General features: G+C 41.5%; 2 protein-coding genes across 5 annotated transcripts; one reads left to right on the top strand and one right to left on the bottom strand.

Moving 5' to 3' along the window:
* Positions 1 to 55,204: 55,204 nt before the first annotated feature.
* Positions 55,205 to 79,045, top strand: RIGI (RNA sensor RIG-I). Of its 4 annotated transcripts, none has more exons than XM_062604451.1 (18): positions 55,205 to 55,458; positions 55,568 to 55,699; positions 57,155 to 57,333; positions 59,147 to 59,297; positions 59,490 to 59,615; positions 60,396 to 60,506; positions 61,474 to 61,627; positions 62,518 to 62,776; positions 63,283 to 63,445; positions 63,863 to 63,964; positions 66,068 to 66,228; positions 66,528 to 66,663; positions 70,398 to 70,546; positions 71,053 to 71,143; positions 71,798 to 71,968; positions 73,388 to 73,539; positions 76,057 to 76,203; positions 77,919 to 79,045. In XM_062604451.1, exons 1-18 carry the CDS (start codon positions 55,353 to 55,355, stop codon positions 78,216 to 78,218), a joined length of 2,790 nt encoding a protein of 929 aa, XP_062460435.1. In that variant the 5' UTR covers positions 55,205 to 55,352; the 3' UTR covers positions 78,219 to 79,045. The 4 variants fall into 4 exon arrangements, with proteins under 4 accessions (XP_062460435.1, XP_062460436.1, XP_062460433.1 ...); XM_062604452.1 differs by having other exon boundaries at positions 66,071 to 66,228; XM_062604449.1 differs by having other exon boundaries at positions 55,206 to 55,458; positions 60,393 to 60,506.
* A 1,724-nt stretch (positions 79,046 to 80,769) lies between these two features.
* On the bottom strand, positions 80,770 to 116,300 carry ACO1 (aconitase 1). The gene is made up of 21 exons (XM_062604453.1): positions 116,198 to 116,300; positions 106,357 to 106,477; positions 104,471 to 104,639; positions 100,800 to 100,937; positions 98,664 to 98,733; positions 98,376 to 98,559; positions 96,302 to 96,441; positions 95,100 to 95,271; positions 94,535 to 94,635; positions 93,410 to 93,526; positions 91,964 to 92,123; positions 89,026 to 89,161; positions 88,449 to 88,533; positions 88,022 to 88,178; positions 87,340 to 87,464; positions 86,829 to 86,933; positions 85,979 to 86,121; positions 84,406 to 84,553; positions 83,875 to 83,997; positions 82,680 to 82,865; positions 80,770 to 81,466 (listed from the first exon to the last, which is right to left on the bottom strand). The coding sequence occupies exons 2-21, from the start codon at positions 106,451 to 106,453 to the stop codon at positions 81,353 to 81,355; spliced, it is 2,670 nt and encodes an 889-aa protein (XP_062460437.1). The 5' UTR covers positions 106,454 to 106,477; positions 116,198 to 116,300; the 3' UTR covers positions 80,770 to 81,352.
* Between the last annotated feature and the right edge of the window lie 5,596 nt (positions 116,301 to 121,896).

A 121,896-nucleotide genomic window follows, 5' to 3' on the forward strand; every position in this document is an offset into this window, starting at 1 on the left:
GTGAGGCATGTTAGTGGAGACAAATAAGACACGCCAGATGAGCTAAGGGAACAAGCCTTATATCTAAGTGTATGGTGAAAAAATTCAGTGTGATTTAAGCTTGATGACTTAAATGAGTTTTGCATAGGACCATAAAACTGTTTGATAAAAACCAAGTGGAGAGTTAGGGTAGAGCAAGTCAGTAATTCAGGAGCTTTTGGCTACTGAATCTGCATTTAGTTTGCCAGTGATTTGTGCCTCAGCTCTGTGAGAAAAAAAATATAATCAAATGTACAGGATGGTGTTATAAAAGACAGATAAGCCTCACTTTCTCCTAGGCATGCAATGTTCACATTCATTTTAAAGTCAACCTCCTTCCTGGATTGTGTCTCCTCTTGTTTGTTTGGGAAGGATCATTTAAGCACTGTTCTGGGAGCTACAAGACTTGGACTCAGTTCTGCACTTTGCTTTAGATATCCTTGTAAACTTCTTCTTTCTCATACCCAAAAGGTGGAGACCATACTATACCCTCATTTTGATGGATAGTCTGAGGATAAACAAAACAGGTTGCATTGGTCTTATGTGGTATGAAAACAGAAATGTATCCAAATCTGAGAAGAATTCAGTTCATTTCACAGCAATTTTTATGACAAAAAATCCCCTCTTCTCCAAATGAAGGCTGTATTATTATTATTGTTGTTGTTGTTGTTATTGTTTACATTTTATCTATTGAAATTATTCCTTTTTAGTGACTAAAGTTACTATAAAGTTTTCTGGCACTATTTGTACAGTTTTGTTCACCTCGTAAACTACTGGCAATATTTGATAGTCTTCTAGATTTACAATTTAGGGTACCTATTAAAAAAATTTAATTAGATACATTGACTTCCTGATTGATAAGCAATGGCTTTATAAGCATTCTTTTCATACTTCTTAGTTGCCAAATAAAACACTGTGGTTAGAAGAGGAAAACTTCAGGAATGTATGAAGCATTTGCAAAAAGAAATTAACTTCTTTTTCTATTTTGTTGACCGGAATAGCAAGTCATCAGTCCCATCCATAGCACATCTTATTCTAAAAATAAAATAAAGGTTTTAAAATCTCAGCTTGATAACACAAAAGAAATCAGAACACCACAGGAATTTTCAGTGTTCAGTTCAAGATGTCCTTTAGCTGAGTTAAAGAATAGACAATTATTTAGGTGTGACACATATGCTTGTTTTATTGACCTGTCCATCTGTCCTACTGCTAAAATGTAGGTAGACATGCGTGATCTTGGGACTCATGTGCTTCCAACACAAGTATTTAGGAACAACATGTGCCGAGGCACTAAGATTTTGCCTTTGCTAGTCTTTCAAACTTCAGTACTCTAAAATAGAAGACATCTCAACAGATAAGGATCACATTATATTATGCATAATGTATTTTTCTTCTCCAGCCTCAATAAGATGCCTTCCTACCAACTTCAAAAAAAAAGGAACTTCGCAAGTCAAGCTCATTATTTCTTTCATAGGAGCCTGTCAGGCGAAGTAGTAAATCCAATAGCGTATACATAGATCACATTGCTATCACCACATTAAGTGACTCCAAGAGGCCTTACCTCAGCCACATTCCTGCAAAATCTCTAGTTTGAGTAATCCTCAAAAGAAAAAAACATCTCTTGTGTACACTGACGCTTTAACCCTATTTTAGTCATTCAGCTCCATTAGAGGAGTTTGCTTACCGGTTACTTGACCAAATCATAACCATTTCAGGTTAAATATTCCATTATATGTTATTGCATCCAGAGGATTAGACTCACTTCTCTCTGGAAATATTTCTCATCAGGCCTCCCATTCCCATAAGCATACTAGCACAGTGAAACATTAAGCCAGCTAGAAACACGCAGGTCCATGGGACCAGATACGATTCACTCAAGGGTGTGGAAAGAACTGGCCAATGTCATTGCAAGCCTTGCTCTTTAGCATCTTCAGCTCAACCAACTATATCACCTTTGATTACTTTGATTCCTGATGGTGACGGAAAGGCAAATGTTGCATGCACCCTCAAGAAGGGCAAGAAAGAGGATTCAGGGCTCTGATGGCTGGTTAGCCTCGGCTAGGTCCCTGGAAAAGTGATGGCGAAAATCCTCCTCAAAGCCACTTCCAGCCATGAAAAGGACAAGAACACACCATAGGCAAATTCTGCTCAACCAACTTGATTGTTTTCTATTGTGACATGAGTGGCTGTGTGGAAAAACGGAGGGCAGCACATGCTCTGCACTTTGACATTTGGAAGGTGCTTGCATGACTGCTATGATCTCCTGTAAACTCCTTAAAGCCAAGCCAGTGAGATACAGGCAGGCTATACAGACAAATAAATAAACAGAAAACTGTCTGGACTGCTAAGTTCAAAGGTTGGTGATGGCTGCACGAGGTCCAGCTCGTGGCCAGTTAGTAGTGGTATGGCAGGGGAACTGCTACAGTTTAATGCATTCATTAATGATGTGGATGATGGGTTGGACAGCACTCTTGCAGTGTTTGAAGATGACACCAACCTGGGGGTCATGTTCAATGTTGGAATGCAGGGCTACTGTTCAAACAGGACAGGCTGGAGAAATTGGTTGATGGGTACCCCACAGAATATGTTGATCAGAGCCCAGTACAATGCTGGGCCTCTTGGATGGACAAAGCCCTGTAGTAGGAGTGGCTGGGGCCAGCCAGCTGGGAGCAGCTCTGCTGATCCTAGCACAATATCGGAAGATCCTGGTGGACACAACATGATCAGAAGACAGGAGTGCATTCATGCAGCAAAGCAGTCCCCACACTCAGGGCTGCACCAGCAAGGGGAAGGAATCCTTCCCAGGTGCTCAGCACTGGTGAGACCACACTGGTGTGCTGTCCCCCGGTTTGGGCTCCCATCGGAGGACAAGTGCTGACATGTAGCAGTAAGCTCAGTGGAGAGTCCCTGTGATGGCTGGAATTGGAGCACAAGGAGGGCAAGGTGGAGGGCAATGGGTTGAGGAAAGGAAGGGAAGAACTCACTGCTGTTACAACTGCCTGGTGGGAGGGTGTAGAGAAGAGAAAGCCATTCTCTGCTCACAGATGCACAGCAACAGGATGAGAGGTAATAGGCACATGCTGGAATACAGGAAATCCACATTAGGCACTAGGAAAAACTTCCGTCACATGAAGATAGTAACAATATTGAAACAAAGCTCAGGGTAGTCGCTGGAGATATTCAAACCTCAAATGGCCAAAGTCCTGGAGCAACCTGATCTAACTGGACCTTTTTCAAGCAGGGAGTTGGAGCAGACAACCTGGAGCAACCTGATCTAACTGGACCTTTTTCAAGCAGGGAGTTGGATCAGACAACCTAAATTATCCTGTAACTCCATTTTAATGGTGAATTGCTTCAGCTAAAGCTCAACTTCTTTGGAGAATAAATTCAGAGAAATATTAACTCTTTGATGTAAGTTTCAACCAATAACAATAAATTTGACAAATGTTTTGTGAGAACTGCTTTAAATATATCAGACAAAATAAAAGTAATGATACTTTTAGGTACAGAAGCTTGCTCTGCAGTTGGGATGATGCTTTTTGCCAGAACAGTAGTTTTCCCTTCAGCTAACAGCAGTGCTACCCTGTAGGAAGACACCAGGATCTGTGCTGCATAAAGGTGCCTAGAGAATCAAGACATCTTTTGAGAATGAAGCCAGGTGGGCAGAAGATGATGCTGGGTTTTTGCTTTTAATATAAATTATGCCTACTAAGAAAAGCAGGTTCACCTGCCCAGCTGAACAGAAAATCCCAGACTTCAGAATTCCATCCATGTCTCTGATAACTATTTCAAGCCATGAATATACACCAGCTACATAAGAAGGAACAATTAATAATTTCCTTATCAATGTTTAGAGATTGTCTGAAATTCACCTACATGACAAGAATGTACCACTCCCTTTGAGCGACCTGAAGTGAGGTCTCCAGAATAGCAAAGTAATATAACTGAGGAAGATAGAACAGCTTCATAAAGCATATCACTCTGCTTTGCTTAGATTGAATGGGAAGGGCTGGCTAAGAGAAGAGGCTTTGGGAAAATGCCTACAGCTAGGTAAGGTTGGCACTCTCTCTGTTTATTTGTAAGGGAAAGGAAGGATTTTCCAAGTGGTTATGATGAAGAGAATAGCCTGGAGGAAAAGTAAGTGAAAAGTTGCCATTGCAACAGCCCATACAGAGGAGATCTCTTCTGCAGCTCCCTCAAGCAAGGTTTCACTGGCAATGAAGCAGGGATCAGTTGGGCTTGCCCCTTCCCCAGCCTTTCAATAGCACTGGGACAGATGTCTGAACCTCTCCCGGAGACAAACCTGGAACTTGGTCTTCCTGTGTGATGGCTGTGACCACTGCTGTATATTAAAATTTATACTAGTGAGTGTATTCTTTCTTCCTTGTTTTTAAGTGATTAATGACTCATGCTGTCTTTCCTGCTGTATCTGTGCCCTGTGGATATGTGTTGAGCCTCTCAGCATGCTTATATCAAAGGGTCTGTAGTTTAAGGACTGGTGCTGTGCGATGGTCACTGAGGTACTCAGCACTGGCTCAGTGGCATTGCTGTGCACAGAACTACAGACATGAAAAGAAGAATGTTGGTAAACATGCAAGTCCAAGTCTTTCTTGCAGCAAAGCCTTTAGATGTGGATCAGGGTGTATGCTTTTTCTCGTTTCCTTTCACATGACATTACTCCATTATTCTTGTCTTTAAAAGTCATATATTGGCATAGTGCTGCATATTACTGTATAGTGCTAAAGGCACATCAGTCTCAAAATCATTTTAGTACAAATACTCTTCAGCAGCAAATACTCTTGAATGTCAGTGGTCCATACAAGGCACTGGGAGAACAAGTACGTATTTCCTGTCACATCCTAGCAACCCACCTTTATTACAATTTGGAAGAGAGGTTTCATTGTTAGATTTACAAGTGAAGATCTGCTTTTTCAGCTTAGTGCCTGTTCTCACCTTGATCTTATGCAGCAGTTTCAAGATGTGCTTTCATGGCCTTTGCTGAACCCTCCAGATGGATTTCACAATGATACAACATCTCCTTGGCCTATTTAATTTTTTTATCTTGCCACAGAAAGCTATCCTAATGTGAAGCAACTGAAAAAAAACCCACCCCAAAACACAACCCTGCATTGAAGGAAACTGGTAACCCTAAGTGAAACATCTTTAAGACCAAGCTATGTCAAGGGGAGATGGTTGTCTATCCCATTTCTGCAAAGGGATGTACTTCATGCACAGCTGATTTGAGGTTTTGGAAGGACTTTGGATGGAAGCAAGCGGTGCTGTTGATTCACTGCCAGTTCCCTCCGGATGGGGCCTCTCTCCCCCGCCTCACGGGCTGGCTGGCTTCCCCATCCCCACAGTTTGATGCCAGGAAAGGCGAGGGGTTTCTGTGCCTCTGCAGGATTTTCACCTGACCACGGCTGATGCAGTCCTGACACGACAAGAAAGTAAACTCCATCCCTGTTGCCTGGCCGCACCCTTTTAAAGGAATTTGCTGCATGCTCCTATATAGCCGCAGATTGTAGAACTGCTGGCTTTGATGGTTGAATCACAGCGGCCTATGCAAAAACAAGGGTGGCAATCTCAGTGAAACTCCCAAGTCTTTCAGCTCCTGAGTGACTTCTAACCATTTGAAAACTCATGTGGTTTCCTGCAGCTTTCCTCCTTGCCGGGCCTTTTTTCCTGATGCCACTTGGACTGAGAGAGATTGGGAATTACGGCATGCATGCAGCACTGCAGAGCAGCCAAGTGGGTCCAAGAGCAAAGTAAAACTTGTGTGGACAGCTGTAACAGCACTTGCATATATTTGCTCCTTAACATGCACTTTGCAAATCTAATGTGGAGGATGTATGTGCAGCCTAACAAATGTAAAGGCAGTGGATGGCAAGCCAGGTCACGCTGCACTTTAGAAGAGTTGCGGAGATAAAAGCAGAGCCTTGAAGCTCAAGCAGCATTCCACTTAAAAACTGCTGGAGAGGGCAATTCCATGTCCATTTTCCAACTCAAGCTCCCACTAATTTCGTCTTTCCGTAAGAAAGGTTTGAGCTATATTTCGCAAGCGGAAGATCACACACTGGTGTGTTTCTCCTCCTGCTGGCTTCCAGCTAAATTACTGCTAATACTGAGACATCACAGCACAGAATCAAAACAGTTTGAAGAAATTAGAGATCTGGTTGTCTGAAGTACAACTGAGAAATAATGAAATATACCTCCAGTGAATATTTGACAGCTTTTTCTTTGCAGAGAAGATTAAGGCAGAGACAAAATGATACAGCTGAGATTTTTCTTTTTGAACACTTACTGAACAGCTCTTGTAAAAAGGCATAATAACAGTAATAATAATGGTAAGGATGATAACAACAACAATAAAAATAATGTAATTTAAATTTCTGAAGGCAAAACACTCCTGTCAGACAAATGAAAGACATTTTGCAGGGTAGCCTTTGTTATTGCAAAAAGGAAAGAGCTTGCTGGTCACAGTAGTCAGGAGACCCATGTTTTTTATTTCCAGCTGAGCTGCATGTTTCCTGTGTGACCTTGCAACTCCCCCGTACCTCCGTTTTCCGTTTGTAATGTTGGATAATAGATATCTTGGCGAAGCAAGGCTGATCCTCTAATTGCAGAAACATGACATGTAGTGTTCCCAAGGGGATCCTTTGATCCTCACTTGTGCTGCTGGAGGAGGAATGTGCCACTCTCTTTTTCACTGAATCTGGGAGGCTGCTTTAGGAGGAGTGTGTTCTTTTTGCCTCTCTCGGGAGGAGCTAAGGAAACCCAGAAGGATGGAGAAGGTGTCACAAATTGTTTTCAAGGAGTGGGAGGTGACAGAAGGAAGCAGTCCCCAAGCACCTGAAACTGAAAATTACTGGGCCTTTACCAGCTCACGTTCCCTTTTTAGGCTCTTACTAAGACCCTTTTGCCTTTCCCTGGAGACAAGAACACTGCCTTTACGTCTTGTTTAGTTTGCTTCCTCTGAACTGCATTTTCAGGGATGACACCTTGTGAAAATCAATGCAAAATCCTACCCCAACAGTGCAACATGCTTTTTGCCTTCATTTTGTTCAGGCAAAATCAGCTCACTCCTATATGAAGGCAAGGGAAAGACACCCTTTCAACTTCTCTATCTCAACAGATGTTCTCCTGGTTTCTAACCAGGGTGTGTGCCTGGCTGTACTGGTGCAATGCAGCAAAACTGGTGGGATGCCATAGATTTCACAGAACAGAAAAGAGCTCAGAAAGTGTCTCCTGCAGCAAGTTTGGCATTCTGTGACGTATATGCCAAGGACAATAGGGTGGCAGATTCCAAGTGACACTCAACAGAGGAAACGTGTCCAGCACACAGCTGGAGGCATCTAGACATAGGAAAGCCAGTGTCTCTCAGACCCTCTGGGATTTTCTTCTAAAGCAGGTTGAGTGGAGATTGGAGAGTACACCCAGCACCCCACTGGGATGTGGCTGGGGTCCTTCCCATGCTCAGCAGCATGGGGTTCCTTGTGGAGGTCCGGAGGCTAAGTGGTGGGCACAGTAGCTGCCTGATTTAGGGAATGGCAGGCTCTCCTTGGAACCTTGGAAACCGGGGGTGGTTTGCACAACCTGGGCTGTCCCAGGAGAATAAAAGTTATTATGCATGCCCACCACCCCTCTACCAGTATTACAGTTTGCATTCATGACTTTTCAAGACGGGTAGGCAGAAAAACTGGGTGAAGATGTCCAGCTCCTTCACAGCTACTCTTAGTTGTTTAAATCAACCTGGCAAGGAAAGGATTTTCTGCATTAATTCAGGAGTACAGGAAACAGATTAAGGAAGATGCAACCTGTAAGTTTATGTGTTTCTTTCTGTTAAGTAAGGATCATGTTTAGAAAACAATGAAGCTAAACTTCTGCTTCGCCTATTTTAAACAGTGTTCCTGCCAAAGGGAACAGACTGCTTCTCCTGACGGAGGGCTCATCTGTGAAACCTGGCATCCTTCCCTGTGCCACCTGTCCCAATACTTCACCATGTCTGCTCTCCACAGCTTAGACAGCGGCACATGTGGAGCCTAGATCTTGCTGGTAAAATATGTAGCAAAGCTGAAAGCTGCAGTCTCTGGTGAGACCTCTTCTGCTCCAGGAGACAGTCTCCAAAGTGTTCACACTGACTGTGGGGTAAATAGAGGGTAAAACTGGCCATAAGCAGTCTATGGTGTTTTCAGAATAGTGCTGGGGGACAGGACTCTTTCCTTGGTTCCGCATGTCCAACATGTAAGGAAATGCAAGGTGAAACCACACTGTAAATTAAGCGGTATTAAGTGGTAGCTGTGGTATAAATATACATTGCTGCCCAGCACCTCTGCAGCTATTCAAATTCAAATGGTGATTTCAAGGGGAGGCAGCCCTAAGCAGTGCTTGAGTGGAGGGATTTAAAACATTTTTGAAAGGTTTTATCCCAGGAGCAACATACAGAACTGAATAAGCAAATGCTTGCTTTGGGCTCCAGCTGCTACACTGTGAGAGACTAGCAAGCCAGCAGAGGTAAAGGGCTGGACCCCCAGCAGACTTGGCCAGGTTTTTGGGTGCATGTGTTTTGGTCAGTCCTGGGGGTTAAAGGAGCCCTTGGCAGATAGCTCACAAAAGGCAGCAGAATAGCCCATGAAGGAGCACAATGGCAATACTGTTTCCCATAGACTAAAATAATGAATCATAGCTTCCCCTTGCTACTGTTGTTCACATAACCTTTACAATAATTTATAATTAAATTAGTTGCCCTTTGGATAGGTGCACATGTATTTTTTTTAAGGGTTGCTAAGGTAACTGATGATTTCCTTATTTCATCCTGTGTAAGCGGAAATTTTACTTCCTAGTGAGCATGAACAAGAGACTCAGTGAAAACAGATACTTGTTTATCAGGAGTTTCAGTGGTTCTGCTGATATCACGCAAAGGACTCTCAACCTATTTTATGGGGGATTGCTTATATTATTTAATTTTAATGGTAAAAGAAGAGCTAGAGTAACCCTTCTGAATTGTTTCATCTAAAAGATAAGGGAGTGGAATTTTTATTTCAAATTTTTAAAAGTCTTGCATTTCTCATAAATTTTTACTCAGCCTGTTTGTTTTGCTATTTTCTCTCCTGTAGCTAGAAGTTACTGCTACTCATGCAAAAGAAAGAAGGCAAGAAAAGTCTGTGTGTATGGTATTGTGCCTCTGCTTGACCTGACCAATTCTCTCTTCTGAAGAGCAGATGAGATTTTATAAATAAACAGCTGAAGAGAGAATTATTTCTTCTCTCCCTCTGTCCTCTCCCACGTACACAGGATGAAAGCCAGAGAACAGAGGGAAGCTACAACAGAAGCTAAGCTGCATGTCCCTCCACTGTGGGAAACCCTATACACACCTTCAAATTAAACAGCAAATTCTCCAATGTCCTTGCCCTCTTCTACTCCACAGCACATGACAAAAGGAAAGAAGCTCCAGCTTCTGAGAAAAAGAAATAAACATAAGCATACTATCAGCATACTCTAGTAGCCAGCTGATCCTGTAATCCCCAAGCCCCTGTACGCTGTTCAGCAGCAGTCCTCTGCCACACAGCATGCATACTGCGAGCAGCTTGCTCCCCTGCTTGTGGTGTAAGCAAATGGACTAAGAGGGGCAGCAGTGCCTTGAGAGGAGGCCTGTGATGGGTAACGCCACAAAGAGCGAGATGGCCTGGTGCAGGGAATTCCCCTTGTCTCACTGAGACTCTCTTGTGCATCCTGCTCTAGCGATTTTATCCCCAAGCGATCTGGCTTTCCCTCAGCAGTGGGATGGAGAGTCAGCCACAGACATTGCCCCACCTCCCTTCCAGAGCCTGCATCTGTGCAAGGCACTGATGCTGCTGGCAGCACAGCACAGAGCTCTGCTAGCCATTGCTTTGAGGCCATGCTCATGTGCAGATGTGTAAAAGAAATTCCTCCAGGAAATATTGGCTGGAGGTTTAAAAGTAGTGTGTAATTTGATGCAATAGAGGACAAAGGTGAGTACATTTTATTATTTAATCTGTCAGACAGTTCAATGCAATTCAAGGTTATTGTAATAAATAGAAATGTTTACCTAACCTTTCTCCATCTGATTCATCATGAATTGTGTGACATGTCCTCAGTGACACAGGGCTGTATAACTATAACCAAGAAACAAGCAGGTAAGAGCTTTACAGTGTATATCAAGATAGACATGTCCTAGGATGCAGTTCTATATGTATATTCCACTGACTGTTGCTCACATGAAGTTTCATACAAAAACTAAACCCCACATGAATTCTTCAAACTGACAACCCAAGAGCTTTCAAAGTTAACATTTCAATCTCTGTTTCCTCCTGCTGTCTTGGTAAGGATTCTTGAGACTCTTGAGTAAGGATTCTTAAGACTCTTGAGTAAGTGACACCAATATTGAGAACAAAATGGTTCATACCATGCTTTCTCTATGACCATGGCAGGAACGTTACTCTGAGTCACTCTGACAGAATAAAAGCCCCAGTTATTCATCAGGAGTAAAGACTTCTGTCAGAAGGTGTCTCAGACTACTTAGGGAGCATGAAAGTTTACACTGTGTCTATTTTCAGTAAAGCAATCTGGTTGATGGTTTTTGATTTTCCATCAAAAAGATACCATACGTTCTAACCAAAGCTTTCCATAAAGGAAAGTTACTTATAAGAAAATTTTTCAAGTCAAAACAATTTAGTTTTCCTTTTAGTTGACAGTTTAAAAAAAAAATAATAAACAAATCTAAGCTTAATTCATGAAGGAATTTTCATTTAAAGATCATAGGGAATTAAGTCTATGGTTGATCATTTAGATGTTAAATATTATTGAGAGTAAGTCTATGGTCAAAATCAAGCCAAAACTCATCATGACATTGGAATTTCCAAAGTTTCACTTTTAATTTTTTTCTTAATTTTTGACCTTTTGTCCTGACCAGGTTTGGGACTTTGTATTCTATGTTGAAAACTTGGAGTCAGGAACTATTTCCCTCTTGAGATTTTAGGTTTTAAAAGGAGAAAAGACATACACAACCAGCAGAAGTAAGCAAACGGAAGAGTGATTCAAAACATGTTGCAGATACTGAGTTTCTTCCAAGGTCTCAATCCTTTTATTCTGGAGAGTTTCCTTTTGTTACATAAATCAATAGCTGGCCAGCATAACCAAGCTAATTAATTCTTAGGATGACTGACTCTTGTTAAATGTGCAGGGCATTTAAAGCTGTCTGTCACTGCCTGTTGAAGCAAGCCGCACATTTGGTCTCATTCTGGCTTCCCCAAGAGTAGTGGCAGCAGCCTTTATTTGGCAGAAATCCCAGCTGTCACCTCGTGGAGTACGGTGCAATTGTAGAGTGCAGGGGTCTCACAAAAGCTGAGACCTTTGCTAGGCAAAGGTAGGACTTGAGTTGCGTGCAGAGTGCCTGGGAAGAGGAGGTTGCTCCTGGAAGAGGTGTGATATTCCCACACTGGCCCAGGTTGCTGGTTTGGTCTGTTGAAATGCAGTGTTGGAGCATGTTTGCAGAAGCTGTTTCCAAGCAAAAGTGGAGAAAGTCACAGGAGGTAACAGGATGAGTAACTGTGGTTAAGCCCACATGCGCCAGTGGGGAAGGAGAACTTTGCAAATGGAGTGTCATTTCTCTGCAGATGTATCTTTTAACGTTAAAGAAAGAAACCAGAAGAGCCTTTCAGAAGTAAACCAAAGAGCTCTTTTTCAGAAGGTTAGAATCCACCTGGAGTAGTCACAGAAATAAACTGTTCAAACAATATGAACATGTAACAAGTGGGAATAACCTGGGATTTGAAGTTGTCTGACTAGAAAAAGACTCACTAAATTTCAGAGTGCCAAAGCAAAAGTATAAATAACAAATCATAAAGGTGCAAATTAAAAGTAATACTGATTCTTGTATGGCAAAACACCCCCTTTTTGCTTTTTAAAGCATGCTGACCCTTTATCACCTCAGATGTTTCAGATCTGGGCAATGGTACAAAACTAACGACATTTAAGCATTGATGTTTTGTGGGCTTGTACAACCACAGCCTTGCAACTGGCTATTCCGTTTCATTGTATAAAAAAAAACAAAACAGAATAATGGAAGATAAGGGGACAGCCATTCACACAGAATTCTACTGGCAGGTCAATGCTGAGAAAGGAACTGAAGAAATTCAGAAGAAACTCAGAAACTTCAGAAAACAACTGAAGCATGGCATTAACCTTGCCACTTGGCATGTGGGAAAATGTATAAATAGAATACTATGCATCTATTTAATTTCTGCTGCCTTCTCTGATTTCAGTGCTGGTATACTACATAGCAGCAATCACATCAAACATACAGAAAACTTACTGGTGTAAAGTTGGTGTAAAATTAAAACTTTATTAATCATTTACATGCAAAGAATAGTTAGCAACTACACTATTTACAATACTTTGAAGTGTCCTAGGCACCTAAATGCATTCTAGTGGAATAAATGACACATAAAATGTAGATTGCAAGACATTGAAATTTGAATTTATACTGCATCCACAGTCCTGCCCTTTGACTGTGTGCTCTCACACAGAAAAAGGAGTCTCTTCCTCTGAGCATTTTTGAATAGCATCTTAAAGATGTTAGGAATACCTCAAGAGTGAAATTATACAGTTTTATTTGAATAAATGCTTGTTGTATTCATTTTGTTGTTGACATGCTTTTGGAGAATTGCCTCTCATTCAGTAAGGCTATATTAACAGTACTATCATCTCCTCAAGGAAGGGACTGCTTCTTAACAAGAATATGTAATAGTACCCAGAGAATATGTAATAACACCCAGAGCAAAGGTAAATTAAAGCTAACCAGAACTGCTGTATGGTTTTATAACACAAATAATAATATTACCATGAAGACAAGTAATTATGCCTCTAGCCACGCACAATCTGAATTCTTGCCAGCTTTGTTTCATCTGTACCTTTATAAACAAGTGCCTGTTCAAATCCTCTTCTGCAAGCTTTTAAGGCCCTCCATGAACCAGACGTAAGCTGTTCCTCAGCTCTTCTCAACACTGAACTCACCATTCTCACTCTAGTGATGTCTGTTGCTCTAGAGCAGATAGTCTTTCCGGCATGCTGCTACTTCTGCAGAAGATGCCCCCATGCCCACCCCTGGCCTTCCCTCTGCCAGCTAGTTATCATACTGCCTTTGAGTAGGAGGGTAAGGATTTTCCAAATGACCTCAGCACACATTTCATCTTCTAGATTTGCAATGTCTCTGGTGTGAGCATGACAATGCCTCTGGGCACGGAATAGGGGGATTTCCGCAGTAGCTGCCTTTGTACATGCCATCAGTCATGAAGGCTGCGAGTGTCTGCGAGTGTCACAAAGCACCTGGTTTGTTCAGACCTTAGTGAACTGTGATGTGCAGGACAGTTGAGAGTCATCCTCTTTCTGCTGCATTTCACTCGGCAGAGGGTAGAGAGGCTGAAGTGGAGTCTGTTCAGAAGGAGTGGAAAACCTTGTATATTCACATACTGGAGGTGAACCCTGCATAATAAGAAACTTTCTGACTTGATGTTCTGGTTTTGCCTATGAGCACAAGGTTTTCAGCCTGAATCTATGCATCCAGGACCTCCCTTATGTAGAGATTCAGGGATTTTCAGCATAAACCTCTGAAAGGGAGACAGAGGTGGACAGAGGTGGCATGAGTCTAGGGGAGAAGAGTGAGTGGTGGTTGATGGTGAAGCAGCAAACAGCATGCTGCACACTCATCTCTGCTTTTTGAGATCTCATCCCAGAGCTGGCAGTGGTATTTGTGCATGTGCTACTGAAGTCTGCCCAGTCTTAGCCAAAGACTATTGGCTAAGTTGCGGTCTGGGAATGCAACCTCTGTGCATTTTCCCCAGGCATTTCTAGCTATTTATTCTGTTTAATTAGTGAAATGAGAATAAGAGTAATCAGCACAGAATTAGTGGCCTCAGCTCATCTATCAAGCTTTATGGATTCATCAGTGTGAAGGGGATGGCCCTTTCTTTCAAAGGCACTAAGAACTTGCAACTCCCATGTGTGTTGATGGGACTGAGCATATTTTTGGCCACCATTAATGAGAAATCAGATATTCATTACTACTGGATGACCTAATGAAGCCTTCCCCTATCAGGTCACACAGCCAAGCTGAGATATATAAGGCCAAAGAAGACAGATGTTTGCATACAGATAATCTGTAGGCAAAACTTTTTTTCCCCTGTTAACATGGATTCTTCAGCTATCAACATTGCAACTTTTGACTTCTGGCATCAGCCGTTGTTTTTCTCCTGTTTGCATGTTTCATAATCTCTTCTTGGCTAATCTTAACAGTTCCCTTCTAATTGCAATTAATTAGTAAACAGGATAGGAAAGGTGTCCTAACAGGTAGGCATGCATAGAAGACAAGAATGACTTTGAAGTACTGACCACAAGGCTATGGGTGGCTGAATCTGTTTGTATCATTATTGAGAGAGAAATATCCAGAGGCTTCAGTGGAAAAAAACCGTCAGGAGGGGAGAGGAAGTTTAAGGTATTTAAAAGATCTGCTACATCCTCAAAAATCGTAAAGGAATGATCCTCCAAACAGGTCATAAATGGAGGAATGAGAATAATTTGGGGATTTTAAGTGGTATTCTGTGATTTGTCTTATAAACCATTTATTTTAAAGTAGTTATTTCAGGATATAATTTTTAAATTATTATTATTATATATAAAGAGGTTTTGTCTACTTCTGGCTTCAAAAATTTTGTCTTTCCAGGTCTGGATTTCCCTGGGTCTGCCTCTGGGTGCATGATCTTTTAGGAAGGACAGAGGATTTAAGATATTTTATGAGCAATCACACTTTACGCCAGGGTCCTGGTGTCTTGAATCTCAAGGAAACCCTTTCCCCACATGTTTAAACAAGGCTTAGATTTGTACAGCCAAAGCACCTGTGTTCAGCAGTTCAATTAAAAATGTTTTCCCATACCCAGTGAACAATGTTTTCCAGCTGGCTGTTGAACATCAGCAGGGAGAAAAATGGGTCGTTATCTCTATCTAGACTTACATACTCTTGTAACGCATGAAAATGAAGAATACAAATCCATTTAATGACTGAATGGCATAATAAAAACTAGTTCTGGAGTTGCCTACAGTTTACATCACATGATTTTTTTTCTAAAATGAATAGGGTACAATGACAGCTAAGCAAAATGTGCACAGGTTGGAGTTGGAGAGTTGTTAAAGAGTCTGAACTATTTATATTTATTCTTCGTTATCTGGATGACAATAGCTCTGCACAGGTATGGAACCTGTGCACTTGGCACTGCAGAACTGAGTGGCAACATGCACATAACCATTTTGGTGCACAAATGGATGCTACCCGCCCCTTGTGCCTATACATGTGGTTCACACTGCTGTGGGCTCTGGACAAGTGGTACCCCCGGAGGCTGATGAAAGCCATGGGCTGAGCCCTCGTAGCCCAAACGGCCAGAGAACAAATGAAAAGTCAAGTTAAAAGATTCATCCAAAAATGATATGAGATCTTAATGGTATGTCTATGAGTCCTGCTTTTACCTTCTCAGATCTCATCTTAATGAGGAAGCCGCATGGGACAAAACTACACAAGGTTTTTGTGGATAAATGAGCAAGGCAGTTTTGCATCACAGACAGGCTAGGTACCTTGTGTGAGAAATGTCAGAATAAGAGAGAAAACCAGAGAAATAACAGTGTTGGGAAAACTCTCAGAACAGGAAGCTGTGAAAATTTTATAGTGGGGTTAGAACTAACAGAACAGACTTGCCGAATATTACCTTGACCTAGCATTTTGAAAGGCCTTGGGAATACAGAGAAAATCGTATAGAAGGGCACTTCAGTATTCAAATTAAGACTTAAAGCCCCAACAAGGAAAAGGATGCAGGGCAATGGATTACATGAAAACAGAAGAAAGGAAGCAATGTTTTTTATAATTAGAGTAGAATAAGCCAAAGATATGATCTATGATATGGGAAGGGGTAAAGATGCTAACAATGGTTGAGAAAAATGTAAGTAACAAGATCAAAAAGGGAAAAAAACCTCAATCTGTCTGGAACAGAGTCCAAGTCAGAGGTGCTTATGAATCAACAGGATGAAAGAACTGATTATATTGCCCAAGGAGAAGGCAGAAACACAGGGACAAAATACAAGTTCTGAAGGGCAAATACCAATAATTGTAGAAGTGAAAGGAAAGCTTGCCATGCAAGTTAGGAAGGAACAACCAGCTGTACACAAAGAAAGGACTGAGTCATGAAACCCAAAGTTAAACAAAACCCAAACCAAAAACCAAACCTAAAATATCCAGCAAGTAACATCTGATAATAAGAGGAAAAATGAAAAATAATTTGGAAAGCTTTCCACTCTGAACTACATAAACAGTATTTAATTATTGGGAGTAACAGGAAGAAAAATCCCATGACTCTCTTTAAACCCAGAATGGATTGCAAATCCAAAACATAGGAAGAGGAAGAAAGCATGTACAATATTGTTTCCTAAAGCAGTAAAAACAAGACCCATGAGATACACTGAGTGTAACAAGGCATTTGTTTGAATGAATTGAATTTGTATAGTGCATATTACGCTAGATACTCAGTCTGAGAGTTAGCTAGCATTTCCTTGACTTTCCTCCCTTCTGTACCTGCTGTCTGATCACAGAAGTGTGCCATTCACAGAAATGCTGTATATTCCTGTCATGTCTGTACCTGCTCTTGACTATGTTTGTTTGGGTGTATATTCAACTCTTTCACCTAAGGACAGCAAGTTAGTAGCAGACAGCTGAATTCAGATGAGTAGATGCCCTTTTTTTCCCTCCCAATGCAGATGTTTATATGACACACCTTTTGTGTACTAATACCAATGAACAACTCTTCTGAGAACCCAGGAAGGGTGGTAGGAAGAGCACTGCATGTATTTTAGCAGCTAAAAATGGGCAGGTATTTGATAAATCAGCTTTCATGTGCGTGGTTAGTTGGGGAAGTGGTTACTGTTGTTAATACTTATGATGACTGTCATTTACTCCAGCCTCTTAGACAGAAGCTTGATTTCTGGGGGTTGATTATAGACATGATAACCTTGCAAATTCAACAAAGCTCATTTTACTAAAGCTCAGGTGCTGCAGAAAGTGTGTGCCAAGGGGAAGGGAGTGTCTGTGGCTCTTGGCAACGTGGAGCACACCCATCATCACACCAGCAACAGGAACTCCTGGGCATGGGAAACTACAACCAGAGGAACAGCTCCCACCACAACTCCTGTCCCTCTCCATACTGGGAAGAGACACTCCAGTTTCAAATCAGTGATGGACATTGATGACACACTTGGTTATAAGCAGGTGTGGCAGCTTTTACTACAGGGTGCAAATATTGAGGGAGAAGGAGAAATCAAGTCTAGTCAAAAAGCTAGTTGTTGTGGAAAGCCTGGTGCAGACTACAGGGAGCCAAGGATCAGATCGTGTAAATTTTTTCTGTGTCACTATGGTTGTTTTTATAAAAAAAATTAAGTCCCTTCCCAATGTGCCCATTCACCCTCAGCAACCTGTAAGTCTTGATTTTGTAAAGAAAAGGCACAGTTTAAGATGAATCAGGCCAGCCACGCTGTGTCCTAGACATGGTCTTGTTTAATGACGCTCCTTGAAGGCACTCACCTATCTAATCGTGAGTGAGATGGTGTAAAACATTGCATAGTCCAGAATTTGGTCTAATACAGACCAGCTGAGACCCTGATGCTGTTTTACTGGTTTTATGCCAATCTAAGCAAATGCTAAGCCTTGATATTTTTTATACATGCATTTCCTACAGGGCACACAGTGTTTCAGTGCAATTAGTGAAAGGCAGAAGAAGTCTCAGCAGAAATTGCCAAGAAAGGCAGATGTTAGTTTTCTTCTGTGAATCTCAAGGATAATGCTTTTTAATATATATTTCTGACTTGTCAAAACATCCAACATATTCCCAGGTCTATTGCTCTGATCAAAAAAACCCCGTAAGAAGCAAGGCCCATCTCTAAGTTTGGACTATGTGAATTAACTGGGCTTTTTTGACATTGTCCTCAGTTTCCTTTGTGTCTGATTTATTGAGGTAATTCTTTGAACCTTGCTATGGGAGACAAGGGGTAGATCTCCTAATTAATTTGTAATGCTTCTGAAACTACCTGTCTTCTGAAATGCAGGGACTATTTCCTGAGATCTTGAAAAGGATCTCTTAAAATCACCCATGCCTCATCTATTTATGGAAAATGTAGATGCAAGACAACATCTATTTTGAAAACACCGATCACTAATTAAGAAGCTCTTCATATATATGCATAGAGTTAGATGTTCAGCCAAACCTTAAGGTGACTGAAACTCAATGTTTTTATGGATGTTCAGGTAATACAATTTTAGCACCTTTCTTGCATTATTTTCTGGCTCTACCAGAAGCAGATTTGGAAAGACAGTCATGCAAGTGATGTCTGACTTGACAGGTCAGGTTAGCTTGAGCTAACCTATTGCTGCAAAATTTATCTGAACCAATAATCTTGTCTACCTAGAGGAAAACTTCACATCTGGAAGAGTTTCATTCTTTGCCAACATCCAAATATTTGCATGAATGCAAAAAACATATAATGAAAATGAAAAAAAAGACCTTCAAAAGGTGCTTGTAAGGGAATTATGTGAAGGATGGTGCTTTTATGGCTAGCAAAAGTTGTATTTAGCAATTATTTGCATGTGTAGAGAAATGTATGGTCTGGTGACAGTGAACCTTACGTACTTCGATATATCCCTTCTTCCTTTGAGCTGAAGAAACATGCATCTGAAGCCAAACAATTTGAGTGATACACAGGGGAAAGTCAAGTGGGTCTCTAGGCTTGTTGCTTGTATCTCACATAATAGCTGTTGGAGCTGATTATGTAATTTTTTGAAATTGCTTCAAGCACTTGACAATACTAATGGGGCTTATTCTTACAAATGTCCATGGATATAGGAACCTTGAAAGAAGGAGAATGAAGCACAGTCTACAGACAGTGGAAAATACCAGAAAACGTTTTGCCATTCACAAAAAAGATCCCCCTTAAAAGGCTTAAGGTTAAAATTTTTGGGTGGAGGAAGTGATTGAGGGCTGGTGAGAACAAGTAGGGCTTCTGTGGTATTAAATTAGTGGGACAGTTCTGTCTTCATGAGGTCGGTGGGATTGGCCAACTGTGAAAAGAGGAACTTCTGCTCTCCCTTTCTACCCACACACTTCCTCACCAGCACTGAAATTGATAACATGATCTGTAAAAGACTGCTGGCTGTCTTCCCTGTACCCTTGCTGATAACAGCGTATACACTGTACCCAGCACTGAGCTCAGCAAACCCCATGAAGACGTTCTTCGCTCCTGGAGTTGTCTTGGCAAACCCCCTCCGCCTCACCCATCCTTGGCAATGATATTTTCTTGCTGTGGAGAGCAGATGCCTGTCCTGTACACAGAAACTAGACACAAACCTTACCTAAAAAAGCAGTTGAAGTTGGAAAAAATACTCCAACCCTCTGGTGGTTGATGTCTCTTTGTGCTGTCAGGGGTGTTGGGAAAGGAAAAGGGTCTCCTGAGATTTGGGGGAACAGTGGGCTGAGCATGTGGTGGTATGAGCTATCACACTGGTCATATAAGTAGCCTCTACCTCCAACACTATCTATAAGTTTGGGAGATATTGACCATGTAAATCTCCACCGTGCTGGCATATCACACCTGCACTTTCTGCCTGCAGGGCTACACACAAGCTGCAGGAAAAAATTTGGCAGGAGGAAACTCTTGCTCTGCAAGTTTTGCATGACTTGCATGCACAAACTGAGGTGACCTCAGTTTACAAACCTCTGTCTTTGATGGGTGTGACCAAGATACTGTCAGTCAGGAAGACACAAGCAGGCACGTGGAAGGAGCAGGAGGAAGAGGAAGGAGATCAGGTCTCCTTTTTTGATGAAGGGGGAATCCATGGGAAGACTTAGAGATGACTGTGTTACTCTGAGTATGCTGTGGGGAAGAAAAGGGACCTCTGAAATAAGAAAGGTGGAAAACAAACAAAAAGCACTATTGGCTATACAGAAAGTACACACACTGTTGGGAGCTGTTAAGACTTCTCCATCTAGACTGTGCCCCTTGGCTTTCTCACTCACCCATGCAAAATGCTGGCTGCAGATGTCTGGGGCAAGGCTGCTGGTCCTCTGGGGGGTGAAAAAAGTAGCTGTTGGGTTTTGCTTTGGTTTCTACAAGCCAGTCACGGACTCTCCAGGCAGACCCCAGGTAAGGAAGAGGATCTGGTAGTGTCTTCACAATGCCCTGGCAGCGCTTGGTGTTGAGAAAGCTGCGCAGTTCTGCTGGGTGGTGTCTCTGTAAGATGATGGAAAAGCTCCAGAGGGAGACTTAGGCAGAGTGAGAATTACTGCAGGTTACTCAGGGCTGTGCAAAGTACGTTCAATGGTGCTTTTCTTCTGTGTTATTTGCAATTGCTATCAATAGATATGTCCTCTTTGCAACTGGAAGCAGGCAGCTGAGTTTCTCTGTGAGTTTCTGAGTGAGTTTCTCTGTCCTCATGAAATAGTGGTGTTCTGCAAGCAGGCATGATAAGGCGTGTGAATCTTACCATCCCAAGCATTTGGCATCTGCATGAGTCACTGTTCTGCTTCCACGTTTTACAATTCCTTCCTGTTTTGCAGTATCTGGGGGTTTGTTATCCTTGTGACCTACCCACAGCACTTTGAAACCTGACTGAAGTGTGAATGTTAAGGCTTGGCTTGGTACAATATTTTTTGCTGTTTAAAGATTTCTAAACATCTCCTACATAAACACTAACGCTTGAGCTGTGAAAAAACAGTTTCCTTTATTAAGATGTCAATAGCAAATTTTAACACTACCAAGATGCAACACTTAAAAAGTTCTACCAATATGGGCCCTGTTTTGAAACCATTATTTCTGTCAAAATGCATTCTAAAAAAAATCTGGGCCTAATTCTCTGTATACAAATGCATACACACAGAGATATGAAAACGCAAAAAACTTATCAGAAACAAAAGATGAAAATTCAGAGACATAATCATGCAGACTGAGGACTGTCACAGTTTTATTGATTTTGGAGCAGGTATTGAAATGCTATTCCCATTTCCACTCCATTAAGCTTAAGCTCTACACATTTGACAATTTTGTCGATTACTTGAAAGAAAAAAAAGTAAAATGACTAGTATTTAGAGTTTGCATAAGGCAAATTTCAGAGAATTGCTGATCTGTGAAGAGACTGCAGTATGGATTTAGCAATATGATTTAGATATACAGATATATGCCACAGCATATGTTAGGTCAGGGTGAAAATGTAGGTAACAAACATTGCCTAAAGGGGAACCAGTGACAAGATATTTTTTGGTGGTATGCAAGTTCCCTGTAACATCAATGCCAAAATAGCTTAAGAAATCTACTGGGGAGTGTTAAATGGAAATGAAGCTTTGGCTTTTGTTTTTTTTGTTGTTTTTTTTTCTCCTTACTTTCTGTATGTGTGCTACTGATGTATGTATTTCTGCAATACTATTAAAGATCTTGATAAAGTGCAGAAGGTTCATGTAGGAGCCACAGGGATGAATAATGGCCTGAAAAATATACCCCATATGAGGAGGCTCAAGATAGTTGGTTTACCAGACAGGAAGTTAAGAGATACTTTGATCAGTCTGTCAGCACTCACATAGTGAGTAAGCCCTTGACTTCTATGTCTTAAACCTGACAGAAGAAAATATCACAGGAACCAGTGAATGAACTGAAGACAAATAAAGATTTGAATTTAAACGCAAATTTTAAGAAGTGAGGCTAACTAATCACTGAAACAATGCATTAAGAAATGTGTCAGATAGATAAAAAATAATGCAGAGAATGTTACTTAAGAGGTTAGCCCAGATGACAGGAGTGATTCCCTTTGGCTTTATGTTTTAGAAATGCTTGGTCCCTGTCATCTGTTATCTTAATTAAGCATAATTTTCACCATGAAGGTGTGAAGGGCGGTGTTTGTGTTGCTTGTGTGTTTTCAGTGACATATTACATTCCATTAGGATGGCTTCAACAGTGTGGAAAGAAAAGGAGTGTAGCTTGCTGTTGGACCAGATATCCAAGTGGCAGAGGGTTGGAAAATGGAATTTCCTAGAAAGCAGTGTGAAGAATCTACTGCTACTCAAAAAGTCAGCAAGTTGGCTGCAACCAGCCATGGACATGAGGATCTGCTTGTAGAGACACAGTGGGCAGTGGAAGAAATTAATATAAACTTTTCAGTTTCTAGACTGTCTCACCTAGTTGCTTATTTTTCCCAATTAATAACATGTTTTAACTTTCGTTCTATTAAAACTAAGCTTTTCGCACTTTAATTGATTTTTTTTGGTCTCGTTTGAGGATCATCTTCTGGATGTCCAGTTGTGATGTATGTAATTGTAGGTATAATTCACCTTTCTTAAGAGATGATGCCTAAAATTGAGCACAAAAATAATTTGAAGATACATCAGTGGAGCACAAGCAATTTCTCCCTGGGTCTCTCAAATTAGACACCTGATCATATGTTTCTGTGTGAGCTCTTTGCCTTACTTGCCATCATATAAGACTTTGGCATGTTAGATTTAGAAACCACTTTCCCCCAGAAGCCCTTCTTGCAGGGCTACATGCTCCTATAATTTCTCACCCTACATTTGATTGCATTTGTTTGTCATTATTTGTCTAGAATTTCACATCTGTCATTACTGAAAATTGAACCCAGTGTTTCCAGACCTTTTCTTTAATGTTTTAAAATTACCTGAACTCTGTCCTTGTTCTCCATCACATCTAACCTAGGCAAGAATGGCATCAGGAAAAGCCCACTGAATCTTTTATGTATGATTTTTCTATATTCCTTGAATTTTACATTGATATCACAGTAACACAGTATGCAAGAGATTGGAAGGGACCTCAAAAGATCATCTAGTCCAATCCCCCTGACGGAGCACCTAGATAATGTTACACAGGAATGTGTCCAGGCGAGTTTTGAATGTCCCCAGGGAAGGAGACTCCACAACCTCCCTGGGCAGCCTGTTCCAGTGTTCCATCACCCTCACTGAGAAGAAGTTTCTTCTCAAGTTTAAGTGGAACCTCTTGTCTTCCAGTTTGTACCCATTACCCCTTGTCCTATCATTGTTTGCCACTGAGTAGAGCCTGGCTCCATCCTCGTGACACTCCCCCTTTATATATTTATATACACTAATAAGGTCACCCCTCAGTCTCCTCTTCTCCAAACTATAGAGACCCAGCTCCCTCGGTCTTTCCTCATAAGGGAGATGCTCCACTCCCTTAATCATCTTGGCTGCCCTGCGCTGGACTCTCTCCAGCAGCTCCCTGTCCTTCTTGAACTGAGGGGCCCAGAACTGGACACAATATTCCAGATGGGGTCTCACCAGGGCAGAGTAGAGGGGAAGGAGGACCTCTCTCGACCTACTAACCACCCCCCTTCTGATACACCCCAGGATGCCATTGGCCTCCTTGGCCATAAGGGCACAGTGTTGGCTCATGGTCATCCTGTCATTCACTAGGACCCCCAGGTCCCTCTCCCCTATACTGCTCTCTAACAGGTCGTTCCCCAACCTATACTGGAACCTGGGGTTGTTCCTGCCCAGATGCAGGACTCTACACTTTCCCTTGTTATATTTCATCAAGTTATTCCCTGCCCAACTCTCCAGCCTGTCCAGGTCTTGCTGGATGGCAGCACAGCCTTCTGGCGTGTCAGCCACTCCTCCCAGCTTAGTGTCATCTGCAAACTTGCTGATAGTACACTCAATTCCCTCATCTAAATCGTTGATGAATATATTAAATAATACTGGTCCCAGTACTGACCCTTGAGGCACTCCACTAGTTACAGGCCTCCAACTAGACTCAGCCCCATAGACTACAACTCTCTGGCTTCTCTCCTTCAGCCAGTTCGCAGTCCACCTCACTACCTGATCATCCAGTCCACACTTCCTCAATTTAGCCGTGAGGATGCTGTGGGAGACTGTGTCAAATGCTTTGCTGAAGTCAAGGTAGACCACATCCACCGCTCTGCCATCATCCATCCACCGTGTTATTTCCTCATAAAAGGCTAAGAGATTGGTCAAGCATGATTTCCTCTTGGTGAAGCCATGTTGACTGTCCCTCATAACCCTCTTATCCTTGATATGCCTTAAGATGGCACCACAGATAAGGTGTTCCATCACTTTCCCAGGGATGGAGGTGAGGCTGACCGGTCTATAGCTACCCGGGTCCTCCTTCTTGCCCTTTTTGAAGACTGGGGTGACATTTGCTTTCCTCCAGTCCTCAGGCACCTCTCCCGTTTCCCAAGGCTTGGTAAAGATGATGGAGAGCGGTCTAGCAATGACTTCCGCCAGTTCCCTCAGCACCCGCGGGTGCATCCCATCTGGACCCATGGATTTATGGATGTCCAGATTGCTCAACTGGTCTCTAACCCATTCCTCATCGACTAAGGCAAACCGCTCCGTTGAGCTGACTTCATCTAAGGTCTCAGGGGTACAGGGCTCTTCAGGACTGCCTGCAGCAGAGTAGACAGAGACAAAGAAGGCATTCAGTAACTCTGCCATCTCTGTATCTTCTGTCACCAGGGCACCCATCCCGTTCATCAGTGGGCCTACATTGCCTCTGGTGTTAGTTTTATCTGCCATGTATTTGAAAAAGCTTTTTGCTGTCCTTGACCCTTCTCTCCAGGTTTAATTCTAAGGAGGCCTTAGTCATCCTAGCTGCCTTCCTACATCCTCTAGCAGCAGCCTTATGTTCCTCCCAAGTGGCCAGCCCCTCATTCCATGACCTGTGAATTCTCCTTTTCCACTTGAGCATACCCAGCAACTCCCTATTTAGCCAAGCAGGTCTCCTGGCCCTCTTCCTTGACTTCCTATGTGTCGGGATGCTCTGATCTTGAGCTCGGAAAAAGCAATCCTTGAATACCAACCATCTTGGGTCCCTTTACCTTCAAACAGCCTTGCCCATGGGACTTCCCCTAGCAATTGCTTGAAAAGGCCAAAGTTTGCCCTGCTAAAGTCCAGGGTTGCAATTCTACTTGCTATTCTACTGGTCCTACCACACAAGATCCTGAATTCCACCATCTCGTGGTCGCTGCAACCAAGGCAGCCCTCAACCCTTACTGCTTCAACCAGACCGTCCTTGTTAGTGAGGATGAGATCCAGCAGCGCTCCTCTCCTGGTCGGCTCATCCACCATTTGCAGGAGGAAGTTATCATCCACACACTGGAGGAACCTCCTGGACTGTGGCTGGGTTGCTGAGTGGTCCTTCCAGCAAACATCAGGGAAGTTAAAATCCCCCACGACAACCACGGCCTGTGACTGTGAGGCCGCTCTCAGCTGCCTGTAGAAGGCCTCGTCAGCTTCCTCACCCTGATCACCGGTGGTCTGTAACAGACACCCACAACAGCATCGCCCCTGCCAGCCTGCCCCTTAATTCTCACCCACAGACTCTCAACTCGCTCGTCATCTGTCCCTGGACAGAACTCGGTGCACTGTAGTTGCTCCTGCACATAAAGAGCAACCCCACCACCCCTCCTGGCTGGCCTGTCTTTCCTGAAAAGGACATAGCCCTCCATGACTATATTCCAGTCATGTGAGCTGTCCCACCACGTCTCTGTAATTGCCACCAGATCATAGTCTCCTGACTTAACACAGGTTTCTAACTCCTGCTTATTTCCCATGCTGCGCGCATTGGTGTACAGACATTTCAGGGAGTGAGCTGAGCACACCGATTTCACCCTAGGATTATAGGAGGCCTCCCAGTCTTCATCAATTCTGGAGTGCTGCCCCACTGGGGCAAGCCCAGCTACAACCCCATCCCCCTTCAAATCTAGTTTAAAGCTCTCCAAATGAGCCCTGCTAATTCGTGCCCCAGCATCCTTTTGCCTCTGTGAGACAAACCTTTCCCACTTGTCATTGTCCAGACTGGTGCCCTATAAAACCAGCTGTTATCAAAGAATCCAAAGCCCTGCCTGTAGCACCAGTCTCGAAGCCAATCGTTTATGGACTGAATCTTCCCATTCCACCCCACATCATCACTGGAAGATGGAAGGAGTGAGGAGAAGATCACTTGAGCCCCAGACTCTTTCACCATCCGCCCCAAGGCCCTGCAGTCTTTCTTCATCCCCCTCAGACTGCGGGAAGCAGCTTCCCCCTCGCCTGTCTGGAAGACCAGCAGCGGGTAGTAGTCTGTCGGGTGCACCAGGTTGGGGAGTGCCCTGGTGATATCCCTGATCCGGGCTCCAGGCAGACTACACACTTCCCTATGATGAGGGTCAACTCTGCATATCGGGCCCTCTGTTCCTCTCAGAAGGGAATCCCCTACTACAATGACCCTTCTCTCTTTCTTATCAGAGGCAGTCTTGAGGTGCAAAGTCGACCCCCTTTTCCTATGTGGCCTTGTAGGCTGGCCTTGCCCCACATCCTCACCTACCTCTCCTTCAAGATCCAGGGCCTCGAACCTATTACAGAGGGACACCTGGGGAAGCAGGGCAGGAAGGGGGGAGGGTTTCCCACGACGTTGAACTGGAACTCGCTTCCAACCCTCGTCGTCTTTTTGGTCCCCTACCTCTGCGCAACAGCTACAGGGCAGGGGCTGTCTCGGGCCATCCCCCTCTGTCTGAGAGGGCAGGGGGTCCTTCCCCTTTTGGGGGTATCTCCCTGGAACCGTTCCGACTGGCACGCCAGGGAGTTACTCCACCAGTCGATCTCCCTTTCACACTCCCTGATGGTCCTCAGCGTCTCAACCTCCTCCTTAAGTTTTGCCACCAGGCTAAGCAGATCTTCTACCTGCTCACACCTCACGCAGGTGGGATGCTGTCCTCCCTCCCCCGGCAGCAGCAGGCTCCGGCACTCCCTGCACTCAGAGACCTGAACAGCCACGGTTTGGGACGGGGTCTCTGTCTGAGTTGCTGCAGTCACCTTACTGCAAGCTCTCTTTCTGGAGGCAACCATATTGGTCCACAGTCGGATACCAGCAACAGGGTCAGCAACACGACCTGCTTGCTCCTCCCTGCGCCTGGTGGGCAGTGACACTCTCAGAGGCTCTTTCAAGGCAAGGGGAACACCCCCCGCTACGTCAGCCGCTCTCTCGCAAGGGCTGCTGGGGTTAGGGATCGGGAGATGTCGGGAGTCGGAGTGCTTCTGCGGTATACCCTCTGTTTTTCCTCATCTCCGTTGACCCTCGCGGTCGCTGGAGCGTGCCGGCTGCGGCTGTAGCTAGGCTAGCTCCGATCAGCTGACTGAATGACTGATATCTCAGAATAATAAAAACCTGTACCATTTGCAGTTCCATCAGTTGCAAATACAACTGATAGAAAGAGGGGAATGAGCACAGCAATCCTCTGTGTGAGTGACAAAAGCGTAAATTGCTGGAGGTACTCATCCCCCCAGACAAATTGCTGTCATCTGTTTTGCACACACTGATAATAATGGGTCTGTGAATTGGGTGGAAAAACATGGTTATAATCCTCCTAAAGTGTAAGGCACTTTAAGTGTAAGTTTTTCTGTCAGTCACCCAGAGGTTCCCAACAATATGTATCATCCTACCCCACAAATCACCAGTTTCCCTTGCTTGGGATCCCTACTGCTCTGTCCCTGTTAGGAAATCTTGCCTATATGAATGGTGGAATCTGGGTTCTATAGCACCTACCTCTGTCCTCATCAATGGAGCTGCAGTTAGTAATGGGTGGGCGCCTGGAATTTGGGGACTGCAGCATATGCTTCAAATTACGAAAGCAGTGCACTTGCAGCTGCAGAGAATCTCATTCTGGTTGCAAAAATTGAGAGCCTCTATAAGCCTGTTGATGTCTCACTCCATAGTTCTAGAATTAGCTCAGTCAAGCTTTGCATGATTTTCATTCACACCTTTCTCTTACTCTTGCATACATACATACTCTAGATTAAGAATCTGAGAAGTCAGGTCTTTTGCTGGCCCCTGGTGTCTGTTTGAATGTGAAATTTACTGTTTTGCAAACCATTCACACTTATTTTGCTTGATCTTCCTCTGACTCATTTCCATCAAAGTCAAAGCCATGACCCGAGAAATCACCTGAGTTCAGTGAAACAGACACTACAGGAGTATTCAGTCTTTGCTTTCAGAAAATGTGGCTGGACAGACTTGATTATTTCCCCTGCTGTTAAACAGCAGCTGAGTCTAAAGGCATGTCTCCAGAGAAGCACCTTGGAAAAGGCAAAATGGTTTTACTTCCAGCAAGAGCATCAGTCTGTACTTCCACCCCATGTACATGTTCTCACCAGACCTTTTTTCTTTAAAGTTTCTCCATTAGGATTACTATACAGTACAGAGCACTGAGCTCTGTACTTCTACTTTGGAGAGGAGATGCTGCCACAGCTGTGGGATTTGTCTTTACAGTTCCAGAAAGAGAACACTTGACTTCACTTTACTTTTTGAAATATTTTTGATGTTAGACTACAAGCTTGACCAATTAGGAACTTATTGTGGTAAGGGTCACATAGAGATACAATAAATACCAGGTCCTGTTCAAAGAACACTTAAAATTTCATCCCAGTCATCTTTTCTGCTCAGCCAAAAGTGGCATTACATCCTTGCATCAAAAAGTCAATATTGTACCTTTGTGTGCAAACAACAGTTTCACAAGTATTTCGCTTTCAGCTGATTTTCAAAAAGGAGGTGTATGGCAAACAGGATGCAATCGGCCAGTTCATAAGATGGGCAAGACTGTCTCACCGGAAGGGTTACAGTGAGGTGAATTTCTTGTTGTTGCTAAAGCCTTGTCCAAATATATTTATGTATGATTAGTTTTGGGCTTTGGCAGGAAGCTTTAATGCAAAAAAAGCATGCCCTTCCGTCCTCTTGTGTGTTTGAAAGCTCTTTCGGTGTGACTCATCAGAATCCTGTGGTTTGTGTATCCTGAGAGGAGAAGGGCTCTCTGTGATTATCAGACACCATGAAAAAGTAGCAGTTTGAAAATAAGATGATAAGGAAGTTCATTATTTCATAGGAAATGATTGCTGATGGCTTTTTATTTCTTCTCCCATAGGTTTGCTATTTTATGTGAAGGTCTTGTGAGTGTACATGGTTCTCTGTAGTTTTGCTTGTCAGGCATCTATTCTTCTTTGGAAGTGACAGTGCCTGCTGGGAGGGGGCTTTCCTTACGACCTGATTTAGAAAATCAGACTCCTTGAAACAAGGGAGTCATCCTGAATGTTTGGTTGTCTATGTGCTGATGTGCAGAGCTGTGCCACTAAGGGAGACTGTTCTGTAGCTGCAAGGTGCATCTTACCTCACAAGACATGATGGGAAGATGTGCATTGTTAAAGACTTTCTACTAACGTCCCAGTGACACGTAAGTGGACTAAAGATATATGTTTCCCCAAAATGACAGCGATTTCCCCTGATGCTTTCTCAAGATGATTCTTAGCAATTGCTTTTGATCTGTTTGTCTTTATACCCTGCTGTTATCAGGGGGCATTAATGGTCCTGCCATTGTGTCAGAGTGTTGTGACAGAAAACAGTAACAAAACAGGCAAATGGAATGCAGAATTAAACCTATTTTTTAAAAATCTCCTGTTATGTCCAGAGTGAAGCTCTCACTATGTGGGATCTTCAACATTTTACAAAACTATTTCACAAAAGAGCATTAGGAGAATGCTCTCACTGACATGTTTGGGTGTATTTGCATAAGGGGCTGCTCATTGAGGGAACAGAAATGCCATTTGAGAAAACTCTCTTCTTCCTGGCAGTGAAAAAAAACCCCGACAGAAAATATCTCCATGGAGTTAATTATTGCTGACTAGTTGAGCAAGCCCGCAAAACTGGGCAACATGTTGGAGAATCATGGTATGTGAGTTCATTTAGAAAAATTAAACAGTCCTCCAACCTTCTCAATTCTCTTGCATCCCACAGAAGCAGACCTTCTAAAAATTTAGAAATTCCAGATTCTAGGAAGTGCATGGAACACCAGGACATACGTAACAGTTGAAGGATGAGTTACAGTCTGAAGCTGATGTTTTTATGATACTTTTCCTGTGTTTAAAAGGAGTCTTTATAGGTAGCAAGCAAGTTGCTGTTTCGCTAGAGAATGTGTGCATGTACCCTCTTCTGCCCTACCCAAGCACATAGGCACATTGGTATTGATAAAAACTTGGTGAAGGAGCTGACAAATGAAACAGTGTTGCATGGTATGGACCACACCACCACCCTATTGTGTCTTGTAAGAAACACCTATAGAGGAATTCAGAGCAACATAACAAAGTCCATGATATTTAAGTTTGCGTAAGTAGTAGTCTCTTAACATATGAATAAGACCAATAGTCTACCCAGTGTAGTAAAGTTTGTTGTAGTTTGAAATAATAACTGTTGGTTTTTGTGTACTGCGTAAGAAGATGCTTATTCTCCACATTACCTTTATCTTGACAGCCACTTTATCAATAACAGTAAGAATGCACATCACTTCTAGAAAGTACGATTAGAGATTCTACTGATCTTAGAAAGAAGAAAGGATTACAAAAGACTGTGAAGTCTTTTCATGGCCATAGAACGTAAATGAGGTCAGTCTCAAATAAAGCAGAATATAATTTATGTGTACATCTGGGTGATATCCAAGCTCTTTGGTTACATAGAATTACAGTGAAGAAGAGACTTGCAGCCAAAATACTAGTAATAACATAGTTAAGTACACTTTGTGAAATTCTTCCCTGCTGAGGTAAAAATGGCAGACTACCCTTTGATTTTCATTTGGACAGTGTTTAATGCTGAATCCAGCAATTTAGGGAAGAGAAACTTAAAAGATAGTTAATTTGGCAAAAGACAAAAAATTGTATGACGCATTACCCACGAGGATGAAGTTGAACTCTGTTTAACCCAGGATCTTGTATAATTGGGATCCCATTACAGAGGACTGTACAGATTTCTACTTCCCGTAAACCTCCCTAGGCTTGCACAGAAAAGTATTCGCGTGCTGTGTTAGGGTCTTCTTCAGTAACATTTGCAGTGGTTTAGTTGTTTATTGTTCTTCTAAAAATACAAGTCTCCCTTTAGCAATCTTATAAACAATTTGGAAATACTGTGCCATTGCTAATCACGTGTGCATTGGCCACATGCTAATCACATGCATTGGTCAGGAATTTGACATGAGATGGCTTACAATTTGGAGAAAATTGAACTTACAAGCAATATGACAGACCTAGAAAAAGAAGGCCTTTGTTATGGGTGTAAAGGACTTGTCATATTTTATTGCCATGTAATTCATTCTGAATCACAAAACACAGAGTTCCTTCCTGTTTTGCACAAAGTATTTTCCCACATTCTCTTTCTAGTATTGAGTGAAGTCAGGAGAAAAGCATAACTGATGTTTTCTTCACTACACGGAGCTTGTTTCATTGCAGAAAATGAAATAACAGAATGTCTCAGAAGAATTAAAAAAACCTGTTTGTGGCCTGGTAAAAAGTGAACAGACATTTGGTTCAGATTCAGGAAGTACCAGATCAGGTCATGATGCTTTATCAAAACTGGTCTCCTGCTGACAGTCTCAAAGATTAGTGAGAACTACTCCTCATCCGGTCCCTCCCAGACAGCTGACGTATGTTGGTGGGTTTTTTTTTTGTACCCACTTCTACCAGACTGATATTTTTATGACTTCTCATTTCACTTGGAAATATCTGTGGAGGATGTACTTCTGTAAACTTTTTCCTAGTGACAAAGCCCACAGGACAAGTTACAGACATCAAGCTTCTTGCTGAAACTGGGAAAATGAGATTTGACTTCAAACTCTCTCCTTTGTTATAAGCAAGATGACATAAGGTACAGAAGGTGCCTGTAGTGAAGGGCATGATCGTGCAGGCCTTCTCTTGGTTGAAAAGATTATGCAACCCAGCATATAGAGGTTTATTGTTAGCACTGGTACCAATTGCCAGCAGATGCAGAGCTTCTGGAGAAGTCTTTAAAGGTGTTTAGAAGGACAGTACATTTTTGGATAGTTCTGTTATGCTCACTTTTATGTATTCCGTTTTGTGAATGGATGTGTCCTGTAACTTACTGAGTCCCATTTCTTTTGGAATATTTCCATCACAATGAGATTCCTGTTACTGGTAAAGGTGCTTTCCACAACACAGATTGGAAGTGTTTCTTAAAAGCCAAATTTCATATGTTTTTAAAATCTAACAGTATGTAGGAATAAGTAAATCCCACTAATTTTGAAAGACTCTCACCCAGTGCAAAAATATGTGTTTTTTTTTTTTTGTTTGTTTGTTGTTGTTGTTGTTGTTTTTGTTTTTTTTTTTTTTGGTGGGGTTTGTTTTTCTGGTTGTTCAGATAATAAATTATCTGTGCTGGTAGCTCAGACTTCTGATGGAATGCAGCTATGGCTACCTTAGCTTCAGCCTTTGCAAAGGACCAGCCTTTCTCTGTAAAAAGCCATCTCCAACCTGTTAATTTGTGTGCTGGGCAGGGCTTACTGTTCAATGATGCATGCAACATGCAGTGTGCAGGAAGATGATCAGAACCAGCACCATGTTCACTCTGTAAGATCATGGAAAGGCAGCAAACTGCAAACTGAATGTGAAATGAGAAACCGAGGCAACACGGTACGAATTAAAATGAACAGTTAAGTTGCTACTTTTACACTGGGTGTCTAAGTGAAAATCATTTTGCTTTATGACTAAGAATGTTCCTTTCAGGTGTTTGAGAGAGGAATTTGAAATTCAGCAGTTGAAAGATGAATCAGAGTCTGCTGCGGTTAGTTTGTAAATTCCCACTGCATAGTGTAAGGTAACAATACACCAAACCTGGATTCCTCCACATTGAGGAGGCCCAGCAACAACACCAAGGCAAGCTTATTTCTTCACATGGCCTTGAAATTATGGATCAATTTCCTTGTAAAGAAAGAGATAAAGGTTACGGGAGAGTAAATGAATCACAGAGAAACAAATATAATCTGGTGACTATGAAAGTGGATTATTGTGGCTGCTTGCTAAATGGCAGTAGATTTTTTGTGGAAAATAATTCTTGTGAATAAAAACATGAAAGGTATTTAAGAGAAGGATTTGAAGTGTATAAAGATGATACTAATTAGATCAGCCACTTGGCTTAAAAATGCAGGGCATGTGTCCTTTAAATGTATGAACTTCTAACATTCACAGTGAAAGTATTTCTGTTAATGCTGTGTTAGTTGGTGCAACAGATGACTAAATAAATTTTAGCAGGCTTAAAATCTAACCACTAATTCAGGTGTTAGTGACCACAATCCCTGGAAGCTTGGAAAATACAGATGACTTTCATGTAGATAAGTACAGCACAGAGACACTCAAGTGAAAAGAATGTAAAAGAAATACTTCATTAAAGAAAATTTCAGGAGGGTAGTACAAAAAAGAGGGTTTCCAAATACCGGAAAACTACCCTCAGTATGTTAGATTAATAACTATTGATTGTCTTCTTTTATGTCAATCTAAAACTGTATAACTTTATCTTTTTTTGTTGTGTCATGAAGCACTAAGTTTTGCAGTATAACAAGAGAGCCTTGCTTCAATAAACATTAAACCTTTAATGTTTTTGAGCCTCTTTGTCCTCAAATTTTACTGTTGATTCTGCCTCAGTCTCGTCATTTTTGGTTATCTCAAGCCTTCCCCAAGAAAAGATGGAGGACTTGACAGTTGGAGGTTGGTGCTAGGTCCAGAAGAATTATTTTGCTAGCTAAAATGAGAACCAGATGTCACTTACATACTGTGTCCTGTCCTCTAGCACTGAGGCTGCAAGATGCTTGTATATTTTTACCTGAAAGTTATTAGAAGCCAGGGGTTGCATCTCTGAGCAGCCCAAGTGTAAAGGGAGAAGTTTTCCACATTTTTCACACCTCACTCCAGTCCAGAAATGAGACACGTCTACTTTCCTGGGGGATCCTGATTCAGAAGCTGTTCTCAAACCACACTTGAACATGTGCAATTGCATGAAAGGGCATGTATGAGGACAGAGAGGGAAAGGGACATGATGAGTTGTAGCCTTCAGACAGAATAAGAAGGCATATCCTTCTTCTATAAATTACTCTACATTTTATTCCTAATCTGTTTACTGTAGGATAAGAAAATGGTCATTGCGTCAGGGCTGAGACCCAGTTATAACTAGCCAGGAATGTACTCTTTGTTTTCCACTAGAGCTGCTTTGTGGAATCATTTTTGCTAAAATGGTGGAGGCACTAGAAAAACAAGGTACTGCAATACTCCACTGCTCATGACTGAAACGTTGCGTCATCTGCCTTTGACCTGTGTTTGGTGTGGGTTTTGCTGGGCAAAACACACAAAATTCTTTCTTGCCCATTACATGTGTTTTGCTATTGGCAGTATTTACTGTCCCAAGTCCTCAAATAGCTATATAACAGTCTTTTGTGCAATGCCATACTTTGCTTTCTCATCCGTTCTTGTTTTCATACCAGCTTGTCTGAAACATATAGGGGTTTTTATTGCTCTTATCAGATATGCCTGGCAGGAGTATGAGGCAACAACATCCCTTCCTCTTACATAGCAATATTTTAACCTGCTCAGTGAGGGAAAAGACAATGTTTGCTTGAAATGCAGATGCATGTGGCGTGGCTGAGTCTGTGTGACAGCTCTGTAGGATTTCAGTGGGAGCTTGAAGTGCATTCAGAACTCATGGCACTGGAAGTCAGGGAGATGCAGCAAAATCATTTATCACCTCTTCAGGGCATGGATTCCTGAACCTGGGTGTGAAAAAAAAATAAAAAGTAAAATTCAGTGACTAGATAGGTTATTCCAGGCTAGGGCTGGGTGACTGATTCACCTTTGTAATCCTGACTGAATGGGAGGAACTGCTGATTGAACAAGGTCTAGAAACTTAAGTCTGACTGAAACAGAAGTACTTCCTGCGAACCAAACCAAAAACTGCCCTCAGATTTATTTCGTTCTCCCTCAAGCCAAACAGTTTACATATCACTCACTAACACTTCTTGTTATTGCTACATTAATTAACCCAATTCCTTTTTCTTTTTAACTTCTTAAATCAGATTCCATTGAAAAAAAAAAAAGCATTTTCAAAACTGAAATTGTTCTGTTTTGAAAAAGGGGAACAAATGTGGGTCTTTTCCAAGCTGGGGAATACAGGCTGAAAAGCAATTTGTTGTGGTTTTAAAAATCCTCCTTTGCTTTTTTTTTAAAGGTACATTTTGCTAAATCTGACCATGACTTGTAAAAAGCTTTTCTCCGTGTGTTACTTCTTTCTCCAGTTTATTTGAATGTTTTGCCTAGCTCTGTTCCAGCCACTTGCTTGCCACATGCAGAGTTGAAATCCACTTAAGTATTATCTGTGGTTCCTTGTTGCTTGTATGTCATGAAGAACAAGAAACAAGAAATCATCTTAGTTATTATTAATTTCTTGCAAAAGCTTAGTCTAAAGATACCCGCTGAACCACTCCTACTTGTATGTACTGTTCTGAGCTGGATTGTTACTGCTCCTGCTGCACAGTACTTAAGAAGATGCTCAGGCAGTCTGTTGATCACTAGGGAAACCCCTAGAATTCCTTTCCTATTATTCATGGGAATTTCCCAGTCTGCTGCAGAAAAACAAGGATCAAAGTGTTTTACATGCTATTGGATGTCTCCTGCTCCTTCATCATACTTGGAAGTTTAAGGGAGTGACCATAAATAGAATTATTGAAACAACAGAAGTGGGAGGAACACAAGCATATTTTACAAACTGTTTTATTAGAATAACATTCATTAGACAGCTTAAGGCTTTAGTTTTTACCATGCAACAGGGAGTACCTGAAAACAAACAAACAAAAAAGTGAATCTATAGTTTTTAACTGTACTTCTTCTAGCAAGATAATTGGGAGGCAGAGAATAACATTAACGAGATGTCTTAAACCAAAATCAATTAGAGATAAGCCTGAGTGTGCTGTTTGAAATCTCATCAGTCATCTGTGTGACCAGCCTGTTTAAGCACAAAGTATTCAACAACATTCTCCATACCTGGAAGTGTTCAAGGCCAAGCTGCATGGGGCTTTGAGCAACCTGATCTAGTGGAAAATTCCCTAAAATGTAGCAGAAAAGAATGCCATACTCAGAAAAGATATTTTCACATGCAGTGGGTAATTGCTGGGTTGCTTTCCAACAGCAAGAATGCTGGAAATACTGAGTTCCAATCATTGCTGTAAAGGAAAGTGTATCTGTCTTAGAAATACTACGGTGGAAAAGAAAGTAGGCATAAACTTTGCCAAAACATATCTTGCATACATTAACCAATCCATGGTATTTCTGGATTTCAATTTGATTACCTATTCAACCTTGTATTTGAGACAGGAATTAGTTACAGTAAGAGTAAATTAATATTTAAATTTATGAATGTACCAGTGTTTTTACAATCCAGTAGGGATGGGAACACTTTCAGGCAAAATGCAGGTGTACAACTTATTTGCTTATGCATTTAGAACAAACATGGAATAATGATGAAAGAAGTCCATTTCTAATTAAAGTGTGATGTGAATGGGACTGACCACATCTCCAAAAATAAGCATGTATATAGTACTATGCTGTACTCCCTGCTTCAAACGTGGCCTTTTCTCAATGACTCCCGTAGTATTTTGGTATCAAGTTAAAAACCAATAAATCCTGCATGCATACATACATAATTGATCATAACCATTATCTTTCAGTTTTTCAGCAGTGTAAGGATGATGTCTACCTGTGAATTGTACAAAAACTCACTCGATTGACCTTAAATAACACATACATGTCAGTAATCATACATAACTTTTAAAACATGAGGGATTTGAAAATGAAAGAAAAATAACAACTTTGAATCTAGATGAAAATCTGTCTTCACAAGGGCTGGAATCTACTGCAGTCTGCTTGAAATATACATAGTTTAATGTTAGAAAACAAATGCTTGCTTACATATTTAGGATTAAAATTAGCAACTATTAAATGATCATTTTTGGGCACATTTTTACAATAATGAGCAGATTTAACCTTAGCTTCCAGGTTGAATGGAGTTAATAATAGGATGAGCTTTTTTCTCTTATATTTGACTCCCAAGTTCTCTATGTTTAAATAAGAAAAGATTAAAGTTCTGTGCTCAAGTATTAGTGGAATTACAGAGGAGCTGCCTCTATGTATCTAGGGAATGCAACAAGTTTAAAATAATGCAAATTCATTATTGAATTATTTAATCTAACTGCAAAGAATTCTTGTTTGTACATTTGTCATGGACTTTCCTATTTGGGTTCATGCTCTCTTATGTGCAACAGTGCTGTCTGCTGGTGCACCTCTACCAACAAAGGAAATAAACCCAGAGGGTATGAATTACGGTGTGATTTTGAGCCTTCCTGTGCTTTGTTCAAGACTGCTTGGGACAGAGATGTCTAAGAAATCAAACTACATAGCATATTTCCAGGCTGTTGAGAGATACTGGAATGAGTTACCTCAACAGCCTCTATCCAGAAGTGCCAGAGAAACAAGGGTCTCCCTGCTTTGACTCATTTCCCTTCCTAACAGAGTCGTTTAGAACCTAAGCCACCTGTGCTAATACAGTAATGATGCTGTAGGTCTGCTTTTCATGGTGGCACCCTCTGAGGTCAGTGTAGTGAGCAGCAGTAATATTGCCAGGCTTTTTATCTGCTGTGAGGGGGACTACAGCTGAGAAAAGGCCTCAGTCATGCTGTAATGATGGTTGCTGTAACAAATGCACATATGACATATGTGGCTTGTGTGAGACTTAGCTGTGAAATATGCATGTGTTCATATTTTATTGTAATGCATAGTCTTCAGAAGTTACGGAAACAAACCTCCTTGTTTTTTTTTCCCCAAGTAATACAAACAAAGGGGAGAAAAAAGTCTTATCCTTAAAGCAAAAGCGTCATCGAGACCAGTCTGGACAGTAAGCACAAAGCTTAGCAAGGCAAAGCCTGGCAGCCGCCTGATTCACTAAAAGGTAAGCACTAAAACTATCACAGCATTGTACCTAGTTTCCCAGAAAGATGGATTCCAGGATGTGTCATTTATCATCATTCAGGTTGTTAAACTTTGTCCTGATGAACAATGTAGTAACGGAGTCGGTAGCTCCTCCTGCCACCTTTCTACCTGACTCACAGTGGTGGGACAGTGGTTTACGGGGCTGAGTTACTCCGTGTGTTTTCCAAATGCCAACACTAGTTGTTTCTGCTAAACCTTCAAAAAAAATTCAGCCTGGTCTTGGTTTGGAAATCCCAGAAATGGTTAAAAGAGTGATGTGATGTGATGTGATGTGATGTGATAATGTGTGTGTGTCTGCATCTGTGTGTTTTAATCCCCACACATTATTTATGTGCTTAGCTAATGACTATTTTCTCCGTTAGTCCCTGGTAATAATTATGCAGGCGCATGCCTTTCCGTTCCTGTTTTCCCCAAACACCCACACGGAACTGAAGGACAGCTTATCTGAGGGCACAATGATATTTACAGAAGACAGGACAAATGTTAGTTGTGCTGGTTCTAATCAAGAGAGCGCTCTCTACACAAGACGTTCTCCTAATGCAAGTTGCCTCCTTGAATTACATGACAGGGTTTGTGTCCACGTATGTTTGCCAGACTGGGACCTGCATTTCCAGAAATGTCTCTCCAGTATAATGTTTTCTGCACACCATGCTGAATGTAATGGTAATACACACTCAAGGCTTGATTCTGCTCATACCTGAGAAAAATATATGTAACTTCATTTGTGAGAGAAAAATCTGCAGGCATGCTTGTGTCTGAAAACTAGATATGGAGGATTTTTCACTCTGGTTTTATAGTGCTGAGGGTGTTACGGCTTTTGTGATTGGGTTTTTTTTTGGCTTTCAGCAAGCAGCATAGAAATTGCAGGAAGACATGCAGGTTGCAGTATAGATTAATGAGAAATAGACACTTAGCTTGCACTCTTGTTGCACCTTTCCTTAGGGTGCAGCTTTTCTTAAAGAGGAGCTGGTACAGTCCTAAGTGCTTGTAAAAATCCATTCCCTGTAACTCAAGGCACCCATTTGGACTAGTAAAATCAACTGGCTGATTTCCTTGCATAGATAATGAGTTGGGGAAGACAGGCATTTCCAGCAAGTGATCTCAAGCTGAAGCTTGATGCCTCTGAGTACGAGGGGAGCTCCAGGGAGACAAGTTTCTTAGCTGTCTTAGTATAAGTACTTAGCTTGCATGAAGTAACTCAGTGGGTGTGTAAACCAAGGTGAAATGACTGGCACTCACCCAATCACTCATCACAGGACATATTTGTACTGTCTTACAGTAGGACTGTAACTGGCACTGCCTTGTGGCCAAACCTCTCAGGTTTTCTTGGAAGACATGCTGTACTTAGAGGTTTTCCTCAAGCCTTACTTTCTGCAAAAGGAACAGTGTGACATAATTCTTTTTTTTTTTTTCTGTTTAGTTAATTTCTAGAAAGAAAAGGATAATTTCAGTTTTTCATGATTGATTTGGAAGGCCTCTTAATAGTTGAAAGATAGGAGTTAACAGCTAATGTACTGTGAACACCGCATAGCTTCACATCGCCTTGCAGCCTGATATGCTGCCAACACCTCATCCCACCTCTGCCAAATGTCCCTGAGCACCTCCTGCAACACTCTGCAAGCTCTCATCCCAAGGCTGGATCAGCCCAGGACCACATTGAGAGTCTGGCTGGTTCATCCAGGAGCATTCTCTGCTGCCCACAGGCCCCTGAAGAATGTGATGGAGAGAGATGGACAGAGGTTAAAGCACAGGTAAGTCCTGAGCAGTGGCTCACTATTGCTAGCACTGTAGGTGGCACATCTGTACTTTCTTCAGCATCTTCACACACTTTTGTGTAGTTGTCTTGTAAACTGCAGGGCATCACCTTCTGATTGTGCAGTGGTGGGGCTAGATGACAGCTCCAGACGAGAGACCAGGGCATTGCCTCTAGTGCCCACAAAACACAGTGGTCAGCAGTTGGGTCAGATGTGATTTGGTTTGGTTTTGCCCCTGTGTATATCTTACACTAGCTGGCATGCTGAGGGCTCCCTCCCCTGTTCCCACACACTGTGGCCTTCCACATGCCTCTGCCAGGAGCTTCAAAGGGTGGTTAATTCCCCACCTGCTTGTGGTCAAAAGGTGAGCTGTGCTGAGGCCAGGACCTGTGCCAGCTGATTTCAACCGTCATGCTGTTTGTACAGCCTCTCTCTTGGTACTCCAGGGTTAAACTCCATCCATGAGTGCTACTTGAATGAGATAATTGTTCTGGACCTCAAGGGGAGGTGAAGTAAACTACTATAAGGAGAGGAGGCTAAGGGCTGTGCAGCTGGTTCTCCTGATGTGTTTGCAAAGCTGGACCCAGGTGTTTTTAGGGGATGCACCACAGAAAGTCTTCATGGTATCCTCTGGGGTGGGCCAACTGAGCAGGCTCTCAGTGGTGTTTTTGCCAAAGCTGACTTTAAGTAATCACTGGACATTGATATGGACATTGACCAGACATTGAGCAGCTCTCTTTAACACCTGCTCCCTAAAAAAAAAATCCAGTTTTCTGGCTGCTGTTTCTTTGTGCAGTTGCTGGTTACAGCTAGGCCAAACTCAGCCTGTAAATCATAGCAGCATCATTTGCTTTCTTTGCCGAAGAGACTGGAGGCAGTATATCTTTCCTGTCTGGCACCTCATAGTAACGGGGTTCAAGGAAGTGCTTTAGGTATATTTACAAAATGGGTCTCTTCTGCTGTGCTGGAAATTTCCCCTTACATTCCCTTTACACTCTGGGAAAATGCAGTTCCAAACCTAAGTTACTGGAACTAAATTAGTTCTTGTCTTTTGAACTCAGGTTGTTCTTGGTGAAGATCCGCAAAGACAAGCTTAACAGCTATGGACAAACTGAAATAATGAGTGAAATGTTCCTAGTTACACATTCCTCAGAGTCAGAGGTGGTCTCTTTTTGTTGAGTAAGAAGAATGTAGGTAGGATTTACACTAATTTTCTGCCTCTTCAGTCCACATGTTTGCCGATCTGGCTTGTCAGCATGTAGCTTAACAGCAGTGGATAGATGTATGTTTTAAAAAAATCATCAAAGACTGATCAGAAATTGCATGTGCGTTTCCCTAAATACAACCATGCAAAAGGCACTGACTCGTTTAAAGGCTTGAAAGTCTTTACCATCTGGATTTCCAAGAGTTAGATGAACAAGTAAGAAAGAGAAATATTAAGCACTCTGAGATCATTGCAATGGATTCCCAAATGGAAGAAAAGCCAACTGGAAAGCATGGAATCATAGAATGTTTTGGATTGGAAAGGATCTGAAGATCATCAGCAGTGTCAGTATGAGTAACACTGTACCTCTAACGCAAAAATTTGGAAGTATTTTGTTGTTTCATTCCTGTTCCCAGTAGAGGGATGTTTTTCACCTGCAAGCAGGCATGTCCTCAGGCAGTGCCTTTGATGGTGCAGGTGTGGTCCTGGCCCTCACCCAGGTGAGACGTGGGCAGGCAGTACTTGCTCTGTGGGAACAGGACAGCATTCAAACTACTGCCTCTTCTTCCCTCCCAAGTCCTTCAGATCTTCTATCCTCACAACCAGTTTACTGTTTTCTGGGGGAAGGACCTTGCCTAGTAGATACCTTAAAATTAGTTGTGTGCAAGCCACTAAAACCAGCAGATATCATTGGTTTCCTAGTTTCCAAGCCCATAATTCATGACACATCACAGATTTCTGTCCAGCAGACCACTGTGAAAATGAATTAAATTATTAGCTATTTCTAAAATGCATCAGCAAGCAGAATTGGATTAATAAGTACAATTCCATGTTGGCAAAACTGAAATTCCACATTTTAGTAGACTGGCATTCTGCTTTTCACAGGGAAGTTGGCATTCATTCTGTGACATTTCTGTAAGCCACCTTTCAGTGAATGGGCTTTAGGAAATGTGAGGAGTTGCTGGGTATGCTCACTTAATGAGAATCACACATTTGTGCTTACAAGGAGAAATTCTATTGTAGGGTGACAACATATGCTCTCAGGGTAGTAAGTGTTGGTCATTGCTGAGGGACCCCAGAACTGCTTCTCATCTTGCTGCTTGGGTCACAGGTCAGGGGTATATCCTCGGAGGTCAGTGGTACATCCACGGAGGTCAGTGGTATCACATCAGTGAAAGGTAGCCTGAGAGGATAGGCAGAGGTTAAAGGAATTGTCAGACCCGCATGAGTCATCCTGTGCTTAGTCCACTGACTCATTCCTGCTTTAAACACAGATGCTGAGACAACAGTTCCCACTTTTGCAGAAATTCTTGACACTGAACAAATAACGAAGCTTGACGACACCTCTGGACATACTGAGGGTTTTTTCCTTTGCACTTTGGAAACGAAGTTACTGTCCTGTGATAAATATTGAAGGAAAAAGCTAGGTACTCACCATAATGGCTGAAGGAATAATCAGCCACATTTGAATAGCACAGCATGCAGTTTTTTGGTTTCTGATTCAGGTCACTAGCCAATGACCTGAATCAGAAGCCACTAGCTCAGTTAATAAATGAGTATCTGCTTAACTGCATTAAATGGCTACTGTTGTCATTTTAAGTAATATGATTAATTTTCATTTTCCATAAATCTGTTAATGGTTTCTGGCAAGAACAGGATTATATAGTCCCTTCCCAATATAGCTCCCTTCAATACCTGATTTTGGATGCACCCTGGGGTGAAACGTATCATATAGTTTTATTGAACTGGTTTCAGCGAAGGCATAAACCAGAGAATGGAAAAGGTAAGTGGGAAATTCTATGTGGATTAAAGGAAAAGCAATTAAGAAGACTTATGAGGACTTATGTGGTTATTTGGCTTGTGGTTACTTATGAGGATTTATGGGGTTATTTGGCTTGTCAGGAGGCTCTCATTCAGCTTGGAGAAAAGGCGGCTCAGGAGTGACCCCATCACAGTCAACCACTTCCTCACGGGGGCAGCAGAGGGAGAAGTGCTGATCTCTGGTGACCACCGATAGGGCGTGGGGAAATGGCACAAGCTCCGGGGAAGTTCAGATGGGACACTAGGAAAAGGTTCTTCTTCGCTGAGAGCGGGTTGGTCACTGAACAGGTTCCCCGGGGAAGTGGCAGCAAGACTGTCACAGTTCAAGGAGTGCCGGGATGGTGCTCTTAGCCGCACGGTTTAGTTTCTGGTAGTCCTGTGAGAAGCAGGGGGTTGGACTCAGTGACCCTTATGCGTCACTTTCAACTCTAGGGTTCTAAGAAAAATAACTTATTGCCATAATCTGTGATTGGAATTAAGAGTTTCCTGTAAAAATTGGCAATATGATATGATTTATTTTTTTCATACCACTATAAGAGGAAAACGGTATTCTGAGACTAAAATATGTGTGTGCATACATCACTGAGTTGAACAAAATGTAGTGAATTCACAGTTTAGGGTGCAATACTAAAATTGAAGGTCCAACATAATATTGACATATGACCAGCTTTCCCCGAACTTTAAATATTTTGCAGTAGACTGAGGATACTTGATCATCAAAAAAATGTCTTTTGACCTTCACGTGGAAGTGAAAAACACTCTTCTATTTGCATAATGAAAGAAGCTGATTGCAGTGACCGCTGCAATTTTATGCTTTCAGCTCCTCATAAACAGAAGCTGTACAAGCTGTTCTTGCTGTATGTCAAAGCTGTGTCCCTCCTGAAAGCCTCTGCATTCTAATTATCCAATTACTCCCTTACAGGATACAAGTCAGGAAATGGATTAAAAATAGTGGGGTTTATGAACTCTGCAATCAAATCAGTCATTATTGATTTTAAAGTATTCACAAATGAAACATTCAGTGAATGAGATTTGGGTGCATTTTTTTTTTTAAGTAGGGCTATATAATAAAGCAAATTATGTAGTTAATGATATAGTTTTGAATATTTCTTTCTTTTTTGATTCAGTAGCAATAGAAAACATCTTGACTTTTCTGGAACCACTGTGTTTGAGTAAGCATATACTATGCTTGCTGAAATGAAGCATTTTTCATTCATTCACTCAAAAATGAGCTCAGAGGAGGTTCAACCAGGCAGTTATGTTTATACACAAACAAATTTACCGACACAAATGGTCATATCGTGTGAAGTGTTGCTGCTCTTGAGAATGGTGGTAGAGCTCCCACTGACTTCTATATCAACAACTTTTACTCACTGAATTCAGACGGATTATTGTGTGAACAACAGTTTGGTGCAAACAAAACAGTGGCTATGCATGACAGTAACAGTTGTGGCACTGCAGTACACCTGAAGTCTGTTTGCTGTCTGAGCATTTGCCCTACCTGTGGTGTCTGTAGGAACCAAGTATTTGCAAGGTGCGCTTCAGTACTGTGAAAATACTTGATCTGGAAGAAACTTAGCCTAACTGCACCTATGTGGTAAGCAAGACTGTGCAGAAGGGACACCAGACTGAAAGCTGAAAGTATGACAGCCTGTATGCTAGGATTTTTTTATCAAATTGAGCACCCATCAAGCCACAGGATCCAGGCTGCTTCTTTTGTTGCATTTCTCTGTGAGTCTACACTGTCTGAGGAGATATTTAACTTTCTAAATGCGCTCATCTCCTTAGATCGAAAATGTCTCACAGTTTTTACAGTAATTAAAATTCTTACCAAAAAGGGAAGAGGGTCATAACATGGACATATTACAGGCAGTTCTGTGTGCTTTTTCTAAGTGGAAGCTGATAGAAATAGTAATAATTTTTTTTCTCAGAAGATGCTTACCCCAAAAAACACTGACTGGGATGTAGGTCCCACTCTGCGAACATACATATATTTGAGAAATCATTGAACAGGGCATTCTGTTACTGTTACAGCTAACAATGAGGTTAGCAGCAAATCCTGTCTAGTGTGTTGTTTACAGCTTGTCCTTGTTGCTCATCTCATAATGCAACGTCAGGCATTTTACACTTATTGTTACATTCTTGTTCAGGCTACAGCTGAAGTCCATGAAGTCTGACTTGGCTGATAATTTTGACTATTTCCTACTCATTACCTTGTGCAGGAGGGAGCCTTTTTGGACAATCAAGCCTGTAAACTCTTCAATATATCTTAATCAGTTGAAGAGCTTCTTGCTACCTATGGGACCTGTGTGCATTGAATAATGTGGAGAATGCACATGATTATATCAGAGACTTGCTTTCCAGTATGAGCCTTCCAATAAAAAAGTGAACAATAAAATAATTGAGATAGAGAAGATCCTGGGTCCTCTAGTCACTGACACTCATAAATGTTTGTTATTCTATTGCCCTGCTTTTCAGGATTTAAAAAAATTACATTAGACCAGTGGCTGCTGCAGCATTTTGGAGAAGAGGATAGCGGAGTACCAAACAGCTGTAGAATAACAGGACTAAAGCATCACACAGGCTGGTTAACACGGAAGCTTTACAAGTCATGTGAAAAGTAAATTTAGCTCCCAGATGGGCTGTTTTTTTCAGTGAGCAGTAATGGACAGCACTGCTGGCAGCACTGTCCAGGTATGCTCCTTAGGCCATAAACACTGATGGCGGGGGTCAGCCCCTCTGCACTTCTGTCATTTTTTTGTCTATTGAACTCCCAGATTTAGGTTTGGTTTTTGTCTCACTGTATCAGTCCCAAAGGGCTTCAGATGAAATGTACTGGAATGAAAAACCATGTTAATTTCACAGGGGAATGCTGGAAGCATTAGAGAGATTTGGTTCTTCAAATGATGGTACCTTGAAGAGTTTCCTGTACCCAAGGATAAAAGAGTGCAACAAGGATCACTTCTCTTATTACAAAGATACTTAGAACTGTGCTGAGTTTCTGACATAGCACAGGCAAAGGTAATTTAAATAATCTTTTCTTCCATTTCTCTTACAAGGGTAAAAATATGCTCTAGTATAATTTTATTGCCTTCTAAGATCATCAAAGGGTACCTTCCTATGCCTTTGTGAATGATGGGACATAGAAATCTCCAGAAAACAAAAACACTGTTCTAAGGTGGAGAAAAAAATTTTAAACCACAGTGAGCATGTATTTCCCATAAAACATAAAATGTCATGACAAACATCACTTTCAAAGGTCATTGGCTACTTTCACAGGTTAACCCAAGGAGATGATGATGGGATCAAAGGAGGAGTCACCAAGGAAGGAGGATGATGGTGTTTGTCCAAATGCCGTTCTGGAGCCTTGTCTTAGAGCCAGAGACCTGCGAGGATCCTGCAAGTGGAGACTGCCAGCCACTAGATACTGCAAAAATGCACCTAGCCTAGGTGCTGCATCTTATTCTGAAGCACACCCAAGGCTTCTGCTGTAATGAAAGGATTAGGGCTTGCAGTCTTCCTCGTGTGTTATCCTCCATCAAAAACTTCATGCTTTTCTCATGCCACAATGGAATCTAGCATCTGGTCTCACATGACATTGATTACTGTTTAATGATTGATTGCATTCAATTTTTTTTTGCTAATTAGTTATTCTTTGTATAGTGAGCAGTTGTGAACTTGTGAAAATAGGCAGTTTAAAAGATCACCTTAAATTCATTTTGTAGAACTAAAACTATGGTCAGAAAGCAGCTATTGACTTCTAGGTCTGTTACAGATCTTGATCACAAGAGGGAGATATAACATAGCTGCTTATAAAAATATTTCTCAGGGGTGTTTACAGTCAATTTGAGGCTTCCACACAAAACACGATCTCATTAATTTTGTATTGATATTCATAGTTAATGTTTCTTAACAACTCATCATACATACCATATTATGCACTCAGGACTATCAAAGAACTCGTTTGGGTCCCACTGCAAAAGAAACACTTGCTCCTGTGTACTTTACTTTAAATTAGGCGTGGAAAGCCTTAGCAGGATTTTGTGCATGTTGAAAATGGCCATGAACAGTGTGAGGAATGGAGGATCCCTGAGGAGCGAGATGGGGATGCACATAAAGAGCCAGGCTGTGAAAAGAGCACTCTGGCACCCGCAGGGACCTTACCTGCTGCCAGATACCCTTGCTTCTCAGCAGTCCGCTCCTGTGTCTAGTCATTAAACAAAACCATCAGCCTGAAAGCAGCCTTTTTGCAAAAGACTACTATGATGGAAAGAGGATTCATTTTACAAGTAAGCATTAAAGCCAGTTTTAGTATTTGTAATCCCAACTTAATTTCCACAGTTTCACTGACTACCTTCAGAGATGGCAGATGGAACTTGATGGTTCAGCTTATGATCAGAGATCCATGCCACAAACCAGGAAAAAACTCAATTTGTCTTTGGAGGGAGACTAAAGAGTCAGCTGTTTCCCCCTTTCTAATAACCCAAACAAAGAGCTCTAGCTTGAAACAAAGCACTAGGGGCTTTACAAAGACATTTGTCACGGCCAATTCCAGACAGTATAAGCCAAAGCAGCATGTGGATTGCAGTAACAGCATGAACAAGGGGCAGCAGGTAAGCCATGGGGAATTGCATTTCTCTTCTGTAAGTCAAGAGGATATTAATAAGAAAACACAGGAATTTCAGAGTCCATGTTGTGCCTTCGTCTTGAATGTTTTAAACTCAGATTTGTGGGATTGGTCCCTTGGCAAAAGCAGACTATGGTCAAAAATGCAAACAATAAGGAATGAATATAGGAGGAATCTAGAAGTCATGAGCAAGATGGAAAAGAAAAATTAAAAAAATAAAATAAAGTAAAATAAAATGTTCCTATGTACAGGAACAAGGGAGGAGTAGGTGCAACCTAAAGGTGTCTGGTTCAAAAAAGAATGAAACTGTTTTTCTCACAACATGTTAATCTGTGGAAGTGATTGTTACAAGACATTGTGGATAACGAAACTGTATAAGGATTCCAAGAGCCTTAGATGAGTCCATGAAAATAAAAAGCCCCACTTAGGACTACAAAACATAAAGATACCACCTCTGGAGAAGAAGTCCAAGGTGTAGGTGCCTGGAAACCAGAGGACTAATAGCTAAGAGGTAGCACTGTTTGGCTGCCTTTATTTTACATTTTCATTTGACGTCTGCCATTGGTTGCTAAGTGTGAAAGGCCTTGTGGTCCAAGCAAATTCTCCTGTGAAAGATTACAAAAGACAGAGGACAACTGAAAATCAGACCATCAACCTGTGTTTTGGGCACTGGTGTTCCGACAGTGTGTTCCGACAGTGGTGGCTTTATAAACCACCATGACACTGAGCCAGCAGCAGAACTGCGTGGGCTACTTACACCATCTGAAGGAAGGAAAGGATTTGGATACTGAGGCAGAGCAACTGGGCATGGACTTCCAGGGCAATCCCATAACTTAGAAGCACTTACATCTTACCTAAATGAATTATATCCAAAATAGATCATCTGTTTTCCTTCTGTTGCTTTTAGCTGCCTTACAAGAACATGGATAGGATGTTCTCCAAGAGTATGGCTTTGCTCTACAGGCTGTTTTATTACCTGATCCAAAGATTCACCAGTGTTAAATACATAAAAGAGTCTCCTGAGCCTTCCAAAAATATGCCATGCATGGGAAATCCTCAGTTCTTAATCAACTCATTAGTGCTGCCAGGCTTCCAATATTTAGTCAATGCCTCTTCTCATACATCAGCAAAGTCTAAGCTCACAGAAATGTGATTTATAGGAAAATGCATAGGAGGATTCCAGGCACTGTTGCCATACAGTGGCTGCTTCCTAGTTAAAATCATAGAATCATAGTTATAGAAGTTTAAAATGTGAGGAGCCTTTAAAAGAAGCATATTTCTCTGTGTATGAGTGTATTTGTATTCCAGTATAGAAAAGAGGTTTCTACTTCACTGTTCAGTAAGAAAACCATTTTCTTATACTGCAAGACCTCATAGCAGCCTTCCAGTGTCTGAAGGGGGGGCTATAGGGATTCTGCGGATGGACTCTTCATTAGGGACTGTAGTGACAGGACAAAGGGTAACAGGTTAAAACTTAAACAGGGGAAGTTTAGGTTGGGTATAAGGAAGAAGTTCTTTCCAGTTAGGGTGGCGAGGCAATGGAATGGGTTGCCCAGGGAGGTTGTGAATGCTCCACCCTGGCAGTGTTCAAGGCCAGGTTGGACGAAGCTTTGGGTGGTATGGTTTAGTGTGAGGTGTCCCTGCCCATGCAGGGGGGTTGGAACTTGATGATCTTAAGGTTCTTTCCAACCCTAACGATTCTATGATAAGCCTTAGAAGAATTATTTTCCTCAAACTGCTGCATGCTTTGCTCATAGGAATGATCTGCTGGAAGAACACAGAGCTGGAGGAGGATTTTTTTCCTTCCAATACAATATGCCCATTGCGGAACGGGTGCTCTCTTCCCTTGAATTTACACAACCAGAAGAATGACTGTCCCTCTCACCTGAGGATGGACAAGTAGGCTGGGCACTCTGCAGGGGCTGCTGTCATCACCAACACTGAAGTGAACAGGGACTTTGCTGGAGCCTTCCCAAGCAGTTATTACTGCTCGATGCAAAAAGCTGGAATCCAAATGATGATGGCATATTCTTGGTGTGATGATTAAACAAATGATAAGCATCTGCAGGCAAGTGCTGGGCTGCAGAACTTGTGAAACTCCTACTTCCCACTTCAAAGCTTAAACATTTCAGATGTATAGTCTTTCTATAAACAGTAACGTGTTTAATAAATAGTGACATTTTTAAATGCCTAGATATTAGAAGGTAAGAAAGCAGTTTATTTTCCCACAATAAATCAGCAAGTTTTAGTATGTTGTTTTGTTTTGGTCTTGTTTTGTTTTTTGTTGTTTTGTTTTGTTTAACAGATTTTGTCTCAGATCTAATCTGTTTCTGTATTGTTTGGTTTTTTTTTGGTTTGTTTGTTTTGTTATTGTTTTCCTGGCCTTTTTTCCCCTGGGTGTGTTCCATATGTGCATACTGGAATATTTTTATCATCATCTTCACTACTGATCAACAGAGATTTCAAGTACTAGTTTAAGCCAGTGTCATTCTAAAAAGCTGAACAGTTCACCTATTAAAATGCAGTTCTCATCAAATGATTTGGGCAGATCTGGATTAATTTTCAGGCTACTTTTCAGAGACTCTTGTCAACATTTTTTTCAGTTTTATTGAAACACATTTGTTCACAAACTGAGCTGAATTGTTAACCTCATTCACGCCAGTTTCTCAAATCCTTGCTTTCATTCAGTTTTAATGGTAACCTGGAAAAGAACCCATTTATTTCTTCAAAGCTGTGTTTCCAGTTCTAAGTGCTGTCTTTTAAAAATCGTAGACTCGTAGACTCATAGTCTCACAGAATGGTTTGGGTTGGAAGGGACCTTAAAGCTCATCCAGTTCCAGCCCCCTGCCACATGCAGGGGCACCTTCCACTAGACCAGGTTACCCAAAGCCCCATGCATTCCTGTCCACAGGAATACCAGAGGGTCTGAGAAGGGGAAACACAACTAACCTCAAGGATGAGGAACAGGAGTGTAGACTAGAGTAGAAGAAGGTGTTAGGAAGGTTGATTGCCATGATTTGGGTGTTCACTACAAGAGATTTCACAAAGCTCTGAAGGTGTATTGTCTTGAACATGAGGATACAGATTCTGTTTAGGTTGTTAAATTTGAAGCACCAGAATGACACCTGAAAGTTTCTGATTCAAAAGATGGCATTTTAGTTCTCATTTCTTCCATGTGCTCCTAGTATTGCCTCTCTATTGAGATTTTAACTTTTCCAAATGTATATAATTATCTAAGTTATATTTCCAAGTAATGAATTCCTTTATACCACTTTAAATACTTTCTCCTCAGAGAATACATCAATTCCTTTGTATTCCTTTGTATATACCATTTCTGGACAGAACCATGTCCTTCATTATTCAAAATCATCTGATTTAGAAATTAATAAATCAAGATTTATTTCCACCCCCCATTTTAAGCAGTGTGGGAGACTTGCAGAACTTACTTAACCCCTGCTAGTACTGAACTGACTGAACTGTGTCCTGTGTTGCAAGTTTCCTTGTCTGTAACCACCAACTTATCATATTTTATCTACAAAGAGAAAACATTACAAATATATCTTTCTGATTCAATGCTTAATTCTTATTTCCATCCTCTATTAAAGTTTGTATTGGCCATAATAAAGATGTATTAGTGAGTTTCATCAGTTTTTTTTTCTGTCTGAGATCTCATTGGGAAAAAAAAAAAACAACAAACAATAAAATTCCTAACTACTGTCATTTCAGAGCTGATTCTGACCTCAATTCCAATGAGAAGAGGCAATGTACTAAAATATCATTGGGCATGTCCTCACTTCTGATAAATGAATGGAACTTTACCAAGGTATCTGGAGGGTAAAAAAAGGTGTTAGGAAGAGGTGAACTACAAAACTGGCTGCTTCAGACAAGTCCTGGGGAGGGGTGCCTGGAGTTCTGAGCAAGAATATCCTGTATTTGAGACCTAAGAGATGTGTAGCAGATATTAACCAGAGTTTCTGAAGATCAGCCATGATATTTGGTTTGGTTAGGAGTCATACACTGAGGTCTGTTTTGGGCTTTGCTCTTGCCTGTTAAATAACATTACCCAATACAATATTTTGAAGCATTTCTCTTCATAGGCTTCATGTTGTGCACTAGATGCTAATCAAACCTTGGAAGGAACTACAGGAAGTGAGCGCTGTCTCCAGTTCACCCCAGTTAGGTGTGTTGGTTTATAAGGATTGTTCTACCTGCAGAATGGAAGGTGTTTCTTCTACATGGGTACACCCTATATGCGTGAGTATTTAAAAAGCTTCCACAAACACCAGCACTTACTTTGTTTGTTTCTTTCAACAGTTGGCTAGTTAGTGTCTCCACCAGGGCTTGGGAATTTTGCAAGTGCTCAGAGGATTCAGTCAAGCAAAAGGAAAGCATTAATGGTTTATGAAAAATAGTATATTTAACAGCACTCATTAAACTGCATTCAAAAAATATTTCTTTTTTACTTAAGTATGGAGCAATTTATTTGCAGTGAAAGGCTTGAGTATGCTTTAGGGATGAGGGGTGATCTTCTGGTGAAAACCTTCTAAGATGATTCAGTAGATGTTTTTGCCTAATTTTCTGACATTTTAGGAACCACCAGGATTCAGAAATGCAGTTAAACATGTGTATACATGGGTGTCTGTGGCTAGGGTAAAGATCATTGTGTATACACACACACTCTGTAGGTCCCTATGATAACTGGCCTTACATGCTCAGTCTAACCAGTAAATGACATTGGCCTGGTAATTCCCTCTCTCCCACCTTTCCCCCTCTGAAATAAACAACCTGCCCTGTTCACATTTTCCTCATTTGTCCCCATCCTGCTGCCTCAGCACCCTTATCTGCTGACTCTTAACGCCCATTCTCAGGGACACCAGTAAATCAGCGCTTCCCATCTTCCAGCATCTGCTCTCTTTTGTCAGCCTTGGACTTCCTGATAGGCTCCTTCCACATCTCTCTGGCAGTTTCTTTCATTACTGCTTTACTACTCCAGGGGCAGGTTGGGGTTGGCAAACACTTTTTCACCTGTTTCCCATGCCTGATATTTTCTTTCCTAGTCCTCCCATCAGTTTACCTTTAGGCTCTGTTGGTCTCAAGACCACCTCTGATGCTTCACTCTCTGCCATGTAGACAATTCCTTGGCACTCACAAGTGGTGATCCTGGGGAAAAAGTTGGACCTGCAAAAAGCTGGATCTGCAAAATCTGAAGCTGAGGACCACTGAAGCTGAAAGTGGCAGAAAAACATGACTCACAGACCACAGCAGCAGCATTCCCTGCATCAGCTGCTGGACTGCACTCTAAGGCAGGATTTGAAGGCTCACCTGGGGATCCTTCCAAACTCCACAAGAGTTTCAGAGAGAAAAACTAACATTTTCCCCCTCATCCTGGCTTTGGATGATCTCCAATGAACTATTCAACACCATGACTTGCAGCAGCATGAGGAGGTTAAGGCATCCCCAGCACCGTGGCTTGTTCATACACAACACAATGAATCACCCTCCCAGCCATCTGAAACCACCGCTTGCACTGCAGCACCCAGACACCCAGTGCAAGAGCAGCATGAAACAGCTACCATGGACGTGAGCATGAGAGGTTCAACAGGCCACAGCCCGTCTCTCTGAACTGCTGCCCTACAGGCACAAGCCTGGGAGAGCTGCCAGTTCACATCAGGAGCATCTCCAGCCTGGTGGGACCGGTCCCCACACCCTGCTCAGTAGGTGCCATCCCACTTCCTGGGTGATTTTCCTATGCCATCATTGCTTAACAGCAGTGTGTCAATCTGCTGGGCTGGAGAAGTGACAGGCAAGGAGCTTATTTCCCTCTTGCTCTCAAAGCGTGGGACTGGGTGTCTGCACAGCAGGAGGTTTCCTACCCAGCTGCAACACTGATTTTTGAGTCCCTGAACACACTCCCTCTGTGCCAGAAGGAGCTGGAGTGCTAAAATCACTTGTCACTGGTAGAATGAAAGCTGTAACAGGCACTTGTGAGGTCAGCTGCTGTGCAGGAAATGCTCTCTGCTATTTCTGTTACTGGCTGCCCATCTGACAGCAGCACTCTGCAGGGTGAGTGGGGTGACTAGCCTGAAGGCTGGCACAGTGTTACACACAAATTAAGCCCTTAGCAATCTTCTTAGTGAAGCAGACTGGAGAAACAAAACCAAAAGTGATCCCTGGGAAATCAAATCAAGCTGTTTGTTTGTCACATCGTTAGGCTGCAAATTAACGAACTTCATTTATTTTATAGAGGTGAATAGAAACAGTCAGTGTTCTTCCTTTCCATGCCAAGCAAGGAGCTGGAAGGTACAATGTCAGACTTCCAGACTCATTACCAGACCAGTTCTTTAATTGAGTATATGAGGTGTGGATGTGGTGCTCTAGAGTATGCACAGAGCTAAGGAGCAGGGTGGCCTGGGTCTCTGCCTGGAAATACTGGTGCTTGAGGGGAAGAGCATAATTGTGGGGATTTTGGAGAAGGAGGCTTTAGTTCTCAGTTCTAGGGGATCCAGACTCCTCTGTGAGGGGACAAGGCATGATCAAGAGCAAAAGTTTAACCCACCTGTTTGCTCATTTTAATACTAAACTCACCAGTTGTTAATTCTGTAATTTAGGGCTGAAGTGCCTTTCTGTAGAAGCTGAGCCCAGGCACAACGAGATTCAGGAGCTGCTGCTTTGTTCACAGCACAGAAGGATGCGCAAAGAATGGAGACGTGACTGGTGATGCTATTTAGGGCTTATTCACCTGTCTTCTTCTGGCTGTAGAAGCTGACCTCTCTGTTTTTTGACATTTTCCCAGCTAGGGGTGGATAACCTTCAGCTGAGTGTGAAATTTCCCTGGTCCACTTCCATGCACAGTGTTAATACTAATGCAAATCTTTCCTATACTAGGGCTCTTTCAGAGGACAATGGCTAATAGTACTACATCATGGTGGTACAATACCCCTATGATATTTCCCATAGTCCCTTTAAAACTGTAGGGAATAGTAAAAAGAAAGGAAAGCATATACTTGAGAGTAAAGGTGAACTAGAACAGAGTAGAAAATACGATGCCAGTAGCAGCACTTCCTTCTGCCTCCCTCCACTCCCCTCCATCCTTCCTTAGTGCAAGCCTGTCACTCAGTGATCTTGTGCTGCCATCACTTTAGAAAGTAGGTATCTTGTGCTGGGCCAGTATCTGTTGGTCCTCTACTTGCACATGAGATTAGGAAGCTGCACAAAGCTGCATACGTCCACTCTACACACTAATAGTTCAAGGGATGTTTGCATATGGAGTTGTCACGTTTAGCAGCACTTCTGAACTGCGGGTGCTTTCAGCTCTGCAGCCTGCTGGTCCGCTTTGTGAGCCTTGTCCTTTGATGTTCACTTCCCAGCTGCAGAGCAGTCAGACCTTCTCATTTTGATGTTCCCAAGCTATAGTAACTCTCTTAGCTTAGCAGGCGCTTGCTCAGAGCACGTAGGGGTCTTGCCTTGATGTAGAAAATTATTTTTCAGTCCTCTAAAAGCCAGGATACAGACAAAACCCTCAACCGAACAGTACAGCGTTTTCTGGGGCAAAGGGGAAGAGAGGGTAGAGAGATGCCTTTATTCCTATTACCTCGCTGTGCTCTCCCTCTCCCTGGCAGCAGCAAACTGCTGGTCACAGGCTTTCCAACCGGGTACACGCGTCAATGCTAGCTTTTGTTCCCCCCCTTTTCCCCTATTCTTTCGCTAAGGGCAGGCGCCAGCTTAGCGCAGCGCTGTGCCAGCCGCCGGCCCCTCAGTCCCCGCCGCCGGTCCGCCCCACCCCGCTGCTTTCGGTTTCCATTTTCTCTCTGGTCCCAGGTTTCTATTTCTCGCCCTCTCCGTGCTCACGGGGACTTCCTCTCGCTGCGCGCCGGCTCTCCCGTGCAGGGCAGGAGCGGTCTCCGAGACCCCGCCACCCCTCACGCAGCCGGTGCTGGTGCCAGTGCGAAGCCGGCCCTGCCATGACGGCGGAGGAGAAAAGGAACCTGCAATGCTACAGGCGGTACATCGAGAAGAGCCTGAACCCCGTGTACATCTTGGGCAACATGACGGCCTGGCTGTCGGACGGTGAGGGGCCGGCAGCACCTGCTTCTCTCCGCATCCTTCCTGCTCGGGCCGCCGCTCCTGGTCCCTCCTCACTTCTTTAACAGCTTCGCTTTGGTTCTTTTTTTTCCAGAGGAGAAGGAGCGGGTCCGTAAGGAGGAGGAGAAGGGTGTGACGGCGGCCGCCGCACTGTTCTTGGATACCATCCTGCTGCTGGAGGCGGAGGGCTGGCTCCGGGGCTTCCTGGATGCCCTGGTTGCAGCAGGTCGGTTCCCCCTCGCAAGCGAGGGTTTCCTGCGCTTCTCCTTTTCCCTGCCAGAGGCACAGCCACCGCTCAGCCGGGCAGCCCTGTGCAACCGCTACCCGTTATCCTCGGGCTTCTGCTGCCGAGTCTTGTCCATCAGATGATATGGGGTGGAAAAATGTAGGTTGTCAGAGACTGGAAATAAAACTCTTCGAAGGGAGGGGGAAACACCCGCTTGAGAAGCAGCTGGATCAATTTCAGTAGCGGAGAAAGTCAGTGAGAGAGGAAGTGATGCAGGGTAAAGCCTCATTGCCAGGAGATTTGTCTGTCTCAGAGCTTTTAGGGAAAAATGAAGACAGCCATTGTCTCCGCCACGGATAATTGAATGAAGCTAAATCCTCTGAAAGAGAAAACTAATCCGTGTTTCAGGATGCGTGTGAGTTAACTGGTAGCATGGGATAACTTCACTCAAGGACAGAATCTTAAATTAGGAACTGATTTAAGAAAAGTATTTATAGGTCTGAAAAATCTTATGTTTCAAGAAGTAAGTAACCATTAATAGTTTCTAAATGAGATGGTTGTTCCTCAGTAGCTATGACTGCTTAGTGTGTCAGGTCCAAATATGATTTGCTTTTGAAAATGTGACAGTAGAGATTGTGAAGGTGTAAAACCACCAGGATTTGTCTGCTTTCCTGTACATGTTCTACTATAGATTCTTGTTGGTGATTTGTTAGATACCTTGAACCCCAAAATCTCATGTCATAAGCCAGTTTTGTTTTCATTTACTATTAGCTACAGATAGTTACAGTATCTCTGAGATAGTTACAGTATCTCTGTGAGCATTTATTACAAAAATTCTTATCATTTGGATGTAGGCCACTCTCCCCTTAAAGCATAAATACTAGGTCCAGAACAGCTTCTGACCAGCCTGTGATAGTCCTGATTTCTGAACCGCAAAAATACCTTCTCAGAACATGTTGTTAGAGTTCAGTTTGGTGTATCTTCAGCAGAAAACTGAAAAAGTTAACCTCCTGACTCCAAGCACTGTCCAAAGTACTTACTAATTTAGCATTAGTGTTATATTTGGTAGATGCAGAGATAGGTGATAATTAAAGACATTGTGGTGGTAAATATCCTCACCACTCTCCTGCTCCTACGAAAGGAAAAAAATGTTAGGCAAATTCCTTCTGTTTGCCCACAATTCCTCTGGGATCCTGACCTGCTTTATTCCACCCCTGGAGCCTACACAGCAAATTGTACATCTTCTAAACCTTATTCTGTTATACAAGTGCTGTAAAGGAAAAGAGTCACTTCATCTATAGAAATTATATGTGGTTCACCAAGATTTTTGGCAGTTACAGACCAAGATAATTTTAATTTCTCCAACGTGGCTGAGGAAGTTCATTTTCAGCTTCTTCCCACCTATTATAGCTAGAGATTGAGTTCATAGTAACAATCTGCCTCTTCTTCTGAAAGGTTACACTGGGCTGGCAGAAGCAATTGAAAACTGGGACTTCAGCAAGCTGGAAAAACTGGAGTTGCACAGACAGATGTTGAAGCGGATAGAAGCAACTATGCTAGAAGTTGATCCAGTAGCACTCATGCCTTACATAAACACGTGCCTGATAGAAAGGGAGTGTGATGAGATCCTGCAGGTACAGTTAATGATAAAATCCTGTATTATTTGCCTCGTTTTGCTGTGGAAAAGTGCTGGCTGCCTCACTTGTGGGGTGAATTGGTGCTGATCTGCCAGGCTGCAGAGTAAGGAGGATGGCCAGCAACAGTCCCCTGAAAACGGACTTGACTTTACTTTCTTCTGCTTAGAAGAGACTTTGCTATGCAGCTGCAGCTCCCCACAGCAGCACTGCCTGCGATACCTGCATGTCTCATTCCTTACCCCTCCAGCTTGTTGGATAGGGTAGTGTGTGAAAGGATTGCAGGCAGGGAAGCAGGATAGGGTGGCTTTGGTGTTTACAGTGTTCAACTCTGTGTCTCTGTGGAGTCCAGCATCCCATGAAGAGACCTCAGTGGTTCTGGAAGGTACCACACTACAGTGAAATGACTGCCTTGCTATGCTTGGAATAGACCACTTTCTGGAGCAATCCTGCATTAATGCTCCTGAAAATAGAGATGGAAGTAGGCAAAGAAGCATTTAGATGCTTCCTGAAGTGACTCCTGCTTATTATGGGGTTTGGCATAGTCTATTACCTCTTACTTTCTATAGCCCCTAGAAACTTCATGTGGCTCTTGAGTTTGGCACTATTATATTATGAGTACAGAAATTTGGCAGAAAATGCCCCCACTGCATTCCAGCCAGTGCTCAGAAATCAGAGAGGCTGGGGATATCTGGGGTTAATTCTGAGTATCACTAATTCAATACTCAAACTCCTGTTGTGTTCAGTAAGAACTTTCATAGTTACAGATCCACAAATAGTGCAGTTTATTGAAGCAACATTAATACGGATTCTGAATTGCCATTGATAAATTCACTTACTTCATTAGCACTGTAATCCAAAGCTAGCCAATGATTAATTGAGCTCGTATAGAAAAAATAACCAGTTGGTAGTTCATTGAGCTCAGTTTCACCCAGGTATCATCCGACATAGTTGGAAGCAGCCACGATCTCTCTTTGGTATATTTTTTATGTGTAAGTGAGGGATAATGAGAGTATTACCTTTGGTCAGGCTGCTCAAGGGCTGTGGGTCTTGTGCAAGGGCAGAACAGAATCATGACATGTTCCATCACTCCCTCTGCATCTGCCCTCCTGGTAAGACCCTCTGGCCTTACCAGGGTCTTGTGACTCATTACTCCCTTCACAATGTATCTCAAGGCCTCAGGCCTCATGCCAACAGTCAGCACCCAAAGGCACAGTTCTAGGGTGAAATGAAACTTCTAGTCTGAACTCATTAGTGAAACGCTGTGTCACAGGAATCCACATTTTCATTGCCTTTAGATGTGAAGTTCCTGTTACTTGGCTGTAGCTCAGTGTTGTTATTGATGACTGCTAACAAGTGATATTACCAGTCACTCATCATTTACAACTCCTTAATAATAAGTTGTTGATGATGTGTGGAGGAGTCTGTTAAGTGTTCTTACACCATGTGACTCCCAAGAAGGACTTTTTTCAGCTATTTTATTTTTAAAGCAGTAGTTTATGGAGATACATAACATTTGGAAACTTGTTACAAGGGCCTCACCAGATAGATAGAAATTCACAGAACAGCTCTGCAGTGTTTCAGACCCTGTGAATATTTAAGCAAATAGTCCACCTGTTGTTGCAGTCCAGCTAAGTTTAGGGTACAGAACGGCAGTAGTAGTAAGTAAATGACTGAATTTTATCTGAAACTTCTATTCTGTGTAAGGAAATGCAGTTTTCAACTGAACATCAAAAAATTCAAAAATGTCAGTCAAAGCACTGTGGTTTTGATCTCTTGAAGCTACAGCAACTTTTGTTTTTTGTGTGTGCAGATTAGCGAATACAGAAGCAAAGCAGCTGGGATAACTAAACTCGTTGAATGTCTCTGTCGATCAGATAAGGAAAACTGGCCAAAAAGCCTTCAGCTGGCACTGGTTAACACAGGATATTACAATGCAAGTGAACTGTGGGATATGAGAGAAGGTAAACTGTGGTTGTTTTTGTGATGCTCTTTTCCTATTTTTGTGCCAGACAGTAATATTCTTTTTTATTCTTTTTTTTTCATAGAATCAGGGAACAGTTAGGGTTCAAACTAACTTCTTCACCTTGTCATCACAGCAAATACATTTTAAAATCAGAAGGATCAATAACATGCTTTTTTTGGTGATTGTACAGATAATGGCAAAGACGTTGATGGTGAAATGACAGATGCCTTTAAGAACAGCTTTGAAACCACAATGACATTTTCTGAAGAGGCAGAATGTGATAATAATCTCAGTGAAAATCTCTGTTCAGGTTCAGGTAAGACTTAGGAACTTTAGACAGTGTGTGGCTGGAATTCTCCATTTCCTTAGACACTACATGTGGTGTGCCAGAAAGTAAGGTACTGAGGAGCTAGTACAAATCTGTGATTTGATTTACCTGTCTTCTGGTTTAATATTTAAAGGATCTCATGCTAGGCATTGCATATGTTAAGGGTTGCCCCACATTTGCAACATCTCTGGTGCAAAGTTGTTCTGCCAGCACATTACCCAAAATGTCTCTGAACACTAGATGGTTGTTGATGCATCTCTTATCTGATATAATTAATTCACACATGACCTGATGTTAGCCATTTTAGAGAGCTGAATGTGGCTGCAAGGGATCTGTGCAGTGGTTGTCTCATATGGCAAATCTTGCTCCATCAGTGATTTGTAGTTCTTTTCTGTAAGTGCAAATCCCCTGAGAAGAGCACAGCTTCAAAAATCTGTAGAGCAGAAAGCTGGAAGGAACACTGTGCACGTATGTGGGAGAAAAGAAGCCCTTGTGTTTTCTTTCCGACTTGAAAAAGGATCAGTTGAGGTGAGAGCTGTCAGCCAAGACCTTGAAATTAGTTCATATTAAGAAGCACAGTTGAGTGGCAACAAAAGTATGCCACCAAACCTACACAAGATTCTTGTCTGGTGTGTATGTCCTGTTAAACGGCTTCTCTATCAGTGAATTGTCTGTGCAGACTGCAAGGACTCTATCATTTCAGATAGCAACTGTATTTTACACATTCATGTTGCAATACTTCACAAAACCATGATTCTCTTCTAGAAGAGGTCTGTCAGTCTTCACCTGTTTATGAACCAAAGCAGGCTCGGAGCTACCAGACTGAACTTGCACAGCCTGCTATAAATGGGTATAACACATTGATATGTGCCCCCACAGGTAAGGAAACACATGTTTCTTAAAAAAATTCTTTTGCTGGAGAGGGCTGTGAACGATAGGGAAGGCTAAATATTGAGTAAGATTTTTCCAGCTGTTCATTTAAAAGCAGTCTTCCTTGCAGAAGCAGATCCAGATCTAAGCTGGAATTAATGACCAAGGGCAGTGCAAAGACTGAGAAAGACAGATGCGTCTCTTGGCAGTTTAGTGCTTGTATTCAGATTTCCATGTGGTGACTTCTGCTTTCTCACTCCATGGCGCAGATTTTTGAGTTAAAATCTTTGCAGGTCTGTAAGAAATTTGGCTTGCAAGATTAAATAAAACCGGGATGCATTGCCCTGAAAATCCCATGTCTTCTGTACTGCAATGTCAACAACATTAGAGCAGCACAGGGAACCTTTGCAGTAGCTCAGGACAGAATTAAGACGACTGAAGTTCAGCAGCAGAGAGATCAATCAGCTCTTTCTCTCCACCTGTTTTCCGTGTTGTTAGCCTGATTCTCCCCTGGGTCCTGGAGAAGCAGGAGAAATAGCAGAGGAAGGGCCGATGAAGAGCTCTGGGAGACCTGCCCAGTGAGCCTGAGTGCTAAAGGAAAAGTGAGAGGAGCAAGGGTGCATGGGGAGGGATGGAAGCTGAAAGTGCTTTGTGCCTGGACCTTAGTCCGATTTGATATGGGAGCAGATGCTAAGAGCAGAAATAGAATTTCAAAGAACTCAAAACTGCAAATGGACTTTCATTCCCAGTGACTGCTACATGGTCTTTACAGACTGAGATTGTGAGAGAGAAAGGGATGATTACCGAACTGGGTAAGCAGCATGCACATATTCCAATCTGTCCTCAGAGAGTCTGAAAGTTTAACAGACCCCTTGTTAGCTTGCCATTGCTACAGGACATCCAGATGAGACAGGCTCCTGCTCACAAACACATGTTTTCATGTTAGTGCTTTACCTTTCATGTTCTTCCTTTAAAGGATCTGGGAAAACTTTTGTGGCACTGATGATTTGTGAACACCATTTCCAAAACATGCCCTCAGGACGAAAGCCAAAAGTTGTCTTTCTTGCACTCAAACTGCCAGTGTATGAACAACAGAAAAATGTATTCAAGCAGCACTTTGAAAGAAGTGGGTAAGTGTAATTCTTCTTCCATAGAAAATAAACTACCCTCTAGGTCAGCTGTGGCTAGGGCAAAAGGTAATGGTTTTACTGGCGGCAAAAGTGTTTGGCTTTAACAGAAGGATGATACCTAAAGGTAAGAATGGCAAGTTACCATGATGGACTTTGTTCAGAGAGTCTGAAATCTGGTTTTGGAGAGTTTAAGCGCTCCTTGGGCAGCATCTGTAGAAATGGCTGAGGTATACCTGTGTTTACCTCTGTAAAAGAGTGAGGTGTGTTCTCTCTTGAAACTCTTCTCAACCTGCTTTCAAAGATGAGGCAGTTCAGGCAGCAGCAGTGGGATTCCTCTTGCCATTCTCACATGACAGTCTCTTTTTATTTTCCAAATGGAAGGACCCAAGCTTCTTTGATTTTTTTTTTCAAGCTCTAGTCATAAAATGACAATCTTACTCTCCAATGGAACTGAAAACTGCTTAGGGAGCTATTGACAGTGTATAGCTTCTGATTCTGATTGCTGAACATCCACATATGAATCTTTATAGCTATGGGAAAATGAAGCTGCTGGACAGAAAACAGCCCTGCGCTGCCAGACATGTACAGAAAAGGGATGAAGGACAGGATCTCCAAATACAGCTTACATGTGAACTGACAGATACAGCTTAAATGTACAAATTCATCACCCCCCAAATCAAATATATTAGTCAATGGGAGTTGAAAATCCAGTTGTTTGACCTCAGATTTTTTTTCTCAGAGTGTGTGGGTAAAACTGGCAGCCCCAACAATTGGGTATTTGGAACTTAGTCACTACCCTTCAGGCTTGCTGAAAATTCCATTCTTCTAGTTAATTTTTTCCCCTGCAAGACATTCATTTTCATACCATATCTTTTGCCTCTTCTTCCTAGATATTCTGTTCAAGGAATTAGTGGTGAAACTGTTGCAAATGTCTCTGTAGAAAAGGTTATACAGGACAGCGACATCATTGTGCTAACACCCCAGATTCTTGTGAATAGCATTGAGGAAGGGATCCTTAGCTCCCTCTCCATCTTCACTCTGATGATATTTGATGAGTGCCACAACACTATGGGCAACCACCCTTACAATGTGTTAATGACCAGATACCTGGACGAAAAATTTGACTCCCCTGCAAGTCAACTACCTCAGGTAAGGTCCAGCCAAGCATGACAGAGACTGGAGTACTTGAAATCAAACAGGATTGCTGGTCTTGGAAGTAAGCATGTGCCCCAGAAGTTAGTAATCTCCTTGTCGCCTCTCTGTTGCTGTCTTCTGCAACAATAAAATGGGACCACTGCCTCAGCTGGCAGGAAGTTTTGGTCCAGCTGAGGAGACACCTCTTCTGAATGAATGCAGAGAACAGTTCTGGGGACAGATTTGCTGTTTCTGTGCATGATGGGCACTGACAAATACAGCTGGTTATGGATTTAAGTGGGTGGATAATTTATTTTCAGTTTGGATACTTTAAGCTTGGGTGCCTGGGAGAGGGAAAAGGTTTGTCTCTCAAGGTTAGTGTTTGCACTCATGTTTACTTCAGCTTCCTGTTTTGTTTCCTTGTTTTTGAAGATGGTAGCCTCTTGACAATTGGTGACAGTGTCTCCTGGTTATTTATTTGTGACAAGGGAGCAACCACTGCTATTCATGTGTGTGCTCAGATTGTAGGTTTAACTGCTTCTGTTGGAGTTGGTAATGCCAAGACCATCCAGGAAACAATAGAGTATGTGGGTACTGTCTGTGCCAACCTTGACGTACAGGCCATATCTACTGTCAGAGAGAACAAACAGGATCTGCAGAGATTTGGAAACAGGCCTGAAATAGGTAAGCACACTTCCTTTTTTGTTTTTCCTGAGAGATGCAAAGCACATAATAAAGGCAGCTATCCAACTGCCCTTTGGTCAGGTCAAGTTAAAACCTTAAAACTAAGTGAGATCTTTGCTTCCTGCTAGCTTGAAAGGGTTTAAGCAAGCACTTCATTGTTGCCCCACAGTAAGGCAGTGCCCTTTTGGGTAAATTTTTTCTTTGCCGAGATCCACAATCTCTGTTTTTTATTCAGTTCTGCTAATGAAGACTGGGGGCTGTTTCTTTCTGTGCAACTGTAATGCTCATTAAAAGAAAACATCATTATGATTGCATAGAGCAGCACATGAAGCATTCTTTTAGACAAGAATTTGTTCTGTGCTGCCCAGTGAAATACTTTACTTAATCAAGCCACTGACTTCCATTTCTTGTCTCTAGATGTCAGATGGGTGAAAATGAGAGCTCAAAATCACTTTGCAGAGATTATCTCAGGCCTGATGTCTGAGACAGAGGAGTTGATGAGAAAGAATTACTCAGTAGGTAAGATACTGTAATAACTTTCCTGTAACTGGGATTCAGTCTTTGCATAGGTGAATCCTCATGACTCCTAGAACAATTGTTCTTTTTCTGCTTTCTTTCTCATTCTTCCTTTTTATTTGCTTTTAACCAGTATTTCCTAAATAAGAGATTACACGTAGAAGAGTCAGCAATTTTCCTGTTTTATATAATTATTTTGATAATCATAAGTATTTTTGCTTGGATTTCAACCTGTGTTTTGTGCAGCTAAAGATGGTGTGCTTTTAACACTGTCAAATCATGTTGAATGTTTAAACAATCTGGAACAAAACGACCAAAGGTCTTGCTTTCAAAATGCAATGAGATAGATTTCATTGATGAGAGATACCTGCTCTTATTTAAGCATTTCTCCAAATTCTTCATACCTCTATCTGTCATTGTTAAGGAAAACAAGAAGGGTCTCAGTTATGGTGCTACTCTGAATGTTGTAATTTCTTCCTTTCAGCAAAAGTTTACTTTCACTTGCTGCTTTGTAACTTATATTTTCTCTGGCCTCTCTGCACTCAGAGTTATTGCTAAGGATGCTAGGTACCACCTTTCTGGTCAGGATTTTTTCCTCTTTATATCTCTGGCTACCCCTGTTTCCCAGGCATCCACTATTTCCTATTGAAAAATATTTACGGCAATTTTACAGAGGAAGATATGTGGAACATGACCACCACCAGAGAGAGGGTATGGCTGCCTAAGAAAGTAAATACTTGTCAGTAGGGTTCCAGCCTTAGGAGCTGCAGTAGTGTGGTTTGCAGAGAGGGAGATCCATGGCTGTGGAAAGAGAAAGAGTCTCATGGCCATGAGACCTAGTTCTGCAGCCCTTCAGAATTCAATTGATTTTTCTGCTTTTGCAGTTCATAACCGGTGTTCAGTAAGTGGCCGTTGTCAACAAATTAGAGAGCTACAGAGAGTACAGAACAGAGACACATGGATGGCTATGCTCAGTATCAGCCTTGGTCTGTCCCACTCTGAGTTAAAGGATTTTGTCTGTGCTTAGACCAGCTTCTGCAAACTGCCCAGGGTGTCTTAAGCCTGTATACTTCAGTTCTATACTTTCTAATTTTTCTCCTGCTCTGCTTTCTTGAGACTGGACTGCATTTTGGGTTCACCCTCCAGAATACAATGGAGAATTCCAGAATTCCAAATCTCCAGAATTCTCCCTTCAGTCAAAGAAGGGAGAATTAAAAACAACCCACCAAAACAACAACAACTAAACCAAACATCCCACACAACCAAAAATAAACCAACCCAGATCCCAAGAAACCCCAGCTTTCAACCGATACCGTGAGATTTTCAAAATGCGTGCTAAACTAAGCAAAAGCTTTTGAAGCTCTTGCATGAATGCCATTGCTTTTCCTTCTGTGGACTCTGATTACTCAGAAGTTTGTGAAGCACTCAGGGTACTGACTTGTTCTGCCTCAAGGAAGGGCCCTTGGATAATATGCCTTAAGTACTATGGACCATTTTGCAAATGAATACCTAACAATTGATTAGATGGTAATTCAAGAAGCAATGCACATGCAGTTTCTTGAGTACTGTAGGCTCCTTATAGGATAAGTGAGCTCTAATTTTACTATTAAAGACTGCAGATATGTGTATGTACACAGATCCCCCATTGAATTGTACTGGCTAATTTTATCCGAACATCTGGGTATATTTCGAAACACAGCTAGTGAAGAAGACAGAGCCAGACTCTTCTCAGATGCTTCCCAGAGGCTGGACAAGAGTCAGTGGGCACAAACTGGATACTTAAATAACAGAAAGAACTCCTTTGGTATAAGGATGGTCAAACACTGGAACAGGTTGCCCAGAGTAGTGGAATTTCCATCCTTGGAAGTACTGAGAATCCGTTTGGACACAAGCCTAAGCAACTGGATCCAGGTGATTCTGCTTTGAGCAGAGGGTTGGACTAAAGACCTGCACAGATGCCTCAATGGTTCTGTGACTGTATCATACAGTGTTCTTCTGCATACACTTTTTAGACATAACATTAATGGAAAATGTGTTGTCTTCAAGCTAACTGTTCTGGTTATTTGTTAGTCAAGATGAATAAATGTTTATTTCCTCCTTCTTTAGCAGATGTTATCTCCCAGATCAACAAGAATGATTTTGGAACACAGAGATATGAACAGTGGATAGTTACCACTCAGAAGAAATGCAGACTACTGCAACTGGCAGATAAGGAGAAGGAGAGCAACATTTGTAGAGACCTTTTCATTTTCACTGAACACCTGCGTGTAAGTGAATCTATCCACTTCCTTCTGATACTAGTGTGTTCATCTAGGAGCAAGGAACAGGTTTGAACCTAATGATTTTATTTGATTGACACAGGCTAAAGCATAGCTTATAAGAGTTTATCTTAAGATATTCACTAAGAACAGTATAGTGCAGAGGAGATTTTGTAAAGCTTGTGTTGTCATGCAGATGGAAGAGCAACACAAGTTTGTCATACTTAATCTAGCTGAATAAAATTTGCATTCATGCCCTGTCACACAGAAAATGAGTCTCAAGTGTACATGTCTGTCTTTCTGTGCAGAAATTCAATGATGCTCTCATCATCAGTGAAGATACCCGCATTGAAGATGCTTTAGTCTACCTAACTGATTTTTTCAGAAATGTCAGAAATGGACCATATACAGAGTTAGAGAAGCAGCTTACAGCCAGATTTCAAGGTATTTCACATAATCATAGAATCACGGAATGGTTAGGGTTGGGAAGGACCAAATTGATGTCTCTCCAATTTAGAGACAAGGATGTCGTGTGGGACAGTGTCGAATGCTTTGCACAAGTCCAGGTAGATGACATCAACTGCTCTATCCCTGTCCATCAGTTCTGTAGCCCCATCATAGAAGGCCACCAGATTGGTCAGGCAGGATTTCCCCTTAGTGAAGCCATGCTGGCTGTCACCATCCACCTTGTTGTTTTTCGTGTGCCTTAGCACGCCTTCCAGGAGAATCTGCTCCAAGATTTTGCCAGGCACAGAGGTGAGACTGACTGGTCTGTAATTCCCCGGGTCATCCATTTTCCCCTTCTTGAAAATGGGGGTTACATTTCCCTTTTTCCAGTCGTCGGGAACTTCACCTGACAACCATGATTTTTCAAATATGATGACCAGTGGCTTAGCAACTTCATTTGCCAGCTCCTTCAGGACCCACAGATGGATTTCATCAGGTCCCATGCACTTGTGCAAGTTGATTTTTAAGATGGTCTCGAACCAGATCCTCTCCTACAGTGGGCCCAAGGTCTTCATTCTCACAGTCCCTGCATCTGCTTTCCAAGACTTGGGTGGTGTGGTCAGAGCCTTTGCCAGTGAAGACCGAGGCAAAGAAGTCATTCAGAACCTCAGCCTTCTCCAATTCCAGGATAGCCAGTTCTCCTGAGAGCTTCCTGAGGTGGCCTATGTTGTCCCTAGTCTGTTTTTTATTTGCTATGTACCTGTAGAATCCCTTCCTGTTATCCTTAACATACCTAGCCAAGTTTAATTCTAACAGGGCTTTAGCTTTCCTAACCTGGTCCCTAGCTTCCCGGACAACATCCCTGTCTTCTTCCCAGGCCGCCTGTCCTTGCTTCCACCTTTTAGAAGCCTCTTTTTCCCCTCAAATTTTCCTCAGCAGCTCCTTATCCATCCAAGGAGGTCTCCTGGCCCTCCTGCTGCACTTCCTTCTAGTTGGGATGCAACACTCCTGAGCTTGCAGCAGGTGATCCTTGAACATCAATTGGCAGTCTTGGGCACCCCTGCCCTCTAGGGCTATATCCCATGGAACCTTACTAAGCACGTTTCTGAAGAGGCCAAAGTCTGCTCTTTTGAAGTCCAGGGCAGTGAGCTTGCTGCACGCTCTTCTCACTGTCCTCAGGATCTCAAATTCGACCATCTCATGATTGCTGCAACCAAGGGTGCTCTGGAGAGTCACATTTCCAACGAGCCCTTCCCTGTTGGTGAGCACGAGGTCAAGCATGGCACCTCTCCTTGTCGGCTCCCCTATTACTTGCAGAAGGAATTTGTCTTCCACACAATCGAGGAACCTCCTGGATTGCTTGTGCTGGGCTGTACCGTCCCTCCAACAGATGTCAGGGTGGTTGAAGTCACCCATGAGAACAAGGGCCTGTGAGCGTGAGGCTTTTCCTATCTGTCTATGGAGTGCTTCATCCCCAGGTTCTCCTTGATCAGGCGGTCTGTAACAGATCCCCACAGTAATGTCTCCCATAGCTGTTCTCCCTTTAACCCTGACCCACAAACTCTCTGTTAACTGCTCACCTGTCCCCAGGCAGAGTTCCATACTCTCCAGCCTATCCCTAACATAAAGATCAACTCCCTCTCCCCGCCTGCCAGGCTTGTCTTTTCTAAGGAGCCCGTAATCTTCCATTCCAACACTCCAGTCATAGGAGCCATCCCACCATGTTTCTGTGATGCCTATTATATCATACCCCTGTAGACATGCACACATCTCTAATTCCTCTTGTTTGTTCCCCATGCTACGGGCATTTGTATTGAGGCATCTGAACCGAGCTCCAAATGAAGCCGGCTCATTGGCTGGAGCGGCTGGGATATCTCTACATTGCTCTGAGCATTTATTATAGGTGCTGGCAACTGACTGGGTGTGTTGGGATGGAATGATGCCCCCCTCCCCCAGTGCATCTAGTTTAAAGCATCCTTGACCAGTCTGGCAAGCCTCCTACTAAAACTGCTCTTTCCCTTCAGACCAGCTCCACCAGCCCCCACTAGACCTGGCCTACAAACCTGGGTCCTGTGTTCAAGACACCCAAACCCCTGACTATGGCACCACTGTTCTAAGCATTTATTAACCTGGCCAATCCTCCTAGCTTTTTTTAGGTCCTCCCCTGTACCCTGGAGAATTGAAGAAAAGACAATCTGAGCTCCAGAGCCCCTAAACACCTCCCCCAGGGCTCTGTAGTCCTTCTTTATGTTCCCCAGGCTACTGCTGTCTATATCCCTAGTACCCACATGTAGCACCAGAAGCGGGTAATAGTCAGAGGGACTTACTGGAGCAGGCAGCCTCTCTGCCACATCCCTGATCCAAGCCCCTGGTAGGCAACACACCTCCCTTGAGATGGGGTCTGGCCGGCAGACGAGTGCTTCTGTCCCTTTCAGTGTAGAGTCCCCTACTACTACAACCTGACGCTTTTTTTCTGGCAGCACCAGTAGAGATCTTCTTTACCAGTGCATCAGCCGGCTGTTTCTGGTGTGAGTGCATTTCCCCATTAGCCTCCTGCAGGACAGCAAAGCGGCTCTGCATGGGAACAACAGATTTAGGAGGAAGCCCCTTGTTTTTGATTGTCCTTTTCTTCCTTTTTTTGTTGGTTTTGTCACTAATTCCCAGCTTCCTGGGATAACGACCTCCTTCTTTCCTTCATGAGCTACAGTGGACGCTTGAGGCCCCTGCACAGTTTGGGCCGGGAGCAAGCATTCCTGCTTCCTCTCAGCTACCCTGACATCTTGCAGCCTAATAATACCTGTGACAGTTGCAGGGGAGAAGAGAGCTTGTGTTAGAAGTGTTTTCTTCAGAGTAAGTGTCACTGTTTTTCCAGAAACTTCTCACTTTTAAGAAGATCTAGTGTCTGTGTGGGTGCAAATGCAGTGTTAGGGGAGACAGAGGGATGAGGACTTTCTGGGACTGCAAGCTCCTAGTGCAGGAGCTAAGGAAGTAACAGTAATTGTAGGTAGATGGTATAGTAGGTTCTTACATGCCTGACTTGGGGATAAGGCGGTGGTGTCCTTAAGGGTATGCCTCACTAGTCTACATGCATACTGGCATAGTCTACAAACATTGTGGCAGCGTTAGATAAGGCATTATGCACTGTTCAGTGCATTCTAACCTCTTCCTGCCCAATGCTCCTGGATGAATCCTAACCTTCTGGGAAGAAGCTGATGGTCTTTGTACACTTCTGATTACAAGTTAGAGGTTGCACTGTTCTCCAATTTCTGATTTAGAAGCAATGTGGCATAAACCAGCCTGTGGTCTGGTGGGTTGCAGTGTTGACTACAATTTTAAATCTCTGGGCTGTCTGTCTTGTGGTGTCAGTTGTTTCCTTAAAAGAAATAGCAGCTCTCTGTAAGAACTGAGTTTGTTTTGTTGCTGTCTTTTGCTGCACAGTATGTCACAGAGATTCTCCTGTCAGTTTGCTGCAAGATGTGAGAGATTTAGAACTCTCTTTTCCTGGGCATTTTGCTGCATTTAAGCAATAGCTTTCTTTGCTTGCATCTGAAATAATGGTATAGAAAATAAAAATAGATGTTAAAGAGAACGTAAGTGGCATTACAGGTTTGTGTAAGAATTCTGTTTTCTGCATGAAAGAACGTAAATTATTAAAGACACTGCTTTTGTTTTGTGTTTTGTTTTGTGTTTTTTTTTTTTGTTTGTTTTTTTGTTTTTCTTGTTTTTTCCAGAGAAAGAACCAGAACTGTCTGCCCTTTCAAAAGATGAATCAAATGAGAATCCCAAACTGGAAGAGCTTGCTTGTATCCTGGATGAAGCATACCACTATAACCCACAGACTCGCACTATTCTCTTTGCTAAGACAAGAGCCTTAGTAGCTGTAAGACACTTAGTTTTAAAGCTCCTAAAGTTCGAAGTGAGAAAATACAATGCCTCATCTACTATCCTTCCCATTACGGTCTTCCCAAGAAAATAGTTATCTTTCTATATCTTCCTGAGCATTGATGCTCTGAGACAGGATGAGGGTTTGTTTTTTGTTTGTTTGATTTGGGGTTTTTTCTTCCCTTTTCTAAAAACTACAGTACAGGGTTGGTGTATTTCGTTAGTCCTCCTTGCTACATGTTGATTGCTCTCTAGCCAGCCTCTGAGTTGCAGGGATGGGAAAAGTGGATATCAGCTGTGGCAGAGTTCAATCTGGCATCATGGCTGTGACTTTTGCTTTCTTACCTATCAATAGCTCTTCCCACTGCCGCGCAACACCCACCTTTTCTGCTTGTGGTTCTTGGAAGCATTAATTGTCTAGGCAAGCATGGGCAGGATCTAACTGTGTATCTCAAACTAGCATTTCATCTGGACAGGGATCTAAATTCCTGATTTGTTTTCCAGGCTTTGAAGAACTGGATAGATGCAAACCCTCTATTTAGCCACATAAAGCCAGGTATATTGATGGGTCATGGAAGAAGAGATCAAAAAACAGGTATGTAGGTTTGAACTGTGGAATACTAGACCTGTGGTGGCCACAGTGCTAAAATTGTTCTACTCTTCCTGTGTTCATCTTCTCTGCTCTTAAACAGAGAAAGTTAATGCAAGTTTGCACTATGCTTTCTTATATAGCTGTAAGACCTGTTACCAGTCCTAAGGAGATGCTTTTTCGTACCAGAATCTTTGGTTAAAGTAGCAGTGACCCTTTGCTGCAGGTTTCTTCTGCTAGTTCAAAAGAAGTTTAGAAACTGTTCACTATCACGGCTTCTTGTGATTACTTCTGGTAGTATTTTTCGTGTTCCTTTCACAGATACCTCTCTTATTTTGTGTTCAGTGGCACAAAGATATTTTAATGTAGAATGGAATAAATAATGTATGGCTTGAATCGAGAGTTAGCTTGGGCTTAAAAAAACTAAGCTGCATGGGTCTCTTATAAAGATCAGGTAGGTGTTTTGTCTGAAATGGTGTTTCCCAGGATGACAGTTCCTGTGGCACATTAGCAGGAATGTGGGTAGAGTATGCAGCCAGCTAAGTACTTTTCCGGATCAAGATGATGTGCTTATTTCTAATCAGTCAAGAGCAAATGTAGGTGTTTTCCTCAAGGAACTCTTCAGTGTCTTTTTCCTGAGACAGTTTCTTGGTATTGTAGGTATGACCCTCCCAATGCAGAAGGGTGTACTGGATGCATTCAGAACCAACAAAGAAACCAGACTGCTAATTGCTACTTCTGTTGCTGATGAAGGCATTGATATTTCCGAGTGTAACCTTGTTGTGCTCTATGAATACTTTGGTAATGTCACCAAAATGATCCAAGTCAGAGGTATGGAATTTCAGAACTATTACCTTACAAACCTGTTTTGGAAACTTTGGAAATACTATAGTAATATGTGCATGTCTTGCTGTTGTTCCTCTGTGCCCCTGAGTGAAGTCAGATGAATTATGGAACCAGACACAACAAATTTGTTCACAGAACTGAGTCCTTCATGTTGTGTTACTTTTCTTTTGCCATGCAAATTACTCATGCTGCTCAAGGTTACTTAACTGTTGAGGACTGATCCTTGAGGTGGATAATTATACATATAAACAGAAGTATGGCTAGAAGAGCTATAGTCAGAAATAGTGCCAATCGTTCTGCCTATTTGCAAAGGACTGCTGCATTGGAGTTTTATGTATTGTCTTGGCTTCTGAAGACCTTGCCCTGCCCATTGGCTTTTTAGCAACCCAGCTAGTTACAGGTACCTGATGTCTAAAGAAGTCTAAGTTACTTCGGTCTTGAATCTTGGTGATTTTAGAAGACGGCCAGTAGAGGGGAATGAAGAGCCACATTAAGTAGTGGTTTCCGTTAACATTCGTAAATGAGGAAATGTCTTTCAAGGGTGCATCTGCAATATTTTATCGTATCACCCAAGTAGGTAACTTAATTATTTGATGGAAAGTGATCTCCGCTGTACATAGTCCTCTGCTTTCAGGGTTTATGTCCTGTGAATTTCCTTATTTTTTTGCCTTATAATGAGGTAATTGGCCCAGAACTCACGTTTATGAGTGAAAGGATAGCATTTATTGTTTAAAAGATATTAAAGATGTGAAGAAAATAGGTTGAATCACTTTTAAACCAGAAAAAATCACAGTTTTGCGGGAAGAAGAGCTCAAACGCAAATGTGAACATTTTTTCTAACTGCAATACTTCTAAACTGGTATGAGCTCCCTGCAATTCTTAGCTGCCTGTGTTACAGCAGCAAAAAGCAGGCAGGCAGCATAGTAGGTGGAAGAGATAGTGATGCTCGTCTCTTTTCTTGCCAGAACTGTATTTCCAGTTCCTCACCTTTTTTTGTGATAAGACTATTCTGGATTGTTTTTTTTAGTAGACCCCAATTAGCATGACAGAACACTAGTAAGCAAGACGACCTTTTCTGCTCTAGCTTTTTTTTTTTCTTTTCCACAAGAAGACAGTGAGGAGCTACACAATAACTAAAGTTTCAAGCATGCCTGAGCTTAACCAAGGCAGGCCACAGCAGCTGGAGATACCCATGATGATACCTGGAAGGGGACACTTCGTTCTGGTTTGTGATTGAAGAAGAGTGAGGGGAAAGAATGCTCTTTAGAAGCACCATATCTCAGTCTGAACATAGAAAACAAAAGCAGCCACACAGAAGGTCCTTAATGCTGTTTTATGGCTTAACAGCTGCTTTTGCACATCTTATTAAGAGTAACTAAAGAGGTTAAATGTGCTGCTGTGTAGGTCGTGGAAGGGCTAAAGACAGCAAGTGCATCCTCGTGACAAACAAAACAGAAGTGGTTGAGAAAGAGAAACAAAACCGTTACAAGGAAGAAATGATGAATGAAGCTGTTGAAAAGCTACAGAATTGCGATAAAAGAACATTTGCAAGAAAGGTTTGTACTTCTGTGAAATTTTCATACTCAAATCTACAGGCATAATCTGTATCGGCCTTCATCTACTAGGGCTCTGTCTAAGACCAAGTGACAACCTGAGGAAAGCGTTCACTGTATTTGGTTTTAGACCAAGGCTAAATCAGTAAATAAAGGATAGTGTGTACTGCTAGTTTGAAGAATGTCATCTGTACCGTAAATGTAAAAAACTTAGAAGTTGAGGTATAATTTATATAAACTTCTTAGAAATAAAATATATTCAGTCCACTGGAGGAAAAATACTGCTATATCTACTTGGGATAATGAACAGTGAGATGAGAAACTGCAAATGGTGGTAGTATGTCTATCCATATTCATAGAAACATAAAATGGTTTTGGGTTGGAAGGAACCTTAAGGAACATCCAGGTCTAAACCCCTGCCATGGGCAGAGACACCTTCCACTAAGCCAGGTTGCTCTAAGCCCCGTCCAAACCTGGCGTTGAACAGTGCCAGGGATGGGACAACCACAGCTTCTGTGGGCAACCTGCACACTCACAGGGTAGAAGTTTTTCCTAATGTTTAATGTAAATCTCACCTCTGTCAGTTTAAAGTCATTCCTCCTTGTTCAGTCACTACATGTCCTTCCCAGTAGACCCTTTCCAGATTTCATGTCAGCCCCTTTAGGCACTGGGAGCTGCTCTAAGGTCTCCCTGGAGCCTTCTCTTCAGGCTGAACAAGCCCAACTCTCTCAGCCTGTCTCCATAGCAGAGGTGCTCCAACTCTCTGATCATATTTTTGGCCTCTTCCGGAGTAGCTCCAACAGGTCCATGTCCCTCTTGTGTTTGGAGACCCAGAGCTGAATGCAGTACTCCACGTTCGGAAGCACTTTATCTTTGATGCAGGCCAGTGCAAGTGCTTTTGTTTGTTGTCATGCCAAGTGCTTGTTGATTTCAGAGCAGTGGTTTTTGAGAGATTCCAAGAAACCACTGCCAGGGACATTAACACAATGACATTTGGGTTTGTACATGCTCTTCTGTTGGTGACTTATTTTGTACTGCCTATGGTAGTGTTTGTCTTTGCTTCAAGCAGTGTCTGGCAGATTAACAGGTCTAGTTAACTCGGCATACATTCATTACGTTGCATTAGCCCTGCTGTGTGCTGTGCACTTACCAGATCAGAAAATTTCATGAGGGTAGAAATTAGTGTCAAGCATATGTGGTGCTGGGGTGTCTCAGGCTAAGCCAGTGATGGACTTTTGGTCAGGCAAGTGCAGCAGGCATGTCCCTTCCATGACCAGCTCATGGTGGTCTGGCAGAATAGGTACAAGGTTAACTTGGCAACACCTCCATCTAGCTTGGAGGTGTTGCAAAGGATAAGTTGATCTACACTCCACATAAAAGCCACCTCCATAAATAGCTCGGTCACTGTTATAGGAAACTCTCCCGAGCGGAAGAGCAGTGGCCTCAAATGGCCTTGAGATGATTGGTTTAGGTATCAGGAGCATAGTTAGTGTTCTTCTCTACCCTTCCAGTTGCAGGGAATGATGAGGGAAGAAATAGGAAGAGCCAGCAGATCAATACCTGGTCTGAAAGTAGTATCATGGCATGATTTATGGTTTTTGATCATGCATCTAGGTCTACGCAACAGCAGCCTGCTGGCAACAGATGGGGTACAACTGTCTCAAAGGGGAAAAAGGACCTTCGTACAGGAGTTGGCAGGGCTCATTGAAAGACCTTTAAACTGGATTTGAAGGGAAAGAGTGATAAAACCGGGGTCACTGGAGATAAGCTTGAAGGCAGCACAACAGTGTTGAGGGACAGGTGGGTCAGTGAGGTCTTTCGGTCTTCCATCGCAGTGGAGGTAGGGGATGCAGATCCATGTGGCAGCAAAGACACAAGGGTTATGATGGGTCAGAAAACACAGGAACTCCTAAGAATGATCACCTGTGAATGAAGGTTTGTCCCCCCCCCCGAAAGGTGGCAGGATCACTAAGCCAGCTGAAGTGCACCTACACCAATGCACACAGCATGCACAAGAAACAGGCAGAGCTAAAACCTATTGTGCAGCTGGAAAACTATGATATAGTTGCCATCACAGAAAAAACAAGGTGGGATGACTCACAAAACTGGAATGCTGCCATTTCTGTGGTCTCTGGAGCCTTCTTTCCAAACTGCACTTTCCAGAGCCTGAGTGCTATTTACGCAGTAGAATGTCTCACATGCCTTCACAAGCGCTTAATATTGTTATGACCAAAAGGGCTACAGGAGAGCAGAGGGAAGAAAGGGACAACATAAATGCTGTCCATGATGTAATATTCTTCCTTATTGTTCAATTCAACTGGTGTAATTCTAGTCTTACATACTTGACAAATACACCATGTTATTTTTTTGGTATGAGTTGCTAGAACAGGACATGTTTTCTTTGTTTGCTTTGAGGAAGTAATAGGTTCCTAGATGTTACATATCCTCAGTCATGTTTAGGCTGACCCTGAGGCTTCTCTTAACTTCATAATGATGTTGATTTTTATTTATTTATTAAAGATACATGATTTGCAAATGAAGGAAAAGGTATTACGGGATTCCAGGAAGAAAGAAACGCCATACAAGGTAGTGGAAGGAAAGAAAAATCTTCTGTGTGGAAAATGCAAAGTATTTGCCTGCAGTACAGATGACATCAGAATTATAAAGGTATGTCTCTGCATGGAAACTGACAACCTTGAACACCAGGGAAGTCAGCATTATTGAACTAACAGCATTGTTTATCAGTGTGGAAAGTAGGCTGTTTTGTGCAAACTGAAGCAGAAAAAAAATCTGAGTAAATTCGTAAGCCACAGGACCAGTCATAACTACTTCTATAGCATATTATGATGGTGGTAGGCGATGATGTTCAAGGAGTATAAATACGTGATACGACACAAATCATTTCAATTTTCCTGAATCTCCTTCTGTTAGAAATGTATTAATTTTGTGGAAAACCATGTGATTTTCGATGACATATAACCTAATAGTGGAACTGCTGGATATTTACCTTCCCAATTAGCATAAGGTTGGAAATATTCCTGCAGTTGACAGACTTCTCCTGCCATTTCTGTTGACTGGAAATTAGCCATATAAAGTACTGAGATTAGCTCACTGTTCAGCTTCTTGTCTTATGGGCCAGTTTTCAGTTTTGAAAGGCAAACCATGGTTTTAAAAGAGGAGGCCTTTATTTCTTCAATGTTACTTTGGTTTTCATTTTTTAGGTAGGTGACATTGCTTCTATGTATCTCATGGGGACATTTTTACTGTACTTTTTCTGAAGAATTTCTCTGTAGCCCAAGAAGCCAACAGTCTACACATGGAAAGTAGTGATCATGAAAAAAGACTTTTCTGGGCACTTCAAGCCTTTCTAGTTCTGAAATTTGTTCTTCTGAAGCTTCTTCTATTTGTGCAGCTCTGAAAAGCACAGCTGTGATGACAAGGAGCTTCAGGCCACAGCTGGGAACTGCAGAGTGCTTGCCTTCAGGCATTTCCCTTTTTAATCAAGAAAATCTTTGTTTTGTTTGTTTTTACTAGCTGTTTTTGTAACATAGACGGAGTTCACTACTGCTGTGCACAGGAAAGGTCCACAGGCAAGGAGCAAAGGCAAATAGCTCAGCCTTGTGAAAACCCATGACAAATAACGTATCTGACAACTCTGAATGTTACTCCATTTAGCACTTCTGTTTGATCACCTATACCTATGCAAATAGATCTGAGAGTTCAAAAACTCTTCAAAAAGAGATTTTGCTTAGTAACCTCCAAATAGCCACTCACAATATTTTAAATAAACCCTACAGATTCAGTTTAGTTCAGCCTATGTATTTAATGGAAATTGCTCTTCCAGGATGAACAAGCATTTTCTGACTTGCTCAAATTGTACATTTTTTTCAAATTGTTTTTTATATCTTTGATTATATGCATTATAAACAAGTGTAACTCCCTTACCTTGCTAGGGTTACTTTTTTTACCACTTCAAAGGAATTGCACTTCCCTTCATGGAAAGCTGAAGTCATAGTTAAAATGAGTGGGAAGCAGTAGTCTCTCAAGATGTCTGTTGTCTGGATGTCTCTGTTAGTTCTATGCACAAGGCTGAAATACTGCAGGCATGTTTTTTAGAGAAGCTAAATTCAAATATGCATAAGCTAATGATGATATACAGCAGGTTTGGTTTTGATAAGCCCAACCCCGGGCCTTTCTATTACCTGGTATTTAATGAATGGAGAAAAAAGAGCAATGAGCCACGGGGGCTGGAACGTGGGCCTCCTGAATGACAGGAACCACTTTACCAAGGAAATGGTATTTGTGAGGGGAAGAGGAATGTCAGGAAAAAAATAAGGAATGGTGTTTCTACTACTAATCACTTCTGGCATGTGTTGTTTCAGGAATCTCATCACACTGTCCTAGGAGACGCATTCAAGGAGCGGTATATAACAAAGCCTCACTATAAACCAGTCCAGTTTGATTGTTTTGAGAAAAAAAGCAAGATGCATTGCCAAAATACTAACTGCCAGCATGACTGGGGAATCATAGTGAAGTACAGGACATTTGATAATCTACCAGTGATCAAAATCAAAAGCTTTGTAGTAGAGAACATTGAAACCAAGACACAAATGGATTTTCAGAAATGGAAAGATGTTAATTTTTCTCTGAAGAATTTTGATGCTGAAGAACTGTCCAGCTGAACTCAGCATTTTAATGCATTTATCAACCTACAGCACTAAGCTGAAGTATGAGTAAAAAAGTTTTGTTCTTTATGACACCTTATATGCTCTGCCCCATATCAGCATCTGGCTAGAATAAAAAAAAATGCTAGTATGGTCACTAGAAAAAAACTGCTATCTAATTAGATGCTTCACTAGAAGGTTTAATACAAGTAGAGCCAGACTTGTGCCTAAGCCTCTAGATCTTAATCCTGCTGCTATGAAGAGGTTAGTCTGAGAAAAACAAAATCAATTTGAATGACTAACTAAACATCTAATGTCAGGTGACAGACTACAACTTCAAGCATTTCTATGTGAATCAGAATTTGTTACCAGTGACTTCTGGTTGGATCTAACCTCCATGTAGACAACATGGCTTATGCATGCTGATACTCTGGCTACTTTTAACGCTTTAAGCATCTTGGTATATAGAAAATTGAGAGAAAATGTCCAATAACTTTTCTGTAAGGCTTATACTGCATCTTTCAAATCCACTTTTAATAGAGAATTCTTCTGCAACACTCTGAGAAAAGCAGCAGGGCTTCATGAAGCCCTCCTGGAGGATGCATCTTCTGGATTGAAATGGTAGCAGTTTCCTTCCATCACTGCATGTTCATCAGTTGCCACTGCACGTTTCATGTATGTAAATTATGTGTCTGAAATATATGAATCCTGAAGAAAACCACCTTGAAATAGGAAACTAAGTAGGAGTCCAAAATGTATTTAACTGCCTAAACCCTAGTGAGACTTGTGGTGTTCTTTCAAAGTGTTATGTGGCATTTAAGAGTAAACCAACTTTTTAAGCACTGTTTCATGTTTCGAGTCAGTGCTTTTTATTGTGAAAGGTGTATGCACTGTACAGGAAGCCTGAATCTCAGGCTTATAGAAACCTACTCTGTGTTTAGTTTTTACCTAGTTCTTCGCTGTTCTTATATCTACTTCCAAAAAGGAAACACAGAACAATGCATAAAGATAACATACGGTTGGAAAATGCCTTTCCTCTAAAAACACCAGGAACAAAGATTCTGCAAAATGCTGGCTAGCACATTCAAGTTAAAAATACATGGAAAAATCACAGTCCTTGAGTATCAGCTTGTTGTGTGAAAGGCTCATCTACTTTAGGACTCCTGACATTAAAAAAATCAGTCTTAATTTTCACAGCTTATAGTAGTAACTACTGGGAAGTTAGGGAATTTGAGGAGTCCTAGTCTTTTCCTCTTGTTTGACCACAAGGATTGCAGACTACAACTCTTCAGTTCAGCTTAAATGAGTGTAATAAAGGTTGATGAGGTAACACATTAATAAGAATTCAACTTGATACAAAACTACCTCCAGTACACAGTGCAGATGGGAAGTTGGGGAAGAACACCAGCACTCTACTTGGAATTTGAGAATATCTGATTTTTTTTTGTCATTGAACCCAAAGTTGCATTACCAAATAATGCTCAAGACGACGAGCATGTTAACAGCTCTCAGGCAAGCTGAGGATAGGAGGGACCTCTATAGGCCATCTTGTAAGCTACAGCAGTTTGTCCAGGATCGTATGTCCTGACAGCCTCCGAACATCTTCAAAGTTGAAGACATCACAACCTCACTGGGCAATTTCTTTAAGCCAGTGCTTGGTTACCTTCACAGTAAAAAAGTACTTCCTGATGTTCAGAGGGAACCTCCTGCGTTTCAGTTTGTGCCCAGAGCCTCCTGCCCTGTCATTGGGCATCACTGAAAAGAAGACAGTTGCATCTTCTTTGTGGCCTTCATTCAGATATTTGTACACAAACAGCAGAAATGTCCCTGAGCCTTCTCTTCACCAGGCTAAACAGTCCTAGTTCTCTCCCCTTGTTCTGAGAGATGCTCTGTGCAATAAGTCAGTGGGCCTCTGCTGAATTTGCTAATTTGCTGTTTGTTGTAATCAAGCACAAACAGCCAGTTGCAGGTACAGTGAAATCCGTAGCACCTTTGTAAGACTCTTGAATTATTTCAGAGCTATCCTCATTGTGTTTGGTGTTTTTTTCAAGATACAGCTGGAGCTAACAGCAATAAAAATACATTAGGAGATTACTTTGAAAGAATTTCTTCATTGTTAACTGTTGTGAAAGTTGCTCTAAATACTACATACTGAAGAGAAGAATTAGTACTATAACTTTATCTCTGAGTAAGAGGATATTGTTATTGCTGTAACTTGATTCATGTGATATTGTGGATTGGACAGTCACTTCAATGAACACAGTGTTATCACTGGTAGCAAAGTGCCATGAAAAAGGATCTTGAAATTATGGTAGGTTGTCTGCCTGAGGACACAGAACAGAAGAAAATACATCACAACAGTATTCTGTTGGGTTATAGAAGACTGCCAGTATCTGACAGTATTTGTATTCATCTGGTCTCATGCAGATTATTTAATGAAAGAAGAATTAAAACATAAGAAGTCAAGACTTGTATAGCTCTGCTCCAGCAAGGACAATGAGAAGAGCTTAAAATCAAAGCTTTGTTCTGCATCTTGGTACTGAGGATAACATGACAAAAAACACCAAAGTTTTTGAAAATAAATTTAATTTCATCTATTAGAAATATTATCCCCAATAGGTTCACCTTTCCACAAAGGCTTAGATTTTAAACAACAAAGTTCACATTTTTAAAAATTAATAAAAGGCTAAATAATTCATTTCAGTATTAGATTCTGGTAAACTGAGTGAGAAAGCAAGTCAGTATCAGGTAATCAGAAAGGAGTAACAACTTTTTTATACTGTCAGTTAATTTTTGGACCATTGATATAAGAATAGTACTTAAATTCAGGGACATACTAAATTGACCAAATATATGAAATCAGCACATTATTTTCAACAGTTCCACAGAATTTTAATGACTTTTGCACTGTACTCTAATGTAAGTCAAGCCAACCACCATACAAAACAAATAATAAATGCTGTTTAATTGGGCAAGCATTTCCAGTTTCCTGATACATAGAATAACTAAGCATTGTAAACAAGCCTTCTAGTACAATCCACAAAAAACTTGTTCACTTTATGGTTCACACTTTCAAATTTATGATTACCATCATTTTACTTTGCTCACCAGAAGCAGGCTTGTACCTGGACGTTTTTGCTTAAAATTTTAGACTAGGATGCCATTTTACGGATCATGTAGTTCAGAATGCCGCCATTGTGGAAGTAAGTAAGCTCCACATCAGTGTCAAACCTCATGATGGCACGAAAGGTTTTCCCAGTATCCAGCTGTTGGGATCAAAGAAAGTCATTCAAGCAGGAGAACATTACACATGTTATATGACATCACAGTAAAAGGACTATTACAATAGTTTTGCCTTCTTAAGAAGTTGTGATAGGAAGCTAAACTAAACAGGCACTGTTTACTTTTTTAATACAGATACAAGTATTTCTTTCTACAGACTATAGCCAGCTGCTTAAGAGGACAGTGGTTTAGAACAAACCATAATTAACACGGTATGGACTCTCCTTGCATTGCATTTGCTGGCTCATTTAGATTTATTGTTGATATATGCCTAGAGACATGAAAGCTGAGCATTCTTTCAAGTGGTCATACCAATTCCGGTTGTTCTTCTAAGTGGTCATTCTTCTAGTTTATGTACAACAGCAATATTAATTTCATTAACTTCCCTGTGGCCTAGCATTTGGGACTCAGATTAGCACAGAGACAAGTGTATGAAGTGAATAAAGCCACTGTGTTTTACTGAAGAGTCCCTAGTCAGGTACTTCCAGATGAATGCACATTGCACATTCATCTGCCACTCTTCTGTGGCTGGTAAGCTGACCAGCAATTTGTGATCTGTATTTTATCCATTTCAGGACAGTTAATGAGGCACATGTAAAAAATTACCATTAGAAACTAAATGAGGGAGATCACCTGCATTAAATAATGCAATAAGTAGATTGTTTTGCTAACTGCAGTAAAAGAGCAGACTTGCAGCAGCATGCTATTAGGTTAAGTCAGCTAGACAAAAAGTAGTCTTTCAAGTACAGGGCCTGAAGTTTAACTACCTTTTATGCCGGGTATTCTTGAGACTTCACTTTGAATGCTACAATGTGTACTACATTTTGTCAGTTAAATTATCAATTAATTGTTTTGAATTTGTTTCAATAGATCAGTTTAATTTATTTAATACTTACAGTTCACTTTTCGTTTTGCTTCAAACATTTAACAGACAGAAAAAAATATAGTGGACTTGAATGACTGCTCCAAAATACAGGACTGTTTTGCGCTAAATAAAACAGCTTGGGTATGCTGCTTTTATATCCCATCATAGCAAATCCCTCTTAGAATAACTTTTCATCTTTTTCACCTTCTTAATTCCCCCTCCCTCAACCAAGAGAAACTTACTGCCATATGAAAGCACATTGTTTGAAGAGACAGTTAATTCTGAGGTAAATTACAGTGATTCAGAAAATTCAGCCCTTAGGTGTCTCATACCTTAACCTGGACATTCATCTGCGGTTTTAGTTGTTCGGGAATTACAATTGTGTAACGCTCCCGTCCAGTGAGTCCTAAAGTTCCTGCATCCTCTCCAGGCAAATACTGCAGAGGAATCACTCCCATCCCTACTAGGTTGCTCCGATGAATTCTCTCATAGCTTTCAGCAAGCACGGCCTTAACACCCTGGGAAATATACAACAGCTGTAGTTACCTTCATTGTTCAGGGTAGCCTTTCTGTGCTCATAGGAAGGAAATTGGTACATTTGTGGTCCCCCTCCATTTCATTTATCAGCTACTGTTAGAGTTAGTAGGTTGGTCTGACAGTGGACTGTCTTGATTATATGTTAACATTCAAGCGTCTCTGAAAGAAGTGTGATTGTCAAAAAATTCCGTATGCTTTCTCAGGAATCCTGCATACCTCTATGACACGTCTTATGTAGAACACCACTAGTCATTTCCATAACTCTTCCTAATTCAGGGCTGCCCTCCTACATTACAAGCTCCAGGATGCAGTTTAATTAATTTCTAAATTTTTATATGTTAATACGGGTAAGACAAAAAAAATTACCACTGGATAAAACACCCAAAAACTTACAGACAAATGTAATCTTAAACATCAACTCATCCAAATCTTTGTTTAATAATACAGTATTTCCTTTACAAATCCCACGCCAAGCAAGCTTGAATCAGAGTTCAGGCTGGTAAATAAGGGCGGGACAAGACAAAGAAAGAAACAGGTATTTCACTGTAGGTGGATTTCTATTAGGCTCCTATAACAATACTGCTAAGCATCCCTGCAATCTGCATGATGACGCCATGCCAGATTTCATTTTTACTAGTACTACTTATACATGTTCTATCTTCCCTGCTAAGTGAGTTGAAGGAGGCAGCTGGAAGCAGACCCAAGGTTTCCTGGCTTATGGCAAGCAGAAGAAAGAAACTGGCCTTTCTGGTGTAGCTTTTTGGATTTCTAGCTGAAGATTACACAAGGCTTCCAGTCTAATAAGTATATTAATATTTAACTAGCTTTTTCACTGTACTGTGGCATTTGGAGACTGTTGAGATTTCACAACAGCTCTTGCTACCAAAAGTGAGAATGAGCTACCTAGGATGTTGGTCATAAGCCAGTCTTCCCGACAAATTAATGCACTTTTAAAAACTGTCCTCCTCCAAGTTTACTGTATTCACTCACCAAGAGGAATGGTCCTTTAGCTGCCCAGTCTCTGGAACTTCCTGCACCATATTCTTTTCCAGCCAGCACAATCAGAGGATGGCCAGCCTGCTTGTATCTTTCTGCAGCATCAAATACATCCAGCTGGAATGAAAATGCCAAACACTTACACACTTTCTGGGGGTAGAAGCACAGCTCCAGGGAAACAAGGAAAAAAAACCTGCCCTATATAAACAGCTCAAGCCCACACTTTCCACAAAGCAGCACTTTCAAGGTACTGACCATACAGCGCTTTGTGGCTTCTAGCCTGATCTCACTCCTAACACAAACCTGTGCTTTCCACTACCCCTTCTACAGTGGTTATACCCTCCACTGATATGCCTGATAGCACCACATGTGTGACCTGCTTCCCTTGGTCAATGAAGCTCCTCTCCTCTCATTGGCTTTACTTTAAAGGTACTTAAGTAAATGACCCCAGTTGTAAGAAGGAAAGCCAGTACTAATCCACTCTATTGTCAATAAACCTCAGTTTAGATCAGTATGTGTACTTACAGTTTCCCCAGAAGGGAAATGGACAGTCTGAGGTCCTTGTTTATCAATAAATTTGTTCACCAAGCGAATGTTCGCAAATGTTCCTCTGGCCATGACAGCATCATTCCCTCTGCGGGAGCCGTAAGAATTGAACTCTCGAGGAGTCAAACTATTTAGGGAAAAGCAAACCAAGAAAAAAAGGAAACTATGTTGGTTTTAGACTGAAGCACTCTCTGTGCTTTAAAAAAAAGAAATGATCTGGTGTTTCTGAGGCAGGTGTATCTACATAGTTCCCATCATGGCAGTAGCATCCAGTTAGCTGATTTTGAAGTGAATAAGAAAACCCCAAACAACAAAAAATAAACTAATCAGAGGCACACCTACAGCTTGGTCACAGAAAGCAGGTTGCATAGTATTCTTACCTCTTGCCTTAGAAAGCAGTATCTGATAATGTTTCAAAGATATTGTTCACATTTAGTCAGAAGATGCAACAGAATTCCTAATAGCTGGCTCCTGTAAATACTCCTTGTTATTTGTATTACTGTAGCATACAGAACAAAGGTAGAGACACCACTGTGCTAAAACATCTACAAGGCAGAGAGAGACCCTGCTGCAAGTCAGAACTCCAGAAGAAAAAGTTCATGTGTAAACAGAGATACAGGAAGGAGGCGACACTCCAGCCTAACCAGTAAACAAAAAATGTACTGGAATGTGATGAAAAATTGGACTGTTTGCACTGGGCTACATCCAAACAGCAGCTATGACATTCAACAGCTGTTTTGTAATGTCTGTAGGCCTCTTTACATTTCAAAGTGACTGATAGCCAAGGGCCAAAGAGTCTAAAGCAGTTAAATTTCAGTAGATCACATTGTTCTAATAAATTTCCTCTCCAGAATTATTAGGCCTAGTGAATTATTTTTTTCTTTTAATAATGGTGCTGTTCCTCAAAACAGCGCTGAAATTTTAAGAAGTGCTAAACCAGAGAAGTACTATATTATCTGTGAAGACCGAATACGGAAACTCAGCAAGTCCCAGTCTTGCCTTAAGCTGAGCCCCTTGTTAAACTGACAGACTGGCCATACGAAAAGACAGCAGTTTGGATGCCAACCATAACAGCTTTGCCAGTCCTGGCAGCTGCGCTGAAACCTAAACTTCTGGATATTCTGTTGCTCCTGATAGCCTAGATCTATGAAACAGTTGCACATGCTAGAAGAAACTAGCATAAAACACATTTTTGGCATTAAGCACCATGATCATTTTGCTTCTATCAGGGAGACAAATCTTGATTCCTGTATTCATGAATAGACTTACTGCAAAATATAACCTGAAAATTATCTTTTTGCCTTCCCTCTCTCCAAAGGTCTTCAGCTCTCCAGTGTTACAGTATATCCCAGTTCTTACACTTGGTGAGAGCTGCTGAAAGCAGCAGAGAAAAAAATGCTTTTCTTTATTCTTTTACATGTTCTCCAGGCATTTATCAAGGTATACAAGTATATGTGAACAGACAGCAGATACGTGAGCCTGTAACATGGTACAGTAGTTGTGGCTTGTTTCCCTTTCCCAATTTATAACAAGATCAAGAAGTAAAGCTTACCCTCTGCTGGTCAAATAACGAGCTGCAGGACTATTTCTTGCTATATTCCCAGCTGGAGAGATGTGGTCTGTTGTCACAGAATCCCCAAAATTCAACAGGACATAAGCATCTTCAATTGTTTTCGGGGTCTGAAGAGCCAAAGTCTAAACCGTCATAATACAAACGAGATCATTAAAGTATGACACAGAACTCCTTTATCTTTCTCAAAAGTGCAAACTGCAAAATAAAGTCTGCCTTTTTATGTAAGTTGAAAGAAAGAGAAGACCCCAAAACTATTAAAAATTATTACATTCTTGAACAAAATACAATGTCCTGGCTGTCTGCCAGCAAGTTCATGGGTGAAGAAAACAGTTGAAGCAAAGAAAACCCACAACATTAACTGAGGCTTCCTGTGGCATATGCATGAAAGCAGATGAAAACACAGGATTCCTAGACATCTGCATACATTGAAATCTGCATTTTCTTTTAAATGGCATTGAAATAGCAGTCTGAACACTGAACTACCTGATGCAAAAGGCAGGCAGGCAGAACTGTGAGGTTTGTTTCCCATCCTTTTCCCTAACTTCCATTGTGACTCTTTTGAAGAGAGTCACATTAATTAAATATAAATTTAAAAGGAAAATGAAACTTTTCGAAAGCCCTGAAGTGACTGAGAATCTTTACAATCTTCATATTCACTCATGACTTTGTATTAAAATGAATGGAATAGCCTAATTCTAACATTTGAGAAGCAAGGCCTCAACAGGCTATGATGGATGCTCCCAGGCTCCTTGAAGTGGCTTTGCCTCACCGGGAACATTAATCAAGGTAACACACTTTGGCTCAATTCAAAGGGAAAGTGTGCACGTACCAGACCATCAAAGAAAGGTGGAGACTTGATGTATGTTGATTTGGGATTCCAAGTATATAGTTTATCTGAAGGAGCTTCTAAGGCATTCCAAGATTCATTTACTGTCTGAAAAACAAACAAAAATATCCCTCTGTTTCTAAGTTTTCAGAAGCAACAGAATTACTTCAGAATCCAGGTAAAATTGCAAATCTTATTTGTGAAGCTGGAATATCTCACTTTCTAATATCAGCCTACTGTTTATAATACATCATCTGTATGTTACATTAAAAAAAAAAAGGCATGAAGGAGCAATTTTCAGGACACAACTGTCTGAAGACAGTTGGGAACAGCCAATTTAATTAACCAGAAGCCATTAAAAAAAACCCCACAACAGACCAAAACTCATTTGAATACTTGTCAGAACAGGAGCAACAGCAACAGAAGGAAAAGGTTCATTTCATTATCAAGACCAGCTTATTTAACACATTCAGAATAGCATAGCACATCGATCAACCTACTGCACCTAATTCACCTCTATTTTTTGGTAGACCTCCTTGAACATTCCAGGAATAACAAACTGACGCTCAACAGCCTGAATCTCATTTCTTGTTGGCCAGATATCTTTCAGGAAAATCTTCTTCCCCGAAGCATTTGTTCCTATGGAAAATGGCATTGTTATGTTTTTTTTCATAACTTTTTCATTTAAAAAAAGAAGAAAAGTTTACCATGGTGTCCTTTAGTTGTGTGTTTCTTCTGATCTTGTTGTGAGCCACACTTTTTCACCTACAAGGGTCTGACAGAAGAGGGCCTTATAAACTTCATGATGCCTGTACATATACACCTTCTTTTGTCATTTCTGAATGACCTTCCAGAAAAATTTTTGGAATAATTGAGGCTGGAAAGGTTCATTGAGGGCTGTCTAGCTGCACTACCTGGTCAAACAAAGTGCTAGGTCAGTTTGCTCATGAGAGACTGTCACACCCAGATATAACCCAAAAGATGCCCCTGTGGAATTCAAATACTGGTCAGGCTTGGCTTCCCCCTTTCTCCATCATGCAGACTCCCTGTTGCTCAGTTTCTTAATAATTCAGTGCTTTCTATCCCAGACGTACTCAGATATTTGAAGCATCTTCCTGGGACAAATATTTCTAAGGAGCTTAATTCCAACCAGTTTAGTTTATAAGCTGTGGAAAGAAGCATCCTGACACTCTTACCCAAACACTCTTTCTCAAAGTCGATCCGGATAGTCCCTGCAATTGCATAGGCTATCACCAGCGGTGGGGAAGCCAGGTAGTTAGCACGGGTATTGGGATGGACACGCCCTTCGAAATTCCTATTGCCGGACAACACACCCACCGCTACGAGGTCTCCCTGTAAGACACAATTCAAGACAACAGTATCTGAGGTGCTTGGCAGACACTGTACACTAGCAGGTCTGTACAGCTGCGAAATGGTGCCGCATCAATGACTGGACAGTCATAGAACTGTCTCCTTCCAAAAAATTCCAAAGCACTTCCCAAAAAAAAAGAGAATATAGACTTCACACACATGTATATTACTTTGCATAGTATAACACAGCTCAGAACTGCACACAACAGAGAACAGCTTATCTAAATGAGCTACACAGGAAAAACTGCATACCTGTGTAATGGCCTGGACAACAGGCTCTGGCAGGGGTCCACTATTGCCAATACATGTCATACAGCCATAACCCACTACATCAAACCTAGACAGAGCACAAAAACCATCAGTGAACAAAAAGCTATTTTGGAGCAACCCCTCAGCAGTTGGCTAGGGTTACTTTTAGAAGATGTACTGCTTCAACAAGTGAATTGCTGATGAAAACACCAATGCTCAATTTTTATCATTGCAGTGACTGTCCATGCCTGCAGAATAAATAGCTAGGAAATGCGTCATCTAACAAGACGAACAACAGTATAGGGTCATTTATGTTATTTTAAAACCATTAATCTTGAGAAATAACCCATTTTTCCTGCGTAGGAACATGAGCCTTCAGAAGCTACAGCAGGCATCAGGCCCTCCCTTTGCTGGTGCAGTCAGCCAGCACAACAGCAGTGCACAAACTTAGTCAGGATCATGCTGTAGGGTACCTGCCACATCCTTCAAGCTGTACAGAGAAATACTTTTTCTATTGCATAGCTTGTTGTCAATGATTTTAGTTAAGCAGCCACGGGACAACAGTAAGAAAAGCACTTACCCTAGTTGGGAAAGGTAACTCATAACTCCACTCTCCCTCAGATAGTAAGTGACAACCCCGCTTCCTGGGGACAGGCTAGTTTTAATGTATGGCTTCACTGTCAAACCAGCTTCAACAGCTTTCTTAGCAAGCAATCCTGAAAAATGCAAAGGACAGTTGCAGTTTTCCTGGAAGTGGACAGTCTTGTGGATCAGCAGGTTAAAGGAAGTACCATTAAATAACCGGAAAAAAGAAAAAGGCACCATTTCCAGCAATAAAATAGTACAGTGAGCCAACAGCACCAATCCCAGAATAACCAGCTAGAGCTCCAGTGCTCATCTGAACTGTAGATCCAGCCTGCAATTTCTGCTCCACTGGAAAGCAGCTGGAAATTGCATTCAACAAGATGCACTCACACTCACACAGCATGTAGACATTCAAAACTCAGGACACTATTTGTAAGACAAGTGTCTCACAATAAAATGCAATGAAGAATTGTTAACTTCCCACTTACGCTGGTCTAGTGACTCAGTGCTGAAGTAACTGCCAACATATGATCTGCTGCCCTCAGAAGCAGATGGCTGTGACAGTACCAGCTCTGGCCCTTGTCACAAACAAACAATCTCATGATCTACAGCTTCTTGCAGGAGTGCTGTTCTAGCAACCCTGGATTTGTAACACACAGAGATGTATGTTACCAGAAACACATTTATCCTGAATTTCCACCTTTCAAACAAATTGTCCATACACACATTAATGTTCAGAAAATAAGCTCCCTCCAGCCCTTTCCCTGGATGGATACAAAAGAAGCCACAGCTAAGCAAAACTTCACATTCTCATGCCTCATTCTCCCTCACACATCCACTTAGATAAGAAAATACACAGAAGCTCTGCTCTGATCCAACATGATCTCCAATACGAAGAAATCAGACTGCTTGTCTTTGCCAGCTGTGTTAGACATAATCTGGAGTTCTCCACTTGTAAGTGGTCTGTTAAAAGGCCTACATTGATAGATTTGGAGCCCTAAAGGTAGATACATTAATTTAAAAAAACCATTCTATTGATGAAATTGTTGAGTCTCCTTATCTGCCAGAGGGAGCTGTGGAAACTGAAGCTCTTAGAAACCTCTGGAAATGTGACCATGAACAAATGATCATCCTAGGACAACCCAGCCTGCCTGAAAGTGTTGGCTTCTGTTTTCCTGCCAATACGAGTTCTGAAAAGAATGCAAAGTCAAACTCTAAAAACTGGCAAGTAAATGCCAGAATTTAAGTTGCAACACCACCTTTATCCAACACAGATTAGGCTGTTAAGGCTACTTCAGCATACACTATTTCCACGGATACACAAGCCCTGCACATCATTTAGTACACAGGATATACAGTGGCAGTTTGAAACAACTATTCCTATTTGGGATTTCTTTCAGCTTGGTTACTTAGTGTGAGATCACTGTACGTTTTATTTACTTTCATTTCAAACTACTCTGAAAGCTAAATTAACATGTCTCGTGTGGGTATCTTGGAGATTCTCAACACTGTAGTGTACAGTTGCTGGAGACTGACAATTTCTTTTTCTCTACTTGTCAAGGTCAAAGCACAAGCACTGCTATTCCAAAAGGCAGCAAAGGTGTGAGTACCCACTAGATCTCAGCACATATGCTAAGATCCTTAGGACTATGCTAAGATCTACTATATTCTTCAGGCTGCTTTGTGTTAAGTAGTAGTGAATGTGTTCAAAGTACCTACTTTAGTTGTATCTTGAAGAGCATTCTACACTTTAAAACCTGGTTATTAAGCTGAAAGATCAGCATCCCCACTAAGAGTGTTAAAAATGCATGCTATTAGCCTGGGAGCCCTGTGTGGCAGAAAGAATCACCTGCCTCGACCTGCTGGCAATGCTCTCCTAAGTCAGTCCAGGATACCATTTGCATTCATGGCCATAGGGGCACCCTGCTGGCTCATGGACAACTTGTCCACCATGACCCCCAATTCCCTCTCCACAGAGCTGTTTTTCAGCATTCAGCCCCCAGCCTGTACTGGTGCACAGGGTTATTACTCCCCAGGTGCAGCACTCTGCACCTGCCTTTATTGAATTTCAAAAGGTTCCTCTTTGCCCATCTCTTTAGCCTGTCTAGCTCCTTATGAATAACAGCACAGCACTACAGAGCATAAGACGCTACTCCCACTTTTGTATCATCAGCAAACTTGCTGATGAGGCCTTCTATCCCATCATGCAAGTCACTGATGAACAGTAAGCCCTAATGCAGTGATGACCTTAAAGGGACAGACAGGGTCTATGCATATGTTTGTGACGGAAAGAAATACGTGAGCATGTAGACAAGCACTGGGAAAGATGGCTGAACTGGTGTCACACAGACTGAATCCTTTGAGCTGACTCCTTTAATTCATACTTTGTTGCTGGAAGTACACATTCAGAATGAGAAATTTTCTGCCCAGATGAGCCAGGTTAAAAATGAACAACCTCCTGACCTGAAATTTAACACACTCAACTTAGACTAATTGTACTCATCCTCCCCTGTAACACCTCTAGCAAAACATGTGCTTTATACTCTGCTGCTAGGTCAGAGCACCTTCAGACTTCAATTCATAGGCTGTTCTTCACTGTCCCTCTTCTTGTGGCTCTGACTTTCAACAGCCTCTTCTCAGGTCTATATCACAGCTTCTTTGCATTTGAACAAGTGTCAGAGGTGCCAGTTAATTCAGTTCCAGCTTGCCCCATGGAGGAGACAGTGAAGAAGTATACATTTTTTTCAATCCACATTTCTAGCTACAATTTCCAGAATTCATTCTGCTACCCTTAGAGACTAAGTTTTCAGTTTTAGCATTTTAAATAACAAACAGCACTGTGCACATAGAATTACATCAGCATTGTATTTGTCTTTAGGACACACAGCCAGAGCCATAAAGAAACTACTGCAAATTTAAGGAAATAAGCTTACCTGCTCCCAGCATAACTGAGGGATTACTGGTGTTTGTACAGCTTGTAATGGCAGCAATCACTACTGAACCGTGAGCAAGCTCAAAGTCACACCCCTCAAAATTGAATTTGACTATGCTGTTGTGATGATCTGGGGCAATTTGAAATCCCTTAAATCCTTGCTGTAAGAGAAGAAAGTAAGAATGTGGTTAATATTAGTATTTTGACTGGATATTAGTATGGGCTGGGAACTTCACAAATGAGAAGCATCTGTCAATCACATCCATGCTTGCACTTTTAGGTCCGATGATGAAGGCTTGCATTTCTCGACAGTCAAATTGGTGGTCAAAAATTATTTTTCTAGGGTCTATCCTATTCTCTGTTTACTGGTAAAAGAGACAACTTTCACAGTAAAATGTATTTGTGTTTTCTTCCTGCATGAATATATCCTTCTCCAGATTGCTCAGATGCTCCTTGCTCCCAGATGCTCCAGATTCCTGACCACATAGAGTCTTGTTACACAACCTAGTCCCAAGATTTTAGACATAATAGGTAAGATTTTTTTAAGCCACGAATATCATACAGTTCAAACTTATACTAAGAGCTGACCTGAGAAGTAAAAGCCTGACAGCTAAAAAAAAACACCAAAACAACCCAAACCCCAAACAAAACCCACAAACCAAAAACGAAGAGCCAGAAAGCACTGTTCATGACATGAAAAATTACACTTATAGATCTGAAAGCACAAGGTCACTAAATGGAGTTTGGAACATATATCAAAAGAAGAATTATTGGGAATTGCTTACCTGGATTCACATCACTAGATTTCTGTACTGTCTTTATCAAGTGCAGTTACTGTATTAAGTAAGGATTCAAGCTGATTTTGGAAACTTAAGTGTCCGGGTATATTAATTCAAATTAAAATCTTGCTCTTCTTTCAATGACTGGATGATGTAGGCAGAAATCTTTTATTCTATCTTTACCACCAACATCAAACAGCCACAGATACACATGCGGTTCTCATCTGATAAAAGACTGAGTACTGATTGCAAAACTATGTTGTGGAGCTCACGGCATAACCTGCTTGGAAAGATGATCTGGGTAGTTAGAAGAGAGCTTACTGCAATAGCTGATTCTAACAGTACCCACCATGGTCCACTCTAACAATACCCACCAAGGCTATTTCATAAATCCCTAGTGTATACCAAAACCATATTAGGCCTAAGACTGATCTAAAATCAGAAAGAACTACCATTTCAATAGGACATGAACAACTTTCTATAAGGGAAGCATCAACACAATTTTAAACTACCCATTGTTGATGTAATCTTTGAAACTGTATTCAGACATCCTCATGTACTTTCCATATGCAAATAACACAGAAGTTTACTAGAAGGTAGGTCCTGAACACTTAACCATTTCTAGAAACATGCATTAGCTTACACACTCAAAGGTTCCTAGTCTCTACCTTGGCTCCCAGACAAGTCTCAAAGTCCTTCTTCATATCCGAAACAGCAACTTTGTCTTGAGGTCTTTTTGGTCCACTGCAGCAAGGCACAACAGTATAGAGATCCAACTCAACAACCTATTCAGTAAGAGGAACAGAGAGCGATTCAGCACTCCATGACAAGTTAAAGCCAATTAAGCCACAGGTATGGTTACCTCTGCTGTTGAACCAGGGCTATGTCTGCACATCTTTATGCTTGTTGCAGAAATTAAAGACACATGAGAAGGGAAAGATCGTAAGAAAAGAAACTACTCTACTTCTAAACCCTGTCAGCTCTCAGGTATGGCTCCCAGAAGTACCCTAGTTATTTAAAACCCAACGTGTGACTAAAGCAACTAAATAATATAGATGATTTTAAGAATTATGTCCTTTCACATGCTAGCAGCAGGGTCCTCTTCAGAAAACAATGATGTGAAGAAATGCTGGTATTGGCATAAACCAGACTATTTGTCTTGGCCTTGGGGAGAATATTCAGTCTATTATGAAATAGTGATTATCATATTTTCCTGTTCCTCACAAATTTTTCAACTTTGTTGCTGCATCTTCCTTCCTATATTTACCAAGGTTTTTGAATAATCATGCAAACTTTAACAAAAGTTACAAGGTAAATTCTTACTGTAGAGAAAACCAGGAATACTCTTGATTTTCCTGGACACTGAGTAAGATCTTCATTTTTTTGCACACAAAACAATTTTTGTGGTCTGCAGTTACCACACAGTGCTTCTAAGTGTCCTGATTCACACAACAAAATAAGTTACTGAAAAGAAGGGTAAAACTGGGACAAAGCTTACACAGACAACATCCACACTACCTTCATAGCTCTGAGTCTGGACTGGATTTCTCAAAACTACATGGATCAAATTGCAGAATCTGCACCAGCTAGAGCTCAACTGAAGGCAAATCTATACCTATGCCAGAGCTTTCATGAGAGCCAGCTGACTCATTCTACTGGGCCTTAAGCTGTGTGGACCAAGCCAATAAGGAGTCCCATATCTATTTCTGATTTTCTGTGAAAAACAGGCAATTGTCACATTAAAACAGGTCACAGCATAAAGCAAGGAGCCAGAAGACAGAATAGTTTCTAACCTGTGTGAAGTTCGGGTCCTGAGAGGAGTTCTCGAAATCTCTTAGCATTCCCACAGCCTCAAGATACTTTTTTGTGCACATAACTTTCTCTTTATCACGACCTAAGATGAAAGACATATAGCAAAAACAAAACACAAATGAAACTGAGGCACTACCATGTGACAGAAAAATTAAAAAAAATGCATAACAAGCTATTTCACTGTTCACACTGTACACTGCTTTACAAAACCCTTTCAGCACAAACATTAGAAACTCACTAGAAATAAAGCGACTGAACAGACTTCATGGTTTTTGCAGAACAAAAACTTGGGTTCCTGCGTTTTTCATCTGGACAAGCTAAGTTTGGGTGGGTCTAATCAGGTAGTCAGATGCAAAACAATCTAAAACTTAGCTCTTCCTAAAAAAACATGGACCCTAAAAGCAAGAAACAGACTGAATAAGCAAGCATGGATAAAGAAAGCACTCAAGCTCCACCTGATTCAATCCATTGCTGACTACACCATATAGACCTGGAGTCCTTGCATTCAACTACACCTTTAACCCATGGTTATCTTCTTACACTCACCAGTTTGTATCAGGTACCCAATGCTGATATCATCCACTGGGAAAAAGGCAGCTGTGGCTCCATACTCAGGACACATATTGGCAATGGTGGCTCGGTCAGCAATTGACAGCTGGGCTACACCAGGACCAAAAAACTCCACAAATTTACCCACGACTCCAACTTGGCGAAGGTGCTGTTACAAAAATACAGTGCCTGTGTCACTGCTAAGTGTTAAACAACCTGAGCATGCATGTTATGAAATCCAGATCCCAACTTCAGAGAAACATTTTTCAGAAGTTTCTACAGCCATCTGAAACCAGGAAGCTTTGGTAAACTAAATCACAAAGATGATGACATGGAGATGTAAAGTTTTAATAATAAGGTACAAGACAAGGACTTATTCCTTATAAACTTGCTCTTCCTCTCATTTAAACTAGAGTCTGTCTGAGAAAAACTATTTTTCTCAACATGATGCTCTAAGGAAAGGAGAACCATGTGGGGTCTTTAGACAGCAAACCCAGGAAGATGAAGCAAAAGGAAGAAATAACTGCACAAGTACATGAATCAGACTGCAAATGACTGAAAACACACAACATCTGCATCAACGCATTAAAAAAACCCAAAATAAAATGCTGGTTTTCTCCATTTGGAGACTCTCTCTAGAGACCTCATGTTCATCTCATGATGAACATGTCTACCAAAGTTCTGACCTCCAAAAACATTAATGCTGACCCAGTAATTCTCTTAATTCAGTCACAGTCCACAGAGTGAATAAGCATATCATGAACACGACACATGGGCGAAACAGCTGCAGATCAAAGAAATCAGACTCCAGTGCTTACTGTGTTTTCAAGTTTTACATTCCCTTAAATGGGGACTTCAAAAAGACAGTCATTGTGTGCTTTTTTGAGGCAGCAGAGAAACAAGATCTTTTTACATGCAGTGTGCTCCAAAACAGGTCAGCACATGAGGATTTGAACAAGCCATGAGATATCAGCTCTCTGTTCTACTTTGTCTGGCTTCTGAGAATCAGGTTTGTCTAGCAAAGTTGTGGTTGCCCTTAGGCACCTGATTCCAACCCACAAAGAGTGATAAAGCTTAAAGAAAAGTCCAAAATGACTACATGAAAGCACACACAGGGCTCCTAAGCATGCAGTAGAGTGGCACTGTCCTACATGCATAGCTTCCAGCAGTAATGGCAAAGCAGAAGTCACGTTAATTACCTTGGTAATGGTGAGCACAATGTCAGTGGACGTTACCAGTGGTTGAGGGTTACCTAGCAGCTTATAGCCAACCACCTCAGGAAGCACCATGCTGATTGGCTGGCCCAACATCACTGCTTCTGCTTCAATGCCACCAACACCTGTACACAACAGAAGTATACAATCCAACTACTGAGTTAGTAATATATCAAATATATACCCACAAAGTACAATTAACTGATGACGATTTAATTTATAGTGTGAAAGGGGAGAGAAGGCAGAAAATCAGAGGGCTTAGCCTTTTGCTTAAGTGGCACTCCTCATCTTGCTTCAGTTTCTGCAATGTCTGGCTTTTTAATTTCTTTCCATTTCATACTTTCATCCTTGTTCCTCAGCCATTAGATAGGATATTGGGTAATTCTAAGTAACTTACTCCAAGTATGTTTGACTTTTACAGTAATAGATGTAGAAGTTTTATTTAACAACTTAAGCATTAAATGCATAACCAAAGACATGCAATTGAATGTGTTGTGCTGTGAAATGTGTGCAGGCCATGACTGCTGATCACCAAGCAAAAACTTAAAAAGTTATTTTAAAGGAAAGAAAGATCAGAGTCAAGAGCACAGACTATTCTAAAGAACACTAACAGAAAAGCTATTTGTTAAGATAGAAATACCTTCCTTACACCTGCTAAGTTTCAACCAGGTTTGGGCATGTGCAGGCTGGAACCTCTGTGTTAAGCACCCTTCAGTACTAGAGGAATGCAAGTCAAATGACTACTTCATTTTGCTAATTTAACAAAGTAAAGTTTAATTGAATAAACACAATGCATTAAGTATTTGTACATATCTATTTCTATAGGATTCCTATCGCCATGTCACAGAAAGATAGAAAGTTCAACTAAAGTTTTTGCTACCATGCGTGGGATGACTGCAAATACTTTCATTTCATACCTCTTTATTTAGTCAATAATTCAAATATTGCAGTTTGCCACTACAAGCAGAAAAAGAATTACTTGTATTTATTACTGTAACAAATATTCTGAAGACTTCTGGTATTAGAATATGCTTCATAGTGCTGTTTTTCACAATAGCCTCTCTAGCCATATTTAACTCACTCAGATTCAACTTTAAGCATTTTAAATCTAATAGAGTATCTGAAGTACTTTTAGATAAGGAAACACTCTGAAAGTAGCTGTGATGAAGGGAAAAAACTGATTTTCACTGATGTTTCAACTCTTCTGCTTTCCCAAACAACTACGATGCTTCCAGAAGTCTAAGTTAAATTTTTCTTGCCTGCTTCCTGGTGACTTAAATGCAGAATAAAGAAAAATATAAAAGAAAAAAAAAACAAAACAACAAACAAAACAACACATGCACCAGAAATCACCTAAGGTTGTTATCAGAACAGGGAGCTTAGTTACAAAGTCTGATATAACTGTAAGAAACCTTATCAGGTTCTTTGAATTTGTGGTCAGTCTGTGTACTGTGTCTGGCTGTCACGGAAATAACTTTTTATTTACAGCAGCCCATACAGTGCCATCTGTGACCAAACCACTGTTGATAACATGATAATGCTTTAGCTTTTGCTGAGCTGTGCATATACAGTGTCAAGCTCTTTTCTGTTTTGCCACTCTGCTCCTCAGCAGGTAAGCTGGGGTGGGCAAGACACTGGGAAGGTACACAGCCAGGACAGCTGACCCAAACTGAAAGAACTGATACTCCATGCCATGTAACATTACATTCACTCAGTATTAAAACTGGCAGGCAGTGAGTAGGGGAATTTTTCCAAAGTAGCTGTTGCACAGGGACTGGCTGAGCTTTGGTGTGCTGATGGGAGGTGGTTACTGATTGTCTTTGCATCACTTGCTCTCATTTCCTTCCCCTGTGCTCTCCCTCCTTCACTTCCTAAACTGTCTTTATCTTGACCCATGATTTTCTTCTTGCATTTGCCCTTCTGATTCTCTACACTTATCCTGACGGCAGGAGAAGTTTGTGAGCAGCTGGGTGGAGGGTAACCTGCCAGGGTCATCTCACCAGTCTGAAACACAGCTTAGTCAGACAATAGATTGCTCATGATACACTACTGCACATACCCCAGCCAAGCACCCCCAAGCCATCTATCATGGTGGTGTGCGAGTCAGTGCCCACCACGCTGTCTGGATAGTAGTAGCCATCCTGATCCATTACCACTCTTGCCAAGTACTCCAAGTTCACTTGGTGGATGATCCCAGAGCCCGGTGGAATAATTCTCAAGTTTTTAAAAGCCTGAGAGCCCCACTGAAACAGAAAGAATTGGAATAAACAAATTTCAATGCACATGAGCACTGGAAGAGGTTTTGTTCACTGCACTATTCTCCATGCAAATAGGATTCTTTTAGTACCTTTAAGAATTCAAATCTTTCTTTGTTTCTTTCAAATTCCAGGTCCTGATTTTTTTGCAAGCTGTCTGATCTGCAAGTGAAAATAACTTACTGTCAGAACCAAGAGTATCCATCTGAAATTTATGTCTGGTCAGATATACCCAAAGGTTGAAAAAAAAGAATTACTAGCTAATGTGTTAATGCTGATCAAGCTCATATTTTTAATCTCACTGCAGCTGTAAACTGCAGGCAACCAATGACAAAGACTTAAGAAATCTTAAGAGATAATAACTAATGCTTGGTTCAAATGTGAGTGCTAGTCTGCATATTAGCTAGTCTGCTAGTGTGCGTATTACACACATGGCAGGCCTAGAACTTGTAGCCTGAGAAAAGTTACACTACATGTTAGAGCACTGTGAAATTTGTAATACTAAATCAGTAGAAATCAGCAAAGCAGAACCCAACTGCCCTGAAAATTTATTTCAGAAGAGGTTATCACTCATGATACAGTGCTGCCTTAAGCCCTTGTGCTTCAAAGCAGAAAGAGCTAACAAACTTTTCTTTGAAACAGGTGCCTAACTTGAGACTAGAGTTTGAAAAAACTGAAGCACAGGGCTGGCCAATGTTCATGATGTATAGAGCCTTAGAGAAATAAGATGAGGCTGTGACAAAAAGTAGTTATTAGCAAAAAGTGATCTAAGTGAAGTCCTGGATACTACTGATAACATAAAATGAACGGTATTAAATTAAGACAGAAAAGGAAACATAGTAATTTATTTTGCCCCATGGTAAAGATGAAAAACCTTGTTCACAAAGAAATTGTTTCCCAAAGATTGTAAAAATGACATGATGCAAATTAAAAAGAAAAAAGCTTAGGTTTCTAGTTTAATAGATTAGTGCTAGAACACCCATTACCCCAGAAACCAGTTTCTAGATTATTATTTCCTACTTTTGTGTTAAGAATAGATGCAGCATGTGTAAAACAACAACAACAACAAAAATTTAAAAAACGCAAAAAAATAAAACAAACAAACAAAAAAAAGTTGAATTTTGACAGTTGCATTCATAAAATTTTTTGGCCCTTTTTGGCCCCTGACAACTATGAAATGGCATCAGCAAGAACTTGTATGCTTATTAGTCTACAGTTAAAAAAAAAAAAAAAGTAGGAAAAGAGTTGTATTTGAAAACTGCCTAGTAACATTCTTCGTCTAAGCAGGCTTCACAATACATTTCTGCTTAGAAGTTCAGTATTTTCATTCTAAAGAAGCCTCTAAATACTGGCACTTCCATTCTAAATACTGGAAATTATGTTCCTCAATTTACCTTCTAGGAATTTTATTCTTTGTAATGTTACAATTTAAGCGTCCCACTTCAAAACTACCTCCTATAGAGGATAATATATGCACAGAGTATTTTAGCACGCAAGGTAAAAAAAACAGACTGAAAAACTTCAGGAGTTTGGAAGATGGAAGGAAACCACCAAGAAGCATGTAATCATAGGATCTGTTAGGAAAAGTAGTTCATTAGGCTCATGTTTAGTTATCATGGAGGGTAGGATGACCCCTATGCAAGACCCCTAGTCTTGTATTGCACTGTGGGTCTAGTGAGTGCTCATCTCTTTGTAGTATGCTGAGGGCTGAACAGCATTACGCTTCTTTCCTGTACCTGTACAGGCCTATTAATCACTGTCTTGTGCTCTTCTGCGTGGAGGCAGTGAACTAACAAACAGGAAATCAGAGCTCAGGTAGGGCAGCTCAGGTCTTATGCAAATAAAGAAGAAAGGAGACATTCTCACTTGTCATTTCCAAGAAGTCCTCCAGGGTCAAAGAACTGCATATGGAAAAGAGCTATTTCTGAGCAACTAATAATAATGCAGTATTATTATGGAAAATTATGATCACCACAGGTCTGGACAAAGACTGTTTCTATTAACATATAATCCAGACTTGCACTGCTGAGAGATGCACAATAGAAAAAAAAACAGAATTCCCCCACCTAATTCGCAGCAACTGATATAACAGTCTACCTTAAAGAGTCTTAGAGTCTAGGATGTTGTAGTCCAAATGATAAGAATATCACCAGTGGAACTACCTTTACTATTGGTAACTGGATCCAGCTTACCTATTACTATTAAGAAGAGTTATTTTGTATCCTTACCGTCTGTTAAAATCAACCTGGATGGAATGATCTATCACCAGATCAGCAGGACAGATAGGATTGATTTTGTCAGGGTCCCCACCAAGTTTCTTCACAGCATCACGCATTGCAGCAAAGTCAACCACAGCAGGTACCCCACTAGAACAGAACAGAAATAGGCAAGGTGAAACAATTTGAAAAGAGAAAAAAAAAACAATCCAAAACAAAAAACACCCCCAAACCCAAGAAAGAAAACACAACTAAGACCCTGAGATGCAGAATGGACACCTCACATACAAAACAAGCAACAGCCTTACCCAGACTCTTGGGATCATTACTCTGAGGCAGAGAGAGTACCCTTGGGAAGACAAAGAAGAGCAGAAGGGACAGAGTTGTATCTATATCCTGAGCACTGTTGAGAATGAAAAGGTAAAACCAAAATTCATCAAGTAACAGATGCAGTTTAACGTGCTTGGCTGGGGATCTGGAAACCTAATCTTAGTCAGTATTCCTTTGGGACTTTGAACTACTTTCTCTTCTTTTGCTCTGCTCCTCTCTCTCCTCCCCATTCTGTTTAAGAAAGAAGTGAGGAGGGGAAAAATTACAATGGCCTTTCCTTGATTCTTTGCTATGTTTTTTTAGCTGATTTTAAGGCAAGAGTAGTCTCTTCCAAGTTTTGTGAAGCACAGAAGAATGTTCTCCGTAATTAGGACTGTTTGTTATCTTCCATGCTTCAAGTGAAACTGGTAGAGCAGTGCATCGGATTTCTTAAATTACAAAGGATATGACTGCAAAACACATTTGCGGAATAACTGTATTTCAGAACTGGATTTAACTGCCCTGGCAGATCACTGGACAGACATGAAAGGCAAAAATAAGCTGTACCATTCATCTTAACTAACAAATTCTACTTACAACAGACAAAAGATGTTGTATCACAAATGACATTCAAATAGCACGCTTTTAGGCAGTAAGCCAATGTTCGCATTTCTGCCTTCTCATGAATCTTGTGACAGTCCTGCATGCCTTTGAACTTCAAGTGACTCAGACAAAAGGTTAACAGGTCTTTTTATTTATGCATGTTTCATTCAACCAAAAGGATTTTAAATCCCTAAATTAAGACTTCCATCCTAACTGAGGTAGGTAAACTATACAGAGGGTCAAAGTAATAATGCACAGGAGAGTCCATTTTCCACTTCCAACCCAAGTTTAGTCATAGGCAAACACAGAGTAGTAACAAAAAGTTCTGGCACTTCAACACCCATCTCACCTAACAGATCATACATGTTCCCATATTTGTCTTAACAAAGCTTCTGGTGCTTCTCAGCACATGCATTCTCAGCTTCTACAGAGGGACATGACACTTTTCAATCAGTTTGGCAAACCCTCTTGCATGCTAGCCTATCTGATTTTGCTGGCTGCTGACACAAGGAGAGCTGTCTATGATGTGCTTGTAAGGATCTGGTATAATTCAGAACACTGTGTTTCTGTCCTGGGTTCAGCAGTAGCGCTCATTTTTCTCCTTCTTGGTAGCTGGTGCAGTGCAGTGTTTTGACTTTCAGCTCGGGAACAGAGCTGATAACAAGGATGTTTTGGTTTGGCCAAGGACTTTGTGAGCCTCATGCTCTGCCAGGGAGGAAGGGAAGCCAGGAGGAAGCAGAGACAGGACACCTGACCCAAACTGACCAAAGAGGTATTCCATACCACAGCACGTCATGCCCAGGATGCAACTGGGAGGGAGCCGGAAGGGCTGGGGGTCTGCAGGGTTGGAGGAGGTATCGGTCAGAGCTTGGTCGGGCTTGGGGGGTGCGAGTTATCGGTCGGCTGGTGGTGAGATGATGTATTCTCTTCCCTTGTAATTTCCTTTATCATTATTATCATTGGTGGTAGCAGCAGTGATTTGTGTTATACCTTAGTTACTAAACTGTTCTTATCTCAACCCGTGGGAGTTGCATTCTTTTCGATTCTCCTCTCCATCCCTCCGGGAGTAGGGGGAGGGCAAGAAGGGGGGGAGTGAGTGAACGAGTTGCCTGACTGGGTTTAAACCACGACAGTTTCTACAAGAGCAGGCCAAAGCAGTGAGAGCTTATGTTTGCAACGCTGATTATAAGGAAGCTACAGAAGCTACCATGATTTTAAAATGTTATCAGAAACAATGAAAGAAGATGAGAAAAAGCTTTGTAATTACCACAAAATTTTACCTCAAAGATCCTGTTCACCAAAACAAACAGGAAAAAAAGGGTCCACATCATCTAAACTTAACATGATTACCTGATGTTGTTCAGCTGTTTGAAGCAGCTCACTGTCCTAGGATATACATATTCCAAGGACAACAGCAAACACCACGTTATACTACTTAGGTGAATTTGCAGAACAGCAGGAGTAAGAGAAAGGGAGCGTAAGAATTATTTTGTTAGCCTACAAATGTTATACCATTGAAAAGGAACAGATACAACATCCATCTACTGGTTATCTACGGGATAACTACAAAATGATGAGATCTAGGAAATTCAGTAATTCTAATCAGGACATGAAAATGTAATTGTATGGCTTCTGGAAGGCAGCCAAAGCTGCCTTTACCAAAAGATCCCACTCAAGAGCCTGCTCAGGAGCTCATTTTTTATGAATGTAGCTACTCTACAGACTTACAGGCACGTTTTTAAAACTCAACAGGAGAGTGCAGCAACAAAGCAGACAATGTTTGCTTGAAAGCTCAACTTCCTCTGTGCTCCAGTTTTTTTACAATGTTAACAACAGCCAGCAGGTAGAAGACAGCTAGGAAATTAGCATGTTTTTCAACTGACATTTTGCCACACTGGCAAAGTCTCGAAAAAGCCCAACAATTTCCGTTAGCAATTGCGCTGTGCTGGGTCTCTAGCACCTGACCAACCTCTGGGAAAATGCAGAACACAAGGAAGCTAAGTTACTTTACTGTTCTGAAAAAAAAAATCAACTGGCAGCTGAGCAGCATGGTGCTTACCATGAATGAGCTAAACTTAAAACTCTCTTACAAAGGACAGTGGACTTGCAAGTCAAATGCTGTATTAAAACCAGTTAGAATCTACCATTCCACCTGAAAATTGACTGTCAACATCTACTAGGGATTCTTACATGTTGACACATGGAGACTAACCAAACTGCAATAACAAGGGCCAGTTTTCAGAGGCCATTACGTATGAATCTCAATATGCATTTCTGGGAAAAAGTAGACACCTTTTCAATAACAGAGAAGTCTTTAAAAATATATTTGGAATAGTACTTACTTGGAAGAGAAAGTAATGATGTGGGGTATAAATGAGAACTGAAAAAGGGAGACAACTGAAAGCAAAAGTCCTGGGGCAAGGGTAGAAGACATCACCCTACCTCCCTTCCACCTCCAAGCAACAAAACCTCTAAACTCTGAATTCATTCATTTGGATGCAATTTATCCATCCCATTTTCTTTCCCTCTGTTCTAAAAGGGTCATAAAGATATCAATTTCTCCCAACGCAGAAGCACTTCATTTAGTGTTTTCATCACGAGTGTTTGCCTTTACAACAGAATTATGTATTATGGCATCCAGGAAAGGTGAAAAAGATCTTTCCACACATTTCACTGCTACTTTTTCCTTCAGCTCACACATCCATCCCAAGCTGAGTATTGCTACACTTTCAAAAGCCCCTCTTCCAATCTTTGGAGACCATCACACTCACGTGAAGTCTTGCAGGATAACTCTTGCAGGCTTAAACGGCACTTCAACATTCTTGTGTTGCACCACTTCCCAGTTGAGAATGTTCTCAACATCTGCCTTCTTCACTAGGAACTCATCACAGTTACGGATCGCTGCTTCCAAGAGGACTCTAATAGAAAATGGCAGGCGTGCTGTATGGGTAAGAGACAAGAAACAAGTTCAGTTTTTACTTTAAGGCATATGTCAGCAAGCACAGCATTTGACACCTGGGGCAGATGGGTCTTCAAGTGCTGTCCCTGTATTCTCATAAATTATCAGACATCCTTTTCGAGCCTCCAGCTTTGTCAGGTCAGTGGTAACCAACCTGTTCCCCTTACTTCTTTGAGCAGATTTATTATCTCAGACCCTGTGAGACAGCAGACAACTTTGCTGAAAGGAATCTTTTCCACAGCTATTCCATCCTCAACAGCAATACTGTTCTGAAAAGATGCTGTGCTTACCCTGTTTCTCTGCAGTTTCCTCTCACTCTTGCCACTGAACACAGTCATATAAATGCACTAGAAACATACAATTTTCTATGTGATATGTTGAAAGGCATAGCTTTAGTGGTCATGGCAATCTCTTCTCATGAGATGGAGAATGAAACTGGACATTAAGACTGGGCACCTGCTAACCTTCTTTTACTTCAAGATAGAAATACCTATAGAAGATCACACAAAATACTATTAAAGCAGTCCTGACAGCCTTATTACAACCAATGGGTGTGAAGAAAAAACAGAAACAGTAAAAGCTTCTGTGTCCTTCCTCCCGTGGTCCACTGTAATCATAGCTGTTTGATTTCCTCTCAGAATGTTCACATTCAAAACTCTCTTGAGAAGTTTGTCCCAAATTTCTACACACGGCCCCCAAGACACAAAAATTACTTAATCAAAGTGAGACCTCATTGCTGCTATCATAAAAACACCCTATTATTCAGGACAAAGTCATTCAGAATCATTTGCACGGGGGGATGGGTGTACTGGTTTCTCATTGTTGTGGTTGGTTTTGTTTGGATTTGGGGTTTTTTAATCCCTAATCCCCACCCCCAGTTCTTCTGTTGCTCAGATACCCATTTTTCTGTAGGACAGTGAGAATTTAGTTGTTTTTTCTTTAAAGACTCTGGAGTTTCCCATTCTTAGAATCCTGGAATGGATCAACTGGTAATACCATATATGTATTTGTCTATTTCTTAAGACTCATCTTTGTTTTTCACACACCAAATCTGACATTAATAGTTTTCTCACTTACACACTACCTGGGCCTGCAATGGATATGCATTGCTGACGTTCAGAGAAAACATTCCTCCTCTTGCTCCCTGAATTCTTAATCACTTGTTTCCTTTTTGAAAGAGGAAAAATACCCAAAACAGACAGCTGTAAGCTACAAATACTTACTTGCTCTCTAAGTCAGTGGCACATATTGGAAGATTTTTACCCTTGCCACATGGAAGATGCCCACGTACATTCAGGAAGTGTCAGAGGAACAAAAGAAAAAGTCTCCTAAGAAAGGATTTTCAAGCCACTACTCTTTTCAAAGCAAAGCAATCTCTACAGATGATTCAGCCAGATGTTAGTGTTAAGTCCTTTCTAGCTTTTGAGAGCAGCATAGCAGTATTTGAGAAAACTTTTGCTCTTAGTTTTGCCTAGTCCTCTTCATCCACTCAAGAGAAACATGACTGCTGTGTGCACAGCATGTTGAGAAATGAATACTGTCATCTTGCCAGGTTTTCTATACTCAAATTTTGTTAACGTTTCAAGAACCCTCTTTGAATTCAGTTTCCTCCAGAGACCAAATATTATACAATGTTGCAATGTCTCTTCAGGTTTTGTTCAATGCTGATGAAATGCTTTCCTTATGTTGTCAACGTACCATATCTTGCATCTTCTAATTTGCTTAGATTGAAGAATTTCTTCAGAGGCTGTTTAATGTCCAGTGGCTCCACAATCCGTACAAAAGGGTTGCTCATGGTTACTCAAGACTCCTCCTGTCCCTAAAATACAGAAGAAAAAAAAAAAAAAAAAAAAAAAAAAATCAAAGCTTTTTCATGGCATCTGTTCCCCATACAAAGTACATGTCCAACAGCCTCCCACAATGTATCTGTCCCACATACAAGGCCTGTACCAGACAAAATGGTACTGCACAGGAGGTGTTAGTAATGCCCTTTCCCCTACAAACATACTTGTAACCCATCCTCAGAGATAAAAGGTCTGCAGGAAGATAACAGCATTGTGAAAAATATGGATACATCAATTCAAAACAGAAAACACGATAGTTTTACTTGAGCTAGAAAGTATTACAAATTAAGATTACAAACCTTGACTATCAGAGACATAATGAACCTTTCTGAGTTCAGAAGATTTGTTATGGTTGCCACAAAACCAAACAACTATATACTTAAAAGTAGATTTTATCGTAAACATCATTTTAGTTTAAGATTTATTTTTTTTTTTGTGGCTTTAATGGTTTACTAGATAGAGCATTCCACTGGGACCTTGGACTTTTAGGATTCACTTGAACAAGTTAAAGTACACCAAGATAAGCCCAATATCAAGGCCAAGTAGCACAGCAGGGTCCACATTCACCCTAGGCATATATCACAGTCCCAGAACAGGTTAACTGCATGCAAATGGAACAGTTCCTAGGACATTCCTAAGGCCTGAACTCTGCTCCAGCCTCTTTTGGGAGCAGTAGTTTAGGCCAACGCATGCCAAGGAGCAAGCCAACAATTTAACAGTAAGGATAACTCTCTTTCAGTGCCTGGCAACATTCCCAGTCACGTTTAAAATGTTTTTAGAAGAAAGACAATCACAGGCCCAATTTTCAGATCTGTTGTTTTCCCACAGCAGTGTTCCTGTCTCCATTCAAGTAACATTATCTTCCTGTTTGATGCAAAGGGGTGCGCAAAGGTCAGTATTTGTTAACAGTTAATGCAAGACCAAAGAGTGAATTCATTTATCTCACCTATCAATCTTATTGACTGCTCAGGGAATACTATTATGTGGAATACATTTACGGAGGATTTTTAAACTATTCCAGCACAAATCACATTTGATCTGGGACACCAACCAAGTCAAAGTTTAGACTGAGATGGAGAGACAGCAGAAATGGTGACAAAGGAAGGTTCAGGGTATAAAGCAGCAAGATACTGTAAAAGAAACAAAATTTTCACGAATTCTGTCAAACAAAACTCCAGAAGTTTCCAAATAAACATCTGAATGCTCAGGGAAGGCAGAAACGGAGGCATATCAACAGACTGCAAACACCCCCAAGCCCCAAACACATCCTCTCTTGCATTCCCATCTACAAGTTATTTTCTGAGACTGCTCTTTCCAGCTTTGCAGATACTCGTTCTACACAAGCACAAAAAGTTTTAAGTGACATCTTCCTTAAACAGCATGAACTACAGTTATTCCTCTTCTAAGCAAACTTGGTGCTTCTATGACTGAGCATGACCAAAATAAACTGCTTCCTTTCTCCTTGTAGCTATGCTCCTAATGAGCTTTATTTTCTGCCTTCCAAGCTGAAAACTTTATTTTGTGCATAACCACATCTCCTGGGAAAGTCTAAGGGTAGCTGAAGATAGAGAACGCCGAGATATCCCCTGACAGATAAAGCAGATCATTAATTTTATAACGATGTACTCAGTTCACATATTCTTAACTTAGTATAAATTGCAATTGTAACATTTTCCCACTCAAGTCAGTGTCTTAGCAAACCACAGCAGCAATTCAAGATGCTATCACACATTATCTACTTGCTACCATCTCCTTGCCAGACATCACCCTGTTCCCTGAACACAGCTCTTTCAGTTCACAGCATCGAGTACAAACCCGCTTTGATCAGTGATTTAAACCAATAAGCCTAACTATGGGGTTACCAAGGCCTAAACACATGTTCTTTTCACCTACCTGGTCACACCATTATGAAGAACTCTGTTACAGCCTTGTGAGCCAGTTAAAATTCCCTGCAAAGGGGTAATGAATGTAGCAAAAAGAACAACTTGCAGGATTGCTGCAGCAAATTTCACAGAGTAAGAGGAGCCTCAGTCATACCAACTACTATTTCCAGACAGTAACTTATAAACCTAGGGAATGGTTTGGGTTGGAAAGAACCTTAAGATCATCTAGTTCCAAGCCCCTGCCATGGGAAGGGATTACTCACCCTAGACCATGTCACCCAAGGCTCTCTCCAACCTGGACAGATTAACCTGTGATTGCAGCACAGAACATTTATTCACGACCTGCAGACTCAGAAATGCAAATATGACAATATCTGCCTCCTGGGATTGGTGCAGTGCGCAGGGCACACTGACCATGGCCACTGCTGCATGACAACCATAACAGCTGATCACATGTACTCAAGCCAGCACTTCACCTTCCACCTAACAACCTCAAAACTGTTTGTGTGGAGGTCACATTTGAAATAGAATTCCATACAGTGGCCCTCAGGAAGACTGAAGTACAGATTAAGAGGTTTCTAATGGTAACAGACACCAGACACCCCCCCAGATTGCGTTCATCCTGGTCTTAGAATACAGCAGCAGCACTAGCCTGAGTTATTCTTCGTCTCCCATTATCCAGACACGTGTTCTTTGTTGTGCAATTCTAGAAACCGCTCAAGGATACCAGGGATTTCAGCTGACTGAAATGTATGAAAAAACATTTTTCCTAGTTTTTCAGCTAGGGAGTTAAAAAAAGAAGCAGCAGCAGCAGAAGAAGCAGCAGCAGAAGAAGCAGAAAAAGAAAGGGAAGGGAAGAAAAAAAAAAGAGGAGAATTGCATTACTGGAACCTTCTTAAAGAGTTACATGGTTACATTACTTGTCTAAAATGTACCAGATAAACAATAACTTTATTTTACCCCTTCCTGTGCCTACTAACACAATTCTGTGAACACTGATAATCCATCTAATACTGATCATCTTTAGATCTATACTCCCTAACTACCAATATTGTTTCCCACTCACCTTGTTGCACCAATACAGCTGCTTGGCACTGTGTCACCTACCTCCATCTCTTTTGAGAGCATGCCTCGAATACATTCATAGGCTGCATATCAGCTCATCACAAGTCTGACTTCTGGCTTTCTTTTCCCCCAGCTCCACTTCTCTCCCACCCCAGAGAAGTGAAAGGACTCTAACCATGCAGAAGTACTCTAACCATGAATACCAGCATGGCAAATTTACTTGGACAAGATCATAACTTTCCAAATATAAAAAAAAGGAAGCTGGCTTTTGTGCATGCAACAACTGCTCTTCAGAGTAGAGAATGAACCCTTGGCTGTAACAGCTGATTCATACCTTAGATGTTAACACAGAAGGGGTTCAAATTCGTCTGGCAGTACAAGTTTTACATCGTGACACTCTAGAAAAACATCTGCACTAGCAAAACCTGAGTACAACGGCATTCCTTTCTTCATCTGTATTGAATGGGTCAGTAAACTCAGCTTTTACCATGCAGCTCAGATGCTTAATATCAACAAAAGATCAGCACAAAAAAAGTAGTGGCTGTACCGGGGTTGATGTCTTTATGGCAGCCTGAAGACTGATGATACAGGAATTTGGAAGGTGTCTGGTGACACAGAAGTATGCACAAGCCTAAGCGGACAGAAGGACAAAGATGCCTGTACCCTCTTCTTTCCTTGCTCTCTCTTAAAAGTTAATCAACTAAATCAAATACACTTGAAGCATATTAAAATCTTGTGAAGAGGTCCACAAAAAGGATTCAAGTACATAACTTAAAATAGCTTTTCTTAAAAAAAAATTACACAAAAAACCACCCTATTCACTAGAGATTTAAACATAAGTTGCATGTGTTGATTTCAAATCTTAAGCTGATGTAACCTTTCTGAGTATCCAACATGAATTCAGCACTAGACATATCACAACACCTTCTATTGGAAAAGGACTCAGTTCAGTAATTGAGGTATTATTTAAAGCACCTTCGTGATTGGCTGTGTGTCTTAGACTGTACTTGAGACCCCTTTAAAAGCAGCAGTGTGACTTGGAACAATAGCAACAAGCTGAAATTTTACCAAAATGAATGGAATTAAGAAAGCATCCTGATACATCCCGTAGTTCTGCACTTGCAGAAATTACCTCATGCAGATTGCAGAGGAGGAAAAGATGTGCTATTTAGCCTCCCACTACACCTAGGAGAGAACCTCAAGACACCAGAGCTGTTCTAGACGTCACTTTAACATATTAGCTACTTTTTTTAGAGTTGTAGGAAAGGCTGAAGGTAAACATGAATACAGCTGATCAGGCTAAAAGTAAAAATCTATTTCACACCACTATAATAAATAAAAAAAAAAAAAAAAAAAAAAAAAAAATAAAATACACAACTGCTCTTATTTTCATTTGTTGTACCAGATCAATACCAGCAACAATATTGTTTTGTTTTTTTTAGGGAGCCCACTCAACTCTAACTATCCAGAGTAACAGTAAACCTTTGCACAAAGAGTATTTTTCTGCTAAAATATATGGTAGCAAATCATGCCCTTTCTGTAGTACATGACATGAATGTTGACAAAAACTCCGGATTAGTAATAACCATACTTATTACATAAGTGCCTGAGGACAAACCAAGGACACAGATTCATCTTGTTTGACCTGCAGAAACAAAAAAATAAAAAAGAAAAAAACGCCTCTGTATGAAACATTTTCTGTCTAAGCTTCAGGCCATAAAGTTGAACAGGCACAGTCATTCAGCATTTTAGTACAGACATTAATTTCACTCAGGGAAAAAGAACAGGTCTCCACCACTGTCTTGTATTACATCGTTAGTTTCTTAGTTGCTGTCTTCCAAACTATACAAAGAGGCCTACGTTATTAAAAGGAAGAGTTCATTTTAAGCATCTGCAAATAAAAAAAAGTATCTGATAGCTTGACTAAAATGTAGTAGTAGTTGTAAAAGCTCTTCTTCCTGGAGAGTGGGTAAATTCTGAACCACCACTGGGACGCACACACTCAGAAAACAAGCAGTTTAATTCCAACACACTAACAGATGCTAGAAATAATAGAAAGGATTAAACTCAGCCAAAGCAAAGATAGTATTTTGTCAGCCATCAACAAAAGGGGGAAGGCTCAGGCTTGCCAGTTCTTGCAGGAAAACTGTGAAGAAGCTTCCAACTGAAAACTGGGAAAAGGAAAGGTGAGCTGGCAGGACTGCTATGACAAAAGCCCTCATCTGGTGGTAAGGCAGAGGACACAGGGAACACTCATGGCCTTGCCTGCAAAATACAGCATTTTCCACCCATGCTGAATCTGACCTTACAATCTCCTACTGCAATTATCATAACTCCTCCTATTTCCCCAAATTCTTTCTCCTAGTTTTGTCTACTCGACTGATGTTTTATGTATATATGTATGTATATGTATCTGCACTTAGATGCCAAGTATGTGTGTGACAAGCACATCTAAATAGCAAAAGCAAGTAACTAGAAAACCTGAGGGGAGCTGTAGCAGAGCAGCAGATTAACAAGTTACAAATTCATGAAGACAATACTGAGCATGCATTTTGTAACATTACCAAGAATTATATACAGCTGAACAGTATTTAAACTGAGAGCTATTGCCCAGTTCCCCAACAGAAAACGAGTGTCTGCAACTTACACAGCTTTTCTCATAGTTTCCCATTCTACTCAGCAATGGGCATAATTAAAGATGTTGATACCTGCTTCCAATTTACTGAACCCATAGATCACCCAGCCACAAAGATCCCTAAGCAGATCCAACATGTAGAAACTTCTGTGCTATTAGAAATGCAGCATGCTCCAAGGTATGCCTACCTTGCTTGAAAAGCAAGGAGAAAATATCCAAGTTAAACATGTTGCCAGAAGTCTGCATTTTTATTATGGAAAAACAACTTTTCCCAATATCAGTCAGGTGTCTACAGTAATAAACCCTCAGTAAGTGAATCAATCCATAATTCAAATTAGTTTAGAAAAGAAAACAACTATGGGGTAAACAAGCACACCACCACAAACACACCAAAAAAATCTGGCAAGAAAACAAAAAACACGACCACCTCCCAGTCCATGCCTGGCCCCACCATTTGGATAGAGTTCAACACTACTACAACAAGCAGAGTCCTGTTTTATAACATATCTACACATAATCCTGGATGCAAGCAGAACAGATGAAGACAACTACTGCTGCAAAACATAGGTTTCTTGTTTTGGTTAAGAGAAGCTCTTACTGTTTAACACTTACTCTACCTGTGACAGGTAAAGCCACTTTATAAGAATACACAGTGCTGTAAGCAGTCAGTGCTGAGATTTTAGTGCTAACAGAGATTTCAGAAATAATCTTATGTGTGTCTCTGTTACACAGAGAAGTCTATCATTACACAGAGATGCTTAAAGAGAAGTCTACTTATACTTTGATGACTTAGCCACTGCACGGCTTAAGTGACAGTCAAAACACTTCTCTTGCATACGTCTCACCAGCTCTTGGTGACTCAGGCAAGCACACATACCTCTGTGACAGCCTCTGGAACACAATCTAGCCTTACAGTTAACAAAATCCAGAACCTAATTAAACAGGCGCAAGTAATTGTTAAGGGAACACTACGTCAGAGTCACCGCTGCATAGCCTAGTTAAAAAGTAGAGACTAATTTTCTTTTTGCTGCAGGAAAATGAGCAGTATTATGTCTGAGAATACAGGGAAGCTTATTTGGAGACTACAGAACACATAAAAATAAGGCCCTGGATTATTTTTTTTTTCCCTGTGAAAGAGCAACAGTGAACTTTAACCTACTTCCTACCTCTGCAGATACTTGCTGCTCATTTCCCCTGTGCTAGCAGTCTTAGCCTGTTCATTAACAAATATGCAGCATAGACCAGTTTTAAAGAACCAGCTTTCAGTGTTAGTAAAAAACAAGCTAAATAAAATCCTGCATAACACATAGAAACAGGTTCCCACTGGCAAGTTAACATGTAAGTGCTGCAAGAAGTCAAATACAGATAGTGCTGTGTGTACATAGGCTTGGTCTGAAATCTGGTTTCAACTTCAGCAGGAAGGATTAAAAGACATCTCCATGTTCGTCTGTTTGTTTCACAAGGCTCATGTGAAGGGGAGAAGGAACATTGAAGAGGTGCATGGGAAAGGGAAAAAAAAGCAGGAGTATTGTGAATCAGCTCTCTACTCATGCTGTTACCAACGTGCCAGCTCTGTAAACTGCTGTCTCTGCACCTCTGTGCATCTTGAACTGTTTCAGAGCTATCAAAGATATGTAGGTGGAAGGAGTCCTTTCAGAATGAAAAACTGCTGAGAGGATTACTACAGTTGTGAAATACATCTGCCATCATGGGGGAAAAGTCCTAACTTTTCATGCCATTTCAAGACTAATTCTGAATTTGTGCTCTGGAAATAATGAAAGATACTTTTATCACAACAAAAATTGCTACATACAATCTCAGCAGCTATTCAACTGTTCAAGCAGATGAATGCAAACACCCATTGCTTCAGTCTGTAAGCGGAACAAGTGCATATCTGACAATTCCAACTAACTGATAACCAGAGTTCATAGGCCAAGCTCTGTGGGGAGGCAAGTTCAGTTCTCTCAAAACACTTTTAGTCCAACTGGCATCTTCAGACTAGTTTTCCACTAAAAGGCTAGGGGGAACTGAACACCCCTCCACCCACCCCCCCAACAACAATAAAAAATAAAACTAAACACCCTCTTTCACAAGTTTCTGGACTCCTCACCCTAGAATTGCGGGATGTCCCAGTTCCTTCAAGGAAGTGCCAAATACCTAGAGGAAATCTTCTCAACTAACCACTCCCTTAAAACAGCACTGAAGGCAAACACCCTAAAAAATTCTTACCTCCTATTCACACAGCCAGAGCAGACTGGAAATTAAGATTCTTGCCTACCTTTTCTCTGTTTCAAAAGAAAAAAAGGGACCACTCTTCAATTCATAGCCTTCCACTGATCTTAAATGGATTGTTACTTCAGGGAGGGAAAAAATTTCCAGTTATTATGTGGTGAAATCCTATAGGGAAAATCTATGTTGGAAATAAATATCAAGAGAGATCTGCTGCTATTCTTACTATTTAAATGTTAATAATATTTCTTCTGTGGCTTTCCGCAGTTATTACAATTAAATTACAAACATGATATGACAAAAATTCAGTTTGAAAGCCCTACAGTCTGAATGATACAGCAGTCTGTATGATACACGCTACAAAGCACCACTAAGTAATGAGAATCCTTCATATACTGAAAACCTCGTCAGAAATTTCCTCTATCTTACAAAGCCCAGAACGAGAAAAGTATAGACAATTTTCCAAGTAACTCCTCACACACACCCCACAGATCCTGGAAGGCATGAGAGTCAGCTGCACTTCCTACATTATGCCCATTAAATTCCTCTTACTTTCTTTGAAGCAGTAACAATCCCCAGAAGTTGATTGGGACATTCTGATGGAGCACAATTGCTTTTAAGCAAAGCAATACTAAACAAACATTCCAGTGTTAATATTTCTCTAGGGTGGTCTTCCTTTACTTCGGTATTGTGGATTGATAGAGCCAGTCTGAACAATAGGAACAGCACTGAGTGTTCAGAGATATTAATTCAATTCCAATTGTTTGGAGAGGGAATCATCTGGTTTAGACCAAGTTTCCTGCTGATACTGAAGAATACTGAAGTCCAGACCTGTCTTCCCCCCCCCCCCCCCCAAGCCTAGCTAACTTTAGAGGTGGAAGCCAAGTATCCAAGTGCAACCTCCCGCTGAAAAATAAGAGGGAACTATAGCAGTGTTATGAAACATGGCAACATACTGAACAGCTTCACAGGGACTAAGCCTAACATATACCTAATCCAGATTCTGAAACCAGGCATCTCCACAGCCCCAATCCTCAGCCAGGTAAAATAACAAGGCAAATACCTGCATATATGCTACAATCTCCACAACTGTTACTGTTATGGAGCACTCGCACTTGCTGTCCTGTGCCATGAATGTAAACCAGATGATTTTGTCACCCAAAGCAAAACACCAAAACTATTAAAACCCTGTTCACTTAACCTAAACAGAGGCTTCACCTTCTAATGCTTTTCTTCCACCCCTTTTCTTAGTTACACTGCAGTTTTACTGGGTTTTTTGCAATACTGCAGGGTTTCTCTATGCTTGGTACGTTCACAATGCACTACAGAAATATCGACAAAGCTGGAGTTGTTCTTGGAGGAAAATTAATGAAAAAGCTTTGCCTAGATGAAGACAGGGCAGCACAACTTCTCCTGCATTCCTGCTCTTTTCCTTTAGATAGTTTAGTCATCCTCCTTCCTCAACTTTGCAAAAGCCAATTCCCGTTCCTGCTGTGCGCGGGTTAAAAACCCACACTTCAACCACGGGGCCCGCTGCCGCGGCCGCTGCCCGGGGCCGGTGCCACGAAGCCGCCCGCCCGTCCGCCGCACCAGCGCGCCCTTCCATTCCCCACCCCGCAGCCGGGACCGCCCGCACCGCCGCCTCAGGATCCCCGGTCCCACCGCAACTCCGGCCTGGCCTGGCCTGCCCGGGCCCGCACCCGCCTGAGCTCTCTCCCAAGAGGCGCCCCTCAACCCCGCACCTTTCCCCGCGGTTGGCAGGCCTCAGCGCCGCTAGGGAAAGCGGCCGCGGGACAGGGTGAACCCGCTTTGAGGCGCCCGAACGGCTGCCACAGAGCTGTGGGGGTGCGGGAGGAAGGGAGGCAGCAGGGGCCTGCACTCACTGGAAGCGAGGAAAAGGCAACCGCCGCTGCTCGCCGTCAGGGACTGCTGAGCGCGGGGAGGAAAGGGGTAGGACCGCCGTGGCTCCGCCCCATCGTTCGAGGACGGCCGTGGTGGCACGGCGGCTGGCGGCCGACCGGGGAGGTGGGAAGCGAGGGAGGGCAGCCAAGCTGGCCAGCCAGGCGGGCTGCGCTTCTCCTTTCTGCCAGCAGCCTTGTCCCAGGCTGGCCCCGCGGGGAGCCGCTGCTGTTGTGAGACGGCGAAACAAGGGGGCTGTCCTCCGTGGGAAGGGGTGGCCCCAGGTCAGGGGTGGGCAGCGGGGTGGCAGCGGGGCAAAGGCCGGGTCAGGGCAGGCCTCTGTTAGGGACCAAGCCATGGCAGACCTGGACCCTGTAAGACGGGCGCCGGGGCATGGGTTGTGGTGTGCTTTGACCTGCGGTCTGCACACTCCCAGCCATGCTCCTGCTCCACTTCAGAGGGGTTCCAGGGTCCTGCCTCTTGAGGCCAGGAGTGGGAAACAAATGGGTCTCAGGATGGCCTGAGACACAGAGCTGCTTACTTTCACAGTGTGATGGGAAAGGGCCCTTGGATTGCACCTCGGGGCTGGGGGAGAGCCCACTGCCCTGGCTGTCATCAAAAATACCCGGTTACTTATAAACTGGTCAAGATCAATATCGTGACGTCAATATTGAAGAATGACGTCAGAGTACAGGACGTCCAAGGCAATCTCATGGACATCATGGCCACAGCAGAGTGCTATGGGATGTTAGACAATGTCCAGTATGCCCATGACTGTATGGTTTGGGCCTGAATACATAAAAAAGTATGAAATTCTAGGCAAATCATCATATAAATAGGAAGGGGGAGTTTCTTGGAAAGAATGTGGATGTGTCTTACAAGGCTGGAGATGGTCTCAGAGAACAGTGGCTCAGAGACTTGCTGAACACTAAGAGTTGGAACTTGAGGAGAGGAAGACTTCTAATGTTTTGTTTTGGTTTTTTTCCCTGAAGAAAGCTCAGACTAAGAGCAAATGGCTACTTGCTGACTTTGCCCCAGAGAAGCAGGTCTCAGGTGAGCAAGCCAATGCAAGGAGTGAAAATGGAAGTGCTTTGCTCTGCTAGGAATGAAGGATGAAACCTAAAAAATGCCCAAGATGGCTCTCGTGGTGGGTTGGATTTCCTGCACACCGACCTGTGCTGGCAGATCCTCCTGTCCTACGCAATGTCCAGCTGGAACTTGCAGACCAAGGGAAATCAGTGGTAGTATCTCAGGGTCTAGCAAACAAAATACATTGCGTAGGGTGCTTTTTTTTAACTAAATACTAAGATCCTGGCTTTGGCACACTTACTGATTTCACTAGTACAATTAAGACCTTTAGGGCCTCTCTGTAGTTGGACATACTATTCTCTGACTTGATGCCTCTAAACGTCCTGTTATTTACAAAATACTGTACTTTTATATTGCCATTAAAAATCTTTCCCTGGCTGGCCTGTTTTCTGTTCAGGGTAAAAATCTCCATGAGATGTGTAAGGGATGGGATTGGAAGATAGGCTGTTCGTTCAAAGGTTTATGGTAATGCTGTCTGAAAGTTATCGCAAGCTGGTGCTTGCAACATGAGTATTTGAGGCTGTCATTCTTGTCAGTAGGGCTGAGTTTACAGTAACATGGTTTACTTAGAAGATGATTAAGTTTCTTGGTTTGTGTCCTTCCCAAGACTGCTAGGAGTACTACAGTAGATCCATTGTTTTTTGGGAGGATGTTTAATGAAATGGGTTCTTAGTTTTAATATTGGATTACAAGAATGTCCAACAGCTTTATTGTGCTGAATCAGGGATAAAGAAAATGACTTTCAGTTCTTGCACTGAAGATGGATGCAAAATGGGATAACAATGCCTTTCGTGTTGTGGTCATGAGTGTCCCAGGGCTTGTGAGTTCCTGTTTTTTAGAGTTTTAGATTAAATTATTTCACAGCAGGTGAGGAACTGTGTGTCAGTATTTGTCCTTTCTGCCTTACTGGGGAAATCCATTTGCAAGAGACTTGGTCTAACCTCGAATTCCTTCCAGTGTGTACTTTGAGGTTATTCACCAAGCAGTGTCCTAGAAATCTGGGGAGTCTGTCATGTCTGTTCAGTTGCTGACTTCACTGTCCTGCTCTAAAGACATTTTACTCATTCTGATCATATCAGGAAATTAAAAATACTTTGGATTCCCAAGGGACGATTTCAGCTCATGACGCCCAGTAAAGCCTTAACATGCAGCAATTGGTAGACTTCTGTGTTGTGGTAATCTTCCAAGGAGCCTCAGCTGATCACTGAGGTTGGAGCAATGACAGGATTGTTGGAATTGGCCTTAAACTGGGCTTGAACTGAGGTGAGGGGGAAGCTATAAACAATAGCTGTCAGCTTAGAGCTATTTGCCCTTTGAAGTGATCATCCCAAAGAAGTGTCTTCCCATAGCACAGTCTGCACATGTCCTGCTTTTACTGGCTATCTGCAATGTAATGAAATCACCTGATGATGTTTCCTCTGGAGTGCTGTGCTCCCACAAGCAGCATCTAAAGGTACATCATATGGCACACTATGTTCTGCAGAATGTGATAAAAATTAGTATTTTAAAATGAATTCAGCACTCAGTAAAAGTGTTTCACTCCAGGAAGCTGTCTGTGAACGGGCTTGGGAACTGATGAGGTGGTAGCTTTCAGCGCTACAGCTTGTTCTGAGTACAGGAAAATAAATTGGTTTGGCAGCTCACAAAGAGTTCATTTCATCACTTGTCACATACACCCGGGTTTTTTAAGCTGTTTGAATTGTCATTTGTAACAGTAACAGTGTCTCTAAGAAGGCTGTTTAGAAATACCAGAGTGGGTTCTGGTTATTTAAATAAGTGGGGGCCTCCTGCTTCTCTATCTTCAATTAGATAATTATGCATCCTGAAAAGGAAATACTCTAATCAGCATATTTTAACAAATATATTATAATTTTCTTATGGTCTTAGCACTGATTTATTTAAATGACTTTCTTCAAATGAGTCTTTAATACATGTAATTGCAGAAATGCTTACTGAGCTTCATAGTTAAGCTTCAGTATCAAAACAAAGGTTTAAGTTCTGCCATCTGCTGGTTAAATGGGGTTTTAGCGGAGGCTTCGTGTCATTGGCTACCAGTGAAAGGACATTGGCTTGGGAGTTCAGATCCTGCTTCTGGTCCTGAGTCAGAATTCACACAGGTTACACAGGAATCACCTACTTCTTTTGCTGAGTAAAAGCACTTGTCTGGCTCTGCCACACAAACTGAAGAAAAGGGAGTTTAGAACTGGATTATGTACCCAAAGTCAAAGCATAGACCGAGACTAGTAAGACTGCTGACACTTGACTGTCAGCACTGTGCCTTCAACACCAGACTGCATAACAGTTTTGCAGAATTTCTTCAGACATGGATAATCTCTGATCAGTTTATAGTCACTGTACTGAGCATTAGAAAAACTGTGTGCACCACAGAAGTCAGAGGGCAGTTCCCGTCCTTGTTGAGAAGCATGTGGACGAAATGCAGAAGTCTTTGCTGGCCACCAGTGTATTTCTCTGCATAGCTGAAATGGTGTAGAGGATTTTACCTGGACTAAATTATTGGGCATGCTCACCCTAAAACACCCCACATTCAGAACATACTTTAAACTGTTGGTGTGTATGCAATGTACAATAACCTTGCACACAGGTTATTGTACATTGTGCTGTTCACAGTTTGTATTGCAGTTGCTCCCTTTCTGAGCTCAGCACTCTGACAGAAAATGTTATTAATCTGATGGAGCGGAGGATAAACTAATGTAAAAAGTTTGTAAAAGAAACAAACTCTGGAGCACGGGCTGCTGTATTATATATTATGTGGCCAGTCTAAGCCCTCTGTTTTCACTTTGCAGCTGTACCAGCCTGCAGAACTTGTACACAGTTGCTAACCTCTGCCTAAGAGGTATGTTTCCTACTGCATGCTCTTTGTCATGCATTTAGTGACTGGTAAACTTAGCCTTGAGCATTCACTACAGCACTATCCTACCATTCCCTGTACCGACTAGTAATTATCTGTGCCCTAACATCTGGAATTTGGTTTACCCACATCCCCTGGGGCCTATTCCAGTGAGTGCTCTCACTTATAAGAAGCAAGTTGATGGTGAATTTCATAGCTCACAACCCAGGGGTTATTTGACTTAAATAGCAGGGAGGTTTCTTACAAAAATAGAAAGGAGAAACAATAACACTGTTTTTGTATTAAATTACATTTTGGCTGCAATGTGGAAACAAATTCATATTCAAAATTCTGGACTTGATGATAGTGTTTACGTGTAAGTGTGTGTGTAAGTCTGTTTCACACTTCCAAGTGCACAGGGAGTATTTGTATGCCTCTGAATTACAATGTTGAGTGTTTTTAATTTGTTCAGGAAGGTGTTCCTCCTCCAACGTGCTTTTATTTTCATGGTAACTATTATTTAAAGAAATATCTGATAGTCCTTGGCTCAGCTGTTCACTACACTCCTGGGTAGAGCAGTCAAAAAGAACATGAAGGGCTACTTCAGCCTCAAGATCTACAGAATTTTGACTGGTAGATTGACAGGGCTCTGCAACAGGGGTGCCAGTGCTCTGTCCAAGTGGTTTCAGGGAGAGAGCAGTATCTGTTTCAGAAACTTCACCAAGGAGTGATTTCAGATTCTTCCTATTTGCTTCATCTTTAGAATGACTTAACTCTGAGGCAGTCTGGATGAAGTCATGACCAAGCTTCTCTTGTTCCCGAACAGCATCTTGCTCTACTAGATTTTTATCAAATTCCTTAGCCAATTTCATGAGTTCCTCTTCAGGATTTTTTTTTTATTTATTTTAATATCTCTAGATTAAAAAACAAAACAAAACAGAAAGAAAACCTTCTGAAAAGGTCTGAAATAGAATGACTGTATGAGTTGCTCATTCTCTAGTTTAGCAACTACAAAGAGCATGACTGAATCTCACCACTTTCAATGCACAGTCAACATGCAGTCTTTCTGATAATTCCCAAGAAATACCCATCATGAGGAGATAGCAAGCCCAAAGTTAAATACATTCTGTACCCTAATGTACAGTTACATGGTTCACTATACATAAAGGAACACCTCATAACCTTTTTTTAATGAAAGCCTGGCTGTGATGGGCAAGACAAAACTGTAATTTACCTTGTACAACTTAACTTTATCCTAGCTCACACTTTTACTTCTCCAGGATGCTACAAGGAATAGCATCCTCACCAATCCATGTCCTTAAAAGGGAACCTTCATTACAGGTTGCTCTTTTATCCTGAAAAATTAGATTTATAATGTTTAGCAATTTGATATCAGATAAAGATTGGAGTAGACACACACCCTGCATTAAAGTTGCTACATCAGTTAAACTGGATCAAATCTGTTGAAAGCCACAGATAGGAACTAAACCAATACAAGTTCAGTGAAGACAGGAACCTCAATAAGAATAACTGAATTTTACTTTGGTCCTCAGATCTAGTACTCTGTTTACTTTGGTTTACACATAATCTGCAATATTCATGTTAGAACTGTAATTTAGTTTATTTTAGTATACTACAATGGAGCTGGTTCAGATACGTGGTCTTTATCCACTTAAAGCAGCATTAACAGATCAGAGAATTTTAAAGAAATAATATTCTGTATGTTTCCAGGAAAAAACAAAAAAT

The sequence above is a fragment of the Pezoporus occidentalis genome, unplaced genomic scaffold (assembly GCF_034315485.1).
Source record: "Pezoporus occidentalis ecotype Australia unplaced genomic scaffold, CSIRO_AGI_Poc_V1 ctg86, whole genome shotgun sequence".
Taxonomy (NCBI): Eukaryota; Metazoa; Chordata; class Aves; order Psittaciformes; family Psittacidae; genus Pezoporus; species Pezoporus occidentalis.

Bases quoted from the DNA above. Each gene is read 5' to 3' on its own strand.
- RIGI (XM_062604449.1), top strand. From the start codon at position 55,353: ATGACGGCGGAGGAGAAAAGGAACCTGCAATGCTACAGGCGGTACATC. The intron at 55,700-57,154 runs GTCGGTTCCCCC...TTCTTCTGAAAG, and splicing joins GGATGCCCTGGTTGCAGCAG to GTTACACTGGGCTGGCAGAA. The intron at 57,334-59,146 runs GTACAGTTAATG...TTGTGTGTGCAG, and splicing joins AGTGTGATGAGATCCTGCAG to ATTAGCGAATACAGAAGCAA.
- ACO1 (XM_062604453.1), bottom strand. From the start codon at position 106,453: ATGAGCAACCCTTTTGTACGGATTGTGGAGCCACTGGACATTAAACAG. The intron at 98,560-98,663 runs GTACTAAAAGAA...TTTCTGTTTCAG, and splicing joins AAAGATTTGAATTCTTAAAG to TGGGGCTCTCAGGCTTTTAA. The intron at 84,554-85,978 runs GTAAGCTTTACT...TTCCCTAAATAG, and splicing joins CGTTATTTGACCAGCAGAGG to TTTGACTCCTCGAGAGTTCA.